The 144,179-nt window shown below is 38.5% G+C and overlaps 4 protein-coding genes across 5 annotated transcripts; all 4 read right to left on the bottom strand.

The window, feature by feature from the left end:
- Positions 1-46,729: 46,729 nt before the first annotated feature.
- LOC127661725 (transmembrane protein 263) lies at positions 46,730-51,062 on the bottom strand. Its single transcript, XM_052152567.1, has 3 exons — positions 50,798-51,062; positions 49,646-49,715; positions 46,730-48,373 (listed from the first exon to the last, which is right to left on the bottom strand). The coding sequence occupies exons 2-3, from the start codon at positions 49,707-49,709 to the stop codon at positions 48,075-48,077; spliced, it is 363 nt and encodes a 120-aa protein (XP_052008527.1). The 5' UTR covers positions 49,710-49,715; positions 50,798-51,062; the 3' UTR covers positions 46,730-48,074.
- A 16,587-nt stretch (positions 51,063-67,649) lies between these two features.
- On the bottom strand, positions 67,650-82,000 carry LOC127661767 (synembryn-B-like). Its single transcript, XM_052152647.1, has 10 exons — positions 81,863-82,000; positions 81,028-81,075; positions 80,017-80,634; positions 77,356-77,450; positions 74,940-75,090; positions 74,753-74,848; positions 74,261-74,405; positions 73,416-73,560; positions 73,146-73,265; positions 67,650-68,633 (listed from the first exon to the last, which is right to left on the bottom strand). The coding sequence occupies exons 1-10, from the start codon at positions 81,944-81,946 to the stop codon at positions 68,429-68,431; spliced, it is 1,707 nt and encodes a 568-aa protein (XP_052008607.1). The 5' UTR covers positions 81,947-82,000; the 3' UTR covers positions 67,650-68,428.
- Positions 82,001-82,533: 533 nt separating this feature from the next.
- LOC127661824 (transcription factor RFX4) lies at positions 82,534-105,096 on the bottom strand. Of its 2 annotated transcripts, none has more exons than XM_052152742.1 (18): positions 104,839-105,096; positions 102,424-102,510; positions 102,120-102,180; positions 101,135-101,258; positions 100,189-100,250; positions 99,124-99,337; positions 98,517-98,594; positions 98,267-98,430; positions 96,536-96,636; positions 95,969-96,027; positions 95,674-95,818; positions 94,835-94,929; positions 94,132-94,249; positions 90,777-90,896; positions 89,630-89,791; positions 88,947-89,112; positions 88,685-88,823; positions 82,534-83,984 (listed from the first exon to the last, which is right to left on the bottom strand). In XM_052152742.1, the coding sequence occupies exons 1-18, from the start codon at positions 104,879-104,881 to the stop codon at positions 83,712-83,714; spliced, it is 2,211 nt and encodes a 736-aa protein (XP_052008702.1). In that variant the 5' UTR covers positions 104,882-105,096; the 3' UTR covers positions 82,534-83,711. The 2 variants fall into 2 exon arrangements, with proteins under 2 accessions (XP_052008702.1, XP_052008703.1); XM_052152743.1 differs by having other exon boundaries at positions 88,947-89,073.
- A 2,033-nt stretch (positions 105,097-107,129) lies between these two features.
- On the bottom strand, positions 107,130-140,108 carry LOC127661696 (DNA-directed RNA polymerase III subunit RPC2). Its single transcript, XM_052152527.1, has 28 exons — positions 139,925-140,108; positions 139,731-139,763; positions 139,265-139,321; positions 139,010-139,074; positions 138,826-138,901; positions 138,588-138,688; positions 138,403-138,494; positions 138,141-138,258; positions 137,836-137,944; positions 133,284-133,406; positions 130,675-130,791; positions 130,396-130,530; positions 126,634-126,795; positions 122,927-123,127; positions 121,567-121,729; positions 120,577-120,730; positions 120,150-120,224; positions 119,881-119,979; positions 118,146-118,273; positions 117,087-117,296; positions 116,763-116,921; positions 116,519-116,636; positions 115,969-116,111; positions 110,637-110,740; positions 109,099-109,265; positions 108,043-108,156; positions 107,654-107,827; positions 107,130-107,538 (listed from the first exon to the last, which is right to left on the bottom strand). The coding sequence occupies exons 1-28, from the start codon at positions 139,988-139,990 to the stop codon at positions 107,409-107,411; spliced, it is 3,393 nt and encodes a 1,130-aa protein (XP_052008487.1). The 5' UTR covers positions 139,991-140,108; the 3' UTR covers positions 107,130-107,408.
- Between the last annotated feature and the right edge of the window lie 4,071 nt (positions 140,109-144,179).

Genomic DNA, 144,179 nt, shown 5'->3' with positions numbered 1-144,179 from the left:
CTTGTGCATGAGTGTATGTGCTTTAACCGGTAAAGTTTCAAAACCGGTGGAAGTTTTACATTTGAACTTATTGGTTTCACTGGACTCAAACAAGGGAAGTAAAAAAATCGATCATAAAAGCCTATCTACTGTCATGTATGTGCCATTATAATAGATGCTACGCCCCTCAATGCCCTAATAATTATAAAATGAAAACAAGTATGACTGATAAAAATAGACTTTATTCGTGAGTGACGAATAAAGACCATTTTTTGGGAAACCTCTGAACATGGTGCCACACAAACATCCCTAATAATTTAATCTCAGCACAAAACACCACTAAAATGTGCATATCCATGTCAAAAAGCTCAAGTGACCGTGAAAGTAAGCCACAAATAGGCAAATTGTCAAAGGGTGTGCATATTATCTCACTAACTTGAATGAACAGCATAACAAAACTTATCAAATGACAGATTCCCAATATTTACCAGTCACTGATATCTAATACAAACCAAAGCATCAACAACACAACACCTCAACATAATGGCAAATGATGCATCCAAACAACAGTACATTAGAAAAAAAATTGCTTTTAATACTTAACAGTCAATTTCACTACGCAGGTCTGCAGTCAAGAGCAGTAATTTCCGAAACTCATGTCAACAGCTGACATAAATATGATCAAAGCTTTTGATTGGCTCAGGGGCAAAGGCAAACTAGTCCCTCAGGCCATCATTGAACACTAGTTGCACATGCGCATGACGTTCTCCAGATCGCCGTTGAATAACATTGAGGATGAAGGGCTAGCCCCACAAATAGCAAATGAGAAAGATTAAATGGCTTTTATGCAACATACCTTAATAATAGTATAATTTCTGAAAAGAATATATACTTTTTTCTTTTATAATGGACATAAAACACATTTGAGTTGCAGAAAATATATTATTTCTTAAAATAAATGTATGATGATACCATGGAATTTGCACAATAGCGCCACCTCTATTGAGGCTTAGACCCCCCTTGCCCCTAATGTAGAGATGTGGCTGTCAATTAATTTATGATGATTACATTGCTTGGTAACCTTCCTTGAGCATCAAGTCTCATAAAGTAATTAATAGAATAATGCCCTCATTTTAAGTAAACAACATGTACATTGACTTGACCAAAGAACAAATACCAACAATAGCACAGCAGTCTCGCAAGTGACAAACATGACAAAGCTCGTGAACTTAAGAGCAGGTAGTCTACATGAGTCTTTGTATACAGAGGTGGGTAGTAACATGCTACATTTACTCCGTTACATTTACTTGAATAACTTTTAAGAGGAAAAAATTACTTTTAGAGTAAAGTAAATTTCTAATGAAAATTGTTTTACTTTTACTTCATTACAGTGGATGATGTTCCTTTGTTATACTACTGGGTTTAATTTTAATGAATGTGTAATTTATTGAGAGATTATTGAATGGGACTTTTATGACAGTGGAGGTTCAGCTGTGCACGCTGTCACAGACTGTCACTCAAGCCGAGTCTATCACTGCTGCAGCATCAAGCATTCAAAGTGAAACACTTTCTTTGCTCCACATAGTGAAAAAACAATAGTTTCGTCATGCAGTGCCTTTATTTAACACCAGTGGTGGGCAGTGCATTAAAAGTCTAGGCCTTCAGTGTGATTCATGCCATTAAGAAAACACTGTTTCACAATGAATAAGACACCATATGCCTTTGGGCATCATACATTATGTTGCAGCTAATTAATGATAATAATTTACATTTTAAAAACACATTCCTTCTTGATATTTCCGACCATAAATGTATTCTATTCCCTGATATTGGGAACTCAAACAGCAGAGGTTTGACTCTCATTAGAGATGTCTCCTAGCAACCCAACTGATAAACAATGCTGCAGCACTAGCATTTGTGCTTCAGGTGTACAATTATCAAAAGAGATTATAACGTTTTATACACCTGTTTGTTAAACAAGCTTTAATATCGTTTAATGTGGAAACTAATTTAGCGATATTAATTAATAAAGTGAATGTTGATCACTTACTGTGATATATCTGCCTGTGTGTCGACATGTTTGTGTGGCATCATGCACCTGCATCTCGGCGAAATCTTTTGAGTTGAGAATTTCTGCAGGAGCCTACAAGTTGTAATTCTGACTTCAAGATGCATTGCATTGCACTTCTCCTAGTAGGAAGTTGGAAAATCCGGCTTTCGGAGTTGAATAGAATGCAGCAGTACTGCTCAACTTGATCTGACACTGAACGCTCAAGCAGCCTAATTTACACTTAGAAAACTCCTGATGTTGCAATAACAATGCAAAAAGCACTTACCAATTTACTTGAAGTGAAAATCAGTCCTCCTTTCCTGATTAATTATAAAAAATCTTGTGTTTTTAAATCCATAAGGATCTCTTTTTCAATGCTGATAGTGGCAGTAATGACAGTCGGCTCGTCAGCAAGTTCTCGCGCTCTTTGCTTTCAAATTACTCAAAGCGTGATTGCGTCACTCAAGGCCAGCTAGAAGGCCCCGACTGGGACATATCCTAAAGATCACACCCACCAAGAACAAATAAATCAATCTGATTGGCTGATGAATCTGACAATCTGACTTTAGTCACTCATTCATGTGCACTGTTGAGGGATTCTGTGGAAATTCTAAAGGCCTGAGGGGCCGGGGTGGAGCTCAAACTCACAGACTTCTTTAGGCATGCGATTTGTGAAACAGTTGTCACACACAGCTTGTAAGCATCAAGGAATACATTTTGACTGGATAAACTTTTCATTTTTCTCTATTTGTTTGTAGATTTATTAAGAGTGGATAGCGATTAAAAATACATGATTGAAGTGATTGAGAATAAAAGGATGAAAAATATGTATTTATTTGGCATGTTATGCCAGCAGAGAAGGCTTTGCTGGCCCTGAGAATTCTCCACTGTTTATCACCAAGACCAGCTGATATTTCAAGATTAAAATCTCAGCTTCAATTTAAGGCAGCATGTCTAGGTACGTTTTGGCTCTAATGCTAACGTGGGCTTTTCTGTGTAATTACATGGTCATTTTCAGGGTGATTCAGTAACTGGGCTCTTATGACATCAGTTTTAAGTGTACATTTTTAAATCAGTGCAGCAGTATATCAGTGCGCTTTGTCCCGCATCACGCATGTAATGAGCAGTATTTACGCATTTACCCCTCACAGCTACCCTGGCAACTATCGCAACTACTTCAGGCTGATTAACTGTAGGCCTATATCCATGTAAACATACAAGTTAAGTGTAAATGCCTTTTGCTTTGCCATTCGCGTGATTGACAACTGGAGCGTGAACAGACAGCATTTGTGCACGTGCAAAGCAAAGGGACGCAAGGCACGTGCCTGAGAGATGTGCGGGCGCGAGGCTATCGTATGGCGAAGAGTGTGGCTGTGTCCAAAAGTGTTCACTCATTCACTCCTATATAGTGAATGGCACTATATCTCAGCAATGAGGGAACGAAATTAGTGAGTGAATTCGGAGGCTGACGTATACGCTGAGCGTCATATCTCTGGGGCCTTCGCAGAAACAGCGCCATATGTGAACTTTTAAAATACTTGGGCCTTACATGTTATACTTATTAAATAATATATTTATACAATAAATCTTCATTCTGTTTGTCATATTTAATATATATGTTAATATAAAGAGTAAACACATTTTATCAAATGCAGGCCACATAATTGTATTTTGTTTTTTATACTTTGGGATCTTTAAATTCCAATATAAGCTTGGTAGTGTTTCTGGGCGCATAGTGCCCTCATACGACCAAATTATAATAGCCTACATGTTTTAACTGAATATTTAAATTATCCATAGAATAATTTCCACCGTGTTAAAAATAATATCTCCTCAGTGAATTATTTTGTAAATAAAGAATTCTTCATCTTAATGGCAAAATTCTGTGTAAATATAAATAAAGAGTACATTTTAAAAATGTATTTATATGTTTGCTCTCGATATGTTATGTTAGTTTAATCAAGTAAGTATTTGTCAAAAAGTAATTTAATACATCCAGCATGAAATAAAACAGTGAAGGAGAGAAGGAAGCAGTAAACTCCCAGCTAGTTCGTCTTCGCTGCGTTGGATTATGGGCAATTAATCGGCAAATGTACACTAAAAATTTGAGTGCGTTGTGGGTTAGAATGAGTGTACAAATGTTGGGAACGAGTGGCTCACTCAGAATTAAGACAATCCTACAAAATGTCGGACACCCAAAATAGTCACTATATAGTGGATAGGGGGTAGTTTCAGACACAGCGAGCGTTTTGCGACTGGGGTTGGTGCCCTACGCAGGCTGCATACTCTGCATCTGTACTGCTGTACAGAACTAATGATCTAAATTCTTTACTAATAATTCTTATCTATGCGGGACTTTAAAGGCTATGAAATAGTGAAAAGTAGGCATTAATAAAGCATGTTCTTTGCTTTGGCTTATATTTCAGCATTATATAATGCCCCTGTAGGGCATTTTTATGTTTTTACTATAATAATTACTAGAAAGGTTTCCAAACCTCTCTTCTTAAATTAAAAAATTATCCAAATCTGACAAGAGCCCTTAAAGGACTAGTTCACCCAAAAATGAAAATTAATTTATCATTTACTCACCCTCATACCATCCCAGATTTGTATGACTTTCTCTCTTCTGATGAACACAAATTAAGATTTTTTAAAGAATTTCTCAGCTCTTTTGGTCCATAAAATGCAAGTGAATGGATGCCAGCATAAAATTAATCCATAAAATTCCAGTGGTTATGTGAATGTGTGGATGAGAATCAGAGAAACAGATCAGCTTCACTTTCTTCCTGTGTTTTGGTGATTTACATTATTCTCTGCATATCGCCCCCTGCTGGGCAGAGAGAAGAATGTCTAGCAAAAATTACAAATAATGATATTTTTCTCACACACACCTATCATAATACTTCTAAAGATATGGATTCAACTACTGTAGTCATATGAATTACTTTTATGCTGCCTTGATATGCTTTTTGGAGCATACAAATTTTGGCACACATTCACTTGCATTGTACTGACCTACAGAGCTGAAATATTCTTCTAAAAATCTTAATTTGTGCACTGCAGAAGAAAGGAAGTCATACACATCTGGGGTGGCATGAGGCTGAGTAAATGATAAAATAATTCTATTTTGTGGGGTGAAATATTCCTTTAACGTAATAGCTCAGCCATAATTGAATATTCTGTCATCATTTTCCTACCCTCATGTTGTTCCAAATCCGTGTAACCTTCTGTATTCTGTGGAACACAAAATATGTTAGACAGAATTTTAGAGACATACAGTCTCGGTCACCATTCAATTTCAAAATATAGAGGGGAAAAAAAACACATTCACTGGAAGTAAATAGTGACTCATGCAAACATTCTGTCTAATATCTCCTTATTCTGTTGCATGGAAGAAAGAAACTAATACAGGTTTGGAACAACATGATGGTGAATGATGACAGAATTTACATTAATAATAATAATAATTCTATAATACATGTTAAATGTGTATTATGCAATGGAATATAGGGGAGTTAATGTCGATTTTTTAATTTGTGAAAGTAACGAGTTACTCTCTACTTGAGGACTCTTTTAATTGGATACTTTCTTACTCAAGTAATTATTTAAGTTTATTCTACTTGAGTAATGCATATTTTTGAAATGCAAATCTCCTGCTCCCTGGGCCCCCTACAGTTCAGGCTCAAGGCTGCAGCCTATGTGGCCCTTTGGGTTAACACAGCCCTGTCAATTGCAGTTTTGGTTCATAGCATGGGCTGAATTGCTAAATCCATGAACACCTAACATTTTGGCAGTGAGGGGTTCAAATATCTTACAATATGTGATGAAAATGTATTAGCTTTACATGTATTGTTTAGAGAATAGAAATGCAGATTATGAGGTTGAAAAGGATCTATCAGTCTTGTCTAGCCTTAAAGTAATCTTGGATTTCATGATCTCTTCGTAACTTTTTTCTTAACAATTTTTGTTGCTGTTGTTGCTCCTCATGTCTTTCTGTCTGTTCTGTTAAGAAATTCATACCATGAACCTCTAACACTTGCATATAAACTGGAAATTTGCTGAATAAACAACTGTTCCTCATCTCAGGTATATGATGATTAAATGCAAACCTTCAGCCACACTGCCATTTAATATATATCCTGAGAATAGAGGAAAAATATGACAACTTTTTTTGTTGGTTCTTGTAGAAGTGGTGATTCAAAATGATACATTAATATGTTTGTTTTATTAAATTTTTTATGGGTGCTTTTCTAAATAAAATTACAAAATCAACAATTATGTGGGGCATTGTGCACTTATTGAATTGTAGCAGAAGCAATCTACTTTCTAATGTAAACACATTGACCAGCATTAATAATAATTAAGCAGGAATGGTGGAAAAATTACTATGAAATGAATCAAACACTTTGGTTTTACTGTAGGCGGGATTTGCTGTAGTACTGTGATGAAGTACGTTTGATGAAGTGCTGATGATCTTTTTCAACATCAACACAGATGATGTCCAGTTTCAGATTGAGAATCAAAGAAGAAACTGCCAAGGGGTAGTGGCCATGATGACTCCTATTGGTTTCAATGGCAAAATGAGCAAGGCAGCATTCTATTACCATAAGAATTGGATGATAAGCAGTGGACCTTCCTTCCCATTAATGGATGAATACAGAATACATGCTATTTCCACAATTACATACTGTCGTAACACATATGTACACAAAATCATTGAAAGGTTTCTATGATGTTTACTTTCAGTTCTGCTTTTTGTAGTACCACCACAGGTAAGCTGTTTTGGTTATGATGCTGTGTGTATAATACCAGAAGAAATTCAATAGCATTCCCATTCATCTCAATGGCAGTTTCTCAACTGGTGCATCACCAGAATGCACACAGTCCCAAGACATTGACTAGCAACTGTTCTGAACTGTGAAATCAAAGTGTTACTTCATGCTTATAAAGGCATATTCCAGGTGCAATACAAGTTGAGCTCAATCAATAGCATTTGTGGCATTATGTTGATTACCACAAAAAATTATTTTGTCTCATCACTTTTCTTAAAAAAAAAAAAATCGAGGTTACAGTGCGGCACTTACAATGGAAGTAAATGGGACAATTGTTGGAGTGTTTAACCCTAAAACACATCCCTCGGGTTTATAGTGACACTGGACCTCATTCCTCCCTTTGTACCTTATCTATGTTTTGGAGTTGTGCCCACAACCCTTTAGTATTCCTCATCTTTCTCTCGTTAACAGTGTAACAAAACAAAAAAATGCTAAAATTTCTCTCTCTCTCTCTCTCTCTCTCTCTCTCTCTCTCTATATATATATATATATATATATATATATATATATATATATTTAATTATTTAATCTATATAAGTTTAATACAACAGGATATCTATTTATTTGTTTAGAACAAGAGAAATGAATACTATATTCATACTGTCACGAACACCGCTCCCTCGCTCCACCCCCTCGAGCTTCCACGCTCGCTCCGCCCCCTCGAGCTTCCACGCTCGTTCCGCCCCCTCGAGCTCACACGCTCGTTTTGCCCCCTCGAGCTCGCACGCTCGTTTTGCTCCCTCGAGCTCGCACGCTCGTTTTACTCCTACGAGCTCACTTGCTCGTACACTATCTCCCCCCTCGGGCTCACATGCCCGCTCCCAATGGCCAGAACATTATGTACACCTGCGCCCGCTCTCAGTCACCACATTAGTTTCACCTGCACTCGTCTCATCACCTATCATTGTTTACACCTGCACTCGCCCCTATATATATCACAACCCGTTCGTCTCACTCGGGTTGGTTATTGTATTTAGTTTCCCGTGTCTTTGCCCCCCGCTAGTCTCGTCTAGTTTTGAACTCCTCTTGTCCTCCTCTTAGCTTGCCAGCTCCCCTTATTCCCCTGTCTTTTGCTCCCACTAGTCCCGTCTACTCTGATCCTGTTTCCCGGCTTCGACCTCCCCACTTTCATTGACCACTCTCTCCCGGATTTGCCCCTTTACTCGACCTTGTTTCCCCAGCTTTTGACCCTACGCTACCCTGACCATTCTCCCTCTGGATTTTCCGTGCTGTACTTTTGTTTGCCTGCAAATAACGCAGTTTTGACATACATTGTGACTGTCTCATCTTGTGTGTGTGTGTGCGGGTTACAGAATAACCAACCTCACCGTAGACAGTCACAATGTATCACGCGGAGGATTCGCGCAGCTCACTAGAGCTCAATATGGACTGAATGAGCCAGCCTCATCATTCATGCCTGGTGGTCGCTGCTCTCTCAACCTGGCTCAGTTTATTGACCTCGCCCTACTGTACGCTGGTTCCTCGTTTACTGTGGGGGAGGCGTAAACGAGGAACCAGCGTACAGTAGGAAGCCTTACACGGCCCTAGTCCCGAAGACTTACACGGCCCAAGCCCCGAAGCCTTACACGGCCCTAGTCCCGAAGCCTTACACGGCCCTAGCCCCGAAGCCTGACACGGCCCTAGCCCCGAAGCCTGACACGGCCCTAGCCACGAAGCCTGACACGGCCCTAGCCCCGAAGCCTTACACGGCCCTAGCCCCGAAGCCTGACACGGCCCCAGTCCCGAGGCCTGTCACGGCCCCAGTCCCGAAGCCTGTCACGGCCCCAGTCCCGAAGCCTGTCACGGCCCCAGTCCTGAAGCCTGTCACGGCCCCAGTCCCGAAGCCTGGCACGGCCAGCGAGTCAACGCCCATGCCTGCCACGGCCAGAGAGCCAGCACCCATGCCCGCCACGGCAAACGAGCCAGCGCCCATGCCCGCCACGGCCAACGAGCCAGCGCCCATGCCCGCCACGGCCAACGAGCCAGCGCCCATGCCCGCCACGGCCAACGAGCCAGCACCCATGCCCGCCACGGCTGGCGAGCCAGCGCCCATGTCTGCCACGGTCAGCGAGCCAGCGCCTGTAGCCTCGACCGCCCCAGAGCCAGCGCCTGTAGCCTCGACCGTCCCCAGGGCCACGTCCCCTGTTGGCCGAAGAAGTAAGAGAAGGAAGAGGGCCCCTTCTCCCCAGTCTCGTCTTGTGCTCAAGACCGCAGAGGTTCCCTCAGAGTCTTCCACAGCTCTACCGACCTCTGCTCCGCCCTCAGAGTCTTCCACGGCTCTGCCAGGTTCTGCTCCGCCCTCAGAGTCTTCCACGGCTCTGCCGGGTTCTGCTCCACCCTCAGAGTCTTCCACGGCTCTGCCGGGTTCTGCTCCGCCCTCAGAGTCTTCCACGGCTCTGCCGGGTTCTGCTCCGCCCTCAGAGTCTTCCACGGTTCTGCCGGGTTCTGCTCCGCCCTCAGAGTCTTCCACGGCTCTGCCGGGTTCTGCTCCACCCTCAGAGTCTTCCACGGCTCTGCCAGCCTCTGCTCACCCCTCAGAGCCCTCGCGGCCTCCGCCTCACGAGCCTCCCGGGGCTCCTCCTCCCAAGCCTCCCAGGGCTCCTCCTCTCTGAGCCTCTCAGGGCTTCTCCTCTCAAGGCTTTCAGGGCTCCCCCTCCCAAGCCTCTCAGGGCTTCTCCTCTCGAGTCTTTCAGGGCTCCTCCTCCCCTCGAGTCTCTCAGGGCTCCGTCCCTCGAGTCTTTCATGGCTCCACCCCTCAAGCCTCTCACGGCTTCGCCTCTCGAGTCTCTCAGGGCTCCTCCTCCCCTCAAGCCTCTCAGGGCTTCTCCTCTCAAGTCTTTCATGGCGCCACCCCTCAAGCCTCTCAAGGCTTCGTCTCTCGAGTCTCTCAGGGCTCCTCCTCCTCTCGAGCCTCTCAGGGCTCCGCCCCCCAAGCCTCTCGAGCCTTCCAGGACTCTGCCACTAGAGCCTCCTACGGCTCCAACTCCCGAGCCTCTCACGGCTCTGCTCCCAAAGACTCCAGAGCTTTCTATGGCTCCGCCTCTCGAGCCTCCTACGGCTCCGCCTCTCGGGCCTCCTACGGCTCTACCCCCCGAGACTACAGAGCCTGCCAGGTCGTCGCCTCGGGGACCTCCCACGGCGCCACCTCCCTTGGCTCCACCTCCAGAGCCTTCCAGACCTACCTCGCTAGAGCCTCCCACGGCGCCACCGTCATTGGCTCCACCTCCAGAGCCTTCCAGGCCTTCGCCCCTAAAGCCTCCTTCGGCTCCACCTCCAGAGCCTTCCAGAACCCCACCTCCAGAGCCGCCTACAGTGCCGCCTCTGACGGCACCGCCTTTCACGGCTCAGCCCGGACTTCCTGACCCCCTTCCTGTCCTGTGGCCTCTTCCCTGGCCTCCGGACCCTATTCCTGTCCGGTGGTCACCTTCCAGACCCCCGGACCAGTCCCTGTCCTCCAGTCACCTTCCAGACCCTCTGACCCAGTCTCTGCCCTTTGGATGCCCCCTAGATCTCCCGACCACCCGCCTGTCTGCCATGTTCCCCCTGACCTTGCCTTGAACTGCCCATTGACCCCATGGACTGTCTCATTTCCCTCTGTGCCCGTTGGACTGCCCTCAATTTTGTTTATGTGTTTTGTGGGTTGTCTGTTCAGGGTTTTTTTGTTTGTTGGGATCGTCCAGCACCACTTCCCAGAGGTCGCGCTCCTTGCAACCGAGCGCGGCCGTCAGGAGCCGTCCGTTATAGAGGGGGGAGTACTGTCACGAACCCCGCTCCTTCGCTCCGCCCCCTCGAGCTTCCACGCTCGTACCGCCCCCTCGAGCTCGCACGCTCGTTTTGCCCCCTCGAGCTCGCACGCTCGTTTTGCTCCCTCGAGCTCGCACGCTCTTTTACTCCTACGAGCTCACTTGCTCGTACACTGTCTCCCCCCCTCGGGCTCACATGCCCGCTCCCAATGGCCAGAACATTATGTACATCTGCGCCCGCTCTCAGTCACCACATTAGTTTCACCTGCACTCGTCTCATCACCTATCATTGTTTACACCTGCACTCGCCCCTATATATATCACAACCCGTTCGTCTCACTCGGGTTGGTTATTGTATTTAGTTTCCCGTGTCTTTGCCCCCCGCTAGTCTCGTCTAGTTTTGAACTCCTCTTGTCCTCCTCTTAGCTTGCCAGCTCCCCTTATTCCCCTGTCTTTTGCTCCCACTAGTCCCGTCTACTCTGATCCTGTTTCCCGGCTTCGACCTCCCCACTCTCGTTGACCACTCTCTCCCGGATTTGCCCCTTTACTCGACCTTGTTTCCCCGGCTTTTGACCCTACGCTACCCTGACCATTCTCCCTCTGGATTTTCCGTGCTGTACTTTTGTTTGCCTGCAAATAAACGCAGTTTTGACATACATTGTGACTGTCTCATCTTGTGTGTGTGTGTGTGCGGGTTACACATACAAATAAATAAAAAATCATGTTGATTTTCTGTCAACAATGGTGAATTATCAGTACCCCACATGTACACTGTAAAATATGTCAGTATTCTGCCCTAAAATATCCCACTTGACCTGATTTTGTTCGAGAAACTGCATTCATCCAAAAGGGCTTAATTATCATAACAGATTCAACCTTGTCACATTAACACCTGGGTGATAACACCCTGACTGACTTTAAATGAATATAGCATGGGAACAACTGTGGGACACTAAAAACTATCTCAGATAAAGGTATATGTGGCCTTAGTTATCATTCGGTCGGGTATTTGTCTAAACAATTGGTATCGCCACACAATTTTGGTGCTCACACCTGGAACAACATCGGGCAACCAGACCTTAAGATTGTTATTCTTTAATTACATGAAAAGCACAGCCTCATTAACATGATGGGCGGCATGTTATTTTACAAACTAGTTAAAAGGTTAGGTTTAAAAATGCTAGAGTTTCACTCTGACTCCCCTGAATTCAAGGTGCTACACTACAATACAGACTTCAACATCTTCATCTCAAAATCAACACCTGTTCCTGGTCCTGGTTTTATTTTTCTTACAACACATACATATTACACATGCAATTTCTCAGGGTGTTCACGCTTGTAGTTCGGTTCTCTTGATTCTCTTAGTGTGGCCAAAAAAAAAAAAAGATACATTTAGTCCTGGTTTGCTTAGCATTCACACTGGCATTATTAACACCGAACCTAAAGCTATAAAATAAAAGGCATAGGTATAAGGTCATAACCTGATTGGACAGCTTTTATGACACATATTTTGCAACGGAACTTACAAAACATCTAAAACAATGTTGGCTGCTGGGCTAAATGCGCTCAATGCATTTTTGTATATAAGGTGGTATTTTTACCAAATGAGAACAAACGAAGAGCCAAACAAATGTGTAAAGGAGTTAAAACAGCACCAGGAATTCCTCCATTGCACAAACAAATGAAGATATGCTGTCAGGACAGCTGATGGCTGTTCCAACGCCTGATCCGAACTGTAATGGGCAACATAGCTCCTATGATGAGAAGAACCAGGTAAACCTGAGGTCAGTATTAAATGCAAATTACTTTAATGTCCGTTTAAACGTGTTCGGTCCATGCTGCATTCATTTGTAAGTCGAACCGCACCAGTTAGTTTGGGGTTAGTTTGGAAGCAGACCAAGACCCACTATTCAGGGGGTCTCGTTCCACTTGTTTGGTGCGCACCAAGGTTCGGATGGCAGCATTTACATTTGTTCAAATGAACCGCACTAACAGAGCAATCGCGCCAGAGTTTGTTTTAATCAAACCAAACTTGCCAAGTGTGAACACATTCTTACTCAAGGTGGAGCTGATGTTTCAGTGATTGACTTGATTTACATTTGACATTGACTTTGTTTGAAGAAAACTATAGCAAGTACAACACATGAACAGAATGATATGAATATTGTCAATATTGTGGGTGTACTATTGAAATTAAGTTGTGCATCTATTTAGACTCAATAAGTGCCTGAGAAAACACATGTGTAGCTGTTGTGTATAGCTCAATAAGTGTTTGACAACCAGTTGTGACTCAAACTTCAGTAAAAATCTTTTTTGTTGCATTATCTCTGATATATGATAAATAAAATATTCACATCCATATACTTTTTTCTATTATTTTTCTAATCTTCTTGAAAATATTTTGAAAATGTAACACTAACTTTACATTTTGTAAATCAGTTTGTCCTCCCTTACAAAAATAGATTTGATGCAAATTCGCCACTGATCATTTTCACATGCAAATGAGCTTTGCAGCAAACTTGCAGCAAATTGTCCATTGTTGCCAAAGGTTTGCCAGAGGTTCACCACTACCGGTGAAGAGCTGCAAACTTCTACAAAACATTCACGGCAAATCAAAATTTAAAGCTAATTTGCATGTAAAAATAACAAGAGGTCAATTTGCAGCAAGTTTTGTTTTTTGTAAGGGCTAACTGTAGATATGTGCTAGGTCTCTAAAGTCCTAAATATGTAACAGTGTTTGGTGAAAGGGTTAAAAGGCAGAAATGTGATGCTTATTTTATAAAAAGCACTTCCAGTAATTCTGTTAAAACTCATGTATTATGAGCTGTGTATGTATGAAGAAACAAGAGATGAGAGGGACTGGATCTAAGTGCAGGCTTTTAATTAAAACTAAACACAAAAACATTAGAAAAGAACAAACCATTACAGCCATGAAACGATAGAACAAGAACCGACAATGAACAGAGGAAAACAAAAGGAATTAAATACACAGACTAATGAGCAAACAAGGAACACTGGTAATAATGAACATAAGAATTTCAAAACCCCTGATCAAACAAACAAAAGACAAAGTGAACAATAAACAAACATGGTGGTCACAAGAATAATCCTCACAGAGCCCCTCGAACTAAGGAGCGGCTCCAGAAGCGCCTTAGTGCATAAAAAACAAATAGTTCCAGGGAGGCTCAGGGGGCGGAGCCACAGGAGATGGAGCTACATGAGGCAAGGGCTCAGATGTTATGGCATCTGGCGATTCAGAGGACAAGAGTTCACACCCTCCATGTCCGGGAGTGGTGGCGGTTGAACGACCTCTGTGGCCGCAAGCACTGGCAGCAATTGGGAAGCAGGAGCCAGTGCTTCAGGTGTTGGCTCTGGGGCGGACGAGGCTTCGGGTGCTGGCTCTGGGGCGGACGAGGCTTCGGGTGCTGGCTCTGGGGCGGACAAGGCTTCAGGCACTGGCTCTGGCTCTGGGGTGGACGAGGCTTCGGGCGCTGGCTCTGCGGCAGACGAGGCTTCGGTCACTGGCTCTGGGATGGACAAGGCTTCGGGCGCTGGCTCTGGGGTGGACGAGGCTTTGGGCGCTGGCTCTGGCTCTGGCTCACATTTTGAAAAAACAAATTGCCTTGAATGAAATATCAGAATTCTTGTTTCATTACAGTATAATATTATTTTGCAAACAATACAATTTTATACAAAATATATTGTTAATTCAGGAGACCCAATCTGACAGTTATGTCTTTGCATCAAGAAAAAATGTAATTGACTCATGAACTAGAGAGACATCTTGGCTGCAACAAAAAAAAAAGGAAAAAAATAAAATAAAACTTACGACAGATACAAAGAAAGATGAGTCACTGATTAACAGAAATCCAAACTAAATGTAACAATAAGGTACCGTGCCAAGACACATTTCTACCCAGAATCTGAAGAGTTAAAACAGCCCTGAGGGAGTAATCCTCCCTCATTTACAATCACTCTCTGCCCTGCTGCTGCTGACTGCAGGGTTATTTCTCAGAGGCCCTGAGAATATATCCATAGAAGAAACTCAATAGAAACTGGATTTAAGATGGAGCGAGAAGAGAAGCCATCTCTCTTTGAACTTAATCTGCAAAGGCAACACAAACCAGCAATAAAGCAGAGTTTATGACACCCTCTGAGAACTGTTTCATTGGCTTTTCCATCGTGTCCTGACGACAAAGACACCAGCAGCCTGAGTCAGCTGCACAGCTAATCGCCCATCTCTTCAAAGCCAATATCATCCCCCTCTGTCCCTCTTAACCCCGCTGACAAATTTAGACCTCAGAGGATGGCAGTAACCAATATTCAGAGCAAATCCAGCACAATTTATAACACAGTGTGTGTATGTGTCATGGGTGTTGTGTGGGTGTACAGTGTGGTTTTGTTCATGTGAGTAATGCATTAGCATGAAGAGATGGAGGGAAGTGGCCAACGGTCAAGCATCTACCTTATGTGCTGTTGCCAAGAGAGGAGCGAAAGGGGAAAAAAAATCAACTGGTTCTCCACAACTGACCCCTTATTTTTAGAAACCATTAATCATGTAAAGGCAGATGGGTGAGGACAACATATTGACATCACAGCTGAAATCATGGCCACGAGGAAACAATATGTTATATTTGGATGCCGCCAATATTAGAGAGTATACAATATTGTTTACATTATACAGGTTGATACCTGGTCTATGGTCACCACTGCATCAAAATATAAGCTACTATGTACTATGCTAAACTAAATCAGACTGCCTTTTAAATAACTGAGACCACTATAAGTTTAGTCTATTTTGTGTTGTGTACTTCGAGCATGTCATTTAACAGGATCTAAAATGATGCTCTTTCTGAACAGATAAACTGAATGCTTCAGTACTCTCAAATCTAAAGCTGCTTTGGCCATATAAGCCAATGTCACAGCTATCTGTCAGTGCTGACAGCCTCCCCCTGACACTTTTTGTATTTTCCAGACTGCATCCCCGACACACACATACATTTAAAGTGCAGGTTAAATGTCTGTGAGCTACCATGAACTTTTTTCCAAACCTGATGAGCAATATTATCCCAGCATGATTTGAAAATAATCCACAGAGCATCTTGTGTGTTTCAAGTAGTGATAGACCGATATATCTGCCATGTTTTGATTATCGGCATCGGCTGATAACCGTGTTTGCTTGGCCGATTTACAAAAGTCTTTACTTTCCCTTGTGTCAGTTTCAAAATCTACCAATAGATTGATTGTCATTTATAATAGGCAACACTTTCTGTTTGTTTTCAAGTTTTGTTATTTTCAAGTTTATGCTAATTTGAGTAAATATGACATAAATTAATTGTTTGTTTCATTTTAGAAATTTAGTGTACATCTGATTTGCTGTTGTAAAATTGTAGTATGTTAATCAGTGTTTATAGAGGCCATTCTTCTCTCTAGATTTCATAATCGGCATCTGTCTGTGAAAAACCCCAATCGGTCGACCTCTAGTTTCAATAGAGGAAACAAAACTGACCTTTGGTACAGACAAGTTAAGTTAACTTGGTCAATGTTATAAATTTGCTTACATTTGATATGTGACCTAGAAATAGTGCAGAATCTTAAATATTTATTCTTCGATTTACACCATAACTTTTTTTGTTTAAATTACTGCAAAGTTAAACTTTCTCTTATATCCAAGTTTAAAGTTGTCCTTGAGTTTCACTCCTAAAGAAATGAATAGTAATTTTGAAACATGCATATATCATGATCACTCACAAGAGATGAAGTGATATGATGTGGGTGCGAAGCAATCATCTGTGTTCTGCAACTGCTTTCAGGTCTTTGAATAATGTATAACAAGCAAGTAAGGGCAGCCGGTGGACTTTCTGGTGCCCTCCTAGGGAGTTGGTGCCCTACGCAGACTGCGTAGTCTGCTTATAGGGAGCAGCGGTATTGAGTGTTCATTTAAATGACAAAATACAAATGTACATTAAATCAATGAGTATTCTCAGGGAGTACACAAACAAGTTAAATGTATACCTAAATACATACATTAAAGCAATTTACACTACATTCAAGTATTCATTTAACATGTTAATGTGTTTCCAGAGAATCAAACTACTGGCACAATGTACATATCAAGAGAGATCCAAAATGATGTTAGTTAAAGACAAGACCTTCATGTGTTTTATCAAAATAAGTATCGAAGCATAAACTGATAAACGCTCAATCTAAATAAACACAATTTATTCTGACTCCAACCTTATACCAGCCCTAAAGAGCATCCACATCCATCTCACTCCCAGATCTAACAGATTTTCAATATCCACAGTAAAATGTAAGATAAATGACTCTCCAAGCTTGCTATGATTGTGCGTTCAGGCAATAGGCTGTACAAGTATGGTACTAAGAAATATTCGTGTAATTTATGAACGGCCAAAGCCTAATGTTATTATAGGTATAATAACATTGGCTTCAAAAATAATTATTTGTGTTATCTATCTAGCTGTTCCCCTTTTCAAAACAAACCGGTTCTACATCTGGAAAGCTGTACAAAATAGATTCTGTACCCATGAGAAAAGCAAAGGCTAACAGAAAACTCACAAACTGCCTTGTTCTCTCCTCCTGTGAAGGTAAATCATGAGTCCACATAACTAAAATAATGAAATGCTCAATTGACACCCTTCAGGTGCCATTTGGTTGAAATTTCTTCTGATGGGGCCATGAGACAATTGCTGAAGCAATTCTACACGGCGAGGTGTAATTAGCCACATTACAATTTGCAGTAATAGGCACCACAAAATTGAATCCTGAACACTTTCTATATTTCATGAGGCTGTATCTTTTTATAGTCTCTAGTGGGCCCAGGGCCATAGGAGAAAAGTGTGCTGTTTTAGTGCTAAAAAATGACTGAATTTGAGTGTAGGAATGGAAGAAATGCAACACGAAAACTTGACTGAGCGGTAGAGGGGTGTGTAGGTGTATGAGTGTGCGTTTGTTTGTGCACATGTGTGAGTTTGCTCGTTCGTACACAACTATGCAAACTTAGCATCTGTTCTCTAAATTTTTTGCGGTACACCTGGCACCCTCAGTTTAGTCACTCCTCCCACACTTTATTTTCTCTAAAAAAAAACATATTTTTCCCTTCATGAAAAGATGATTACCTTCAACTTTACCTACTACCTTACAACCCATAATCTGCACCAAAGTGCAGATGGCCAGTTAGTAAGTGCTCACTGTCTGTCAGTAGTTTAAAAGCACTAATGTGCATTTGTTAAATGGCACGGCTAAGCACTCACTCATATGCACATGCCCCATTTTGACCATTATGCAGTGAACTTTGTTTCAAAAATAGCTGTGTTGCAGCATCATATGCCTGTGAACATACAGCACGCAATGAGAATGATCATTCTGTCTAATTCTGGTGAAAATGTAATAGATGGAGCTGTAAATCAGTTTGAAACTATCATGTATTCCCAATTTTTCTTTAAATTAAATATTCAACATAAAAACAAATTAACCCCAAATTATTCCTTGATGCACAGCATTTTTTTTTCTCCAGTTCCATAGCCTAGTTTGTGCCCATACTTAAGAATCATTAAGCATTACTAGAATCCATAAGCGATAGTAAGAACTTGAGGGGTGTAGAAAGATGAATATAGAGGAATTCTAGGATCCCAGAGGCTATGTTGTGGGAGGAGATAACATTAGACTGCATGTTATTTATTCCACTGCACTACTGGATTATTTTATCCACCAAACAACATATGCACCACAGGGGATAAAATGATTGGTTGAACCACACCATCACAGTGACTATTGTATGATAAAGGTGAGAGGATTTACAGTACTTCTCTGCACGACTGCATTGTCTCTCTCTCTCTCTCTCTCTCTCTCTCTCTCTCTTTCCACTGGATCAAGGTGCACTAGAACTGTCAGCAATTCCACAATTCCATACAGCGCTCATCTTCTGAGTGAACTCATCCATAATTCAGCTTCAATGTCAGCACACAACTACACTCAGAGAATTCTTTTGACAACATTTACCTTGTGTTTGTTACCCTAGATAATACATATGGGGAAAGGAAACCTCTAGAGAAGGTTATTCTGTATGTTATAATGGAATGGTTACATAGGCCATACTTTATGAATAAAGATCTTTGGCCAGATTCACATAAATAAGATGAAAAGGATAAATTATAAGAAGTTCATAAGAATGATCCTATGTGCAATTCTTGAAAAAAAATCTTAAGTTCTTAAATAATTTCTTATGAACATCATAATTTTTTTTCCTTAGTATAAAATGACAAGCTTTGACATTGTCTAAATATACTAGTCTTCTCACGAGGTTGTCTTGTCTAATACAACATATTCAATACTTCAGCACTGGTTAATCGTAATGATAAACGTATCTATCTATCACATTGTGATCATTTCTTTGAATGTAAAGTGTATAAAATCTGTTAGTTTAACAATGTGTTAGTTTGACAGTCTCTGCTTCTTATGATATAATTATAAAGCTCTAAATATCGCAGAAAGAGAGCATTATGCAGTAATTAAGGTGCTATGAACTAATAAAATGGTAATGAAGAAGAATTTTCTTCTTAAAACCGTTTTATAAATCAAAAATGTTGTGGTCATTGTGTTTATCAGCATACCGTTTCATGATAAATCGATGACATTTTAAAAATGATATATAGGGCGGAAACTGGAGACAAAAATCTTTTGACTCAAACAGGTTTCAATGTAAAAACGTAATGACATTTCTTACCAGATGTAGTTTTGTTAGCATTTATACCAAAGACAAACTCGGCTGAGATCGGCACTATGCTATTTTGTCACAGGACTCTGTGAGTTTAACACTTTGACGACAGCCTAGAATCTCTTGAACTGAGATCAGTCCGTTTAAATGAAATGAAATTATGCATAGCCTATAGCAAAACCAAAAGTTAATGTCCACAAATGTGGATGCAGGGTCTCAGGAGGTTAAAGACTTAAATGGCTTGATGAGCACAGTTATCTTTCTTGTGTTGATGCATATCCTATTGAAATAAAAGGTTTGAGCAGAGCAAAAGGTGTGTTCATCAAACTATGAGTTGCAACTTGCTGGCAATTGGTATTAGAGGGAGGATACATTCTCATTCTAGAGAGCATTTAATTGGACAAAAAGTTATATTTGCCTCTGAGGGCTAAATGAGTCATCGATATGTGTCTGTTTACAAAAAATACTGTAAATGTTTAATGTGTATATCTACTTAAAGAGAGTTTTTAAACTTTTAGGAGTGCACAAGCATACGTATATGGCTTCAGAACTAACAGACAAGAGAATTTAGATTTTAGAACATTTTTAAATCGATTATATTTTTAAATCATTGTGTATGTTCCGTATCCTATTTTCAGGGATGTGTAGGGAAGAGGAGAGAGAGTGAGGATCCAAATACAGAACTTTTAATCATAAACAGAAGAAAATACAACAATGAAGGAATCTTATGAAGGAAACACAAACATAACAGCAGTATGCTGGCTATCAAAGTACTACATACAAACAAGAACCGACACTGGAACAAGTATATATGTTCCTTGTTCCAGTGTCGGTATATATATATATATATATATATATATATATATATATATATATATATATATATATATTTATTGTTGGAGCCTAATTTTGCTTTTGTTCAGTGACAATTATTGCATATTATGTGTTGCATTTCAGTATTTGAATATTTGTGTTTTGATTGTAACTTTCTTTCTTTGTGTGTACTAATTAGATAAACATTCTCTATATTTACATTGAAATATGGTAAAAATTGTGCACTGGCCCTTTAAGAATTGCGACTAAGTGAGGCGGTTGTGCGTGCTTTATAGGAAATAGAGTGGAGTCGCACAGTTTTCTTTACCGCATCCGTAATATTTAGGATTTAAGATTATATTTTGTTTCCTTTCTTTTCTTTGTTTGATTTACTAACGAGTCTGGATTAAAGGAAAAATTTCCATGAAGAAAACGGTGCATGTGAATTGTTTTTTATTGGACATGGAGCGAGTTGACTGAAATTCTTGCAATGCGCACTCACATACATATATATATATATATATATATATATATATATATATATACACCGATCAGTCACAACATTAAAACTACCTGCCTAATATGTAGGTCCCCCCTCGTGCCGCCAAAACAGTGCCAACCCGCTAATAAAATATTATATTCTTCTCACCACAATTGTACAGAGCGGTTATCTGAATTACCATAGACATTGTCAGTTTGAACCAGTCTGGCCATTCTCCATTGACCTCTCTCATCAAAAAGGCGTTTCCATCCACAGAACTGTTGCTCACTGGAGGTTTTTTGTTTTTGGCACCATTCGGAGTAAATTCTAGAGAACGTTGTGTGTGAAACTCCCAGGAAATCAGCAATTACAGAAATACTCAAACCATCTCATCTGGCACCAACAATCATCCATGTAATTATCTAATCAGCCAATCGTGTGGCAGCAGCGCTGTGCATAAATAATGCAGATACGGGTCAGGAGCTTCAGTTAATGTTCATATCAACCATTAGAATGGGAGAAAATATGATCTCAGTGATTTAGACTATGGCATGATTGTTGGTGCCAGATATGTTGGTTATATATATAAACATAAACACACACACACACACACACACACACACACAGGGGCTAGCAAGGAGACAAGGAACAACTGGAATACAATTAGTGCAAAGGACAGATATAGCAAAATAAGACACAAAGACACCCCCCTAACATGCACTATATATGAGTTAATTGCACTATAAAAACATACTGAGTTTGAGCACGAACCTGGGTCTCTAGCGTGAAGAGATTGCAGTCTTATCCTCTGAGCTACAATGAAGACAATTTTGCTATTGCACCCAAATGCAGACACAAGGCTGGAGACAGTGTGTAGTCAACTGGAGTCATATTTCAAATGTCAATAATCTGAATCCTGGCTGGCAAGTCTGGAAACAGTCCCACTAGTAAAATATGTACATGTTTATATAAAATAGCATGTCAGCTAAAGAAAACTAATTGACTTACTCGTCCGAAATTGTATCCTCGGCTGGATCAAGTCTCTCTTCTGAGGAAAATGTTAACTCTTCCATAATATCCTGGAGCTTTCTCGTCTGTGTATTGTTACAAACACTCAGAAAAGTTGAGTTGTGTTGTGTTTACATCAAACCTCTGAACACTGTCGGGGGCGTGTACATTTGCGTTGATCGTCTCAGCACATTAGCGTAATGAATGGCGTGCTCTGCTGGTGGGTGGGATCACATTACAGATAATGAGATGGACCGGTAAAAACTCTACATTGCTTTGTTTCAAACAGATTGCATTGCAGGAGAATATTCGTTTTAAATTTGAATTGTTTTATTTAAAAGTAGACATTTTAAGCTTTCTTTAGACATATGTTTCATGTTTGTGTGATAAGTATTCGCGGAGATTCAGTTCATTTTTGTGATGCGTTTCTGAAATATGCTCGTGAACACAGAGACTGCTGAAAGCTCACCATTTTTGTTTTCTTTATTTTGCAAAAGCACAAGATTTTGTTGTTATTGTTAGTGTACACAAATAAAAGTAGACCCTTTATAGTCTCTAATGATGTCTTACACTTATCTGTATACCCAAAAATTACGGAGTATTTTTAATTGTTTCCGCTGTAATGACGAAAATATCCAGCAGGACGTGCTGGCGCATCCGTCGACCCCAGAGGGTTAATGAAAGCTTTAAACACAGCAGAGTATTCATAATGACCACAAGGGGTGTTAAATGCAGTTTTCCATACATCACCTTCACGAATACAGACAAGGTTGTAAGCATTTCACATGTCTAACTTGGTGAAAATGGTCACTCCCTGAAGCAACTCAAAGGCAGAAGTCATTATCCTTCTTCTTGACAAAAAAGAAGCCTGCTCCAGCAGGTAAGGAGGAAAGGTGTATGAACCCTGAAGCAAGGGCATCCTTGATATAATTCTCCATGGCAACTCTTTCAGGGGCAGAGAGAGAATAAATCAGACCGCAAAGCAGGCAAGTTCCAGGCAACAATTCATTGCCACAATCATAGGATTGATGAGGGGGAAGAAGAGCTGCTCACACCTTACTGAAAACCTCTTTTAGATCCATGTATTCTTGAGGGACTAATTCAGGGGAGACTTGGGACTCGAGAGAGGGTGAAGGTCTAGTGAAAAGACAAGTAGCATGACACGAGCTTCCCCATTCACTTATTGAACCAAAGGTCCAGTTGATATGTGGATTATGACGGTACAACCAAGGATACACTAGAACCACGGGGAATTCTGGAGAGGGAATAACATGAAACTGAAGCCTTCAAAAGGTTGTTCTCCCATTCCCCAAGAAAGTGACATATTGAGGAGGACTCCAGTTGCCCCAGACTTGGAAGTTGTTGCTTGACCCGTCACAGTCCTCCCTTCCCTGGACGGGCCTTGTCTTTTCCCATCAGCACTGGGCAGAAAGATCTGAAGTGTCCAGGTTCCCCATAATAGAGACAGCACTTCTCCCTCATTCTTGTGTCATGTTTTGACTGACAGAGACAGGTATGCCCCATCTGCATGGGCTCCTCCAGAGCAGAAGAGAAATTTGTGGAAAGATCATTGGGCACTGAACTCAGTGGAACCTGAACATCAGATGATGGGTAAGGGGCAGAGTGATGTTCACTCCTTCTCTCCCTAAGTTGGTTATCTATCCGTATAGACAGATCAATTAGTGTCTCTAGATCTGCCATGTCCTCTCTGGAGACTAGTTCATCCTTGATATTGTCAGAGAGGCATGCTGAAAGCTGCTGTCAGGGCTTCCATGTTTCACTTGCTCTCTGCAGCTAAAGTACGGAAGGTAATGGCATACTCAGCGACACTGAGGTTCTCTTGGTGGAGTCATAAGAGTTGCTTAGCTGCTTCATATCCACAGACAGGATGATCAAACACCTTTTGCATTTCCTCAGTGAAAAGCTGGTAGCTAGAACATGGGAGTGTTTGCTGCTGCCAGATTGCTGTGGCCAAGGCCTTCCCAGTCAACAGGGTGATTGGGTAAGCAATTTTAGATCTGAGGGGAAAGTGGTAGGCTTCAGCTCAAAGGAGCACTGAGGATGAAATCCCAGCATTGCCATCATAGCGTTGAGGAGCTGGAAGACAAGGCTCAGGACCAGCTGAAGGTGAAGGTGAGGCAGGAGTGGTCAGTGGAGATTGAGATAGCACTGAGAACCCAAGGCTGAGGGTGGTAGCAGGTTGGAAAATGGACTGGTATGACTCTGCACAGTATGAAGAATCTGGACAAGCAGTTGCTCATGTCTCCCAATCGCAGCTATTTGTCTAGCCAAGACTTGGTCATGACTGTCATGGTGGATTGTTTACTGGTCACTGCTGCCATGAGGTGTTTAAATTCAGATGGTGTTTGTCCTGTGGTGGCTGTTGCAAGCATATCCGGGTCTGCTGGGTCCATGCATTGGCTCAGTATTGCTGTTAAAATGGGAGCCCGAGTCGGTGCTTGAACCTAGCGTGAAAGGATTGCAGTCTTATCCTGAGCTACTGGAGACACTTTTGTTCTTGGACCCAAATGTAGACACAAGACTCGAGACAGTGTGTAGTTCAAAGGGCTGTCTTTACTGAACACAAAATGTAATCCAACAGGAGATGCAAAGGCACAATCAGTTTTAGGGGAAAAGGCCTTTCCAAAACATCAACAAAGCTAAATAATCCACATGGAGATGCACCAAAATAAGGGAAACATTCCAAAGTTTCTGAAAATCTAAAAAAAATATAAGAACATACAGGCATATAGCACAGGGAAAGGACTTCAAGAGAAGACTGAACAAATAACAACTGAAAAGACTGGAATAAATACAGACGACAAAACAAGGCACAGGTGAACTAGATCATTAATCAAACAGATTGGAGAGAGTACAAAAGTTCATTGCTCCCCCTAGTGGCCAACCAGTGAAATGTCAGGAGTCTCACAGAAAGAGTTTCTGATGTTTATTTTAAAAGAAGTCCCGGATTGCAAATGTAAGAACGTGTTTGTTTGCTTGCTTCATTTTACAGATGATTCTTTCACAAATAAGACACAGTTCGAAACAGGCTTTGCAGAGAGACTTAAATTAAAAGCTGATGCAGTGCCAACTATATTGGACCTGACAACGATGTCGCAACAAACAAATGTGAGTATCCATGTTAATTGTTTTGTTTGTATATTACAGCAGGGATGTGCACAGTCATTTTTGGGGGCAGGGGCTCAAGTGGAAAAAAGGGCACTTCTCATAATTATTCATTTAAAAATGTTTTGAACAAAATGTTAAATATATTAACAGAACTCTGACTTCCTTACCATTTATTTTAATTCCCTGACACTCATGCAATTGTTTCATACTCAGCAGATTTCTACAAAATAATCAGTTCATATAGAGATCATGGTCTTATTTTGTATTCATTAAGTTTATCACAAGAGCAGGCAACAGCAAAGGAAACTATGCCACAATGTGCATGTTTTCTATGCTACTAGTTTCAAGTATATGTTTAGAATAAATGACTGCACCAAGGAGAGGGACATAGTTTCACTTATGATTTGTTTATTTAATATAAATCATTTTAACTATTTTGGTGTTATTGGAATACACCATATGCTTTATGGGTGATATACTTTAGTTATTTTGTTTATCCTATTTACCTGCAGTGCCTTGTCAAATGTACTCGACAAAGTCTCATCTCCCGAGCTGATATTTTTTTTAATTCAATAAATATATTTTTTTGACAGGGAAGCTGTGCGCAAACAGGAATATATATATATATTATCAAAAAAAGCACCCCAGAAAAAAGGGCACTTTCTCTCGGAAAATGGCAGGTGCTCAAGCCCCCTTTGATGTTTATGTGTGCACGTGCCTGTGTTACAGACTGTTAGATTTGTTCTGAGTATTTTATTTGATCCTAGTGATTTTAGACACTTTTGTATTAGTTTTAATGCACAGGGATCTGTAGCAGCATACATTTTCTTGTTCTGTTGGCATGATGGCATAATTGCCAGAGATGCACCTAAAGAGTATTGATATAAATATATTTAGACAATCTCTTTCCTTTTTAATGAAAACATGGCTCATTGTAATAAACAACGTATGCATTTGTCACTGAATATATGATGAAAGATGATTATATGATGAACGGCAGTCTCAGACACTGGCTCAAACATGTATGGATGAATTCCTCCAGTTGTAATTTTTTTAACCATCCAAAGTTTTCAAAATAACCCTACATGCGCATAATGACGGGGGCGTATACACTTATCCGATGTCCATATTATGTTTCAGTTGTTCAATCACAAAACTTTTTGGACCCTGTTTCCACCTGTAATAAGCACTGACCACTATTTTTTCTCCCCTTTTTCCTCCCAATTTTGAATGCCCAATTCCCAATGTGCTCTAAGTCCTCGTGGTGGCGTAGTGGCTCACCTCAATACGGGTGGTGGAGGACGAATCTCAGTTGCCTCCACTTCTGAGACCGTCAATCCACATCTTATCACGTGGCTTGTTGAGCGCGTTACCACGGAGACGTAGCACGTGTGGAGGCTTCATGCTCTTCTCTTCGCCATCCACGCACAACACACCACGTGCCCCACTGAGAGCGAGAACCACATTATAGCGACCATGAGGAGGTTACTCCATGTGACTGTACCCTCCCTAGACATGTGTTGTTTAAATGGTGATTATGATGAGCTGCATATATCCAACAATATGCATTTTTATTAACAAGCCAAACTGAAAAATCCACAATTTTAGTTTCTAAATGCTCATGTAGTAATTTACCACACAAAACAAATTGTGGTCGGCACAAACCATGTTTATCCATGTTTAACTTGAGGGGTTTTGTCATTGTTTTTAGTTTCTTTTGTTTTTACCTTGCATTATTTTGTTCAGGGTTTTCCAGCCTGTCATCCAACCTGTCATACTGGCATCTGCCTAATTTGACTAGCCTTCTACCAAATAATAGATGAATTTTTACCACAATACTGTAGAGTTTGATTGGATTCACAGCCTTTGACATCAGTGACAAAAGATTAGAAGAACTATGCATGATAATATGGTTATTGTAACATTGAGTATTCAATCATACAGTATCATGGATAATTACACATGATAGGGTGTGGCAGACTCAATTAGAGTTAGTGGGAGCTTATGTATTTTATGTCACACACTGCATCAGTTAACAATTGGATTATAACTCCAGGCCATCAGACTTTTATCATACTATTGTTCTGTTGTTTTCAGGCTTACAACTTTCGTTCCAGCCGCCCTTGAGCTTCACACAACTGTTGACACTAACGAATGAGGGGCCTCTCCCTTGACAAGCAGTCATCTGTCTGTGTCAGAATAATTGAATTCTGTAAATATAATCAGAGAGCTCTGTTATGATACATTTTAAATGATTTCCATCTCTGAAGTCTGTTTTATCAAGGGTATGACATAACATTTAGACAGATACAAGGATAAGGGCCAGCTTTGTGGAAACAACAGGACCATAATATTTAATAGTCCAATAACACAGCTGCAACACTGTTTGACGATGACTAAGTAATCTGAGGATAAAGTCTATTTATCAGAGTTCAATCACTTCTATAATGTGGACTAAGTGTTTATGAGTGTTGATATCTAAAATGAGCTGTTATTTACAGAATTAATAAAGCATAAGAAGGTGAGATTTATTAAAACTAAAGTTTGGAATTTCTGTGGCACCGTAATGAAATAATACAAAATATATTTTGATTATTTTCAAACAGGTTTCCCCAAGAGAAAGTCCCACCCCATATGTTGGGGTGGTCAGGATGCTCAAACAAACAGAGCAATGTTGTGATAGAGACACAGAGCCTGCCTACAAATGGCTTATACTTACTTTAATACTTATAGTGTCTCTCTGCATATAAGCAGGGATAAAAGAAAGTGCAGTAGGCCTATTTTTACTCCGAAAAAATCATCCTCAAGTTTGGCTTAACTTTATGGTTATAAAATTATTCATTTTTAATATTGCAAGTCAACGGCAGAATGTTAGAAGAAACTATGATGTTTGTTTTGATCTGTGGTTAATTAGATAATTTGAATATCTGTCTATTTTGTTACACAGATTCTTATGAATATTTATACTCCATCTGCTTTAGACTTCATTTCATTAGTCATAGCTTCAAGCGTCACATATAGCTCCACTCTGATACATTTGCTCAAGTCATGATAAACTTTCTTGCTAATCATGCACATGACCTACAATTATGTTTACAGTTTGATCAAATTCCCTTAGCTCTGTTAGAGCTTGCCTCTGAAAATGACTTAAAATAACCTAATGTTACGGTGAATAAATCATAATGCCCTTGTATCTGATCATCCTTTAAAAGAACTTTGTTTAAAAGGCAGCCATTAATTAGGGTTTACTCTAGGCAGGCTCAAAGCAAGCTCCAACATAGATAATCCCAGCTGATGCATCTGAGCTAGCTATAACTTATTGATTTTGAAGCCCAGCTTTTGTACATGGGAACACAATCGACCAGGCAGCTTCAGTGGAAGAAGAACTGCAATTGGTGGGTGAGGACGGATCACAACAAAGGCACAATTGATGTTCTGTGGAGCCTTGAGAAACCAATGTATAATTAGGCTTCAGTGAAAGATAAGAAAAATTGTACTTAATTTAAAAGGAGTATTTTCACTAAATCTCATGGGATCTAGATCAGTGATTCTCAACTGGTTTTGCTTCAGGACATCAAGTGGCGACCCGATACAGTTTCAGAATTGTTTATCGTACTGAAAACAAATATGTCCTTAAATTCAAACACTGGCATTTATTCATATTCATAATATTATTTTAATATTAAATTAAAAAAGTGTTATAAAAAAAATAATTAAATAATGAACGTAACATTAATCTCGGAAGCAAATAATCTACCACATATTTCGCCTTGTTGCAAGTGAACTCGCATTTAATGTTGTCTGGGTCGTATTTTCTTTTATCTTGCATAGTTATCATGGTTTTTGAGGATGACATGTTGGGTAAGTTACTTAAATTAATTAAAAACTACTAATTACTTCTCTAAAAATTGTAATCAGATTACTGACTTTACTGAGTACTTCCCTGAACAATTAATCACATAACTAATTACTTTTAGGTTACTTTCTAAAACACTTTTCACAGAAAAGCTTTTCTTTTTCAGAACAAAATTCTCAACGAATTCAAAATAATGTCTATATTTCCCCATTGTTCATTAACTAATTAGGGGGGCACACACCCTTCAGCTTTCACAGAATTAATACAATTCATGTTTTAAATATATTCTACATAAACAATATTATTTTAGAAATATGTGTAACCCAAGCCATGTACTCCAAGTAATTAACTTAATTGAAAGTCAGTAACTACTGTAACTGTAGTGTACTGTAAACATTTATGGTAAAATATTGGCAGCAGTGATTGCTAGAAATTTACTGTAAAAAATACAGAAACCATGTTTCAGGCTTTACGTCATGTTATTTTGATGCCTGTATATTGTACAGTTCACCACTATTTATATTCTTTAATAATATAAACGTAATATACTAACCTTCTGTAAATATAAAAGTTAGGGTTAGTGTTAGGTTTAACACTTTAAAATGTATTGTTAATCACTGTAACTACAAACGGCCACAAGAAGTTCATCGAGAGTGACCCTTCCTGGAGCAATGACTGATACACATGTTGAGACAGTGCACACACAAACACAAAACAGCATCAGAGTAACATGTGTGACACTAAAACAATGCAATAAACATTATTTAAACTACATAAAATATAATGCAGAACACCCCAATGGCCATAACTGATATCAAAATAAGAAGCAACATAACTATTTCCATAAAGTATAATGAAGTTTGATGTGTCATGCAGAGACTTTTGGGAATGTGTGCATATAGTTTTTCAGCATAATTGTATCAATAGTTTACCATAACATTACATGTAATGTAATGTTATGGTAAATATATTATAATTGTTATAATTTACAGTATGTTAAGGTAACTAACTGTTAATCAATTAAATTTGTTTTAACTGTAGCATTCTTACATTCTTGTATGGTTAAAATAATGGACATTGTTTACCATGTATTCTGATTTTTGTTTTTTTACAAAAAATTATAAGATAACTGTAATTGATTTCTTAATTTTTATATTACACTCAACATTGCACACAACCTATCCATGTTAGCTTCTAACAAGTGGCAGATGCATTTTCAAATGAATTTACTTTGATGTCAACAACAAAAGACATTGGAAGTGCTTTCTCTTCCTTTTTAAAAATGAAGCATATTTATTTTTCTATCCTAAATGCAATAATATGATTAGCTGCCTTTTATTATTACTGACAGTTCAGAGAACCACTGTTTTCAGTGAACCATCTGTAATTCTCTTCACTTTGGCCATCATAATGGATTAACACAACCAATAACTTGCAGATATTGTTGGTAAACCTCATACACAACATGTGATCAGTTCCCTTTGGTGGACCCTACAAACCCAGCTAAAACCAGATGCACATCATTTGAACTAAATCCCTCAGTAGGCCAGTGGTGTGGTGCCTCATTGGTGCACACAGTTATGTGTTCCATTCTCACAAACAAGTGTTTCCCTGAGCATGTGTCATTTAGGAGCATAGCAGCATATGGCACATTTAATTAGTGCAAGCTCATTAAATTTACTAACACACATAGGTCTATGGGACCCAGCCTGTCATGTCACATGCAGTGCTCAATAACTGTGGGCTTCGGTGCAGTTTCCAGACTAGTGAACTTTTTTGTCCTCACCATATTGCTGTAATGAGTGTGCTTTGGAGCCACCTGAGCTAGCCTCACAAAGGAATTTTAACCCCACAAGTTTGGTTCATTATTGTAACAACAGCTGTTGTTTTATTATTGGCAAAGATCTGCATAAATTCCTGATTCTCAGTATATGTTGTCTGCTTAAGCATTCGGGTGAGAACAAGGGGTCAAGTATGCCTTTTTGGCATGGCCCAGTTCACTTTTGCTGGTAGATGCTGTAACGAAACAATCTAAACCCAAACAGCATCTTTCTCCATTGACGACCATTCAAACCAGCTGTGTATTCTAACAAAATGTTTTTTGCGAGCAAATCTATTATATAGTATGCCAAAAGCACTATATCAAACGAGTAGTATGTCTGAATCCTTAGTATTCATTTTTTTTTCTCTTTTATTTTCCTGTGTTTAGTCATTTTATTTTCAATCAGTTTTACGAGTGATGAACTGTGGAACATTCGGTAGCACATACCAGACCATCTTTTCCTGTTTTTTGACTATTCAGACATTTTGCTGGACATTTTAGTCGGACGTGCAGCTGTCTTGTTCAAGCGCGCTATGAGATGAACGCAAGGAAAGCAAGCCGGCATGCTAGTCCAGCTCCGTCAGTGTGGCTTTCGAACAGCGTTGCCAATTATTCATCTATCGAATCTCTGCTCTCTTCCTAACAAATTGGACAAACTACATCTCCTCACATGAGGACTTTTCAATCTCTGCTGCTTCACAGAATCCTGGCCGAGTGAAGCCATTCTGAACATTGTGTTCCATCTGCTGGGCTTTCAGCTGTTCAGAAGGATCACATTGCGCAATTAACGGGGAAAACTAAAGGCGGTGGAACATATTTTACATCAATGAAAATTGGTGTACAGATGTAACAGCTAAGAAGATGTACTGTCGTAATTTAGAAGCGCTCTTTATTTTTCTTCTCGCTGTGGGAATTTTCCTAATTTATTCTGATGAGTGTTTCTATTCCTCCACAAGCGTGTGTGAGCGCAGCACTGCAAAAGCTGGCTAATCAGATCACGGACATAGAGCAACATCACCGGATATACTTATTATTATTCTCATGATTTTAACAGAGCCAATCTCACCCATGAACTGCCAAAATACAGACAGCACATTATATGCCCCACCAGAGACATAAATATACTGGATCACTGCAGCACAACATTAAAGGATGCATATCGCTCTGTCCCTAGAGCAGCTATGGGACTCTGATCACTTTCTGGTTCATCGTCTTCCGCCCTACAGGTGTAACGCTTGATGTGCTGGAGAGTCAAGAGGAGACGCAGGAGAAGGAACTTTAAGTTCTTTAATCGCAAACGTTGGAGTAGGAGCAAACACTGGAGTAGGAGCAAACACTGGAGTAGACATCACACTCTAGACATCACACTCTAAACATAACACTTTAAGGACTGACCAAAACTAGGAGAAACAGAAGGGTATATATACACAAAGGATAAGACGAGGGAATGACAAACAGGTGGGGACAATAAAGGAGTGATCAGGGCAGTGGCTTATGGGAAATGTAGTGAGGGAGAGAACTTCAAAATAAGAGTCATGGAAAAAGGTGCAGACTGAACGTGACATTACCCCCCTTTAAATGGGTGACTCCTGGTGCCCCAAGACAGATGAGGGTGAGGAAATGGGGAAGAATGATCCCAGGAGGATGATCAGGGCCTGGGAGGCAGCCGCAGGACAGGGACAGGTTCAGGGGGCCAGGGAGGTGGCCGCAGGACAGGGACAGTTTCAGGAGGCCTGGGAGTCGGCCACAGCGCAGGGACAGGTTCAGGAGGCCTGGGAGTCGGCCACAGGGCAGGGACAGGTTCAGGAGGCCTGGGAGCCGGCCACAGGGCAGGGTCTGGAAGCCTGGGAGTCGGCCACAGGACAGGGACAGGTTCAGGAGGCCTGGGAATGGGCGGAACTACAACCCTGCTTTAACTGTGCTGATTTTAGTGTTTTAGAAGCTGCAGACACCAATCTGGACGAGCTCACAGATACTGTGACATCATTTATCAGTTTCTATAAGGATATATGCATTCCTACTAGGACTTATTTAATGTTCATCAATGACAAACAATGGTTTACAGCAAAACTCAGGCAGCTTTGTCAGGCCAAAGAGGATGTTTACAGAATGGGTATAAAATCTTGTACAATCAAGCCAGAAACACACTGAAAAAAGTGATTAGAGTGGCTAAAAGAAGCAACTCTGACAAGATGAAAAATAAGTTTTCAACTAACGACCCTGCAGCAGTCTGGAGTGGCCTGAAAGACATTACTAACTACAAGACACCATTCCCCAGCACTGCAGGGAATCAACAACTGGCTGATGACCTGAATATGTTTTACTGTAGATTTAAAAAGCCCAGTCTCACACCTCACACCCACTCTGACCTTCACTTCACGCATACATCAACACCTCCTGCAACCTCCCCCCTCCAGCTACTCAACCTGCACTTATGATCTGTGAAGAGGATGCGTGCCTGGCCTTCCGGAAACAAAAGACAAGAAAACACAGGGCCCAGATGGTGTTACTCTCACTTATCAAAAATCCTGTGCTGACCAACTGGCCCCCATCTTCACACAGATCTTCAACAGATCACTGGAGCAGTGTGAAGTTTTATTTTGCTTCAAATGCTCCACCATCATCCCTGTCTCAAAGAAAACACAAAATCACAGAACTTAATGACTACAGAACTGTCACTCTGACATGTGTGGTCATAAAGTCTTTTGAGTGACTGGTGTTGGCCCACCTGAAGGGCATCACTGGACCCTTTATGGATTCCCTTCAATTTGCTAAAAGAGCAAACGGTCTGTGGATGATGCAGTCAACATGGGATTGCATCATATCCTGCAACATCTGGGCAGACAAAGTACATATGCAAGGATCCTTTTTGTGGACTTCAGTTCGGCATTCAACACCATCCTTCCAGCTATTCTCTGGACTAAATTTAACCAACTCTCTGTTCCAACCTCTATCTGTAAGTGGATCATCAGCTTTCTGACAGAGAGGCAGTAGTTAGTGAGACTGGGTAAATTCACTTCCAGCACCTGTACGATCAGCACTGGTGCCCCCAGGGATTTGTGCTCTTCCTACTACTCTTATCCCTGTTCACAAATGACTGCACCGCCAAGGACCCCTGTGTCAAGCTCCTGAAGTTCGCAGACGACACTACTTTCATCGAGGATGGCTTTGAGTCGCATACAGAAGGGAGGTTGAACAGCTGGGTGTCTGGTGCAGTCAAAACAACCTGGAGCTGATCACGCTTGAAATAGTGGAGATTATAATGGACTTTAGGAGGAACATCCCAACAATGATCCCGCTCACCATTATGAACAACACTGTGGAAGCAGTGGAGTCATTCAGGTTCCTGGGCTCTACCATTTTCAGGACCTGAAGTGGGAGACCCATATTGACTCCATTGTGACAAAGGCCCAGCAAAACCTGCCAAAGCCTGTACTGACACAGTTCTACTCATCAGTCATTAAGTCTGCCCTTTGCACTTCAATAACTGTCTGGTTTGGTTCAGCTACGAAATCGGACATCAGAAGACTTCAAAGGAAAATTCAGATATATATATATATAGTGTTGGTCAGAGACAAAATATAACTTCATTGTTCTATAAAAAAAAGCACATTTAGAAGAGAATTTCAGTTAATGTGAGATATAAATAGAGACATTGTTGAAATCATAGTGAAAATGTTACTTTTTTTGGATGGTAAAAAAAATGGCCCCTTGGTAAACTCTAAATCCAATCCTTGCTGTCATACTTTCATCTTCAGCTGAAATGCTTAAAACACATCTATTATACCTTTAATTACTTACTAGTGTCTCTATATGGTCATACTGTCTGCTTTTTTCATAGGCCAACTTTTTTCCAGCAGCTCAATCGTGAGTGACACGCCCTAATGGATTTGAACATTAAATAGATTAAGGTAAATTTATTGCCTTATCTAAGCCCATACATGGCTGACCGCATGTGTATATGAAAGGGCTCTTAAAACAGAGCTTGTTATCTGTAATGGAATAAATTAAATGCTCCTGCCCCATTCTGACAATGTGATTTAGGCTAAATCATTGGAAGGATGTGGTATGAAACAAAACCCAACTGCAGACATCCTGCAGACGCTTTTATGTAATCAATTTGTGCATGATTCAGTTTTAACACTGTTAAAAGCACTTTTAACCTCTTTTTAACCTGCTTATATGTGTCATACTGTAGTCTTCTGTTGTTGCTCGGGTTCCCTAGAAGGTATGGCATTTGTCTAGATTTGTAAGTCTTTCATGTCACATAGTGTACCAGTCTACCTTACACTCTAAATAAGACTGATGATTTGCAAAAGAAAGCTTAGTGATCATTATATGTACAGAACTGAGAATGTGGAATGCTTCTTGTCACAAAATAAAATGCTAAATAAAGCATTTTATTTATTTAGCTTTCGATCCCTCGACCCATATTTATTTGATCAAAACTGTTTAACAACTTAGATCTGTACCCTTGAAACTGCTTTTAGACAACTGCATATTATACTGTTTGATTGTTTAAAATGAATGCACACTGTAAAATCTACTTAGTTGACATTACTTAGAAAAAGCATGTAAACCGATTGCTTTAAAAAAATCTAAGTAAACATACAGTTGTGGCCACAAATATTGGCACCCTTGGTAAATATGTGCAAAGAAGGATAAACAATAAAGACTTCTTTGCTCATATTTACCAAGGGTGCCAATATTTTTGGCCACAGCTGTACTTCTTTTGCTAATGTAAAGTGAAATGAATTAGTTAAGTACAGTTCACTTGTTACAAGTAAACTTAAAGGGGTCATGAAATATTTTTTACTAGTTTTATTATCTTCCCCATGGTCCACTGATAATGTTAGTCATAATTTAAGAATATATGTTCATTTTGCACCCTGTCTCTGTCCCTCTGTCTGATACGCTCAGTTTTGGCCTAAGCACCTCCTTAAAACTTCAACGTAAACACCCATTGCTATGATTGGTTAACATCGTGCAGCCCCTTGAATGGAGACATTTTTTGAATCTCAATCAGAAGAGAATTAACCAGCTCAACAACATTATAATAATAAATGTCAGGGTTTACACATAATGCACATCCAACACATTGCATCCGAATATATGAAACTGTTCATCTCAAGCACAACAGTTAATCCTCACACTCTGTCTGCACTGGATGAGAGACATGTCAAAAGCAATAGAACCCATTATAATCAATGATGCTACTACAGAGTATTAGATTCGGCTGGGGCCTTTTAATGCTCATTAACTATGCCGGGGAAAGTATTCTTTTCCTTTCCTATTCTTTCAGGGGGGAAAAGACCCCACAGAGACCACACCCTGCCCCGGTCTTAGCATCAAGAAGAATACCACTCAGCGAACACACGCCACTTGTAGAAGGAGCCATCCAGGGACCAGACATTGAGATTCCAGAGGTCTGGGTGTGGGTGCCAGATGGTGCCCCGTCCCTAAGAAAGAAGCTCCTTCCTCAGTGGAATTTGCCAGAACTGACTCCAGATCAGCTGGACCACCTGGGGGTGGTGTCTCCACACTCTCCTGAGCTTCACCTGCCGCGATAATGCGTCCGCTGTGATGTTGAGGTAGCCGGGGATGTGAGTGGCCCGCAGCGGCCTGAGTCACCACTGACTCCAGAGGAGGACATGTCGGAGGAATTTGCAACATTCAACGAGAGAACGATGCAGATGACTGTCCGCACGTTCACGAGAGAGTCGAGCTCTGGCGTATGACACAGGTGTAGTGTAAGCTCCGTTGAGAAGTGACGAACACTGAAGCGCAGAGGATAGAGGAACCCAGTGAATATGTGGACGGCCTTATAGTTTATAGTTTATAAAATTATAAATATGGATATATTCATACAAAATATTCTTACAAAAACGCATCGCTTCACTTCAGAAGGCCTTTATTATCCCCCTGGAGCCGTATGGATTACTTTTTAAATTGATGAATGTGCTTTTTTGAGCTTCAAAACCTAAGGTACCATTAATTCAGATTATAAAGCTTGGAAGAGCCAGGACATTTTTTTATATAACTCTGATTGTGTTTGGCTGAAAGAAGATACACCTAAGATGACTTGAGGGTGAGTAAATTATGAGCTAATTTTCATTTTTGGTTGAACTAACCCTTTAAGTTGAGACAACTATTTATTTTATTTGAGATAACTATTTGTATTTACAGTGCACACCTGAAAAAAGTGGTGAGTGGTGAGTGCACATTTTTCAATAAGAGGGAAACAAAGAACATGTTAGTAATGTATTAATAACACTGGATGTGAAGGCAATAAATTACAACCAGTAATTAATTATGTACAGTGTATAGAAGTATATATATTTTTAAATATATTATTTATATGCTTCAACAGCATATTTATTTGATTCAAAGGATGAATAATAAATTCACAAAATCAATACTATTTATCAATATTTGAAGATGTGTGGAAAATCAAGTGTCCTGACATTCCATTCCTGAAAAAAGCTATATGGCTGGGTGTGAAATCCTTTGACCTGAGGCTTTTGGAAAGGTCATAACGTGATTGTTAGCGTGATTGTTAACGTGAAATTTATTTTCGAAGTTTCTCCTGCTTGAAAAGAATCAATGATTGAGTCGGAAAAAGAGTGATGGGCTACTAAAAGTAAAAAACAACCTTGTTTGTCCACCACTCAGCTTATTAAAACATAGTGACTGGATACTCTTAAGGCAAAAGAAAGCAGCGAATAAAAGATCAAGGAATTTCACTCATAGGCTAGAATGCTTTTTGATTCTCCAGTGAAATGTGTCTACTGTGACAACCAAGTGTCAAGTGTAACTGACAAAACCAGCTTTTGCCTCATTTGACTCTCCTCTTTTGAAGAAGCTAAAGTACATTATGGAAATGTGGGTCAGGCTTTATAGCCAGTGAATTAAAGATCCATGCCTCCATACACCAAAATGCATTTTTATTCACCCCCAAAAACTATTTTTGTCTTGTTTTCCAGTAAAAATATCGAAACATTCTTAAAACGTGATTTATTTACTTGGCGAGCAAACTGGCATAAGATTTTAAGTCTTGTTTTGAGAGAAATCTAATCAAATTTAGTGAGATTTATGCTTAAAACAAGAAAAACTGTATGCCAATGGAGTAAGAAAAATAAACTTAATTTAAAGTTAAGTTTATTTTGCTTACTCCATTGGCAGATTTTTCACAAACTTTTGTCAGATTTATCTTAAAACAAGACTTAATATCTTATCCCATTTTGCTTGACTTAAATCATGTTTTAAGAATGTTTAGATCATTTTAAAGGGAAACAAGAAAAAATACTTATATAATTTTTTGCAGTGTTGTCATGGGAGTCCTGTTCTGTTAACTGTTAACTATTAGTGTTATCATCTCTATTTAACCATCCTCTGGCTAAAAGCAAATAAATCACCTTTTTATCATTTTAATAATGAATGATTACTCTTAGGGCATCAACCGTTGGCAAATTGGCACATCTGCGCAGCCATTTCCATTTCATCAAGCCTTAGGTAGGTTTAATAAATGTCTCCAGTGGATTCTGCAGCAGTGACTCTGCTTTAAGAGGGTCACGCTGTTCCTTCTAATAAAGACAGTAGAGCTGCATGGTCATCTGCCACTCAAAATAATGACAGAATTGTCAACCAGTATTTTGGGTCAGCAAGCAAGTCACCCCTCCATAAGAGAATGTATCAAATATAAGACTGGTAAAGATATCTTGAAACGATGTCCATAAATAGCCATTGAATATTAGGTGCAAGCCTTACAGCAAATAGCAGCAATTTCTGATTTCTAGTCCAGTATCCTATAGACTACATACAGTATTTGTAGGGATGTCCTGATACCACTTTTTTGAGAACAAGTACGAATACCACTACTTTTTAGTACTTGCTGATACCGAGTCCGATACCTGTTTTTTTTTTATATATATATATATATTAAATGCATGGATATAGTATTAATGCTTTTGTTGTTTTTGATGAGGTGAGCTACATTTACAGATGGAGATACATTTAAAATCCGGTTCACATAAGAACCTAGATGTGGATATTTTTATGAAACTCCTCAAAAGCATGCCTATGTGTATGCAGAGATGTTTGCTTCAGAGCTGGGAGCACTTTTCGTTTCATCCATGTGATGACCCCAACAAAATCATATTACGCTCCAGACCTTTGTGTGCTACACAAGTAAATCCATTAGCGCTAAGAGAATTTCCATTTGAGAGCTACACAGAAAAATAGGGTTTCATGAGCAGGCTTTGCAGTTCTCAAGGATGTTATGTTTTTCAAAACAACTTTCATCTCTTATGAGTTAATGTAAAATAAAATATAAATTTCAGACCACTAAAAGCCAGGGGCCTGGGTAGCTTAGTGAGTATTGATGCTGACTACCACCCCTGAAGTTGTGAGTTCAAATCCAGGGCATGCTGAGTAACTCCAGCCAGGTCTCCTACGCAACCAAATTGGCCCGGTTGCTAAGGAAAGTAGAGTCACATGGGGTAACTTCCTCGTGGTCGTGATTACGCTCTCAGTGGGGCACGTGGTGAGTTGTGCGTGGATCGCAGAGAGTAGCATGAGCCTTCGCAGTGTCATGCACAGTGAGCCACGTGATAAGATGCGCAGACTGACTGTCTCAGAAGCGGAGGAAACTGAGACTTGTCCTCCGTCACCCGGATTGAGGTGAGTAACCGTGCCACCACGAGGACCTACTAAGTAGTGGGAATTGGACATTCCAAATTGTGAGAAAAGGGGATAAAAAAGACCACTAAAAGCCACAAGGGAGTCTGATAAAAGCATTATGTTGGAATGGGTTTAAAATACAGCATTGAAATTGCAAGTGAATGCTATAGCATAGCAAAACCTAGATCAAGCTAATAACCCTGAAACGTCAAGAAAGTATCCCTGTGACCAGGTTAACCCTGTTCTTCAGATAATTAGCAAACAGCTTGTTGTCCGCAGCCTTAGGTCCAGTTTGAACTTTAAGAGGTTTTCTGAGTCACAGAGCTCATGTAGGGGAGTGATCAGATGTACAAACCTCAGGACATCTGGCCTAACCTTGCCTTCATCACTCAACACAAACAGGATGTTTTTAATAAGAGAAAGAGACTTTGTTTCAGAAGAGAAGCCCAAGGAACAAGATGACTACACCAGGACAGCTTTAAACTCCTGAGACCCCGCGTCCACGTGTGGACATGACATTTTGGCTTCGCTATAGGCTATGCATAATTCAATTTAATTGAAACTGTCTGATCTCAGTTCAGGAGATTCTAGGCTGTCATTAAAGGGTTCAACTTTTGGTGCACCGAGTCAAACAATATGGCCACATACTTGGACTACAGGCTAATTTTCCTTAAAATATCCTACATTCACTTCAATGGGTTCATCCAAAATATGGAAAATGTTGCTTTTAGAGGCTGTATATTGAGTTAGGACAAAAATAAGATGCATTTCAAACTGTTCTGAGACCAGTGCAGACCGACAGCACACTGGAGGTTAAGTCATTCCCTAATTGGGGAGCAAGGGAGCATCCTATAGCTTTTAAGATATATAAGAGACAGAAATCATTGAAATTGTAGACAACAAACACCAAAGTTAAACTTGTCTACATGGTTTAACAAAAAAGAGACTTGTTATCTTAAGGAAGTGATCAAAATATATTTTGTTTTTGTTTACATTCACATTCTGTAGTAAATTAATATGTGCCATCACATCATTGCAAATGTTGTGTGTCCACTGTAACCTTCTATGATTTTGCTGTATGATAATAGGCTCTTGTTACAGTGAAATGTTTATCACAATTGCTTTGATAATGAAGTCAGCATGCATGGACACTTGCAGAAAACAGAAAAACTGAATGCATTAAGGCACAGCTTTATTTTGTGCAGAACAAAATGCATCGATTTCAATATAGTTTTATGATCATCTCATGGTCATTTCCACAATTTATTTAGATTTAATCAGGTGTAACTGCTAATATGTCAACATATCTTTATTTAGTAAAGGCTTATTAGTATGTATAACAGATATACATCAGTTTTTTTTATTTGTTTGTTTTTTTTATATTTTTATGATTTCACCTGTCAATCACTTTGCACAGTGTAAGTTGCTTCTTGTACGCCATTGCAAACTGTCTATTATTTTTATGTTTTACATCTTGGATGTTTTTGACACACAAAGGCACAGAAGTTCTAATATTGTATTACAAATTAGTTGTAGAGTTCTAATCAATAGTTAAATGTACAGAAAACCATTGGGAAGATCATTTTTATCTTACACATTTTTTTTTTACCTAGTACAACAACAGGATTTTTACTAAATCATCTGTGAATTACATCAAACAGAAAGCTTTTAAAAAATAAAAAATAGTGTAATCTACATGCTGTGGATATATGGAATTAAATGAACAAACTTGAAAATATGTTTCATCCTTAGGGTCAATGCCTATATCATCACAGCTGAGGACACAAATTTAGTAACACATTTTTCTAAAGGAGAATAAGAAAGAAATAATATGTAGTAGTTTGTTATCTCAGATTAAAATTGTAACTTGTTTGCTTGCATAGAACCAACAAGGCTGCCATATAATTAAACATTAATCTAAATGGTTGAAAGTCATGAATAAGCAGGGCTGCCATTTAAAATGTATAATCTTATTATTTGGAGCAATTATACATAACTCTACAGCAGTAACTATCTGATAAGAAACATTATTTTATTTTTTTTAGATCAAAGCCAAAGAAACAATTTGATTGGTTTTAGCTCTATGAGTCAAAACAGTGATACATTTAAAAAAATTATAAATCAATTCCCTGTTGCCTGTTGTTTTAGGCTACTTTAATTAAAGAGCAGGCATGTAAATAAATTATCCTTTCTTCAATTTCCTGTTTAGTGTTTTGCTCTACTGCTGTAATTTATCTTTCAGAACTCCTTGTGCTGAGTCTGAAGCCTATCATGTAGCTCTGTGGAATGGGTAGCTTACAGTACTTATTTCTTATAAATGTGATCCTATGCATAGCATTCAATCATGACATATACAAAAGAGTTTACACACAATGTGATTAATCCTTTAGTAACACTTTAACATTCATTGTCTGCCTTTCTAAATAGAATTTTTGGCTTTAAAGACTTAAATGTCTTTTTATGTCATAAAAATTATTAACAAGTGTAAACATTTTAATGCATATTCAATTTGAATATAAATTACAATATTTAAGCATATTGATTACATTTGCTGTAATTTATAACCTGTTCATCTGATGCTGTGGGAGCTCCTCCTAGGGGCAGTGACTTGTAACCCTATACCATTACGGCAATTTGCTGATGAAGCTTGCTCCTCCGCCCTATGTTTGCATCATCGCAGGCATAAAAGATGGAGACTAGCGCCACACTATCAGAAGTTTCCTTTTGCAGGGTCTCTTAGACTGTTAGAACAGTGCTTGTTGATCCACGCACCATGCATAGTTGCCTATGGAACGCCAAGACATAAGCTCTAATAGGCTTTGACGCCTTACCTCACAAATGGCCAGTGAAATCCCCCTCCTCGTGGCACTATCTGGCATTCTCAGCCAGTGGAGACTTCAAGTCTGGCCTCTGAATGGGGCTTGTCTGACACAATAGGGTTGTCGCAACCGGTATTAGGCCCCATACTACAGTCTGGGCCCCCTCAGCGATGCGGCTGTATGCCATAAAAAGGTGAATTTTTGCTGATTGGTGTTTCTCGCAGTAAGGACCCAACGCATTGCCCGGTGCAGATAATATTCTTTTTTTTTCTGCAGGAGTGTTGGACTATCGTATACATCACTGCCATAGTGACCACTCATAACCTTTAAAGGCTTTTCTGTAGACAAAAATGGTCAGCAAATGTTTTCGTGGTGTGAGATGGCTCAGACCCTTTCGCCATGCTACCATTCTGGTCTGGGACTTAATTGCTGATGTTGAATGAGCTAAAACTCAACTCAACTCAACTCAACTTTATTTATAGAGCACTTTCAAAACCACAAGTGGAACCAAAGTGCTGTACAGAAGGTATAAAAGTAAAAACAAAGACATAAAAACAATACAAACATATTACATAAAAACTTACAAAGCATTGTCAAAAGCTAAAGTGAACAAGTAAGTTTTAAGCGCACTCTGTAAAGCACCCAATGAAGGACAAGTTTTTACAGACAGAGGAAGGTCATTCCAGAGCCTAGGAGCTGCAACAGAGAATGCCCGATCACCTTTACATCTTAAACATGATCGCGGAACCATGAGAAGCAATTGATCGTTAGAGCGCAGAGATCTACTTGATTGACAACGGCTGATTAAATCACTAACATACTCAGGTGCTAGGCCATGCAGAGACTTAAAAACATACAACAAAGCTTTGTATTGGATTCTGTATCGTATGGGTAACCAATGTAATTTAATTAAAACCGGAGTAATGTGCTCTCTCTTCTTAGTGCCCGTTAAAAGTCTGGCAGCTGAATTCTGAACGAGCTGCAAGCGGAAGAGAGAAGCCTGACTCACACCCAGATACAATACATTACAATAATCCAAATGGGATGACACAAAGGCATGAACAACCTTCTCCATATCGTCAAAAGAAAGGATAGATTTCAATTTAGAAACTGATCTAAGATGGAAAAAACTATTCTTAACGACAGCATTGATTTGCCGGTCAAATTTAAGATCAGAGTCAAAAATGACACCAAGGTTCCTCACGCTAGACAATTTTTTCCCAGGAAACAACCCCAGGCAGTCATCATCCACACAGCCCTTATTTCCAAATAAAATCATCTCGGTCTTATCCTCATTTAATTGGAGAAAGTTATTCGCAAGCCAACACTTAACTTCGGCCAAACATGCACGAAGAGACTGAATGGCACATCTATGGCCATGTTTCAGTGGTAAGTAAATTTGAGAATCATCCGCATACAGGTGATACTGAATCCCAAATTTCTCAAAAATCGAGCCTAGAGGGAGCATATAAAGGGAAAATAAAATTGGTCCCAGTATAGAGCCCTGTGGAACCCCACACACAAGAGGGGCAACAGAAGAAAAATAATCCCCTAAACTGACTGAAAAAGTCCTATCCTTCAAATAGGAAGAGAACCATTTCAGGGCTAAGCCCTGAATACCAACCTGATTCCTAAGACGACCAATGAGAATGTTATGATCAACTGTATCAAATGCCGCTGTAAGATCTAACAAAAGCAGAACAACACGGTTTCCAGAATCAACACCTCGTAGGATATCATTAGAGACCCTCAAAAGAGCAGATTCTGTACTATGACCAGCTCTAAAACCTGACTGGAATCTATCGGCGATGTTATTCCTCATTAAAAAGTCATTAAGCTGTGCATGCACAATTTTTTCCAGTATCTTCGAAATAAAAGGCAATTTTGAAATCGGATCGAAAACTACTCATGTCAAAAGGGTCTAAGCCGTTTCTTTTTAGAAGGGGCTGAATAACCGCATGCTTAAAACTAACCGAACAACACCAGATGACAAACTAGTATTCATAATAGACAGAATACTTGGGCCAATGGAATCAAGTACCTTCTTAAACAGGGAAGAAGGGAGCACATCACCAGGGGACCTGGTGGGCTTCATATGAGCAGTTATATCATTAAGCTGCTGCAAAGAAACAGGCATAAAACAGGTTAATTGATTCAGTAGGGTCAACACGAGTAAAACAAACATTGAGAACAGATGAAATCTGAGATCTAATTCCATCAACTTTACCAATAAAAAAGTTTAAGAACTCTTCACACATCTTAGCAGAAGGAGTGAATGGAGGAGTAGTAGTCGGATGAAGAACAGCATTTATAGTCGAGAAAAGTACTCTAGAATTATTACAGTTTCTGGAGATGATATCAGAAAAATAATTTGATCTAGCCAATTTAACAGCTCTTTGAAATTCGTTCAAATGGTTCTTCAAAATCTCATAAGAGACTTGTAATTTATCTTTGAGCCATTTGCGGTGGTAAGCTTACACATACTTTCTTTGAAGACTGTGCTTCTACCTGCTTTGGCATCAGCGATTTTCGGTCAGCGACTCTTGTTTAGAGTTCAGACCGGACCTGTCAAAGGCCAATTTGAAACCCTGAGAGGGTTCTATGCCCAAAGGTCTGGCAATCTCTCTCATCATGAGCATAATATATGAGAAGAAAGATGGATTTTGTCAAATAGGACTATAGTAAGACATCCTGATCACAATTACAGAAAATTACAGATGTTAAGAATGGACGCGAGTTGGGAGGTAGCCTACAGTAATAATTCACTACCGCAAGCAAAGATTAATTATGGAAATAAAGACTTGTGGCCTGAAAAATGAAAACATTCTGCATTCACATAGAAAAAAACTAAAAAGGTGGGTTATAGCATGTGACCACATGACCTTTCTGAATTGTACATTTTATTTATTTATTTACAGGCCTGGAAAGCACTTACACTATGTCCTATAACAACTTAGCCACTTATATTTGGTCTTTGAAGTGTAAAGCTCCCTCAGCTCATGGTGAGTTACATACAGACCTCATTATCGATTTCACTGAAAGGCTTTGTGAATCATTCCGTTTGTAAGTAGATGTGTGGGAGAAAGAAAATGAGCAAAACAGGAAGGTGAATGTTTAATTCCCTCCCGCAGCACACTGTCACCACTGATTCATGCTTGGTGGCCCAGGCTCGCAGCTCTTGTTGTAAGAGTATGGTGGCAAATAGCCACAAGGTTTTTGTGGAATCGAAGGTATGAGCTGATCCAATGCCTGCACATTCGATTTTTATAAACACATAAATACAGGGCTTCCTCTTAACCAGCAGGTGTTCCAGTAAGATAAACACTAAAAGCTTTACATGGAATGGAGCATAGGGAAGATTGAGGATAGTTCAGAATCTAGGTTTTGAGTCAAACAAACAAGTGATCTCTATAGCAGTTGGCTAGTTCAAAAAACCTCTTAAAATAAAAATTATTTTTATGAATTCTATACTCCAAACTAAAATTCCAGTATCACCCTGTTTTGCTATAGCTGTTGGGTAAACAAGTAAACACAGTACTAGCATTGATTCAGCTAAAGGTCAACTAAATTAAGCAAGATTTTAACCAAAATGTTGAACTATGTTCCCAGGACAAGGGTATTTTTCATTAATGTCATCTTAGGGCAAGTTGTTTATGTTTCATTACCATATTTATTGCTTAAATAAATGGTTTTATATTTTTGCATGTTACCTGTTAAATTTTTGGCATTTCATTAATTGTTTTTTGTATTGTATGTAATTTAGCTAAAACGCAGATAATATGCTATGTAATTGCTGGTTACTTTATGACAACTTATGGTGTGACAAACAGTTGCTCCGCGTTCAGTGAACGGTTTCTTTTTTCCTATAGGCAATATAGCTTTAAACTATGTGCCAATGGTGTGACAACATTGATTTAAAAAATGTACCTTCCCTGAGAAATATTCATTGCAAAATGTATGACAACTAGCCCTGATCTTCCCTATCTGTTTAAGATACAAAGATCATTTTCTTTTGTAAGAAAGCAAAAACACAGACTTTCCAGCCCTTCATGATGTACTCCTAACTCAATTGAACACTCTCTATTGCCCCACTATCAAAAGGCTCGGGCTGTAGTCAATGATTGTGGCCCCTCCAGGGTGAGTCTCACTGTCTACTTTTGATTTAAAGTGTTTACTGAAAGTGAAGCTCCAGGAGTGTGAGGAATGAATTTGTTCCAGGAGGTGACAGAGTGGGGAAGACCCCTGTCGCCTCATTCCCCAACCATTTGATGTGGACACCTGGCATGACCTTGGGACTGAAACTTGATAGGCTTTGCTGCTGTATCTTCCTTTAAGGAACAGACACACATAAAAGGGAAAAACACTTTTCTTACCAAAAAGGGACATGGTACTTTTGAACACACCTTATATACCTTAATTATTTACTGTACATGATGCACTGGTCTCAACCGACAATAGAAAAGTGCACAGACGCATGGCATTACAAGAGATGCGTTGTTCATGGAGATATAATGCACCCAAAAAGTATCTGGACACTTAAGCCACACCTAATGTGAAAAATATGAATTGCATTAGGTAACAAAATCTCAACCAAACTAAGTTTAGCTTCATTTGTTTGCAAATACCATTTCGTTTGATGCTTTGTTATCTAATGCAATGACATTCATACATATTGTATTTAAGTGAGTTTAAGTGGTTTAAATGTTCAAATACCTTTTGGGGCCAATGTATTTCATTACATTTTTCCATTTTGCAAAGGAGATAAAAATCACTTTTGCCTCTGATGTTATTTATTTATTATGTCCTTTGAACTCACATTATACACTGAAATAGACTCAAACCAATCTAGAAACAACTATACATTGACACTAAAATAGAGAGTACACTGAATACCATAAAGTATCCATTATATAAACATTAACAACACACCAAAAAAATCTTCAAATACAATTAACTTTTTTTCATCCAAATTCTTTGGTAAAGGAAAAAGAAAAATAGAAGGTGGTTCTTTGTTGGCCCATACAAATTTCACATTATAGAGAAAACAGCAAAAGAAATAAAAAGAAAAGTGAAAAAAACAAGATGGAATGACACACAGAAAAGAGAAAAATACAGTCAATCTAATGGGGGAGTACATCTGTAGTTGAAGTAATCAAAACAGACTTGTTTAAAAAAAGATTGTCAATCTAACACACACACACACACACATGCACACTTTCCCCTAAAATCCATTAGTGATAACAGCATTCAGATTTTTGGCCCACAATTGTAGTGGAGCACATCTTAAACCAGCCTAAACAGGTTTGCTGGTCTTAGAAGGGCATTAGGCACTTCCTAGCTGGTCAGGCCAGCTGGTCGCCCAGCAGAACACCACCAGTAAACCACAACATTTTAGACCAGCAAACCATCTTAGGCAGGTTTAAGGTGTATTTTTGAGCAGGGTTGTTCTACAATCTACATCAAAGTAGACAAAACCTCAGATACAACAGCCCAGAATGTGCGAATATGTTTGTGTTTTGAAGGGGACACAGAGCATTCACATGATGAGAGAGGGCAGCATGGATCAGCGTGGACCCCAAAGGCACAAAGTAATCTCACAAACTATCAATAAGATGGATAGAGCACCACCATCAGTGGTGCACCCCACAGTCTGTGATTTTCTCCACACATCACCTTGAGGGGCACTTGATTGATCTTCATATTAATTCACTGACTGGCTTCGGCTGTTAGGTTTGTGTAAACAGTTTGTGAATTATTTGTGTCTACAGTCACAGATACGAAGCCTGAAATGGTGTGCCTTTGTGTGCGCAGTAAAACAGAAACAGAACATTTAGAATTCACGCACACACCCATCTCTGGTCAGAAATTGTATACTTCAGACATAAACTATTTGGGCATAACTCTGAATACAACGCCCACTTATTGTCATATTCCGGTAAGAACACACAAAGACAAAGGGTTCTTGTGTTGAGCAAGGCCCATCATCTTACGAATGTCATCTTATTGGTCTGGTCAGGCAGACGGATATGGTCCAAATACGCTCATAACATGGAAGATGAACTCCAATATGACTTGCTTAGGAGTCGAACAAGAAGACATAATGCAGAAGCCTTCAAGCCACATGATTCAATCAGACTTGTCCTTCTTCTTGCCTCCGCCAATGGGAACTTTACTGGCAACAGCAGATCCGACGGCAGTCACTCCACCCGCCACAGCAGACATGCTGCCCTTCACAAGCCCCACCCCCATCGCTGGCACAGAGGCTACTGAGGTAACGGCAGTTTTCGTGAGATTGAAGCCCTTCCCTCCAACCCAGGCAACTCCACCCACCGTGGCCCCGACAGCACCCTTTGTGACATTGAACAGACCACCAGCCACCCTAGAGAACATGCCAGGCTGGGGCTGGGGATGGTCTTTATTGGTATCTACAGGAAACACAATGAGACAGATATTATCGTCAGATAAGGTAATGAAACAGCTTTCTAAAAACTCTCCAAACTGTTAAAAAGTTGCAGTCATTAACACATTCAAACATGTAAAGATACTTGCCACATTCTAATTAAAAAAATTATTAAATTAATAATTTAAAATACTTCAATTTAACTGAGCCGTTACGGTTAGGAGAACAATTAGTGTGTACGGTAATAGAAGCCTGAAGGACAATATCCATGATTTTAAAATTATTTCATGTTTATGGGTACAATGTATATAATACAGTGGCCCCAAAAACTAGTTTGACACTTAAGCCACTCTTACAAATGACTGAATGTCACAGCCTTGGAATTAGTGGTCGACATGGGTTTGCATATTGGACAATGCCACTATCAATAGACAAATGTTCCAGATAGCCTATATAAATAACACAATTTATGATTCAATTAAAGGAAACAAGATAACACAATTCATGAAATTAAATAAATACTCATTTTACATAATTCTGTAATCATAATTCTCTTAAATATTTGGAAATAGAAAATGTACACTATCCAATGACAAAGCCATCTGTAGATTATAGCAAATTTGCAAAATTATCACTTGATGCCATTAATCTCAATCAGGCCATATATCAGCCAGGCTGATCACATTTATTGGTCTATCAATAGTTATTCAATATCAAAAGGAATATCAAAAAATTTAGCATCTGCAAACAAAAGATGAAAGACATTTTCTCAGAACTAACTTCACTTTATAACCAGCTGGTCCCAAGGCAGTTATTATACAGTTTTTCATACAGGTGCATTAACTATATACTTATCCTGCTAAATTTGACCACCAGAAACTTTCAAAATACTTGTTTAATTACACAAAACCAAACAAACAACTTTTTGCTAGAAAAGTGTGCTACTGCCATCTTTCTTTCAAATAAATGGCCCTTGGTTTGATCATTTAAGTGTGGTTTACGTGACCAAATACGTTTGGGACCATGGTACATTACAGTACACAATTATTTTAACCTGAGCTACCAAAGTATGAAGAGTACATCCAGAAAAAGAGTAGGGAAGTATACTAGTGATGTTTTTTGTGGCACAGTGTTATCCTTCTCTCGCATGAAGATGAACAAAAGACAACTGTATAAAATTGTGCGTTTAGCATGTCTGAGCGCAAGATTAAAGAATTCTTAATAATCTTGGTTGTTGCAAGAAGGAATAGTTGTGACAAGTCACTATCTCACCAAAAATCACCATAACTCGCAATACCTGTGGGAGGCTCATCCTGCAGGTATGCAGGCATCTCATCCCGTTGCTGGTCTGCTTCACTCATGTTACTCTATTGTGGAAGAAAAAAATTAAATCAACAGAAGAAAATGTATTCAATTCCAAGAATCAAGAGACTGGATGGAACCAGCCTGGTTTCACAAGGTGAAAGGTTGGGTCTAAATGTGGGCTTCAAACCAACCAGCATCTACATAGAACAAGGCGGACCAGTATAAACACTTTATAAAAACAGAATGTAACCTGCAACACCCTGTCAACATTGCAAAAAACACACAGGCAGACCGGACTATGCTAAAACAAATTTGGAATCGTTCATTCCAGTTTTCTTAACTGTTTGAAGAAACAATATGACTATTGGCATGAACCCATTACCATGTTTTAATATGACTTATAAGCCTATATACTTCATTAGCAAATAGCAACCCATTTTAACATAGTTGAAATTAAAACATATTATACAATATGATGATGTCATATATAAAAAGGATATTAACTGAGGACAGTAAAGATAAAAATACGGCTTACGTGTACACTTAAGCAATCTTTGAACTCGTGGAAATGAGTGTTCTGCCCTCACGATTTTATGACGCAACAATTGCAAAAGTGTATCATTCTAACATTAAGTTTGGCCTGAGGCGACTGCCTGTTAAGCCTTTGCTGTTTCTGTACTAGTGCAGAACCTGACGTGGCTCTTAAGGTGCTAAAATTATTTTCATTCCGATAAGAGTGAGTCGTAATCTGTGAATAAACGTACGTTGTTATTTTGTTCATTAACATTAATATTAAACGTTATGTGAGAAGAAAAAAAAAAACAATAGGCTACAGATATTTTGCAGGAAATATAGAGAAAGAAAGAAATCCCTACGCGGAGAAAACGCGTTAAAAAATGATTTACATGTAAATCTTTGAGAGAGACTAAAAAAGATCTGGCTTTGAAGAAAGTTGAAAAATAGTGAGGCAGCTCTCATCATTCGACAGTTACATGACGTTAGTTAGGTAAGAGATGCATTATTAGACAAGACAACCATTATTACGACGATAATGTCGAGTGTTGTAATACAGCACACAATATGATTAAAATAAATATCAACAACCCTCCAAATGACATTCTAAAGAAAAACGTTTTGTACGTACTGTGTTAGACGTTAACTTTGCGCTCAACTTCTGCAGATGAAGTTGGAAACTTCTGTTCCCACCCCTTGTTTGTTTCAATGCAACAAAAAAAATGCTGTTCCCTTCTGGCGACTTAAAAAGACACACGCTAAAATTACAACAAAAAAATAAATAAATAAAACTACAACAAAGATTTCGCCACCAGACAAGACTTTTCTTTTAAAGACCTATCTTCGCATAATGTATACGTGGCGTCCGAGTTTGCCGTTTTTAACCACGTACCACTGTGGACATATTAGAGGAAGTGACGTTTCATAGTTATTACAGTTTTGGAGTGTGAAATTATTTAACTTTACTTCGCTCAAATCTGAGTATAATGCTGAAAATAAATTTTGTATCTGTACTCTGTCAGGCCATCTGATTATTCTTACTGTTTGTCAGTAGTTTTGGTCTTTCATTGACTGACTGACACCAGATTATGAAAATGGACCAATGTCCTTAGCATTAAAAAGAAAATCTCTTGAGGATGGACAGCAAAACCATAAAGTGAAACTTTAAGTCATTACACTTTTAATGTGAGCACATAAATGAATGCTTCATGCAAAATAGGTCAAGTCCTCATGCATAAATTATTATTAGGGCAAGACCTCAGTGTTTCTATCAATAGAGAATCTCGCTCTATATAGTATTGTTATTTATAGAAATTAAAAGTGCAGTAACTCCAGTAGGTGGGGTCATTCCTACAATGACATTCAAAAACATTATTTTTTATCATGTTTAATTTCAACAGATTGCATTTTAATAGGCTCTAATAAGAAAAAAAAAGTGTGGTTATATGGTTGCACTCTGCACTGGACATAAAATTCTAAATTGAAATACAGTAAGTGTTATAATTTTAGCTTATTGCACTAGTGTCATTTCTTTATATCCTCAGAGCTGCACTTTAAAGGGAGAGTTCACCCAAAATTTTTAATTCTCTCTTCGTTTACTCACTCTCATTCCATCTCAGATGTGTGATTGAATTTTTTCTGCTGAACACAAACAAAGATTTTTAGAATAATATCTCAGCTCTGCAGGTCCATACAATGCAAGTGAATGGTGACCAGATATTTCAAGCTCCAAAAATCACATATGGGCAGCATAAAATTAATCCATAAGACTCCTGTGGTCACATCTATGTCTTCAGAACTATATGATAAAAAAGATCAATATTTAAGTCATTTTTTTACTACAAATCACCACTTTCACTATCACTTTCAAAGTGAAAGTGAACGTGGAGATTTATAGTACAAAATTATTGAACTTTTTATCTGTTTCTCACCCAAAGTGATTGCATCACTTCAGAAGACATATATTAAACCACTTAAGTCATATGGATTACTTTTAGTATGACTGTCTGTGCTTTTTGGAGCTTTAAAGTGCTGATCATCATTAATTGGCATTGTGTGGAACTACAGAGCTGAGATATTCTTCTAAAAATCTTTGTTTGTGTTCTGAAAAGAAAAAGAAAGTCACATATTTGGGATGGCATGAAAGTGAGTAAATGATGAGAACATTTTCATTTTTGTGTGAACTAAACCTTTAAGCATCTTCGACACCCAAAAATAATACAATACAATTAAATATTTAGGATCACATTCTCTCACAAAAATGTATTCATTTATGGTAAATGTGTAATTTAACACTGGTAGCAGAGTTTTTTGTGTCCCTTAACTTATTGTCCATCCCGTTATGATACTGTGAACTTTAATTGAAGATCTATATTATAAAATGACGTCACACACTTGAGGTGACATCAGCCATTCAGCAACAAGCAAACCTCTTTTTTCTATGTTTTCCTTTATTTTGTGGTGTCACAAGTGGTGAAGCATAACATGGGCACTCTGTTTTGGGAAGCTATGAGGAGAATATATGTAATTAAAAAATGTCTATATACAAAAGTGTTAGCTGGAAATCTTTCACAGACCATATAGTGGCTAATTTTACCTCCTGAGTAGCCACCCTGATCCTTCCCATTTATCCAGAAGTTACAGTACCTGTATGACTTGGTCTATAAAGTCTTTAACATAGCCTATCACTTTAATGATGATGAAGCATATGATACTTAAAAGTATGATTTATTTTTTTAAATTTCAAAGCAGAAAAGGCACCATATTGTAGGAATGACCCATGTTCGAATGAAAAGAACATCTGTGTGGAATGTTAGCATGTTAACCAGTGTTGTATTAGGCTCTTTTGAGATGCCAAATGCCTTGCCTTGAAAGTAGATGAGAGTAGATGGCTACAGTCAGGGGAGGAGTGAAATAAGTGCTGTCAAGTCGGACAGTTCTCACTTCTCGTAGTGGATCAGCCACTACGAAATCAAAGACAGATATTGCGTGATTCACATTCATACACTGTTTCTGATAAAGTGGATGTAATTTAAATTCTGTTGCTTTATATTGAAAATAAATATGACGAAAAATACATGTAATATAAATATGTTATTATTTCTACCATAGACATGTATTTTCATATTTGTTTTGATTTAATAAAGACATGTATTTTAGATATTTCAGAAATATGATAACAATCACAAATCCCTTACAGAGATTGCAATGGCAGAGTGTTGGGAATATCCACACATAATTATACACATACAAACTTGATTTGACAGTTAACATTTAAAAAAGAACAAAGCGTCACAGTTGTTTATGTCAACCAGCATTAAGCTGTGTGGTCAGCAAGTCGTTCCCCATCATGCCTTGACTCAGCGCAGTCCAGGAAGAGCAACTGCGCCCGACTGCGCCACCTGGCATGGCCGCATCGCTATTGCGAGAGATTTTTAGCACAGCCTACCAGCATGATATCAGAGCAAGTCAGACCTCACGCAGACACATTTCTCACCGGCATGCACCTCGGAGTGATCACCGGTGATCGGTGCTGCGCAGATTTTGCTCATCTCGAACGAGCCTAGAGTGAAGAGGAGGAGGGCATGGCCGGGCTGTGAGGATGCACGCCTGGTGCTGAGTTGCCCAATCAGCGGGAGAAAGATAAAGGAGGAGCAGGGGACACCAGGGAAAGATGCATCTCTCTCTCTCTGTGAGTGTGTGTGTCCTTTTCCTACCGAACAAGAGGCATGTCTGCTACACTAGTGCTGAAACCCGGGACTGGAGGAAGACACGCTGCCAGAGAGCCCTCAACCGGTGAACCTGACAGGTTCATAGGCGCCCAAGGCTCATTGATGCGCATGGGGAGCAAAGGCTAGCCCATCTGTTCCGATCCCACAGAGGAGCTACTGTAGCATAAATTGCTGAAAAATGTAATGCTGGCTATGATAGAAATGTGTCAGAACACACAGTGCATCGCAGCTTGATGCGTATTGGGCTGCGTAGCCACAGACCGGTCAGAGTGCCCATGCTGACCCCTGTCCACCACCGAAAGTGCCTACAATGGGCATGTGAGTGTCAGAACTGGACCATGGAGCAATGGAAGAAGGTGACCTGGTCTGATAAATCATGTTTTCTTTTAGATCATGTGGACGGCTGGGTATGTGTGCATCGTTTTCCTGGGGAAGAGATGTCAGCAGGATGCACCATGGGAAGAAGGCAGGCCGGCGGAGGCAGTTTGATGCTCTGGGCAATGTTCTGCTGGGAAACCTTGGGTCCTGGCATTCATGTGGATGTTACTTTGACATGTACCACCTACCTAAAGATTGTTGCAGACCACGTACACCCCTTCATGGCAACAGTATTCCCTGATGGCAGTGGCCTTTTTCATCAGAATAATGCACCCTGCCACACTGCAAAAATTGTTGAGGAATGTTTTGAGGAACATGACAAAGAGTTCAAGATGCCTCAATATTCCCCAGATCTCAATCCGATTGAGCGTCTATGGAGGGATGTTCTGGAACCAAAAAGTCTGATCCATGGAGGCCCCACCTCACAACTTACAGGACTTAAAGTATCTGCTGCAAACATCTTGGTGCCAGATACCACAGGACGCCTTCAGGGGTCTTGTGTAGTCAATGCCTTGATGGGTCAGAGCTGTTTTGGTGGCACGATGGGAACCTACATGATATCATGCAGGTGGTTTTAATGTTGTGGCTGTTCGGTGTAAATATGATGAAAAAGACCTGTTTTTTAATTTAGCCAATAAGACATGTCTTTTCATCCATTTTCAGTTGAATAAAGACACATATTTTAGATAGTTCAAAAATATGCTAAAAATCACATATCAAATACAGAGATCGTAGTGTCGGAGTTTTGGGAATATTCACATATAATTTATACACATAAAGCATGATAATAGAGATTAAAAAAAATCAAACATTTCAGAAGTGAACGAAACATCACATCATGGTTGTTGTTGTTGTTGTTTTTATCCATAGTCACCATAAAATAATAAAGTTGCATTGCCAGAAACAATATTTTAAATACATTTTATCATGAGCCACGTGTTAAAAGCAAACTGGCATACCGCAGCTACCAGGACTTTATTCAGAAAGTGACGTATTTCCTGCCTTGTCATGCCGCTTGTTATGTTTTGCGGGAACTCTGAGTCTGAATTTGCAGTTTCAAACATTAAATGAATTATGCAGTAGAGATTAGCAAATGTATCAGACGCCAAATTACGATTTGTTATTTTATCGCGAGGTGCATCATCGGATTGGCTCTTCTTTTTTGTGCTCTCTTTCTCTCTCCTTCAAGAAGTTGTTTAGGCAAGTGAGATATTAACTGATTAGTCTAACACTCCAAATATTAGATTCATTTAACCTTCAAAAGGTTTGTTGCAGGTTATCAGCATCTTTAAAACTTAAAAAATCTTGTGAACATATTAACATCCGCAAATGCGGGACTTGTAGCCGAAATAAAATGTCCTTTTTGAAGCATATCGATTCTGATTTAAAGTCATACAACAAATTAAAGGTTTGTGCTGTTCTGCGCGCTCAGTATTCAGCATCCTAAATAGAATGTTCACTTGATACTTATTTAATCACACAGTATAACGCAGTAGCACATTATTGCGCAACAATGCGACATTGGTGAATGTTATGGGATAAAGTTTGCGCCTTGAAGAGGTTATTGCATGTTTGGGGATGTTCTGCTTAGTTGTGTATTAGTTACATGGCCCGTATTATTTTATATTTAATTTAAAATACCAGTTTGTTAGCGCAAGCTGTACATGAACAATAAGAAGTGATTGTTTTGTCGATATCTGATTAGCCTTACTTTGAATTATTTGCCTTTTAACTAGTTTCGAAATAGTTTCAAATGTTTCAGATCACAAATAGCTTCTAATAAAATGTTTTCACACTTTTTTCCCCACTCCAACATTTCCACTGTTCCCTCATTAGCTGTTCTGTTTAATTTGGCCACTATGTGGCAGCATTTAACAGTATTTGGGTAAATATCTTATAACCTTTTTGTTGTAAGGAATGTTTTTACTTCTTGTTTGAATTTTTTTTTTTAACCACTTTGATCTTGCCATGAAAATAGCCATTTATGCTGTTTATGGCAATAAAATAATTTTACAGCATTTTGGGTAATCACTGTTTAGACCCCATTTCTAGATGTAAATTCATAATGATAAATAAATGCCTTTGAATTGCACGTAAATTAGCATCCATTATATTTTCTTTGTTTTTTTTTTAATTGGTTCGAGATGACAAAAAATGCTTCGTTTTATAATTTTTAAAATTGTTTTAGACAGCCAATTTTGGGTGTTACCCGTCACATACCCATTCATCTTCAAGCTGAATAATTTGCATTGTTATATAAGAATCTAAATGAAGAGACCAGCCATTATCCATGAAAAAGACAAGAAAAAAACATAATTCTTCTCTTGATGAGTTTATATCATCCCCATGGATAGCGTAACTTGGTCTCCACAACTTGCAAAGGGGGCAGAAGACACAAATATGGCTTCTTCTTTTTTCACCGATCCGATCCAGGTATTGGATCGGTGCATTCCTAATTTGTAGTTTTGTTTGTACTGTTTAGTCAGCTTTTGGTGTTTAGGGTATATACCGGCTATACTAAGACATCTGGAAACAAGTATTTTCTACTTAATATTTTAGATAGAATAACTTTCCTTAAATGTTTTTTCCTGTCTGATTATAATAAATAATGTCAATTTGGGAGTAACGGCATCCTGTGCAATATATATTTTCTAATGTAGAATGTTTTAGCTGCTGCTCAACTAACTCGCTCAATTTGACAGCAGTGAGATGTGTGCTAATATCAGCACAATGACTCAGTGCTGTCTTACTAACTCTGAGTCTGACAGCCAGCTCATTCCTGCCCTGACTGCCTGTTGCTAGCCTCTTCTCCATGGTTTCAGTCGCCCCACTGGTCATGTTAGTTTTTGCTGCTGCTTTTTTGGAGAGAAGCCTCATGATTAGTAAAGTCTCTGTTAGGCAGCAGACAATTCTTGCCTGCTATTTGGCCTTGCCTATTTGGACCACCACAAATGAGGCTTGCCTTTTGTTAAATTGTTTAATTTATTAGTCAATCATGTTTAAAAGTACAAGCAAACAGAAGAATCTGTTGTGTTTCCATTCATTATTTTAAATTTGCAGAGAATGTCTATAACATAAATTATTATTTTTAAATTCTTCTTTTTTATAGTGTTTAACTATATTATTATTATTATTTTTTTTTTGTATTTGTGTTGTTGATATGTGATGTGTCTTATGTTACAGTGTCAAAGAAAAATTTCCGCTCTGTGAAAACAGACTGGACAATAAAGTAAAGTATAGACAACCCTATTTATCATCCAACAAAATTTGAGACATAACTGACCATATCGCATGAACCAAAAAGTATCATGAGGCCTTTTCCCACTGCAGGAACTGAAGCCTGTTTTAGGTACTTTTACTCAGAAATACAACTTTTTGTCACTTTCACACAAGTAAATATATTTCTTCTTAGCTGTTTAGAGAGATTTTTTTTAGCTCCTACTTCGAAGTAGGTGCTTTTGGGGAGAAGAGGGACTGTCGGAGGTGCAGCAACCTGTGATTAGTCAAACACGTATGATGCAGAAATGAATGAGAAACACAAGGAGTCAACAGCCGTCTAAGTAAACAAACTTGTAGCTGCTAGCCTACTAAGAGGATTGTGCTAATTTTCCAATTCCTTTAACAGAAATAACATAAAACCAAAAAGTATCAAAAGAGTATCATCTGTTTCACATATTATGTGTGTGCGAGGGGTGAGCAGAGCTGCAGCATGACTTCAATGGGAGATGCAGTTTGAGTTTTTCATCCCATCTGTACTGTGTGACAGAAAATGAGTGATATCTGGATTACTTTTATTTTTTTCTGGGAAAATCGAGTTGATAATTAAAATATATAAGCTTAACCGTAATTAAATCGAATTTACTTGAGGAAAGTGTTGCATGCTTGTTATTGCATGGTTAACTTGCATCAAGACTTTTTATTTTCTGGTTCAGGAAGGAACTCATTTGCATAAAGTTAAACTTTTCTTAACTTTGTTGCATTGCTCGCCACAGCTACATCCAGTCACCAGAGGTCGCTGTCAGTATTTGAGTCATGAAAGCCTTTCTTGTAAAAGATTATGTTGCTAAATAGGTTTATAGTGCATTTTAAACATGTTTTCTGTGAGTTTAGTGTGTGCTGCATGGTTAAGGGGGCTTCAGGGACGCTGCACCACATGCACAGCGCAAGCGGCCAGTGTAAAGACTACAACCTGAAGACGCAGTTTGTGTTAAACAGCCCTAACAAAAGTGTAGCTCCGATCCTGGCGTCCTCCATCTGTGTTGTTGTTGCTATTGAATCGTGTGTGCAAACAACTTCTGAAGAAAAATTATTGACACTAGATGATGTCACTACAGGGGTTCCTTTGTGTATGCGAATGCAAGATAGTGCAAAGTCTCTGTGTGTGCTGTTCCTCTTAATAGTTCTCATCTAGAAAGTTCAAGGGGTAAGCTCCAGGATTGTATGTGGGAAAGGTGCTATGGTAATACCATGGTTTTATGGACCATGTATTCTTTTAAGTACTTTTGGACACCATGTAAAATACAATGGTACATGGTAATCTTTCAGTACCACCATTGAGTTGATGTTGTGTGTTATGATGTGACTGTTAATCCAGGCTCTGAGACTCATTAGACTTGCTACACTGTATTCATATCCGAGGGTAGTTGGAACAGAGGCATAAAATTCTTGCAATGTCTCGTTATGGAGGACAGCAGAATAGGTGTTAATGTAGAACGGTGAATAAAACTTTAACTGTGCATTAAACGGTTTTAACACACTCATTCCAGCCAAGCAGAATTGAGTATTTGAATAGACCATGGTATAATTTAATTCATTGTAATATAATAATTGACATAATTATTTTTATTTAGCTTCTCTCTCTCTCTCTCTCTCTCTCTCTCTCTCTCCAAACCTTCACATTCTTTGAAACTTTCAGACAAGGCTTTGTCAAACCAACATCAAATTTACCTATCTAGTTTTGTTATTGTATTATTGCCTGATTTCACTTCAAGCTTTTAGAGCCATTGTAACAAAGAGCAATACAGAGTAATGCCAAAATATTAAGGCCAACTGATAAATCACTGTCACACTTGATAAGACACAGTGTTGCTGTATAATTTATGCCCTTCAATCAAGTCAAACCTTTGAAATTAATTATTCGTTAATGCCTCTCAGAATTGACCCCTGCCTGGAGTTGGCTATTTGTTTGTGGAACAATAACATTACACCTGTCATTACACTACTTTTTTCAGGAATCCAACTTTTTCATGCTGTTTGAGTCTCTGATTGTGAGAGAACAGAGAATGCATTGTAGATTTCTCTGTGCCGTTATTAAGCTCAGCTGTGAAATATTGGACAACGCAGCAGTGTCTCTGTGGTTAGTTTGGAGACTCACATCCCCTGTAGTTTTTAATAGTTCCACTAGAATAGCCATTACGCCAGTGGAGGTGGGAAAGGGGAATCTCATAAGGGCTGTTCCTGATCTGCTTTAAAAGATTAAATGGCCTAAAAATTATAATTGACCAGTTCAGTTTTATCTGCAGCTACAGACTAAGTTGGGTAGTTGACATGAAAATACTTTTGAGAAGTTCACATTTGTTACATGCTATGAAATTGGCCAGTGGGAGATTGCACCCCTGTAGCCCCCGTTCTGTGCACGTCTGTGCCTCAGATCACACTAAAAAAGCACACATTTTCCTGGCTGGTCTAGCTAATGCACATTCATGTTCTGGAGTTCATTGACAGGCGATGTCTGTATCTAAATGTTGATTGGCTCTTTTACCTGTAAGGCGGGACTTTGTTGTCTACATCTGCAAAATTGGCCATTCCAATTTGTCCCATTCATATTAATACAAGTGGTCTGGCTTGGCAAACAGTCTTTAGAACTATTGAATGCAAGAAGGTGATTAAAAGAAATGGTGACCAGTCACAGAACCTAAAATATACACTTTACCTTTTATGTTTATGCATATAAATATTGACCTAAAGTCTTAATATTTATGGACATTTTATACGCCTGCTACCCTGATACTGGGTGTCAATCTATTGCCAGTGTAAAGGATTATATCTCTTTGCAGGTTGCCAGATTTTGCTCATGTTCAACTGCGTCCTATGGCCCCTGGTAGATGTGTTTATCACTCTGGTGAACACAGACCTATTGTCGTTGTGAATACAATAATAGTGCCCCTTTCAGTGGGCGATAAGGTGCATCATTGAAAGGGCTGTCTTATCACATTTGTGTGCTGTGACGCAGGCCTTGTTTTATTGGATATATCTGTTTGTATCCAATCCTCTTTCCCTCTGTTCTTTCTCCCTGTTTCTTTTTCTCTTTCTGGTCCCAGACTCTGTCTGTCATTTATCCTTGGAAGATGTCAGAGGGTTAAGAAATACACACTTATGGCTCCACGCATCTCTCGCTTCCCCCGAACTCTATTTATTGGATTCTACCTTTGCATCATCTATCTCCGTTCACTCTACTTTTTTTTGGTCTAAATGGCCTCCTCCTTTCTCTTCCAGCTGGGTTTGTTGACACACAGTCAATCTTGGACACCCCACCTCTCTCTTTAACTGCCTCTCTCATACCCATTCTCTTTCGCTGAGCCGTAAAGCTGCCACAGCTGTCGGCTGTTGAACAAATGGGGTGGGGTGGAGGGGGGTCATTAAATATATTACAACCATTAGCTTTGTTGGGGCCTGACAGTTTTAATACTGTGAAGCTTTACACCAACCAAAGGGAGGACTTAAAAGAGCTCAGCTATTATTTTAATTACATTTTAAATATAACAATGAGCGCCAATGGATCTCTTAATATAGAATCATATTGATAAAAAGAGAACAAATCACTTTTTCAGATGAAAAAAATGACACTATGTGGGATTGTCAGTATGGCCAGGGATGGCCAGTATGACAAAAATCTTTGCATGGGATGAGTCATTTTTGCTAACAGTATATAATGATTCGATTTTTGATTTTGCTGAAAATTCAAGAATTTTTTTTTTCAGATATTATATAACCCTATGGTGTAATGCCAGTGAATGAAATACTTTACAAATGAAAGGTACTGCATCTAATTGTATTTTCCTTTTTAAATGGGACTTCATGCAAACCAAAAAATAGAATTTTCCTAACAAGTGAATGACAAATATGGCATCGGTGCAAATTACACAACTGTAGTATTAATGTTATAAAAGTCTGATCACAAACTTCATATCTTCTTTTCTCTTTTCCTATCAGCAAACTATTATAAATGTCAATGTTCCTATCTGTACGTTTTGTGCTGGGCGGTGAAGCCTAACTTAGTTTTCTTTGAGAAGATCTGCTCAAAAAGTATTTTCAGCATGTTGAAGATTTCCCAAAAGCAGACCTTCTTATGATCATGGGAACCTCTTTAAAGGTGGGTGGTAAAATGCAATAAAGTATCTTTGTAGTGGTTAAATGGGAATTTAATTTCGTGATATTCTCAGTTTTAGTAGATATTTGTACATATCATAATATATAAATGGAAAGGTGATTGAAAATAGGCCTTTTGACATAAATTTGTCCAAAGTAAATGTTGGACTATGTTAGATCATGCATCCCAACTAATGAATGTTTTCCATCCTTACTGACAATGCCATAAATGTTAGATCCAGTCTCTCACTTGACCTCAAATATCAAAGTTTTATCTGACATTCAAAACATATCAACATCAACAGCTTGTTAAGTTAACTCTTCTGCCAGCCCAAGAGTTATAATGGAATATATCAAAAGGCAGGAGACAAAGTGATTGTAAAGCAGAGTTTACTGAATAATCTTAAACCCTTTTCAGACAGGATTAGAGTTCCTGAAATACAGTGCATTCAGAAAGTATTCAGACCCCTTCATTGTTTTCACATGTTGTTGTTGCAGGCTTGCAGCCTTATGCTAAAATGCTGATGTGATTTTTTTTTTCACATCAATCTACACTCCATACCCCATAATGATGAGGCAAAAAACTGAATTTTGATTGTCCACTTGTGGCAAATTCAATTGATTGGACAAGATTTGGAAAGGGACACACCTGTTTATTTAAGGTCTCACAGCTGAAAAGGCATATCAGAGCAAAAACCAAGCCTTGAGGTCAAAGGAACTGAGCAGACAGGATTGTGTCGAGGCACAGATCTGGAGAAGGCTAAAAAAAATGTGGCTGCATTGAAGGTTCCAAAGAGCACAGTGGTTCATAATTCTTAAATGGATGATTGGAACAACAAGGACTCTTCCTAGAGCTGGCGACCCAGCCATACTGAGCAATCGGGGGATAAGGGCCTTGTAAGAGAGATGACCACGAACCCGATGGTCACTCTCGTTGAGCTCCAGAGATAATGTGTGGAGATGGGAGTAACTTGCAGAAGGACAAACATCACTGCAACACTCCACCGATCTGGGCTTTATGGCAGAGTGGCCAGACGGAAGCCTCTCCTCAGTGCAAGACACATAAAAAAGCACCTAAAGGACTTTCAGAATTTGAGAAACAAGATTCTCTGGTCTGATGAAATGAAAATTGAACAGTTTGGCCTCAATTCCAAGCATCATATCTGGAGCAAACAAGGCACTTCTTATCACCTGCACAATACCATCACAACGGTGAAGCATGGTGGTGGTAGCATCATGCTGTGGGGGTGTTTTTCAGCAGCAGGGACTGGTCAGGGTTGAAGGAAAGCAGACCACAGCAAAATACAGAGATATCCTTTATGAAAACCTGGTGCAGAGCGCTCAGGACCTCATACTGGACTGAAGGTTCACCTTCCAACAGGACATTGACCCTAAGCACACAGCCAAGACAACGCAAGAGTGGCTTCGGGACAATTCTGTGAATGTCTTTGAGTGGCCCAGCCAGAGCCCGGACTTGAACCCATTTGAACAGCTCTGGAGAGACCTGAAAATGGCGGTCCACCGACGGTCCACATCCAACCTGACAGAGCTTGAGAGGATCTGAAGAGAAGAATGGCAGAAAATCCCCAAATCCAGGTGTGCAAAGCTTGTCGCATCATACCCAAAAACACAATATAAAAAAAATATATAAAGCAACAATATAAAAACCAGCAACAATATAAAACAAAAGAATTAAGTAAAATGTTCTATACAAATGAATATACATAAATTAGTTATGTAAATATAAAAGTAATATCAAATAATTAAAAAAAAACAAGTAAAGTACAACACAGGTATATGTTGGCTCTCCTAAAGCCCCACACACGCTCTGGTTACATTTACATTTATGCATTTTACAGATGCTTTTATCCAAAGCGACTTACAGTACACTTATTACAGGGACAATCCCCCCGGAGCAACCTGGAGTTAAGTGCCTTGCTCAAGGACACAGTGGTGGTGGCCATGGGGATCGAACCAGTGATCTTCTGATTAACAGTTATGTGCTTTAGTCCACTACGCCACCTTACCATTTAAAAACTTAAATTATGCCATTTTATTTTATTTGTGAATCACTGAACTCTGCAGCATTAATTAATAATAGGGGTGGGCAATTTGACCAAAAACTTGTATCACAATATGAGTAATTTTATATCACGATAGCGTTATATATATCACCATATAGAAAAAGTTTTCTGGAAAATCAATAAAAATGTGCTTGTATATTAACTAACCCTATTGTAATGCATATTTTTGGAGCTCCAGTTAGTGAATTAAATACTTTATTAATTAAAATACTTCCTCTTTATTTGGAACAAAACAAACAATGTCAAAGTAAATAAAAAAATCAAATTGTTTTAATAAATCAGCCTTTGCAAAATGCTAAATATAACAGGATGCCACATTTCAGTTTAAAATGTTGTTGACCAATATTATTAATATTATTATAAACTTTTCTCAAGAAACTCAAGAAAATAAAACAAGTAAAAAATATCCAATAAGAGCAATATTAGCCCATTCCTCTTTGCCCAGTTAGTGGTGGAGTGGTGATGGACAGCAATTTTGAAGTCTCTCCACAGTCTCTCCAACTTCCTAATTTTACACTTTCTGACAGAGGGAAGTACATTCTTATCCAAAATCTCTGTATTTTGCAGCATTCATTATTCCATCAATCTTTACAAGATTGCAGTCCCTGCTGCTAAAAGGCTCCCCCATAACATAATGCTACCACCAGCGTCTTTCACGGCAAATCAGCCACATAACACCATCCCTACAGTGTTGGCTTGCGCCACACATACCGTTTAATGTTTAAGACAAAAATTTCAACTTTATCCTACCACAAGACCTTCTGCCACAAATTTGCAGTACCTTCCAAGTGAGGTATTGCCAAGTCTTTTCTTTTTTTTTTAAGCAAAGTCTTCTTCCTAGCCACTTTCCCGTACACCCCCTTTGTGTGCAATAGTTTTGAGATTGATGAGCCATGCACATTATTTCAGCCTCTGTAGCTCATTCAGAGTGAAGGTTGGTTTCGCAGTAGCAGTGTGTTTTTATGACAGTATTTTGCTCCTGAATAAGTTTAGATTGGTACACCTACTGTAGGTGTTTACTCTGGAGCTGGATCAATTTGGATGTGGAGGGTCTGTCATGGTCTGGGGCGGTGTGTCACAGCATCATCGGACTGAGCTTGCTGTCATTGCAGGCAATCTCAACGCTGTGCGTTACTGGGAAGACATCCTACTCCCTCATGTGGTACTCTTCCTGTAGTCTCATCCTGACATGACCCTCCAGCATGACAATGCCACCAGCAATACTGCTCGTTCTGTGAGTGATTTCCTGCAAGACAAGAGTGTCAGTGATCTTCCATGGCCAGCGAAGAGCCCGGATCTCAATCCCATTGAGCACATCTGTTGGATCGGAGGGTGAGGGCTAGGGTCATTCCCCCCAAAAATGTCTGGGAACTTGCAAGTGCCTTGGTGGAAGAGTGGGGTAACATCTCATAGCAAGAACTGGCAAATCTGGTGCAGTCCATGAGGAGGAGATGCACTGCAGTACTTAATGCAGCTGACCCCCCTTTGTTCAGGGACACATTATTCCATTTCTGTTAGTCACATGTCTGTCATGTCGGCCACAACATTAAAACTACCTGCTTAATATTGTGTAGATCCCCCTCCTGCCGATAATACAGCGCCAACCCACATCTCAGAATAGCATTCTGAGATTATATTATTATCACCACAATTGTACAGAGTGGCTTTGGTGGCATGAGGGGGACCTACACAATATTAGGCAGGTGGTCTTTAATGTTGTGGCTGATCAGTGTGTGTGTGTGTGTGTGTATATATATATATATATATATATAATTACACACACACACAGTACATCTAAAATATTTATTTAATTTTAACTTCTTAATATTTAAATTATTCATTACATTGTTACTGGTCTATTTTTTCAACCAGTATGTCACCCACCTTTAGTGGTCAGTAAATCACAGGATGACAGCAGTATAGTCTGAAATTATTGACATAGTGTTGCTTGCTTTTGTAAATATTAACTGATCATTTTAAACTAAAGAGGTGTTTTGTATTTAACCTTTATACTACTAAAAAGATGATTTATGCCATAAGCGTTAATCTGACAGTATTTGTTTTGTGGCAGATTGAGCCCTTTGCAAGCCTGATAAAAACTCTGAAGTGAACAGTGCCTTGTCTATTGCTGAAACGTGATCCAGTTGGGCCCTTTGAATGGAGGCCCCTGAAGAGGGGAGACTATAATGAACTGGGAGATCTCACAGATTCTGTCCAAAAACTTACTGAGATACTTGAGTGGCACACAGAGATCCAAGACCTGATGTTCAGTCAGGAGAATGTGTTCATGAGTTCTTCCACTGACCCCAGCAGCAGCCGTAATAACGGTGACTCCTCAGAGAATGAAAGCAAGAGCTCAGTATCTTCTGAACCAAATCAGTAATATCAACCACTCAAACACAGAGCCCTTTTATATGTTTAATATACAGAAGTCATTTGGGGGCATTTCCTTTAATGTGCATATGTGTGTTATTAATAGTCAGTTTGACACACTGTACATGACTAGGTTTCTTGTGGGTCTAGACACTTGCACTCATTTTAGGCGACTCTTTAGTTCAAATCCAGTTGAACATAGTTTATAATAAGTGCATTGTGGCTGCTTCTAATTTGGAATGAAAACCCATCTGGAGATAAAAGATATCTGGGATTATTGATCTGCACATCATTTGGAAGGTTAGAAACTTAAACCCACTTGTAATTATAATATAATTATCATGCTTAGAAAAACCTCTGTATGCGCTATTTACTTTAATGTGAGGATAATAACACTCTATCAATCTAGAAACTGTACTCTATATTTCAATGTGTTGTTTGGAAAGAGATGCAATGTGGAAGTGCTATACTGGATTAGGTTTGGGTATGTACTGTATGTGTGTATATATGTATATGCGTGTGTTTGCTAGTTCGGTCATTGGGGAGCCAGTGAATCTTGCTTGGCCCCATTGAGTGGACAGTGTTAAATTAGCATGGGAGGCATGACCTCCCAAGTGTGCAGTTTCCCCACTGTGTGTTTTCACAGGCACTGCAGCCTCCAAGCAGGAGCTCCCACCCCCTCAAAACTCTAATAAATGTCTTTGCTCGGCAACAAAGAACCCCAATATCCTGCTGCTGTGTTTGAGAGAGTGTGTATTAGAACAGTTGTGTATATTTCATTTTGCACTGGATCAGTGAAGTAGATGGTGATCACCACACTGTGATCGGATCTGTTCGTGTCCTATAGGGTTTTTGATAGGAGTGTATAGACATTGTTTAGTGAAATATGGACAGAACCCGGAATGCCTGTTTAAACATTTGAATCCATCAGCTTATTTTATTCATGCTGTTTTCAGTTTGCATTGCTCACAGTTGGGTTGAGGAGTGTTTACCAGCTGACTTTTAGATCACTGTATGTTAATGGATCTATTACGTTTTTGTTAGAAACAGGGTCCATATGCCTCAATGTATGGTTGTTAATAAACTTTTTCTTAAATGTTAACCTTTTGTTCTTGAAATATTGAAATGCTGCTTAATATGATCTTACCTTTTGCACGCTGTTTTTTTTAAACACTTTTCAGAAATTGTGACCTAATAGCATTTAATAAAAAATATTTGAATTGTTGTCAGGTCGCACATTTGCTTTCAGTCTTATTTACGTTATGATGTGTTTCTTGGTTAAACAGATGAATACATTTTTGATGTTACCACCTATTTGGATTTTATGCCTTTTTATATACTATACAAGAGAAAACCAACACTGACATTTGGGAAAGTTCTTCAGCTTTTTCACCCTTATAAAATTTTAACATCTTGTCACATTTAATCTCTTGCAAATCCAATATTTTATCTAGGAATAAAGGTTTTTGGGGGATTTTATATTCAAGGAAGATATTTAGAAACCCCTTTAAATCTCTCGTAAACAATATTACAAACAGATAATGCAGTTTTCTGTTTTATTGCAAATGATTGTCTGCAGGACAAGGAAAATCAAGAGAACCTATATTCAAAAGTTGAGTGAAAAATATACAATATAAACAAAGTTTTACAAAACCCCTTAATTCCATTGACATTATAGTGGTTACATTATACAATGAGTCCAGGCTCTTAAAAAAGGTATTCTGTTATTCACAAAGCCTTTAAAATCAAGCACAGAAAAAGGCTGAAAAGCTATACATTCTGCATACTAATTACACCTCAATAAACAGCTTTAAACAAAAGATGAAAAAAACAAACAAACACAAGAATATAGAAAATTAGGTATAAAAATAACAAAACATTAGACCAGAGAATTGTTTGAAACACCAGGCATCCCGGGTTGAGAAAAAAATAACTGGACGTTTTTAATGCACTTATTATGTAAGAATGTATTTAGTAAACAAAATATCTCAATGTAAATTATTACATGGCTTGTCTTGGCATTCAACATTTTATAAGACATGTACCTGTACTTTGAAACAGGTTTCTTAGGAAGATCTGTGAAGCAGCAATAGTTCTGACGTACAGTTACACAAGTCCTCTGAGCCACAGACTGCAATGTTTAATAAATATGAATCTAGATAAACCAAAACAGTAACTCATTTTTAAGTCTCATAACATCAGAATCTCTTTGCAATCAGCTTTCTTTAATATTAAATCAGATATCTATTAAAACAATTTCTGTTTCTCTAACATCCCTATTAGAAAGATATCCTTGCGCAACAAAGGCATAATTGCAGCAGAAAATAATCAAAGTATCCCCAATGCATGGAATAGTTTGCATGCGAGACTGCGACAGTTTGTGTTGCCTTTCATCAGCAGGCTTGGCCTGAAGGGTTTCAGTGAAGAGCTCCTGTTTCTGTGTCGCTGCTGGGTGGAAGACTGCACCCATGGATATTCTCTCCTAGGGGCGCTAGCATGCCATTCTTCCTCACTCCCATTGGCCTGATCAGGTCTGTCATGTTGAGATAGTAGAAAAGAACTGACATTTACAGACCAAGCTGAGACGAGACCAATCAAAATAAGATTTAGTGCAGGTCACTGCCTCATGTGACCAATGCTGGAGTACTTTGTGTACCACAAGTAATTTGCATGTTCATGATGTCACATGCAAAGAAGAGGATAGGGAGGGATATAACCAGCAGGAATAAACACCAATTTAAAAACTATACTTGAGTCTTCTATTTCTTAATATCTCAAATGTATAGATGTTCTTTGTGCATATTGCAAATAATGAAAAGTACACATGAAAGAAGAGCAAACTGATTCCTGCAACTAATACTTGGATACTTGGAGACTCAACTAGTATGTTTAAAACAACAATGCTGATTCTTCTGTCTAAAGGTTCTTACAGACTGAATTTGTATGTGTGTGATGCAGGTGTTTTGAGATGTGTTTTAAAAATTGCAGATCTCTAACCTTGTGCGACCCCGCATCCACATGCGTGGATGTTGTATTTTAGCTTCGCTAGACGCAACACATAACTTGAATGAATTTAAACTGACTGAAAACGGTTCACAAGATGCTAGACTGTTATTAAAGGGTAAAACTTCAGGCACACAGAGTCACGTGACACAACAGCATGACATTGATTTCCTTAAAGAGCTTCTATGGGTGCAGAGCCAACAAAAGTGCCTCTGGTAAGAAACCTTTTTAAATGCTTTCACTGAAACCTGCTTGGATGTAAGGAGTAGTGTCTATAGTTTTACATTTCTTTGACATGCCACTTCAAAAATAATTATACATTTTTTACACGCAGATAAGTATGGTGTCCACATACGTGGGTTTTGGGACATTATCCCCTTAAAAGTTGAAAAAAACATGTTCGTTTTTTTTAATTGCTTTCAACATTAACATTTCAACATCTGTAGGTCATTTTGCTTCATTTGAATATACATTTTGTTATATTTTATTTTGCTATCACTCTACAAGGCGATTCTATTAATTAACATTAGTAAATTCACTCCTATTTTCACTGTGCATTATCACATTGAGAATCAATGGATTCATCCAAAAGCTGAAACATGTTGCTTTTAGAGGCTCTGTATAGAGTTAGGATAAAAAAAAGGTTCATTTCAAATTGTTCTGAGACCAGTGCAGACCGACAGCACACTGGAGGTTATGTCATTCTCTAAATAGGGAGAAAGGGAGCATCCTATATTTCTCTATGCAGCTAAGTGCATTCGATCCAAACTTCCTATCAAAAGTTCAGTTTCAAGCTGCAGATGATGTTTGCACCACTCAACATGTTTGTTAGATATGGGACAATGGTAATCAGTACATAGATTCAGAATTTATAATGTATAGTTTTATTTTAACATGGTTGACTGGATGATGATGGCCATTACAGTGAATAATAATGAATTATGCTAATTTCTGATGTAATGTCTGTAATGTCTAAAAACATTAATAACCAACACTCCTGGAAACATAATAAACAATTTGATGAAAAAAAATCTGACTTTCTATAGTTTGGTATTATTTAAAATCTCATAACTTAGTCCTGCTGTCCACATTTGTGGACATACGTTTTAAGAAAAGCGATTAGCTCAAGAAAAATATCGTTTTTTGCTTATTTATTAGGTGCTGCTAGTATCAAATCAAAAAGGGAAATGGAAAATGCACACAGCAGTCATGCTAGGGTCTCATGAGGATAATATTGGCACAGCATCTTAAAAAAGTGCCGCTCCTTTGCAAGACACGCAACAGTCAAAAACTGTTAAATGTGCCTTCGATGTGAACAGCCCCTAAGTGGTGCTGTTTCAGAAATTAGATTGCAGAGTTTGGCTAAGTTTTATTAACTGTAATAAACTTTTGAGGTGGTTGATAGAGCAATCAAGACTGTACAAGCTTAAAATCGGTCTAAAACAAAGAGAATAATTTAAAATAATGACACACTCCAGATTCCAGCGGTCTATATTTACCCTGCAGATTTATTGCGTGCACGTCTTGTCAACTTTGTTTTTCAGGGCACTAATTTGTCACCAAAATCCACCTGCTCTTTAAAAAGAAACCCTTTGTGCCGACCATTGTATCTACAATCAGTTCTGTCCCCTAAAGAGGCCTGTTGATGTGTAGAACATCTTTCTTTGCCTTTACATCTGGCCACATAAGAGCCCTTGGAATCACAACTCTAAAGACAGCCCTTCAGGCCTGCTCCCAATCCCAGAATGCCAGTAACTCCCCTCCCCTCTCGGCCCTGCAGTTTAATTACAGGATCAGTGCTCATTCTAATCTCTTCAAAGCCTTGGCAGCTCCTCCACACTAATCCAATTATATCTGCACTGTGTGTCACTAGCGTGCCCAGAGATGATTCATGAGTATTATCCAATCAAAGCACAGCCAAATATGATTTATAAGAACATTATCCAATCAAAGTTGGCGGAATGCTCATTTGCATTCATGTCATTCATAAAGATAAACTTGTTATTCCAGGTTATCCCCAAAAAAAGCTGGTTGAACACTGCAGTAAATGGTATAACAACTTTATCAAAAACATTGTATTTATTTTTTTACATCCTGACAAGAAAAATTTGGGTAAAATGTCTCTTGGGAGATGTGAGAATGCACAAAAACCACAGAATAAAAATAAAAAAGGGGACTTTTGGTTTGTAAATTTCAAACTTTCATAACACTGATTTGTAAGGCTGTACTGCACTGTTGACAGCAGAAGAATTTATTGACGTCATATGTCATTATGACTGATAACAAAGACATTTCCTCCACATCCCTTAAAAACATACACACAAACAATTAAATTCAACACCAACCCTTTATCTAATCAACCACTGCACCTGCACATATAAGCAGCAAATCTATAAATGTGTGATTTTATGTAGTGTGTGTGTGTGTGTGTGTGTGTGTGTGTGTGTGTGTGTGTGTGTGTGTGTGTGTGTGTGTGTGTGTGTGTGTGTGTGTGTTTGTGTGTGTGTGGATATTGGCGGAGTGGGAGAGTCAGTACTAATTGGACAGCAAGTCAAGCAGCAGACATGGGGAGGGACATTCCTCCATGGACATGTTGCATCTCCCCAGCAGCCATAGTAGGAAGCACCAGTGACAGTCGCTCTGTCCTCCCTTTCCCCCCAACACCTCCTCTATCCTGGTAAAAAGAATAGACGGAAGAGACAAGGAACGAGGATCCATTCTGAAGACAGGAATCTGCCTCTCTTGGGCACACGCTGCTCATTATGACTCAGACACCCTATAGATGGACAATGGTGAGTCCTCTTGTGTTTGCAAACTTATTTAACATCACCCACCAGTTAACATACACAGACAGACATACACAGCCCTAATTGAGCCTGTCTCAAACCACTTCATGTCCGAGAACAATATCTGGCACCTCCAGCGACTTATGAAAGAGAAACACATATGTTTTACAAAAGAGCCCAAGCCCACAATCCCACCGCGTGCGCCAATTAGCTGGTAATTAATGCAGTGGTGCTGTGGTGGCCGGTAAATGTGTATTATTGACTCCTGTTGAATGCGGAAGGCCAGGTGTAAATGAGGCTCAAGACAACGCTGGAAAATTCTTGCCTTAATGAAGCGGTTGGTAAGGAGCGCGATTAGAGCAACGGCGCTACACCTCTCACCACTGTCTCGCTGGTTAATGCTGGCGGTTGTTTAGGGAAAAGGTCAACATGAATGCGGCCCTGCACATGTCAAGACAATGACATGAAAACAAAGGCAATGCCTGCGGTGGATACTATCATCTATGAGGGCATTGTGAGCAGGTTCATACAAGATGATGAAAAACAGAAAACGCTATTGACAGTAATATTTTTAAGAAATTAGTGAGATATACAATGAAGATGTAGAAAACACCCTCATTCTCATTCAAAAATTCTACTATGATTGTATAGGAAGGATAAAAGAAGGTAATTCCATATTTTTGAAACAGTATTGGTATTAAGAGGGCAACACAACTGCCCCAGCAAAAACAGTGAAAATAAAACATTGCTTCTGAGATTTTACATTTCTTTACATTTCCCATTTACATTCTATGTCAAATGTTAATTAATTATGATGCATGTGAATCTAAGCTCAATATCCTATTCTGTCTGTACACCAACTCTTACTCCAGAAATACATCCTGCTCATGGTGCATGTATAAGTCCTGCCTTTAGCAAATACAGGATTTCTACCTGCCATTAAGTGCATGTTGATGATACCAAAGCAGTGCTGTTCATACAGTTGTGCTGAGACACATCCTGGGATCTATTTAATAAGTAATGTATTTGTATTTTCCAAATACAACTGTATTGGGTTTGAATAAATCATAATTTTTGGTACTCAATGTGAAAAGTTGCAGTTGTAGAACAACAATTTTGACAAAAAAATTCCAAAAGATATTTTAATGTTTTCTAAATATTTGTAATAATAAACTATCATATTTCAAAATGTTCCCAGCATTTAAATTGAACACATTTTAATTGCTCAATCAATAAAACAGGAAATAAACACCCACCTTGATAATTCATCGCTCATATTGACAAGTCTATTGGCTTCATATTCCTTCTGCTCCTCTGTCATCTCCTCCATGGTGTTGGGCATTGGGCACTCAAAGTGACCAGTGATGGGGTTAATGCTGCAGAACATTAAGAGCAAAAACATTAAGACTACTTTTCACTGTAATGTATACAAAGAAAGAAAGAAAAGATAAATAATACAATATATGTAATACAATCTTTGAAATATATTAATATTAAGAAAATAATAACAGCAGTTATGCACTCACAATGGTTTGGCTGTCTTGTACTCCTCGGTGTCAGATTCTTCATCAGAAGAGTACTGTGTCTCACCTCTGCCTCTGGCCAGTAAAACCCGCGTTGTTAACAGCCCCGCGGCATTACCATAGCCAGTGTATTTCAACAGATTGTCAACTGCTCCACATGAAAAATGGGGCAAAATTATGTTCATGAAAATTAACAGAATACATGTTAATGCCTCAATCTATGTGTCATCAGAAAGCAGAGATCAGACAAAAAGGTCCAATTCTAAGCTTTCAAATGATACCAAATATGCCTGACTTATGTATCCTGGGACATAAGCATTTTTCACAACATAGCACCCCCTTTTGGACCTGCCGGCAGGTCCACAGATTTGAAGAGGTTGCATTGGTGAATACAGAAAGGATGCAAACTCATGAGAGGTAGTCATGGCAGCTGTTCCAAATGTATATTTTCAGTTGATTCGTTTTTTGTATTTGAAGCTTTTTGTTGTATTTACAGCTTTTTTTTAAGTGTTTAGGCTTAAAGTAATACTCATGTCATTTTAATAAGGAAAATGTAGAAATTTTCCAAACAATTTGGGCAAAGTATCTTCAGAAAAGAAGACTTTAGCTGAAAGGTGAGTAGTTTGCATCCCTGATACAGTATTCTGTGCAGTGTCCTCTGTTGCATACTGGTGATTTTGGCAAATGTAGAGAGTCAACTGGGTACTCTAAGCATATAAAGATTGTGCAGACTGTGCACAGTATACATACTATTTTACTGTAGAAATAATAAGAGTAGTATGTTAGTATGCCAAACATAGTGACAGTTTTACAAGCATAAACACATTTAAAAAGAGAAGAACACTCACGGCTCTCTTTGCAGAGGACACTAAGAAATTCTGCAGCCCCCTGTTTCACTCCAAAGTCTATATGAGTCATGAGACGCACCAGTTTGTTCCGAATTGTACAGCCGACTTCTGGCCTCTCCTTCACATCCTTCAGGGGAGGCAACACCTGCGTATCAGCAAACAAAGAATACACATTCAATCAGCAATTAAAGATGCACTTTATATGAATAACTGAAATACAAAAGCAGCAAAATCACTGAATCAGATTTTACAGGGTTCCCATACCTTTGGACAAATTAAGTTCCATTATACATTTATACATAGCAGAGTATAACTAGAAAAATGCATATATTTCCATTATTTTTAAGATTTTATTAATTTCCATGAGTATTCCAGACCTGGAAAATTACACTTTTCAAAAACCCTGATATATCATGCTTTCTATGACCATGGTAACCCTGATCTTAGTTAAGAGAGCAGTGAATTACACTAAGCATGAACTCAACCCTGCACCTTGGCCTTGAGGTATCTGCGGATTTCCCTGTGGTGTCTAGAGCTCTCCGTCATCAAGCTCAGCACTGGTGTCAACCCTTCTTTGTAGTTGGAACCCTGTGTGAATAAATGCACTTTTTCTTTATTGAGTGGATGCAACAGGGGAAATGTTGAGGTAGTTTGTATGTGTTCATCTGAACTGTAATACCTTGTCTATTCTCCTCTCCATAAAATCCAGCAGCAACTGCACCACATCCATATTTTTCCCACCATACTTTTTCAGCCCACCTTGGACAGGGACATCTATCAGAACATCCAGGCACTGTACTGGGAGGTTACTCAGGAGGTTTATGGCATTACTGGAAGAGATGAGAAATGATAAAGCTTTAGCACGAAAATAATATGAACATGCAACATATAGCGGAACCTTCCTTTCCAATTAAATCGCAAAGCAAAATGCAAACAAATGCATGTCACCGTTCATGATACATCTTTTAACATACAAATACAATCTTAATTTATTAAAATAGAAAAATTACATTAAGGCCGATTGGAACCCGGACCTCCTTGTACTAGTGGCTAAACTTTACTATGGGACCAATAAGTCAAAAACTGTCCCCACTACTTTTTAAAACAAAGTCACACCCATGATTTTCCATTCACTTTGCAGCAGAAGTTGTGCCTTTTCTGGGTTGCACCCACATGCACGCATCGGATTACAACTTTTGGGATACTTTTGTGTTTAAATCTTTTTATTGAGTAATCAGACTATGAAACAGACATTGCTACAAAAGTAATACGTAACCTTTGTGTAAACCTGGCCATTAGTTTCAGAATATAAAGTTTTATAAAGTTAAAGTTTTCCCATATATATGAATCCTATTTTATGTCTGGCTATAAAAATCAAACTGCCTCACGAACGTGGAGGCACCTTATGCAAATGGCTTGTAAATATTTGCATGCCACTTTCATTTGTTCATTTTACAGTCTTCTCTGACGCAAAGAGCATTAGTTGTACACTCATGTCACATTCTAGGAATGTGATGTCGACAGACAAACATGAGCAGGCTCTGAATCTGAAAACACAGAGGGGGAAAACCTTCAGTATGTGGGCACCATTTGAATAACAAAGACACATGTCCTGACCAAGACCGCTTCAGCACATTCAGAGCACTTTGTTAAAGGGGGGAGCGTAGAGTTTGTCATTTCGGAGTGCTGTAGAATGCATTGAGAGAGGGTGGCATTCCAGAAGTGTGAAAGGGCCTGTGACTGCACTACTGTGGACACAATGAGTCAAGCCCAAATAAACGGAGGGAGTTTCAGAATGCGTTGAGCTGTCTCAACAGGGCAAAGGGGTGTGTCATTAATCACTTGCAGAAGACATCTCATCATTGTCATTCATCGCACTTGCATTTCTTTTGCTTACTGACTCTTTCATTGAGTCTAAATATGCTTGAGGAGCTGCACTATATATACCACATTTTAAAGCATACACTTTTTTGGTTTTGAACCAATTACAATTGACATAGGTATGTAAATATAAAAAATACAGAGTAAATTTTTTTTTTACATATATTATTTATAATAACTAACTTTAATAAAATCTCTGTGGTGCCTTCAAAATGTAACTGTTTTTTTGTGCAACCTGACTATCAACATTAGCTTCAAGAAATAGTTCACCCAAAAATACAAATTATTTCATCATTTTCCCTCATGCCATTCCAGATGTGTATGACTGCAGAACACAAAAGAAGATTTTCAAAGGAATATTTCAGCTTTGCAGATCTATACAGTGCTAGTGAATGGTGACCAGACCTTTTAAAGTTTAAAAAATCACATAAAGGCAGCATAAAAGTAATCCATAAAACTCCACTGGTTAAAGGTACTGTAAGCGATTTTAGCCATTCTAGAATTTTGAAAAGCTGAGCCATTGGATTATCCACCCACTCTTTTTCCAAAACCCTGCACTCCAAAGATATCAAATTAGCTTTTTTGACTCCGACATGAGAAGAAACGGTTGTCAAAGTGGAATTATGCCTTAATATTTCTCTGCAAGTACAATACTATGAGAACGTGCAAAATGATTGACAGGCAGAAAACTCAATTGTCTGCGGCCCATGGACACTTTTTTTGTTTGCTGTTTACACAGTCCAGTCACAGTCAGAAGACATATATTAAACCACTGGAGTCATATGGATTACTTCTATGCTGCCTTTATGTGATTTTTGGAGGCTCAAAGGTCTGGTCACCATTCGCTTGCATTATATGGACCTACAGAGATATTCTTCAAAAAATCTTAATTTGTGTTCTGCAGAGGAAAGAAAGTCATACACATCTGGGATGTCAAGAAAGTGAGTAAATGATGAGAGAATTTTCATTTTTGGGTGAACTATGCTTTTAACCAGTGGCATGAGCTGGAGGCGGGACTATCTTTTTGTCCGACCAATTAAAATGGAAGATGGGGGAGTATTTGGGGTAACCTGTTTGATTTTTCTGTTTGGTGAAGCTTGTGGTGCAGAAAAGCAACTTACCTTTAAACATTATAGAATATTTACTAAATAAATTGCAGCAAACATCTTCCAAAGTAAATTCAGCTGCCTCTATGCCTTATAGTGTGGCAGTACCTGTGAGCTTCCTCTGTTTTATCTTCAGTCTGTGTCTTCAGCATCAGGAGATGTCGCATGATGCCTATAATGAGTCGAAGCTGGTGGTCATTGTCCTATCAAAATAAAGGAAAAATCAGATGGCTGTTAAAGACTTAATTTAATCACAACATTAGCAGTAGAGAAGGTAGAGTACAAACAAGCAGAACTCTTAGAACCAATATAGATTTTAAAGGGGTCATGACATGAGAAACCAAATTTGCCTTGATCTTTTGGTATATAAGAGGTCTTTGTATCATTAAAACGTCCTGCAAGTTTAATATTTTAAGACGTCCTCCCCATTCTAAACGAATCATTTATTTAATCAAGCTCAAAATACAGCTCGTTCTGGATTCATGGTTAGAAGTGACGTGTCGGTTAGAAGTGACGTAACAGCGTTTGCATATGACCGCCTCCAGCACAAGATAACTACGCTTTAAGCGCAAGACAGCTACGCTCATTTCAGTATCGCCGTCGCCTCACAAGTGTTCAGTCGATGGACAGCGAGCTCTGACAGAGACTACTTGTGCACAGGAAAATTACGATGCCACACAGATGTGCTGTTCCTGGCTGTGGTCAAACAAAACCTCTGAATAAGCTGCCGAAAGATCCAGACGCCAGGGAAAAATGGATGCAGTTTATTTTTTGCGGATCGACCCAGTCACGGCAGTGTTAACTTAAGCGTTTGTTCTGTACATTTTAAGGATGACTGTTTTGAGAACAAATCTCAATATGATGCTGGCTTTGCCAGAAAACTGTTGCTCAAAGATAAGTCCGTGCCGACTATTCTGGGAACAACGACGACGCAAACTGTAAGTAATCTATTTTAAACTTTAAACTACTTTTTAAAGCGCAATTTCATTCATTATGAATAATCACAGTGTTTTTACTTAGTTTACTTGCATATTGTTCTGGCTGGGGCGTCAATAATTGATACATAGGCACTGACGTTAGCCAATCATAACAGTGGGCGTTAACACTGAAGTCTTAAATGGAAAACGCCCCCAAAACAGACTGTTTGAATCAGAGGATGAGAAACAGGGTGGGAAAAGGTCATAAATCACTAGATTTTAAAAGTTTTTCTTAAAAAAAAATATATTAATACTATAATTGCACCTAAGGGAACATAATAATACAATAAAAAAAACCATGTCATGACCCCTTTAAGGGCAGAGAGAACTACTAGCTTGAGATAAGAAAGTGCATCTGATGTCAAGGTGATCTTGACCACACAAGGAAAGGCCAGGCAACCGAGACCACTTAAGCTTGCTTTAATGAACATTAAGATTGCAGATAATACTGGAAAGCACAACAACAACAACAACATTGTTTCAACTAGCCTACTTGATGCACACTCAGTGAAAGTGAGGAGCAGAAGCTTTTAGCTTTTTTTAGCTGTATAGATTTATACAGGGGTGCTTGCTTGTAAAAAATTCCACCACAATGCTAGAGTTTTGTCAGGAGTTGCATGCATTTTGCATTTGTCTCTAGTACAGTTTATGGTTGCCAGGCTAAATTCAAAACAAATGGTGGAGGGGTTTGTTTCAGAATCAACGCAAGCACTTAAAAGAAAAGTTTCTCCAAAAATTAAAATTCTCTCATCATTTACTCACCCTCATGCCATCCCAGATGTGTATGACTTACTTTCTTCTGCTGAACACAAATTACGATTTTTCAGCTCTGTCGGTCCATTCAATGCAAGTGAATGGTGATACATTTTGAAGCTTCAAAAAGCACATAAATGCAGTATAAAAGTAATCTTTTAAAAGACTATTTTAGGTGAGAACAGACCAAAATAGAACTCCTTTTTCACTGTAAATCTCAACATCTGCAGTCTCCTAGGTGATTGATTTCAAGCTTGAATACACTTCCTAGCACCATCTAGTGCTTTCTGCATCCATCAAGCACTAGGAAAAGTAATCAAGCTTGAAATCATGATCATGCCAAGAGGCACTGACCGCACAGAGAAATGCCAGTTTCTGAGTTTGTAGTTATTTACATGATCTGCTTCCGTATTATTTGAACTTTAATAAAGCTGAAATGCATTAAGTATAACTGCATTTAAGATGTAACACCTGGGTGTTTCCTTTAAAGAGCTCCGGCTCCGCTTATTCCACAACAATAGTGCTTCTGAATTAACTTTTTTAATTTTTGTCGACAATTTTTTATTGTTGATGTTGTCGATAACGTCGATGCGGAATGATACAGAGACAAGCACAGGATATATATACCAAAGTAACTTAAAATGGGCTAAAAGGGCAGGTGGTTAAAGTTTATAAAGCTCAATGTTCTGATAAAACGATTAATGCCAATGAACCTATAACCGAATTGAAGAGAAAAAGGCCCATCAAAGGCCCTGAAAACAACTCTGCTGGGGCAAGAGCACTAGCTCCACTTATTTACCAATTTACCAGAATAACAGGCAACTGAAGACCTCCAATATACCTCATTACAGCCAATTCAAATTCTATCTTTAAAGTGAACTACATATTAATAATGAAGCTTTTATTTGGTGAATTACTGTGCCTATGCTAAAATGTAATAAATGAACTGTCAGAATTTTTATGTTAGGTTAAAAATGGCATTATAAAATAAACACACAATGTTTTTTGCAGTTCTACGAACACTATTGTTAACTCTCACCTTTTCACTGGAATCAGACATAGTGATGTTGAACAGAGCTTTAAGGACTTCAATGGCATGCTCATTGTTTTCTAGAGATATGGGTGGGGCCTGTGGGTCAGGAGGCATGGCTTCATACGGCCCCACCCAGCACACATCCAAGATACGTTCCAGCACATTGGTGAGCAACCTCACTGCACCCACCTCTTTCCGCAGTGTGTCACGTATATCTGTCCGCAGGGCGGCGAGCAGAAAGAGCAGCCGGAGGGAGAACAAGCCCACCTCATGATGGGCAGAGCTGACGGAATGTAACCGGGCACACAGGCCCTCTGCCAGTTGCATGTCTGCACACACATTCTGTGCTGCCATACTGTTGAACACGACATTACACAGACACTTGAGGGCCTCCACTACAACACTCTCCTCGTCAGCGGACTGCGCCTCCTGCAATGGCTCTCCATCCCCCCCTGTTGCATGGATCTGGGCCAGCTCTGCCAGGGTGAGGATGCCCTCTCTAGTCCCTACGGGTCCCAGGACATGCTTATCTCTGGACAGGATGCGCAGGGTCTCCAGGCAGGTGCTTTGGCAAAGTGGCCGAACAGGCCGCCTGAGCACTGTGAGCAAGCCCTGACACAACTTCTGCAAAAGAAAACACAAAGTGCTGAGATTAAAAATATGATTAAATGTGCCATAAAACAAGGAACACACCAAAGCACAAATATGTAATCAGTCTTGGGTAGTAATTGACTAGTAAAAACTGCCAAAACATGACATCAATTGTTTGATTTTATATTTACTAATGTTTAATAAATGTAAGAAAAGGAGTGGACTGTAAATTGTTACTTATTACAATTACATTTTTATTTTCATTAAAACAAGCAATAAATAGACTAAAAATAATCAGATTAGATTACTTTAAAGGTGTTATCCATTACTGATTACGTTTTTGGTGTAATTTGTCATCTGTACCAGATTACATTTCAGAAGCAATCTACCCAACACTGTATGTATTAATTTAGTTCTGATACTCACAATTCTCCCATCCTCTTCTTTGTGGTCAAAGGCAAATGTGCGGACGTTCTGCAATGAAAAATACACATTATAGTCTTTCAGACAATGTGTCTAAAAAAAGAAAAAAGAAATCCCACCCTTTGACCAACTGTGTAGGCTACTATTTGCACTGTTATACACTTAATTTCATTACATCATAGTTTTTACACACACATTAATTTAAACAGATTCATAAAGTCTTCTCAAATTCAAATATAACTTTTTTTAAGTCCTCAAAAAAATTAAAAAAAAAAAAAGAATTAAGTAAAAATACAGCTAAAACGCATTTAAAAATATAAATATTTCCAGTCATGTGGCTGCTGTAGCTGTCTGACGTTGTGACCCCTTCTGACAGCTGTGTCAAGCTTAGATACTTCAGCTAATACATTTTATAACTATTAACATTCCAAGTAGCAGTTTATTTCCACTCCATTCAGCTGCATTAACCTTTTTACTGCTTAAGTTCACATACTGTTCATTCATGAAGGGACACAAAACTAATTTATTTAAAACAGTCAAGTCAGATGTGTGGTTGGAAAATATAGCTAACAGCAGGAGAATGCTAGATTACTGCCACAGATTATAGAGTAATGCCTCGTTCCTCTGACACTTCATCTAAAATAACAAGTTTAAAGAGCTCAGAAACAAAGCACATTTTCTCGGATACCTTTACTCTTTTTTTAGACACCATACCCGGTTATGTTTAGGTTACACTAGACAGCTTAATTGATTCTAATTTGAGCCGCTCACTACAACACTACAGCATTGAAAACAACATCAGTTAGCCAATCAGCTAACAGCAGGAAATACTCTTTACCTCTTTGTTATACTTCTGCAAAAGCTTTTCAACTCCCTCATCATCTCCACAGTCGATCTCTGATAAAATATCACACAAACTCATCTCTAATGTTGCTTTTGCCGTTCGCTATGAAAAACTGTCAACCCTTCTTCTCACAACGACAGTCAGTATGAGAGTTACACCTCCTCTGTTTGTTTCTCTCATCTGTTTAACTTTCACCCGTTCAGCTTCAGTTCAGTGCAAATCTAAGAATTTCCTCTGCCCTGGGGCTTAAAATAATTATTATTATGATGCACTGAAACTTGTATAGTGGCAGAGGCAGCAGGCAATATTTGTATATGCACCAGAGGCCAAAGGGGACTCATAAAATTTACTGTTTCAAACAAACTAATACAGTAAAAAGATATTAAGAATAACACATGATGTTAATTGCTCATGATCATAAAGTTTACCTTTAAGTTTCTTAGGAACTTCAAAAGAATGTGAGGAGTTCACATTCTTTTGATTTATCTGCACAGCCTCTGCCTTTCAGAAACAAATTTGAACTTCAAAAAATACAATAATCCCTGAGATAATTTCATGTCCATCCTGTCAATTGGCCTAATTTGTTGCCATGTGTGTACAAAGGAATTTTTGAGTGTTGAAAAAGAATATCAAACACAGAATAGAGACATATTTCATGATGGGTTTTAAAAAATCTTTATGTGGCAACAAATAATTCCACATATATCATTTACATGGTAACAGAGAAGTTACTGGGTGCTTTTATTTACAAGAAAACGTGACTAAAGATAATAAATGTTACATATTCATATTCTTTCTTTTTTATTCCTACCCATAGGGTAATAGGTCCACAGTACCTTTGAGTGCTTTCAAAAACACACAAACCTAGGTTAACACTTTTTTCATGTTTCTAAATCATACAAAACTGGATATACAGTTCAAACACAGAATGACAATGCAAAGGGACACAGATGCAATGTTACAAAGCTACAGAAAAGATCTCTAATATTCTCCCACAATTAATATAGCCTGTAACAAAGAGCGCAAGCCAAATTTCAGGGTTGTACAGCATGGGCTAATTCTGCAAGTGTGTAAAATGAAATATCTCATTTTCACTTACATATGTAACATGTACTGACATTAGTGGCCCTTATTTGTTTGAACTGCTATGATGATGTCTATAATCTTCTGTCATTTGGACAAACAGCATTCCAGAGTGAAACAAAGAAATTTCATGTTCCTCTTCTGAGAATCTATTATGTTTATGCCAGGAAAGCAGCATACCTTTAACTGGTTTTGATCAAAGTGAATGCTGTGGTGACGTTAACGGAGCACTCTGACATCAAACACTTGGTCTATTGTGAAAGATCCTGGTGATATGCATATGTGTTTACTTTGAAACAAGGTCAGTGATCATAGTGTTAGCACAGGAAATTAAAGAGTGCTTTTTAATGCTTGTAGGGGAATAAATGAGAAATAGGAGGGGAAAGGCACAACTGGGACACCGACTTTTTGCACTCTCACAATGATTGCGCTTAAAATCACTGTAAACACTGTCCACACCAATGAACACTTCTGTGAAGCATCTCACATCTCATTCCCTCTCGGATACATTCTGTGTAATTATGTAAATAAATCGGGATTGTTCACCAAAATGAAAATGATGTCATCATTTACTCACTTACACCAGTTCACGTTGTTCCAAACCCCATATTATTATGAAACACATAAGGAGATGTCATACAGGTTTGGAACAACATGACGGTGAGTAAATGATAACAGAAGTTTCGGTTTTGGATGAACTATCCCTTTAAATAATAATTGCCACTGCTTGGTCCAGCTTGTGACACTTGGAAGGGTGAAATCATTTTGCCCACCCAGTTGTGGCTTCCCCATTAATATAGGCAAATCCTGGAAAATGTTGCACATGCTCATATTCAGAATTCCTGCGTGGGGCCAGAGGGGAGTACATGTCTCCAGTAGAGCCGTAGCGGGCCGTGTGGACAGGGGGGCTGGAGTAACAGCTGTTGGCTGAGGGCACATCCGGCCAGCGAGGGGTCACCGGGGATGAGTGTAAGAGGGGAGAGCCACTCATCAAACAAGACTCCATTCGTGACATCTGGCTGTTGAGTGGGTACTGCAAATCAGAGAGAGGCACACATGAAGATCATTTTACAACAAATCAAGAGTCACTCATCTTCTTTTTTATGTTTAAGTCAACATAAAATTCAAATTGGACCCTATATACAGTATATCATAACCTCTTGTTTTTCAAGCCCTCCCCTACAACCACCTGTCCAGTCTTGGGGAAGCTACTTAGAAACTGTCGATTCTCAAGCTACAAGCTACTAATAACTTGAAATAGTAAAACAACAGTCAAGCCACTCTTTTAAAATGAAGTTAGCAACACTACAACGACAAACAAAAAGAAGCAAACTGCACTGAAGATATTTAAAGAAAAACTTTTTTTTTTTTTTTTTTTAGATATGTAATATGAGCTTTATTGCCAAGTGTTCTCATGAACACAAGGACATTTTTGTGGTAATAGGAGAAACAAGTGTACACAGAACATACTGTGAGACAAATAATAGGACATATAAAACAATGGTGTTTGTACATGTGCAAGTGGTAATGTTTGTGCAAGGTTGGGGTATGTACAAAAATTGAATTAAATATGAGTGAATTTACATATGTACCAAAGATAATTTTTTACATTATTGCACTATGGGGGAGTCCTGAGGCAGTTTAATTGTTCATGTGGAAAATGGATGCATGGATGTCCGGCCAGGGGGCAACAGTTCGAAGAGGAGGTGATCAGGGTGTGTGGGGTCCAGAGTGATTCTACCTGCACCTTTCCTCACTCTGGAGACATACAGAACTTGGAAGGTGGGCTGGGGGGCACCAATAATCCTCTCAGCAGTCCTGACTGTCCGTAGTAGTTGGTGGCTGAACCAAACCAGACAGTTATAGATGTACACATGACAGACTCAATGATGGTTGAGTAGAACTGTATCAGCTCCTCCGGTGGCAGGTTGAACTTTCTCAGCTGGCAAAGGAAGTACAACCTCTGCTGAGCCTTCTTTATAATGGAGTTTAAGTGGGTGTCCCACTTCAGGTCCTGAGAGTATCATTTATCACCTCCACTGTTTTGAGTGTTTTGCTCAAGGTTGTTGTGACTGCACCAGATAGCCAGCTAATCAACCTCCTGCCTGTATGCAGACTTGTCACTGTCGTGGATAAGGCCAAACTTCAGGAGATTGACAGAGGGGTCTTTTGCAGTGTTTCATGTACAGGGAGAAGAGCAGTGGAGAGAGAACGCATCCCTGAGGAGCAACAGTGCTAATAGTGAGGTTCCCGGATGTGAGTTTCCCCTCTCACTAGCTGCTACCTATCTTTCAGAAAGCTGGTGATCCATCGACAGATTGGGGTGGGCACGGAGAGCTGGGTCAGTTTGGATGAGAGAAGGCATGATGGTATTGAAAGCTGAACTGAAGTCCACAAATAGGATCCTTTCATAAATCCCAGTTCAGTCGAGGAGTTGCAGTATATAATGCAGTCCAATATTAACAGCATCGTCCACAGACCTCAGTAAGCAAACTGAAGGGGGTCCAGCAGGGATCCATGATGTCCTTCATGTAGGCCAAAACCAGTCTCTCAAACAAGTTAATGCCAACAGACATCACGTCACAGATATTATGTAATTCTGCAATCAGTTCATCAAATAGTTATATATTAAATTAGGGTGACACTCCCTAATGGAAATTAACCATGGTCAGGGCCGGACTGGCAATCTGGCATACCCGGCATTTTCCTGGTGGGCCAACTGGCCAGCGGGAGAAACGAGTGGGTCGGCCGCGAAATATTCCGAATGTGCCGCGATAAGCAAAAATGAGCCGCCACGTTATGCAGAACTGACCACGAAACGGCGCAGCGATATGCAGAAAAGGACAGCAAACCAAACTGTGCCGCAGCTTGTTAACATGCTATGTTCTAACAGTAGCAATACTTACACTTGCTCTGCCGCAGCAGCAACAGCGTAACCAAAATCCTATCAGCAGGTCATATCCACAATATCATGATAAATCTTTCTGAAAGTTGTCATAAATGAAACGTAGTTAAGTTGGTTGCATCATAACTTTTAGTTATTTACTCATCAACACTGCATCTGCCATACAGAAACATTTTTCCAGTCTGATTAATTTCTGATGGATTAAATCAAATCTGGTCCTAATTTGTTTAGTTGAATATTCTGTTCCACTTAAAATGAGTCATGAATGCCATTCCACTTCAACTTTAAATGTATTTTTTCAGGCACAATGCTTAGAAAACTGGTTAGACGGTGTACATTTTACAAATGTGTTGTAAAATTGTGATTTTTTTTTTTTTGTCTTTTTGTTAGTTAAAAACAATCAATCTCATAATTAATTTGAAGTGAAAGGGTTATTAATTCCTTTCGAATAAAATATTAATTTGAACACCTACCAATCTGGAAACAACAAAAGCTCTTTTTGTTGCTGTGGGTTACAAGCCAAACCCAAAACTGAGCATGTCAGATCAAGAAATGTGTCTATATAAAACGTTCTGTTCTCAATGGGGAAGTCAACATAAGCTTCATTTGTCCCTTCTCTATTGCCTTCTGCCCTCTCAAACAAAGCACAGACATTATATCCGTTTTAAGTTGATGGAAAATAAGTGGAAGTAAAAATCTATAACCGCTCTCAAAATAGAAACTGTCCACAGTCAGAGCTTTTATGAAAAGCTGCGGCATGGAAAAAACAAGTCAGGCGGGGTCACAGAATGAGATGTGTTGCTTGGTGACCTCTTGTTCTTGCAGAGAAAAGACACCATTGAATAACAATATTTTAATAAACACATTTTCCATCTAGATCTCCGGCCACAAGTTGCGCAGTCTGAGGCAGTCATTGAGTGGCTGGTAGAGAGGCAGTGAGTGGAGAGAACTAGTTGGGGGAGGAAGGGCCTCTGGGCTTATGCTAGTCCACCTTTCAGGGTCCGTTTCCACTGTGTGGAGTGGAATTCAGCAACACAGACCTCCCGTAATAAAGGCAGGCTGGGGCAGAGAGCTCTTGACAGGAAATTACCATCACACCTGCTTTGGCTTTCAATATATGAGACGCAGACCTCCTCCTCTACATCCACAACCTCAGCCAAACAGTTTAATTCAACCATATTCCATCTGTCACACCCAATATTAAGACAACTCAATGGTCAGCGGCATTTCTGAGCGTATAGGGGCAATAATTCAGCACAGTACAAGCTGTTTAGTAATTGCAGTTGCAAGTTCTTCCAGGTATACAGTAGCTAGTATAAATTCACTGAGCACTTTATTAGGAACACTATAGGCCTAATAAAGTGTCAGATGTGGTCTTCTGCTGTTGTAGCCCATCCGCCTTAAGGTGCAACATGTTGTGCATTCTGAGATGCTATTCTGCTCACTACAATTGTACAGAGTAGTTATCTGAGTTAGCATAGCCTTTCTGTCAGCTCAAACCAGTCTAACCATTCTCCGTTGGCTTCATTAATCAACAAGGTGCTTCCATCCACAGACCTGCTGCTCACTGGGTGTTTTTTTTTTTTATTTTGGCACCATTCTGTGTAAACTCTACAGACTATTGTGCATAAAAATCCCAGGAGTTACAGAAATACTCAAACCTGTTTTTCACCAACAGTCATACCGCATCAAAATCACTAAGATCACATGTTTTCCCCCATTCTGATGGTTGATGTGAACATTAACTGAAGCTTCTGGCCTATATATGCATGATTTTATGCACTGCTGTAACACGATTGGCTGATTAGATAATCGCAAGACCAATTTCAACTGTAACTCCTAGAGCTTTCAAGCTAGTCCCTCAGTGTACTTTATATTCTTAAGTGATCCAACATAAGGTTTTCATGTAGCTGACAATACTGTAAAATAAATCTCATAGACTTCTACTGAAAATTACATAGCATTCAAACAGTAAAACTCTTTTCAATCTGCCCAAGCCTTTAAATTGCCCAAACCTTTTTTTTTTTTTCCGGAATCTTTCAAAAGATGGTAACTGCTTTGGCATTTTGAGATTCAGCTTTTAAATAGAGTTACAGTTTAACCCAATAGTTGTCTAGAGATTTAGCAAAGACAATTAACTGATCTATCTTTTTTATTTTTATTATTCAGAGTTGAATATACATAGGTATTAAAATACATATGCGAAATTACCAGTAATTCTGATCAGTGGGAGTTAAGCCTGTATTAAGCCCAAGGTAAGGAAGAATTCTTTATCCAAAGACCTCAGTGGATATCATTTACTAGAACATTTCAGATGCTAATGTCTGTAATGCATCGACCACCATTCACATTCATACTTGCATTCTTCTCTCAGTTACAAACTCTGAAAAAGACAGGGATGGAATACACTTCCACCCTAAATACTGGGGAACACCTTTTTAAATCTGTTATTAGGCCAATATAGTTGATTATAAAATGTTTATTGTGAAACAAGCAGTTTGAAATTAACATTGTTTTTCAGGCACAGAATTGCAAATGCCTTTAACAAACTTCTTTAAACCTCTTTCCAGACACAGAGGTATGAAATTTAGGATGTTACCCATTAAAGGTGGAAACTAAATTCTGTAAATATACATTTTATGATAAAACTTGTGTGCTCATGTGAATACCCAAGGATATTACCAAATATTCAAGATTGGGGGAGGCCAAATCTAAAAGTTTAAGAATTGGTTATAGGGTATACCCATATTGACCAACAATAATAAACAGTAAAATGTTCAAATTATATTGTGAGACCTATGTTTTTAGTATGTTGAAAGAAGCCTGACCTGTGCAGAGGTACGGTGGTATGAAGAATAGTGCAGAGGTGTGTGCAGCCCTGGTTCATGGGTCAAACTGGAGTACTGGCTCTGAATTGCATGATGGTGCTGGTTTGCGTAGCTACTGTAATTATAGCTGCCAGTATACCTGGAGAAAAGGTACAGTCAGAAGAACCTTTAGAAACATTTCATAACAAACAACAAATCCACACACGTTATTTCAATAGATAAATTAATTCCTAGTCATGACGTGGTTGTTTCAGCAGCTCACCCATGCTCATCCCGATGGGAGTAAACTGGCATCCTGTGGGCAGAGGAGGGGGTGTGTACAGGGGGTCCGCCTCGCATGCAGGAAAGCTGGGGTCCGCTCTCGGGTGGACTGCCACCTGAGGTTGTCACTGTGTATGTAAGGGACCAGGTATATGACTGAACAGCTCCTGGCACATACACAGACATAAATATACAGAGAAACGTGTTTGGTGTTTTAATTATATTATCTTTCTGTGGGATTCAGGTTTAAGTGATGCATAGAATGGGGCAGAGTTACTTGTAGTGCTAAATGTGAGCCTTCATACTGAGTATATTTCTGTGATGGCTATGTGATTTGGGTTTTATAGTCAGTTTAGAGTTAGTTCCATAAAGTAAATGAAAAAGAGTTCACTAAAACATGAAAATATTTTCTGACATATTCCAAATCTGTATGACGTTCTTTCTTCTGTGGAATGCAAAAGGAAATTTAGCTCAACAATCACTTTTATTGTATGGAAAATGCAATAAAAGTGAAAGGTGACTGATGCTGTCAGTCCCTAACTTTCTGCCTAACATGTCCTTTAGTTTTCCACAGAATAAGGAAAGTCATATGGGTTTGGAACAATATGAGAGTGAGTAAATGATGACAAAATGTACATTTATGGGTGAACTATTCCTTTAATTTTACAGCTCAGATCTTTTTACCTGTTGTAGTAGATGTGCCGGTATACTCTGGAGACTGGGCTGAACTGGGGGAACATGTTGCCGGTACTCCCACTGAGGGAACGGACTTGGCAGGTGAGTATGGTCCAGGTGATGTTGATGTGGGAGTGGAGCTCATCAGCATTACCTCTTCCCCAGTATCTGCTGTAATAGATCAAAAACAAAAAACACAAAAAAAAAATTGTTGAGCCAAAGTTTTCAAACCTCTGTGTCAATATCTCAGATTTTCCCTCTTGAAATGACCAGCATGGTGGGTCAGAAGTGTAACGGGAGCCAGTTGTTACAAGATAGCTGTGCGATATGTATAAACCTCACTCCCCTGGCCTCAGGAGGCACACTAGTGACTGATGCTAAGGGCTGTAGCCTTTAGCCTCCTTGTTAGCATGCCTGCCTCCCATGCCGGCTGACACCGGTTCGAATCCCGCTCATATGGAGTAAAGCAGGACTGGTTACAGTGGTGCCGTGACCCAGATGGGAGTAAGGTTTAGGGTGGTGAGTGTCATGGGAGCCAGCTGGTACGTAATTGCTGTGTGATATGTGTAAACCTCACTCGCTTAGCCTCAAGAGGCATGTTGGGGATGTAGCCTTTAGCCTCATTGTTAGTTTGCATGCCTCCCATTATAGCTGATGCTGGTTCGAATCCTGCTCGAGCAGGACTGGTTACAGAAGCATATTTTATGTTTTGGATACCCAAAATGAGAGTTTTGTGGCTTTTAATCCATGTGTTAGCTTTGAGGTAATTGCTAATGATAATGTACTCTTTAATGTTGACAAATTAACATTTACCAGATAAACTCATTTAAAATTGTAATTAAAAATAAAATAAAAATGTATGACTCAGCCTGCACTATGCAGATTTCTGTCCAGTCAGATGCTCCATAGAATGAGAATGTCCCTCCCCCTAACACCACCTGCAACAGACTAGCAAGTGGCAAATCATGGTTTATGGCTGTGGTGTAACTAAAGACTATTGTCTATTTTTTATTATTATTTAAAGGGGGACAAGATGGCTATACCAGAAAGATCATGAGCATAAACCAGAGTGGACCAGTGTGGAAATTATTTTTGGTCAAAGATGGTCTTTTCAGCAGGGTTGATTTGCCTATTGCTGCTATCAAATCAGTCTTACCTGATGTTCCCTCTTCTTTCATAGCCCTCATCAGTTCATTGGCTCTCTCTTGGCAGTGCAGAGACTCAAGCAGGTACAGCACATAGTCATCAAACATGAGGTGAATCAAGTGGAATGACCCTATAAATGCGACAAAAAAAAAATCCCATTACCATTAAAAGTAACAATTTGGGGGGCCTGGGTAGCTCAGTGGTAAAGCAACTGGTTGCTAAGGAGGGTAGAGTCACATGGGGTAACCTCCTCGTGGTCTACATAATGTGGTTTGTTCTCGGTTGGGCGCGTGGTGAGTTAAGCGTGGATGCCACGGTGGAAGCCTCCACACATGCTATGTCTCATTGGCAACATGCTCAACAAGCCACGTGATAAGATGCACAGATTGACGGTCTCAGACGCGGAGGCAGCTGGGATTCGTCCTCCGCCACAGGGATTAAGCCGAATCACTACGAGGACTTAAAAAGCACATTGGGAATTGGGCATGCCAAACTGGGAAAAAAAAAAAAAAAAGGAACAATATATACTACCAATTCAAAAAATCTCCTGTCCAAAACAAGTATTGCATTAATACTTTTAAGGAGTTTTTAAACAACTAACAACCTTAAAGGTGCTATATGTAAGATTGACAACAAGCATTTGAAATGGGTACTGCAGTCCAAATTCAAAATATTGGAGAGTTGTCTGCCCCGCCCCACACTCGAATCTCATGCAGGTTGCCAGAATTAGTCAACTCAGCATCCGTTTTAAAGGATTTCTGGGCTTTAAGCTGTCTCCATCTTCCAAAAGCATCTCCAATATTTAACCTTGTTTTACTACGCTTCTGGTAATTGTATTTTTTAGACAGAAAGTTAGGCTTTTTAGGTCGTGTGGAATATGTTATCTCTGATCCAGTTCGTTTGCTGGCTTCCATGGCTGCAGCTCGCAGTGTTTTTGCCTGCAAACTTGTTCAAATCTGGCAACCCGGTGGTGTCGAAATACTATTGGTGAGTGGCCAGTGGGCGGGATCACACAGGCCAAAACATAAACATAAATTCTGTCCCGGAATGGAAATTTTAAAGTAGAATATACTAGCTGTAGCATTGTTATCGGAGAAGCCAGTATTTCAACTTAGCATGTTTCCTAATTCTAAGGACATATTATGGTCATTTTATGGTTTAATACAGTAAAAATATTACATATAGCACCTTTAAATGTAATTTGAATTAAAACCTTTGGGAGCTTTAAGTGAACAAATTGTTTTGATGTTGCACATTTAAATGATAAGAGCTCAGCATTGAGTCAAACATACTTTAGCATCAACTGAGTCTATCTCTAAAATTCTATAGAATTACTGGAGCATATGATGCTTTGAGTACATGTTCTGAATGAGAGGGGGAAGAATTCACAAGGAGCATGGCACAGTCCTTGCATTGTGTTAGTAACTCCAGCCACTATGTGCATAATAAACATTGTGGCTATTCAGTGGACTGGGCGCAATACTGCCTGGTCATAAAATGGGAAGAAGGGGGAAAGACTTGGTGGGGTTAGCCTATGTTAATTAGCTGTTTTTTTTTTTTTTTACTGAGAGCTGCATTATCGAAACACAGCAAGCAGCTGTGCCTTTGATATTCACAGACAGAGCTGACACAGAGGGGGCCTTTACCTCTTTTATGGCCCTTCTTTCAGTTACTTTGCCCTGGACAGCTAGATGGTGTAAGCCAAGAGTTATCCAAGCTGCCATCTTAGTTGAGTTGTGTTTTGGATTGAGAAAATTTTATTTAAAGGGATAGTTCACCCATAAAGTTCTGTCATCCTTGTGTTTTTCGAACCCATATGACTTTCTTTTCATCCGTGGAATGCAAAAGAAAATGTTAGGGACTGACAGCCTCAGTCACCATTCACTTTCATTGCATCATTTTATCCATAAAGTGAATGGTGACTGAGGCTGTCAGTCCCTAACTTTGTGGCTAACATCTCCTTTTGTGTTCCACATAAGAAAAAGAAAGTAATATGGGTTTGAAACAACATGAGGGTAAGTAAATTATGACAGAATGACAGACACTTTCTTATGATGTGTTACATTCATACGAGCAGACAGAGAAGTAAGTTTGAAGTAAGTTTGGAGCAGAAGAAATAGAAATAAACCTTGTGTAAATTGTCATCTTTACGCTAAGCTAAAATGCTATTTCTAGCCATTTTACATGCACATGTTACCAGGCACAATCATATTTTTTATCAAGAAAATTCATGTTGCATCGTAATTTCTTTTTTTCTAGTAAGGCCAAAAATCTTATTTTTTATTGTTTTCCTCTAAAAATATCTAAAAATCCTTAAAACAAGATAAATTAGATTGATCTTGTTTTAGAAACAACATTGCATAAGATATTTTGGTTTTTCAGAGAATGTATTTTTAACATGTGTTATAGTCAAAACAAGTGAAACAAATCTACCAGTGCTAAAGAAGTAATCCAAAGTATTTAGAATACGTTACTGACCTTGAGTAATCTAACGGAATACATTACAAATTACATTTTACAGCATGTATTCTGTAATCTGTAGTGGAATACATTTCAAAAGTAATTCGCCCAACCCTGTCTGGGTTATTTCAGTTTATTTTCATATAAATGTTATTATATTTTATTTTTATATTACTGCACAATATGGTTTTATTCATTAACATTAGTAAATGCACTCCTATATTCACTGTGCACTTTCACACTGAGAATAAATCAGTTCATCCAAAAGCTGAAAAATGTATAGAAAACAAGGTGCATTTCGAAGTGTTCTAAGGCAATGCATTCACTAAATAGGGAGAAATGGAGCATCCTAGAGCTATCTATGCAGCTCTCTATGTTCATTCTCCTAAAATACGACCATAATTTCAGTTTCAGGCTGCAGATGATGTTTGCGCCACTCAACATGTTTGTTAGATATGGGACAATGGTAATCAGTACATAGATTCAGACTTTCTAATGTATAATTTTATTTTAACATGTTTGGTAATGACTGGATGATGCCGGCCATTACTGTGAATAATAATTAATTATGCTAATTTCTGATGTAATGTCTGTAACATGACCAACACTCCTGGAAACATAATAAACAATTTGATGAAAAATAATCTGACTTTCTATTGCTTGGTTTTATTTAACATTTTCCAAATGTTAATGGATGGACATATGTGGACATCCATTTTTAGGAAAACCATTTGCTCAAGAATTGTTTTTATTTATTAGGTTTTTTTTGTGCTTGTTTATTAGGCGCTACTATTTACAAATCAAAAGGGAAATGAAAAATACACACATCAGTCATGCTCGAGTTAAATATCTACTCTACATGACTGGATGGTTGTAACAGAACATTGCAGCTTTGTCTGACTCACCAAAGCTAGGTGCGCTATGCAGAGTCATATCCCGGATAACCCTGGTCCCGAAACACGACCACATGAGCAGGAACTGCTGTGCTAACCTCTTCAGGAATCCAGGTCTCTTCCCCACCACCTTAAAGGAATATTACCATGAGAAAAGCCTGGGGCAAGGCAGAGGGGCTTTAACCTTTGGGTCCATACTAGGGTCTAACCCCCAAGAACGAAAAACATGTCAACAAGTCAACTATTTGATTTGCTCTTAGGAAAACACCCTCCCATTAATCTATTGTCTGGTGGGTAGTAGAAGTTCCCATGGCAACTAGATTTACAAGCCCATATCTGGACTATAATGGACGCAAAAAGGGGCCATGAAGACATTAGACATCATAAAGTTGGGGAATTGAATCACAAACAGTCTTAAGTATGTTGTGATGGCCTTTAGTTTGACTTGGAAGGACACACAAACAGGGCTTGACAAGGGCTAGAGTAGAAATGTATGACAATTCATGAAATGTATCAGCGCAAGTTAGATTTAGTCACAAACAATTATAGGAATGGAAAAATAACTAAAGGCAGTTTATCTTCAGCCAATTCAAAAAGTTGTTTTATCTAACCATCTTTTCTAGACAATGAGATATCTGGTTATCTAACTATCATATTCATCTCAACAAAGACTGTAAACAAAGCAGAAAATTCATTAAATGGACTGTGTACTGACCCTTATGACACATCTATCCACCATAGAGTCCAGCCACTCAATGTAGGCTTCAATGGGCGACTGATCCTCCAGCAGCCTGTCAAATTCTTGATACACTTAAAAAAGAAACACAGAAGAAAATGGACAGATTCACAATATATTCTCTGAGTTAGGGGAGGAAATAACAAGAGGACAGAGGAGTAATCTCTTCTGAGGATGACATGAGTGAATCTTTGAACTTTGACCCGATCAGTCATGTGAGGGTTTGAAGCTAAAATGAATTTGAATTGCTCCTCGGGGTGTCAAACTGTGAGGTTTCACCTCTCAGTGTCTGTGGTTAAAACTCAGCACTCATGATCGTGGGAATGATTCAGTGCTGGTTGACTGCTACTGTGTGAGATCTAACTGGTGCAAAACATCAACCAGCGGGTGTTTCACCACATCGCTGCATGTAAATCTGCATCAATTAACAAACTATAAGCACACTCCACAAATCCTTGCTAAAGGCATTGACATTAGATGAATAATTCAGAATCTGTCCAGAAATACCTTCCAGCTAAGACTTATCTGATACTTTTTCCAATTCAAAACCTATCCTGAAATGCATCAGTGGAAGACTAGTCTCAGCCTCAGACGGCACAGCCACAGTCCGTTCTCTAAGCGTTTGATGCACATAGCACACAAAACTACAAAACTAGCACAAAACTGTGAAATTCTGTGATGAGGTTTTCTGTGCTGGACTTAGACTCTCTACACATTCTTGGCCAACTGAAGCTGCTATAGACCCCAGATCTAGACCTAAGACTAGTGGAAGGCCACATTTTAGCCCGCATCATATTGAATATCAGACTGCTCCTTACATTGGATGATAAGTCTTCTCTGGTCTTCTCTGGATTCTTCCATTGTATAAAGAGTCTGTTTTGTGATGCTGTTGAGGTCTACATTTCTCCAGTCCTCCAACATCTGAAAGGTGATGTCTGCACTATGGATCACTGTTCGAGAGGCCTGCAAGAGCAAGTGTGCTGAATTCAATTATAATACTGGCCTGCATTATTACTGATCATGTAATCTTTTGAAAACAATACAGAGGACCCTTCATTGTGTGAAAAGTGTAGAGTAGGAGAAAGAGTCTTATACATCGAAATTGCTGTTTACCTGGCAGAGATGGTTTAATGATGTTTGTCGTTTAAGTATCTGGGAAAATCGTCTTGACACTGGGGAAACAACGTCTTTGTGTGAAAACAGCTTTGCAATATCAGCAAAATTCAAATGCTCAATGTTTGTGAGAGTACTGAGTATATTGGCACCAGTGTTGGGTAAGCTCATTTAAAATTAGTAATCAACTCCAAATGACTACATTACGGTACTAATTACTTAATTGAGAAAAGTATTCACATTACTAATTAATTTACTTTTAGTTTCTAAAACACTTTTCCACTCAAAAAATTCTAAATAATGTCAATATTTCTTTCTTGTTCATTATCATACACAGCGCCTCACATTTCTTCTTCACAATGATTCGTTATGCGGCCATAATTCATGTATTGTACAAAAATGTAATGCTTAAAAGTAAACAAATTAACTGAAAGTCAGTAACTGTTATCCGATTACAAGAATTTAAAATCTAATGCATTACACTACTTTTTCTGACTTATAAGTAATTACATTACAGTAACTAATTACTTTGTAACTGAATTACACGCAACACTGATTGGCACCTACATTCAAACTTTATGTTGCGCAAGTTCTCGGGTAGGTCATGTAGTGCCACCTTCAGCCACTCATCCAGTTGCTTGGCAAACTTCCTGATCACCTGAGTGAGGCTACATTATTGGAATACACAAACAAGAACAAATGAAAACATTCCATAAGTACTTCAGACGTAAATGTCTAAGATTTCCAATTTATAACTATTTGTCTTGTGTAACTAAAAAATGATTTATGCATCATTGACAGGATAGCTTCTGGGAGTATAATTACCCTGACAACATCTCAAAAATGTGGTATAATTACATTTCCCTGGTTAATTAACTGTTGTTAGTCAGGTAATGCTAGCTATGGTCTTTCATCTCTATGGAAAGGATGGTATTTATTTAGCTTTAATACAAATGTACATTTGAGTAAAGGGAAAATTGCTCTTGGTTGAATGGTTAGGGGTTCAGCAACAGGTGTCTGATGGTGTTGGATGTAAAATATACTATCCATTTAGGTGTTAGGTGCTAAAAGTCAACATGAAATCAAAATTCACTCCTTAATACAAGTAAAAAAAAAAAATAGACCTATATTTGTAGTCTCAAAGAATATTTGGTAACACTTTACAATAAGGTTTATTTTGTTTACATTAGTAAATGCATTAGGCATCATGAACTAACAACCAATAATATATCTTAGTTAATGTTAGTTAATAAAAATACAATTGTTCATTGTTAGCATAGTGGATTAAAGGTATAGTTCACCCAGAGATGAAAATTCTCTCATCCTTTACTCAACCTCATGCCATCTAAGACATGCATGTCTTTGAGAAACATGTGAAAGCGATCTGAAAGGTGTGGGTGAGAAACAGATCAATATTTAAGCCCTTTTTTCATATAAATCTTTCACATTCTTTTTAGTTTGTTTTTAGTGATTCACATTCTTTGTGCATATCGCCACATACTGGGCAGGAGGAGAATTTATAGTAAAAAAGGACTTAAATGTTGATCTGTTTCATACCCTCACTTATCATATCACTGAACATATCTGAAGACATGTATTAAACCACTGGAGTCTTACAGATTAATTTTATGCTGTCTTTATGTGCTTTTTGGACCTTCAAAGTTTTGGACACCATTCACGTGCCCTACATGGACCTACAGAGCTGAAATATTCTTCTAAAAAACTTAATTTGTGTTACGAACAAAGAACAAAGAAAATCATGCACATCTGGGATGTGATGAGTAAATGATGAGAATTTTCTTTTTTGGGTGAACTTTCCCTTTAAATAATGTTAACAAATACAACATTTGATATTAAAAATGTATTACTAAATGTTGAAATTAAAATTAACTAAGATAAATAAATGCTGTAAAAGAATTGTTCATCGTTAGCTCAAGTTAACTTCTGCTGTTAACTGATGTTAACATATGGAACCTTATTGTAAAGTGTTACCAAGTATTTATATCAAGACAACTTCACTATCCAATCAATTCCCATTGGATAAACACAAGACCCTCCCTAAATTTTTTTCCTTGTTGAATATCCTATTTTACTAAAAACTGCTTAGTAGTTAAATAGGTTGCAACCACTGGTTCATGATGACTTTAACAGGTTCTCAAATCTTCCAGAGAGTCATGCATGACAACAACCCTTGTATTGGACAGAAAACAATGTAACAATTTCAAGTGTCACAACATCATCGAGCATCCAAGTTGGATAATTCTTCACTTGTGATAGGCAGAAATGGTAGGGACTAACCTGTCTGGTAGAGCCTGTAGGACTGTGGGCATGAGAACCCCTGAGATGGCCTTGTACAATATGGAGTCGCACACACCCACTATGTTCACCACTGTGGAAGAGCCCAAGACAGGCAGCATGTGGGGTGGCATGCCTTGCCAAAAGTGCAACAGGAAACTCTGGACCTGTTCATGCAAATAAAATAAGAGTTGTGATTACACATAATAGAAGAAATAATTCCAAAATGCATGACTGGAAAATAAATTCTCACCTCATCGAAGTTGGCACGAATGACTGTATCCAGTATCCTCTGGCAGTGGGTTCTGTACATCATGATAAAAGTTGAGACCTGTTAGAGAAAATAATTTTGTAACACTTTCTAATAGAGAACAATTCACAAAACTCTGTGAAAAATGTGATTTTTCACATAATGATGTCATACCAAATTCATTTCTGATTCATGCATTAAAAAAAAAACTGACACTGAGAGACTATCTCTGTGAATGTAGATAAATACATATACCAAACAACAAAAAACCTTTCATGAACAATGCCTATTGCAAGTCCGGGCCAAATCAGTGTATAAAAAGAGGCTTTAAAGATCAGAAACTCACAAACCATTTAAAATTACAGGCGCCTTTTTAAAGTGAGACAGCTAGTGCCCATCCTTTGTCCAATGCAAGATCTTATTATCTACTAGAAAGATTAAGAGTTCGCTAGGAACCAAAACATAAATCCTCAAGGTCCTCATCTAAATCCAGGCCCAGGGAAAGTCCGCCAGTCCCATGAAAGCAGGATCAAGAGGGGTGGTTTGTGGACAGGAGGAGGGGAGGGGAGAAGAAGAGGTTAGCGTTTAGAGGTTTTAGTGATCTGTTTACCTTCTCCTCTGGCAGGCTGGTGGGCAGATTTAAGTCTTTGACATTTGGAAAGTCTGGCAGGAGAGTGCCCAGCTTGGAGCGTGGTGAATACGCCACTGTCTGCTTGGTGACCTCTTTCTTGCCTGTCTCGTTCACCCATGCAGCGCCCTTTTTGGAGTACATCACATCATAGTACTGGGAGCCCTCCTTCACAGCGATTCCATAGTAGTGGTACCTAAGAGGGAAAAGTGTGGCATAGCCAATATTAGGATTAAGATTTTGTCCTTTCAGGTAGATTTGCACTGCCACTTTTAGTAAATAAAACATTTGTATTGGCATCTGTTCTGTGTGTATTATTTGGTGATGTGGATGTCTATGCTTTTCAAATATCTTTAGGACTGTACCATTAACTTTACAAAATAGACAACCACTCTAAAGTTTGGACATATTTGACCTAATTTACACATCTCGTGATCTAACAAATGTTTTGACTTAAAGGAATATTCCAGGTTCAATACAAGTTTAGCTCAACCGACAGCATTTGTGGCATAATATTAACAAAAAGTAATTTGCACTCATCCGTCCTTTTCTTTTAAACATGTTTTAAATCCAGGTTACAGTTTGGCACTTACAATGGAAGTTAATGGGGACAATTTTTTCTGATTTAAAGGCAGAAATGTGAAGCTTATAATTTTATAAAAGCACTTACATGAATTCTTCTATTAAAATTGCATGTGTTATTTGAGCTGTAAAGTTGTTTATATCATCATTTTTACAGACATTTTAGGGTTTGTTGACATTACATCGTCATGGCAACACAGTTGTAAAATTGGCTATAACTTTACACAGAATAGGTTATTAAATGATTTTAGCACACTAAAATCATGTTCACACACATATTGTTTATGTCTTGTGGTTATACTTTTGAAACAGTCAGTATTTTAATGTTTATGGATTGGCCCCCATTCACTTCCACTGTAATAAAGTTCAAATTAATTTTTGTAGTAATCAATGTTATGCCACAAATGCTGTTGATTGAGCTTAACTTTTATTAAACCCGGAAAATGCCTTCTGGTCATAACTTACTTTGATTGGCCTCTGGTTCCCAGTCTTCGCGTGGTTAATTGAGGGAACTGTTGTCGTATTATCTGTTTGGGTTGGGTGAAAATAAAAAAAAGTTGTAATTTCTGTTAGAACTCTTTGTACACATCTCTTGTCACCTAGCCACTTCAGCTGTGTTGTTATATTATAGAACAATATCTTCCCAATCATCTTGTCAGATCCATAACATGTCCAATGACATTTCTTTTCTCATCAATCTTTCTCTCTCCATCTCTTTCTCTCTGCTTTTTGTCCACTAGCTCCTTGGTCCAGCTCCCGGTGCAGAAAACTTTGCAAACAGTGAAGCTCTCTATTGTGTGGGATGAAAAAAAGAGGCCAAGCTGTGCAATTTCTGTCAGGCTTGGCTTGATAAATGAGCAGACAGGGAGGCAGGTCCAGCTCTCTCTCTCTGTTTTGTCCTAAATCAATGAAGCCTTCCTAAAAGACACCCCACGCTGCTCCAGCCACTGATCTAACATTCCGCAACATCTCACCCTTCCAAATTTCCTTTAATTACACATTAATCCAGGCCCCCTCTCTTTTTCAATATCCTCCAACAGGACCCGGGGGAGCAGGATAAGGGTGTCAGAGGGGTGGCTATATGAGTAGGTGGGTTGAGGGGTTGTGGGAACAAGGGTGAACATGTTCATTGTTTACATTGTCCAGCTATGAGTTTGCCGAAGAGGTGTAAGAAAAGACCACTGGCTGTGGCTCTTCATAAAACCCAGAATTATGTCATGCTTTTAATTCAACAGATGTTTTCCTAACTATTTCATTTGAAAATGTAAGTTTATATGCTCTTTGATTGGAGACAAAGTCATTTTAATAGAAATACATCATAACATCAAAACATAATTATCATACAAAGACTCTAAGCCAGCCAAATGAAGAGTGCATGATCTGAGGCATAATACTAAATGCAGGCAAGTACCTTCCCGAAACTAGCAGCGTTGACCGGCTGAGAATCATGCTTCTCGCAAAAGTCCAAGTAGTGCATGTACAGTGCACTGCGAGGAATACAAACACCCTCTGTGATTTCGTAGTTCTCCTCCAACCTGATGATAAAACACAGTTCAGTCAGTGGGAATAGACCTCAGATAGACAGACACTTTCCAATACATATCATATGTCAGTATTAGACAAAACAAATGTCCATGTGAAACATGACATAACTGAAGTTCTAAAACAAACATAACATCCCGATTTTTTTATATTGTGCATCTCCAAGTGATCTCTGGGCACTTTATTTATTTATTTAAGTTTCTGCCAATACAAATGAGTGGTTCAGTACTAAGCAAAAATTTTTATATTTCCAAATCAGAGCAACAAAGTATATAACATGTCTTGAAAAAAAAATGATTAGGACTGGTTAATCCATACCAATCTGAATCTGATGTTTGAGAAACCCTTTACTAAGTCACGTTTTTCATTTCATTTGCTGGTATGCAAGATGGTATGTAGTCTGGTAACATGTAAACAGTTTTTGTATGAATTACTGATCCTTTAATTTGAGATTTTAACATTTTAGTTCTCACTCTGGGAGGTTGCAAATCTTTTTTTAAATAAAGTTTTCAATATCTGAATGTTTTAAATGGCCTAGTTAATGATAAATATTTATGATCTGCCTGCAATAGAAAAATGCATGATTTAATATAAAAGCATGCAGCAAGTCAAAACATTCAGGACATTTTTACAGAAATGAGCACTGAAATTAAATGGTCTGATTTCTCAAACTCAAGAAGCACTTTCTGACAGACTGAAGTTGTTTGCTGTAATTGTCATTGAAATAGCATATCTACCTAAATTAAAACTATGTCCATAATTTTACTACCATTCAAAAACAGTCCTGTAAGACTTCAGCTGAACAGTTTCAGGTTTAGAGAATGAAAACCAGTGATGTGTAAAATTGGACTTACCATTGTAATGTGGCAGGTGTTGAATGTGGTTTAGATGCCTGGTTATTTTCCTTCTCTTCATCTTTTATAGAGAGAAAAACAAAATCAGGTTCAGTAACGATTCCTAGAATTAAAATGATTATACATCTTGCATGGGATATAAAGTGGTCAAATGTTGTTGTTTTTTTTTTTTTGTTATTTATTTTTTTTTTTTTAAGGGGTGTTCAGTCACACATAATTTTCACATTCCATTTGTGGAAATAACATAAATTTTTTAATTAAATAAATTCAGTTTTTTTAAATTAATTAATTTGTTTAGACTTACTTTCGTCGTTTGACATATTTCCAATAGACGTGTGACTGGAGACGCGCTTGCTGTCGCTTTCGTTCAGACATCTTTCAATCCAGCTCTCTGCAAAATTAAAAAATACATTACTTTTTAGGGTTGTCTTCTTTGTACTTTAAAAACAATAGAACACTTTTTTTTGTTCACAAATTTACAAATTTTTTCACCTATATCCACTTCAGCCGTTTGTTATTTTAAAGAAAAATACTTTCCCAATCATCTTGTCACGTTGTACTCATCTTAAACGTTATTTAGCTTCTTTTCAAATGCATTACAACATTAGCGTACATGAATGAACATACAGCAAACGCAACAGGTGCATGAACTGCGATGGGGTTTATAGACAACAATTTTTCTATTCTTTTTTGAATTTCTCAAATCTTGAAACAGTTTGCCAAAGTGTTGAAAATAATAGCAAATTATATTCTGGTTCACATTAACTGTCAACATCCACTTTTGGGTTGAGTACAATAAACATCAGAAAACATGGCTGCATGCCGTTGCAAACCCGGCCTAAAGATTTGAGGGGCATAATAATAACAACGGGTTCAATTCAATTACAATCGATTGTGTGGATCTTTGGGCAGCTGGGATTCTATTTGAAATGTTTTCAGCAAAACGGTAGGAATCCCGCATTGTTCCCGAGGCGATTTACAGGCGCTGTTCCATTGATTACGCGCGCGCACTCCTCCATTCCAGTGTCGTCATAATAGAGCCTTTTTTTAGCGTCATTCTCATTTTTGCTATGTAACTGGTGTCCTTACATCACAAAACTGAAACACCTGTAATATGATTCGATTCGAAGTGATTTCAATTCTGTTTCCCCACACAGACGATCACCCCACACAACGATCACCATAGCAGCGGTTGCCAAGGCTGCGAGTCGGCTGAGTAATCAGTACTGTGGATGCATCAGATGCCGGTTGAAGTTATAAGGAAAGTTAACTTTTACAGGATGAAAAGCTGTTTCACTATATTCGGGCATTTAACCAATCACACAGCCGCGAGTTTTCATTTCAGCAAGTTTACAGAAGTGGATTAAAATGGATGGAAATATTATTTTATGACAGTAAATTTGCATTTGGTAAAATAATGGATATGCTCAAATCTACATTCTCATAGAAATATTGACTTTGGAGTTTATGCGCACACACAATTTAGGTTAAAAGCTGGTCGAAAAATGATGATAGCTATTAACGTTCACAAATGTCTAAACATATCCCTTGCATTATACATTATATATTTGATCAATAATGATAACAAAACGTCTAAATTGTTTCTATGACTTTGTGTAATGTGTAAAGTTTAGTGAATGACATGGATTGGAATCCAACTAAACGACCATTTTTAATTTAATTTAACATTATACGTTTTAAACATTATTAAGCCTAGGCTATAGTAGGCTAGTGGTTGTTTTGCTGTTTTTTTTTTTTTTTTTTTTTTGGTGCTTGGCGGTTTGATGCTTTTTTGAAGCTCACCGATCGAATTCCTTTTCCAAATGTTAATAATCCAAGTTTTCTTCGTCAGTGTCGTCTCAGTCAGTTCCGATCAGATACACAGTCTGTAATTGAATAATTTGCTCGGTGAACAGTTTAAGTACTGCTCTAAATAATTGGATTAAATCCAATCTAAAGGTGAGACGGCTCTGAGATCATTTATCGTCGAGCACTGAACATCAGACAGAGAAAATGTGACACCAAATATGGCAAATAATAATAGCCTAACTAAAAGGATGCCTTCATTAATAACCATGCAGAATATTTGCTTTCGCAAATAAATCTGTAGTCTACAATTAACGTAAATATAGGCAAGATTCTTCTTTATTATTATTATTATTTTCAGTTTTAAACACCAGGACAAGACATCTGTGACAAATCATTTTTACGAATTATAAAGATGTATTTTTCATTTATGTGTCCAGGAGAAGCAATTAGTAACCTATATTTATATTCAAATGGTAGGCTACTGAGCATAGTTCCAGTAAAAATGTGGCTTTAGCAGGTGCATCACTTAGTCGCATAAACGTCCTAAACGATGTAACTTTTTAGAATACTTTCAAACTGGAAGACAAACTTCTAACTGTGACTGTGAAACAAGTTTCAATTTAAGGTCAGGTTGGGAGTCCTTAGAAGCAACGTCCACTTCACATAAATCCAAATTCGTGGAGAACGCCCATGCTTAGCAGTAAAACAAGGCCCCAAAACTTGCCAACTTATCTCTTGGTGTACAAGATTCAAGGCACAGAGTTCTCCGGATGGGTCATTTTTTTTTCATGTTAAATAACTTTTTCTGATGCCAAACTCAGGTCAAAGAATCCCAAGGCCCAGGTTTTGCGTTCCAAAAGAGCCCGGTTCCCAAGCATCCCAATGTCATGGCGGTGCAGCAGGAACCAACCTGTGGAATCCATGTCAGGCTCTTCCAGCAGCCCACAATGCATCCTCTTCCCATGCACGTTCCAGGGGCTCTTTTGAGAAAATGGCTCCGTGCAGGACTCCCCCTCCTCAGCTCCCTCCGTCTCTCCGAGAGAACTGCCCGCTGCAGAGATGCATAAGATGTGAGGTCCGTAGAGAAGGTGGTGGTGGTGATGGAGGTGGGGGTGCGGGTTCTAGAAGTGGGTGGGTGGGTGGATGGATGGATGAATGGTGTGGGGGGGTCAGAGACTCCAGAGATCCAGCAGGGGGAACGCCAGAGCCGTCAAAATGTTTGCTGATGTTTCATGGGAAAGGGGCTGATTTTATAGGAGCCTTGATGGGGGCCATGTCATTGATAGGCTCGGAAGGCTGATGAATGGCTTCGAGTCAGATGGGGATGTGGCAAGGCTCACTGGAAGTCTTTTGTGGGGCTGTTTTGAATATGAAAAGCTCCCTTCCCAGAAAAAAAAGAGGCTTAGATCTACGCAATCCCAGCACTGTGGCCTCCCCATCTTCCATTATAGCATTTAATACGTTTTCATACCCCCTCCTCACACACAAACACACTCTGCCCCCACTGTTTTAGTTTTAAAGTTCTCCATCCAAGGGCCACTTTTTGGCCCATTGCGGAACTTTTTTGATGTCTGTGTCGTCCCTAATAGGTCTGGAAACTAGAGTGTGAGTGTTTTGTTAATTCATATCCAAATAAATCTAAAAATATCACAGAACCCTGCAATCACATTCTTTGCCATCTCTGACACTATCTGACCCCATCCCGCTTTTGACGACAAATGTCAAAACTGAACTGGAAAGAAGTTTTGTCGACTCAAAGAGAACCCCCTTCCTTCCCTCTCCTTGAAGCAACCTTATTTTAGTGTGCTGGGAGGAGAGCATAGACACAAAGGGGGTGTAAAAGTGTAGAGCCTGAGGCAGGGAGGGCTCTGATGGAGTGCCTACAAACTGCAGAAGGGAAAGCTGTGATTAGAATATGAATGGAACCACGGGGGGAAAAGGGAGAGAGTAAGTAGGAGAAAGGGTGATTATGGTGGAACTGCTCCCACTTGTTGGATGGCAGTGGAAGACTCTCTCCTCCACGTACAGACTGTGCAGGCATAGGGATGCGACCATGGGCTCCAGACTTCATTTACGGCTCTATTTACTAGTCATTTGGGGTTTAGACGATCTACAGTAGACCCAAAAAGTACTTTGACATTTAAGCCACAGTTTAAAATGAAGATAACACAAATTTGGACACTTTCTGTTTGTCAGACTTTAGTGAAACATGTCCAGCGGTAATGTTATGGACTACACCTGCATTTGTGAACTTGAAAGGAAACTTGACTTCTTACATCCACTAAAAATCACATTGGGACCAGTTGATTAAGTCATTGGAAAAAAGGCTAAGAAAAGTGATTTTAGTTCTATGAAAAGGTGAACTTCATTTGTGCCACTTTTTTTTTTACATTGTTACTAAAGCAATGGCATTTTTACATTAATTTTGGCCTTTTAGGGAGAAATTACTTTCTTTGCAGTTAAATGTCACCATGGCATGCAAGTTAATGACAGCTATTTTAAGGGCCAAAGCATCTACGCTACAGTTGGGTCATCCAGTGTCAGTTTAGAGGTACCTCTCGTGTGGGAAAAAAAGCATGCTAACAAAACATAAAATTTAATGAATAATACCATGATGCATCAAAGTAAAATGGTGCAGAAAGAGGAAAAATGTAAAGATTCAAAAGGCCAATATACCAACAGTCATTCGAATCTGTGGATGGTCAGAGAGAGCAAAACATCAATGAAAATCTCCTAATTACAGTTTCAAAGATGGGAGGAAAGGAGGGAGGAAAGGAATCTCTCCATCCACTCATCAGAACATTTCCTTTTTCTGTCCATCTACTCTCAGTCTCATTAGCCCCTCATTAGCTTGGACAGGTGCAGCCAGCCAAAAGAGACACCCTCAGACCCTTATACCACTGTCAGTGCCCATTCTACCGATGTGAGATGCATTCTTCCAATCAAAGCCTTCCACGGCTGCTTAGTAGGTGGGAGCAATCATTGAATAGTGGGTGTTTAATTAGTGTAAAAAAAAAAAAAACAGTGGCAAGGTGGTCAATGTATCAACAAGCTATTTTCTGCTGTCAGTGTTGTCACATTAACACTTAATCACGATTGCTCAATACGTCTACCCCCCCCCAGTAAAAAGCATAATGTACACATTTTTCATCATTTACAATTAATTATTGTAAATCATTTTTTATTATTCTTATTCTCAGGGTAAACCAAAAATTAATAATTATACATATTTAAACAGCAAACATATATAAACCAAAATAAATGTAATGTATCCATTACTCCCAAGCAAAACTTTTTATTTCTTTTGATATTACAAAACTAATTAATTCGATTTTTGATGTTTAACAAAAAGTACAACCACAGTAATGTGATTCAATGATGATTCAACTGATACTTAGACATGAATAATTTTTTGCAGTCCATAAGTTAATAATACTGTATCTCTCCACTGTACGTAAAGGCAAATCTGCAGTTTTATTTTCACTCATTATAGCGAGCCAGTTTGAGGCGAGGGATGATGTTCATGGACTGCAGTTCTTGGAAGAGCAGTTTGCAGGCATATGGAATTCGTAGAGATGACACATGGCACGAAGACTTGCAGTAATGGCACCTGCAATGCACAGATGAGAAACCGCTCATTAATATGAGGAATTATTATGCTGCAGGTAATTTGTGTGTGTGTGTGTGTGTGTGTGTGTGTGTGTGTGTGAATGTATTGTACTGACCATCCTGAATATCCAAGCAAGCCACACTGTCCACACACATCCACCTCAAAAGCGTCACTTGAGATCATCAGACGCTCGAGAAGCAACATGCTGGCTCCGTAGCCAATGAGACAATCCCTCTCCATCTCTCCCAGACGCAGCCCACCATCCCTGGAACGTCCCTCAGTGGGCTGCCTGAATTACAAATAAAAATATATATTTACACAAAGACACAGTTATGCTTTCAGTTCTGATCTAGTTTATGTCTACAAACAGGGAAAAATTTTAAATGTAAATCTAAATAATAAGCTTGTGGACAATGTTTGTTTTCACTACTCAAATTATTAATTGTTAATATGTAGATATAACAATTAAAAGTTCACACATTACATCAAATGTGCTTTTCTTACCTAGTGAGCACTGCTCTTGGACCACGTGCTCTGGCATGCATTTTATCTAACACCATGTGCTTAAGTTTCTGATAATACACTGGACCAAAGTAAATGTAGGCTTCCAGAGGTTCCCTAGAGCAAATCACATAGATGAAATTAGCTAAATCATTCAAGCAAATGGGAAAGAGACAGTAAAGGGATAATTCAGCCAAAAATGAAAATTCTCTCATTTATGCCACCCCAGATGTGACTTACTTTCTTCTGCTTAACACAAAGATTTTTAGAAGAATAAATCAGCTCTGTAGGTCCATACAATGAAAGTGAACGGTGGCCAGAATTTGAAGGTCCAAAAAAATCATATAATGGCAGCATAAATGTAACCAAAAAGACTCCAGTGGTTAAATCCATTTCTTCAGAAGTGATATGATAGGTTTGAGCAAGAAATAGATCAATATATTAATCAATTTTTACTATAAATCACCACTTTCACACTCACATTCTTCTTTTGTTTTTGGCGACGTGCATATCGCCACCTACTGGGCAGGGAGAGGAATTTATAGTACAAATGGACATAAATTTTGATCTGTTTCTCACCCACACATATCACTTCAGAAGACATGGATTAAACCACTGGAGTCTTACAAATATTTATGCTGCCTTCATGTGATTTTTGGAACTTCAAAAGGTCTCGTCACCATTCCCTTGCATTATATGGCCAACAGAGCTGAGATATTCTGCTAAAAATCTTTGTCTGGGGTGGTATGAGGGGGAGTAAATGATGAGACAATTTTGGGGTGAACCATCCCTTTAAAAATAGAATATATTTTGTATACTGTTTGGGATTTGTTTAAATAACTGAATAACGCTGATATAAAGTACTTTGTCTTTGCCAGTGCAATATTGTAGTCAATGCAGACACATATTCGCTAAATCACTTGCACAGAATTAAAACTGATATGAAAAAAGGAAAATGTATAGTTGCTAGCATTTGAAAGTACATGTATGTGCATGTGTCTACAAACATTGGCGAGGTATCAATTATTAAGAGTACTTATAAATATATATTTTTTTTACCCTGTGATGCCTGAGGTGACAAAATCCTTGCCCTGGTAATTGTATCCATAGCGTATAAGATCCTCACACACGTCCTTCACTTTACTTCCCCCGAATGCAGTGCCATAGTGAAAACGCCCATCCAGCACCCCTGCTTTACCAGCCAAAAGCTCAATCAGCTTACCAACCTAATATACCACAAGACCAGGGTTTATTTTATTTATTAGTTTTCTTGTTTACCAAGATTAATTTATATTCTAAACATAGATGTATGTGATACACGCTCGATTAATCCATTATAGGTGTCTTTACAGAGCCAAGTAAAGGCTGCCCAGTGCAACCTCTGTCTACTCCCAATTCTTTGCTCAAATGCTGCATAAAAGTCATGCTTGAATATTCTATCCCATGTCAGACCCCAGTATCAAAAGCTCATACATTTGTCTCATAACATTATTTTCAGTTGTAATTTCTGTGTAAATGCATTTGTGGCATCTTTGGACAGTGTAGATGTCCCAGTGTTCCTTCCTGCCACTGCAGATGTTGAATGCGAGTGTGACATCATGTTGAGGTCACGCACCACTGCAGACAGTGGCCATTACAGAGGCCACTCACAGAAAAGGCCGGAAGATCTTTGACCTCTCCTTGTCACTGAGATTAATCTTTTTCCTCAGCTCAAATTATTTCCTATATGATGGCCTGCTGTGTACACCCAAACATGGACTTTAAAATAGAAACAGTGGGGGAATACAAGTCATCTGAAGCTGATATTTAGAGATTTCTTGAAACAGTGTTGCTGTAAGAACTGCTACTGTTTATTTTGTAAATGCCAAAAGAGATTGATTTCACAGATTTGAAAAAGTAATGCTTGCTCAAGTAAACTGAAAAGTATTTATACAAATTAGATTTGATTCTAGAAGTGTATCAGAGAAATGATAGGTAAAGACATTTATGAACTTTTACATTCTTATACTTAAAAATAAACAAAAGCAAAATGATATAAGTATAATCCCCTGAACTTTCAGAGCATTACAATGAGTCCAAAGCATTTACTTTGCTAATCAAAGAGATATTATGGGGTGTTCAAGAGGATGTAATAAAAATGTTAATCTTAACAAAAGGCTTAAAAATGTATCTAAAATAATACCTAAAAATTAAATATGAAAAAAAAAAATTAAAAATAAAAATAAAATAATAATAAATAAATAAATAAATAAATAAATAAAATAAATATATATATATATATATATATATATATATATATATATATATATATATATATATATATATATATATATATATATATATATATATATATATATATATATATATATATATATATATATACACACACACACACACGTATATATTGAATAGCATTTTAAAATGTGATGAATATTAATTTCTGAATATTGTGAAATTCTGATTAAAAAAGGAATATATAAACATTTTAAAATGTGGAAAAACATAGAAATGTAAAATATAAATACAACATACTTTTATTTTATTTTTATTTATTTTAAGTTAAAAATCACACAATCTTATAAGGGGGTGGGACTTACAGTCATTCTGGAGGGATATCCATGAGGGTTCATGATGATGTCAGGGCAGATTCCAGTGTCACAGAAGGGCATGTCCTCTTGTGGAACGATCAGGCCACACACACCTGTTATAGAAAGATCATCATCACATATTACAGAGATTTACACTGCTTCTCAAAATAAAAAGAAAGTTCTAATAGTTTGGCAGGTTAACGGATTCAAAGACATCCTTGTTCACCAATAGGCTAGCTCTAATTCCAGTAATCATGCTTTTCCCATAATCAAATTGATTAGAGTACTTTTAGTGGTTCACCATCAAAAACAAACACTAGCTGAGAAAGTATGAGGCATGTGTACGTTTAGTGGTTTAGACGCATTCAGGTCTGGTAGAGTGGAACCATTGGAAATTCAGACCGCAGGACAGAGAAGTGGTCCAAATCAGCGTGTGAGAGTGTAAATGTTTGCAGAGCAGCTCCTCGCTCTACCCGCAGTCAGAGCAAACACATTATAGGGCCATTTGCAAGTGATAAAAAGAGAGAGAACAGGGGCAGGAAGTGAGGAAAGTGAGGTGCTTTAGCTGGACAGTGAGAAGGGGATTATATACCCATAGCTTCCCCTTTACCATACAGAACACAAAGAAAGGTTCATATAAGGAGAGGGATATATCCATATACAAAAGAACAAAAAAACACTAGGTAGTCTTATAATATAGAAGACACATAAAGTTAAAAGCAAGTATGAATGTCATTGCATAACAAAATATTGAACCAAATGGCACCCTTTTCCTTTTTTCTTTTTGCAGTTTCTCATCCAACTGGTCTCAAGGTAATTTTTAGAGGAGGTATGAAGTCAGTTCCCCTCAAGTTCACCCAGGTGTCCTAGCAGAATAACCACAAGTGTAGATCATCGGATTAACTGTGGACATCTTCCACTTAATTTGACAAGCAGTACACGTCCAATAACTTATCTTATATAACACAGTATATCGATTATATTTTTAAAATTCAAAACCTAGCAAAGTTTTCTTTGTAAAATATCTGTGCTAGAAAAAAAGTGGATGTTAAATAAGCACGATATTTATGATAGAAATCTATACTACATTTTTATACTGCAATAAATGCTCTGAATCACTTAAATTATCATTATTATTAAGCCACAATAATAATTATTATTACATAAAAATCTTTGCCGTGTTTTAATTAGATTTCTCAACAGTATTTAATTCAAAATAAAACTGTATATTGTTAAGGCTTTTGAAACAGTTTGGTTGAACTTGGGTTAAATAAAGCAACCAAAATCTTGTCAAGTCAGACTTCCAAAATACAGAGTGAAAAAAAGCTCAGTTTAAAAGATCTAAGACTACACAAAATGTATCCCACTTTATTGCAAATGATCTGGAAGCAGCAAAACAATTGAAGGCAAACCTTTAATTAAAGCTACACCAAAAAAACATTTCTTAAGATATGGGTAGAAAGATTTCAGAATGAAAAATGCAGAGAGGTGAGAGAGAGAGAGAGGTTCCCATAGTACACATCCTCTGTGTTGTTTGTTTTGTGTGAGAGTGAATGATAAAAGAGGCATGAAATCAGCAAAGAAAAGCCAGACAGCAGTAAGAGTCCATGGCCCTCCATCACTGGCTATACAGCCCCACTGTGGCGGCCTGCACAAAAGACCCTGCCAAGACAGCTGTGTGAGTATCAGAGTGTGTATCCACGCGTGTGTGTGTGTGTGTGTGTGTGTGTGTGTGTGTGTGTGTGTGTGTGTGCACGCACATCGGTGTGTGTTTGGGTCACCGGTAAATAATTAACCTATCCTTCTCCGATGACCGGATCTTATGAGGGTAGTAGATGCTCATAAGGTTGCAGGATAAGGGGGGTTAAGACAAAACTCCCATGAAACTTGCTGAAAGCCAGTGGCTCCAAACCACTGTGGGATGTCTTTAATGGGCTTTCTTTTCAACCTAAGGTAGACAAATGTATTTCTTTGAAGCACAGCATTCTGCGGCTTGAACGAAATGTCCCGTTTTCAGATAAAAAGCTCAAAACAAAATCAAAGCACCTGTTTGGTGCATACATAGGAAATGCATTCATTAAAATGCCACAAACAAAGGATGCACTGATATAAACATTTTTGGCTGATCCAATACTGATTTTAACCAAACATTATAGGGTGATACCGATACTTTGCCACTTACCTTATTTTGTCATCAGATCACTGGTTTACTTAGGAATACACCAAAGTTATATAATGAGGTACTAAAGCTTTTGTTACTCCTCTAACATCAAATCATTTCCAATATATCTCAATATCTCAGAAATCAAAGTCTGCTGGTTTCAAAGTGTTTCCCTCATCATGTAGCCTACATGTAAGTGCCGCATTCACAAATGCCACGTCCATTTTTTCCACATTAAAGTAAAAATGTCCTTAGGAGTGCCAACTAGTGATGCATTGATGTATATCGTCTGCCGATATTTATGGACAGTTATTGACCAAATTAAACAATCGGCATATTGGTAATAAGCAGATATGAAAAACTGATGGTTTATTATTAATTAGTAACAAACTTTGTAAAGACTCTTGATTTCAAATGCACAATCCAGAAATAATAACAGCCATTTCTCATTCTCATGTTAATACAGAAAAAACGTGAAACCTTAAAAAAACAGAAGTGCAAAATTTTTTTAAAATGACATATTTAGGCCTAGTCAGTTTTTATGTATTTTTATCTTGTGAGTCTTTTACTGTGGCTCACTTTAAAATTTTGGCCTGCCATGTGTTTAACAGATCTAATGGAAATGACTTATTGTTAGAACAGTGAAAAAAACTTTTGTACCTCTTTGTAAAAAAAATTAAGCATTCCTAAATAAAACAGTGATCTGATTACAAAATAAGGTAAGTTGCAAAATATTTGTATCGTTATTGGCCTACAGTTTTTTGTTAAAATCAGTATCGGCCTAAAATTTCCATATCGGTGCATCCCTAGTGCCAACCCTTCTACATATTGTGGCTATTATTATTTCTGGATTGTGTATTTGAATTCAACATTTTACAAAGTATGTTACAAATTATTGATAAACAAACCAATGTTTTTTCATATTGGTGTTTTCATGCTTCTAACCGATATGCTGATGTTTTTAATTTGGTCAATAATAAGCTGATAAATATCAGCAGCCGATACATCGGGCATTCCTACCGCAAACATTGCAAAGCAATATAGAAATGAAAAGGAAGGGACTGTTCATCCAAAAATTAAAATTCGGTTACTATCCACTCACCATTATGTTATTCCAAATTTGTATAACAAACTTTCTTCCACAGAACAAAGAAGAATTGTTAGGGAAAATAACAGCCTCAAATCACCATTCACTGTCATTATATAGAGAATAGATACAATGAGAGTAAATGGTGACTGAGCCTGTTCGTCCCTAATACTTTGCCTATAACATCTACTTTTGTGTTCCACTGAAGAACGTCAGTCATACAGGTGGAGGAATGATTACTTTAATCCCCACTAAATGTGGGCAAAAGTTGTCACGTTGTAGGGAGAACAGTCACGTACCTCTGGCAAGCTCAACTTCAAGTAGGAGCGTTCAATAAAAGCCAGCTTCTAAACGCACAAAAGACATTCAAGAGAACGGCACCATCCTTCACAATAACAATTAGCTGCCCTGTGTTATCCCGGTGCACCGACACTTGCCTGCTCTTTTAAATACCAAAAGCTCCTTTAAAAAGAGCAGTAAATAGCATCTTGAGCTGTTTGCAGCTAACCCCTCCCTGACCCTTCCTCACTGTCACGTCCCGTGATGAGTGCGCCAGTGGACGACCTCCGCTAATGAAATTATTGAATTATGCATGGCGCCAGTTAACGCTCTGATTAAAACATCATACTGACCAGCGCTCTCAGCGGAGGTGCTCAGAAACAATGGAGGCTGTAAACTGTTTTTCCCAGGACTACACTGCTGTAATAAATTTGCATAGTCTGGCATGGGACAAAAAGCTAATTAATTGAAAAACAGGCTGTGAAACAAAGTTGAAGGGGGAGGGAGGGCCAACTAAGACAATATAGCTTGTGGTGGGAATCTGTAGGTACATCTCGGTTCGATTTCATAGAAATTGAACAACAACACAGAGGTGCAAATCTTACGCAAGTTAATGTGACGTGTTGCCAAATTCTGTGTTTGTTTGTTTGTTTTGGGAACACCATGCCAGTTTCTATGGCTATTTCCATGGCGAGAAATGTGTAAGGAATTCTATAAAAGGTTTTAAAAAAATAAATGTTTCCTTATCTCTAAAATTGCATTAGTTTTGACTTTGTTAAAAATTTCTTCCAGAGTGTTGACTGCATAAAAAAGGTTTCTCACGGGGTTAAGACCAGAACAGTCTAATAAAACATGTTTCAGGGATAATGGATTCCATACATGTTGGTGAATCTTCTCCTAATTTTAAAAACTTTTCGTGTCAGCCTGGAGTGACCATTATGACAGCGGGTGTAGACAATCTGATACCAGCGATTTGAAAACAGAGGAGCCAAATTCAGTGTAAAGATTACACAAAGCGGTCCTAAAATATGTCTATTCTGACTTTGACACTGATTTGGGTATAATAAACTAGTATCACAAGCACCTCTGTGGTTTTTATTTGGAGTAAATGAAATGCTGCATCAAAACAACCTGAAACTTTTTTCAGTTTGTCAAACAACATCTGTGGAAGTGCACAAGGACCATAAGCTTTAAAGCAAGTCTTGTGTTCTGTTATTGTGATTTGTGTGTAAATCCATTTATTCCTTTTGAATATATAGTTCATGATGCAGAAAGTTGGATGGTTGTTTTTCTTTAAGATGCTGTTAAATAAGCTTATTCAGCCTTTACGTTGTTGACTATTAAACTTATCTAACGGCTCCTACATGCGTTTGTTTGGACAGAGTAAATGCACCTTTTCATGATAAAAATGATACTGAAGATACCTGTGTGTTGTTTTCGCACACCGCATGGCATCTGTATTATCTGATGCTGTATATGCTAAAAGACAGAACTATTTATAATTGATTCCTTATTCTGATCATGAATTTTTGTGGATTCATTCAGAATTGTTTAAAAATAGATTTGTGAATCAATTTTCCCCCCACCCCTAAATCTTGGGTGTAGAGAAAACAATGACACAAAATTGATTGCATATGTCATTCTTGAAGGTCTTCGCACTTGCATGAATATGATCAAGAGTGTGCTTTTCTGATATCTGAATTGTAGCACATTGTAGGCATTTTGTTTGATCAGCTAATGCCTCCAAAAGCAGAGATAATCACATGGAAAAAATAGGCTCGGGTCTGGGAAAGATGGGAATGGTGCTACAGTACCTTTCTGTCCATGTCGACTGCTGAATTTGTCTCCTATCTCTGGTCTGCGAGTCTGCCTGAGCAGGATCTTGATCAAAAAGGCATCCTCCGCATTGGAGGAGATCATCACCTTCTCAATGTAAGAGTCTGTTGATCCTTTGTACCTATAGCAATAAGAAAAAGGCAGTTTAGGTTGCTAATGGCTAAAAAAAAAATACAAATAAGTGGTTTTTGATTAATACAAAACATTAAAAAAAATAAAAATTTGTGATGTTCACATGCAAAAATAACAACAACAAAAAATAACCCACACAGACATTGTTTTCAATTGTAAAAAACAACCTATTTTGTGGTTTTCAAAAAAACAAAAACCCAGATGTGGTTTGATTGTAAAACAAACAAACGAAAGGTTGATTGCAAAAAAATAAAAATAAAACACGAGATATTCGATCGTAAAAAACTCCACTTCATAAAACAAACCAAAAAAAAAACATACATCCAGACTAAACAAAAACCATGCAGATATTTCTCAGTGGCATGCAAATCTGTTCTTTAGCAAACAGTCTCTTACGAGATTGGCACGTCTCTGTACTGTGGTTGACCTGGCTGGGCACTGCCCTCCAGTGGTGTCTGGGTAACGGTGGGCATGGACTTATTCACCAGCACCTGCTTGTTCTCAACCCGCTCACCTGCGAGACACAAAACCCAGCACCATATATTTCTTACAGATCGGTATATTGTTAGATCAACATTTTCAAGATCATTCAAATGAACTAAAGCTTCCTATGCAGTCAGTGGCTCTCAAGGAGCCTTACCAGGGGAGCAGATGCCATCAGCGTCCAAGATGCTGTGCCTCCAGATGGGCTTTCGTGTTTCAGCATCAAGCATTGGCCCCATCACCTTATCAAAGGTCTGGTTAGTGTACCGCCTCAATGTGCACTTAGCGTTCTTGTACACCAGACATCTACCAAAGCCTAATACAAGAGAGAAGAATAAAAGAAGACTAAAGATGGGGAACAAAGATTACATTTCTGGCTAAGTCTTATTTCCACTGGATAAAAATATAAATATTTGGAAAGTTAGTCAATGCAGAATGCCAAAAAATAAGTCTGTAGAAAAGGTAACCGAGTGGCTCTTACCTCTGTCGAGAGAGGCCTTATTGAGCACCAGGGCATCTTCAATATCATACCCACTGTAGCTCATTACAGCTACAGTGGCATTCTGGCCTGCGGGTAGCTTCTCAAAGTCAATCAGCTCGATAGTCTTTGTCTTCACCATGGGCTTCTGTGGGTATGCCAGCAGGTACATTAGGGTGTCGATACGGTTTCTCTGATTATATCCAATTGTACCTGATCAGAACAAAGTACAGAAGTAAGAATAAAGAGTCATTTAACAGGGCTGTAGAGTCTCGTAATATCTTAAGGCAGTATGTGTACTTCTTTTTAGGCTAAACAAACATACGTTTTAACAATGACAACGCATTCAAATTGAGAAAAGAAAACAGTTCCTACAAAACGAAACAACTAATGCACATCTAATTCACATGTTAATGTGAAGGCTGGTGTTAGCAGTGTTACAATCTTTGGGGTGGAGGTTTAGCATGGCAGAGAAGGGGGGTGGGTGAGGTTATAGTATAATAGTCACCGTCCCTTGAGGCTTTGACATTTGTCAGATGCTATTACTCGACAATCAGGGTGCAAGCACACAATGTGTGATAATAGAGCTGGGGCCACACAGCCGGATTTGCACATGTATGGGGCCGTCCATCCAGAAAAAAGACGACAAGGCCGAGGATATTGGGCCAAATATAGTTGCAGTCTCAGTGGTTTTGTAATGGGGGTGTTGGCCAGGAGAGGTTTAAGTAGTTCTGGTAACCAGGGCAGCAGTGTGTGTGTGTGTTCACTCTCCCTCTAGCACAGCTGAGCACACTAACCCTGTTCAGGACACAATGAATGCCTAATGACACTCAGAGACACTGGCAGGGAAAGGCCTCCATATACACACACACATACAGACACAAAAGAGTGACTATGCAAGGAGGCGATGTTTGATGTCCATATACATATAGAATGTGGTGTGTCTCAAAGGATTCGAATATCAGTGTGAAAGGGAGTGTGTTTGTGAATGAATCGGAGTGTGTGTGTATTTGTAAATGCAACTGGCCCCTCCAGGATGTTTGGAGATGGAGGGTGTCTTACCCATGGCCTGCTTGCCCATAGCACACTGGTAGGTGTTTCTGGGGGACTGGTTATGATGAGGGTAAGGAATCAAACCAGCACAAACCCCCAGCAGAGTGAACGGTTCGATCTCCAAATGGGTTGTGTCTCTGAGTAAAACACCCACATAGAAAAATGTTTATAGATTCCACAGAATGTAAAATAATTTTTCTAAGACTCTCCTACGGTTTTATTTGTAGGAAATCTTTATTCAGGTCTATATATTGTGGCAAATTGAACCATTTTGAATTAGATGTTTTAAGCATTAATTTGTCATAAAATGTGATTTCATCTTCATCAAAGTCACATGTATATACAAACACAATGTGCTTAAGACAACACACAAACAGTTATAATCTTTCGTGTCTTTATTGAACACATTAATCATTCACAGTGCTGTGGAAAAAGTAATTGAACCCTTGGATTTAATAACTGGTGGTTCCTCATTTGGGAGCAATAACCTCAAGCAAGCATTTCCGCTAGCTGCGTCTAAGACCTGCACAATGTTCTCTTGAGGTCATTCCACAGCATGGGTTAAGGTCTGGACTCTGGGCTGTTCTATAAGGTGTATTTTCCTTTTTTTTTTTAAGCGTAGTTGTTTTTCTTCAATGTTTAAGGTTATTGATCTGCTGTATCACCCAACTTTTACTGAACTTTAGCTGGCACACAGCCACCCTGAAATCATCCTGTAGAATATCTTGATAAATTGGGAATTTATTTTTTCCTCAGTGATGGCAAGTGGTCCAGGTTCTGAAGCAGCAAAGCATTCCCAAATCCTGATGCTTCCTCCAGCATACTTCACAGTTGGGATGGTGTTTTTACGTTGGAATATGGTGCCCTATTACATACGTAGTGCTGCGTGTTCTTCCAAAACAATTCAACCTTAGTTTCATCAGTCCACAAAACATTTTCCCAGTTGTGATGTGTAGTGTCAAGGTGGTCTTTGGTAAACTTCAGGCATGCAGCAACGTTTTTTTTTTGAAAGCAGCAGCTTCCTTTGCGTTGTCCTCCTATAGACTCATGAACGGAGATGTTAACCAGTTCCAATAATTCCTTCAAGTCTTTATCTGTCATTCTAGTGTTCTTTTTTTACCTCACTGAGCACTTGGCTGGATGGCCACGTCTAGGAAGAGTAGCCACAGCAATAAGTTGTCTCCATTTATAGACAATTTTTCTAACTGTGGACAAATTAATATCTAAGCTCTTCGAGATAACTCTTTCCAGCTTTATGCAAAGGAACAATTCATGATTATAGGTCTTCTGAGATCTCTTTTTTGCAAGCTATGTTCCATGTCAGCAGATGCTTCTTGTGAATAGCAAGTAGTCAAAGTAGCTCCAACCCACACCTCCAATCTTGTTTCATTAATTGGATGCGAGGTTTGTTAACTCCAGACTCAAATTCGTTTTTGTTGATATCATTAGCCTAAGGGTTCACATACTTTTTCCAGAACTTTTTTTGAGTGAATGTTTGAATGATGTATTCATTATGTACAAGAAAATACAATAATTTGTATGTTATTAGATAAAACAGATTATTTGTTCATTATTGTGCCTTAGATGAAGATCAAACATGATCTTAGGACGAATGTATTCATAAATGCAGGTAATTTCAAAGGGTTCACATGGATCTTGCCCCTTGTCACTTGGTTTCATATTTTGTTATCTATTGCAATGGCATTCCTACATTTTTGAGTGTGTGGGACTGGGAAATACTCACTTGCCGATCATGTGTTCATACAAAGCAATATTACAGTCATTCTCTTCATTTACGTCAAGATACTCCACCAGACTCTCATGAAGGAAGTCCTCGAAACTTCTACAGGGTAAAGGAGGATCATAAAAATGTTTTAGATCACTAGGTCACGCCCAAACACAGCTGTAAGAATACAATGAAAAGGCATGCATAACATACAGTCTCAATCTGTATACTGGACTCTCCCATTGAAATACATGCAACTTTCAAATACTGATCAGTTTCAAACGAACCTGTAGCCCTGAGACAATTCCTCAATGTGTTTGTTCTTCACAGCTGGCTGGCCATTCTTCACAATGATGTAGGGTCTGCAAGGAGCACACAGAATGCAAAGCAAATGTCTCCGTTTTATTCAACGCAAGAGAATGCAACTAACAGCATTTGGCATTGGTACAGTTTCTATTCCAAATGGATGCAGACCTAAAGCACAAATGCTTTGTGCAAAAACGTGCCATTTTTTATATGAAATGAAAAAAAAAAATCTAAATTTTTAATCAAATATTTGAATACAGAAAATGGGCACAAATATCGGCAAACACTGGCTAATCAAAATGGCCCCAAAAAGTATTTAAATTACAAGTCTATTAGCTAAAAACATATCAAAGTGGCATTTGCAAAAAAAATTAAAAGATGCTAGAACTATTAAAAACATTGTGCTACCTGCACAAGCGGCCCCCATCAGAGGAAATGTACACACAGCGGTCAGTCAGATTGGTGGAGATGGACACAAACTCATTAATAAAACCAGCTCGTCTCATAAGTCTGAAGGTATAAACCAGTTTACGATGGTCTCTGATTACTCCAAGAATGTTACCTAAATAAGAACAAAATACTACATGAAAATAATATACTAAAATATGTCAAAATAATACATGGACACAGTACATTTATTCATTTGGAAAAAGTTCCAGAAAAACACGTACATCATAAATGCTGATATTATTGTGACAGCATGATGGCCACTGACCAGTATAATGCTAATATACTGTATACAAAAAATGTAATGGCAGCAAATAGGAACACAAACAATATTTACTCAAATATTCACTTAAATATTTGAAACAAGATACTGTTCATTCTCCTTTGACGAGAATGTTGGTAGATTTTGATACTAGGTGGAATAGTCTCCAAATATCAGTCAATTAACTGGTTTGGCTGATATGGTGGTCTACCACTAATCATAAACTAGGATTTACATGTAAAAATATGTAACATATGCAAGGACCATATTAATGCATTTTCAAAGCAAATGTTTGGGCTTGTTTGAGAATTATGAGAGAATCACTATGGTGCCACACAGACGAATAAACTGCCACAATGTTGCATGAGCCACTTTGTGGGTAAGTAAATATTTGTGGATTAACTTGGTCAGGATTGTATTTATTTATGCATTGACACCTGCTGTGTTTAATTAATTAGTCACAGTGGCAGCTGGTGTAATTTGTAACTTATCAGCGCTCTGAAAAACATACATTAATTAATTAGCGGGGTGAGTTTTTCTTGACACACCATTAAAAGGTAATCAATGGCACACACTTTTGTAGTTGTGCAATGGCAAAAAGTTCATTTCAATTTAATTCATATGCCTACAGCCTGTTTGTGAACTTGAATAATAAAAGAGAAAAAAAAAAAAACAGCATGCTGCTCTACCGTTCAGGAATACGAGGAAGACACTGGGGTAGGACAACTCCTCTCCACACAGAAGGTTGATGTCCTCCACTCCCAGATTGAAGGCCAGTTTTATGATTGGGCCGTCCTCCATGTCAGTGGTGATGTGGGTCATCAGAGCCAGATTCTTCACCAGACCACAAGCCTAGATGACAGTTATACACATGTGAGAATCTACTTCTAAAGTTCAATCAATTAGATAAACACCATAAAATGTAACATTTTCTACAAAAACTCAAAAACAGGGCAGATCTGATTAGCATAGATTGTCTTTAACCTCCTTTCACAGAGTTTGATGACATATTGGCTACGACTTAAATATAAGATAGCTCACACAAAGATTAAAATTCTCTCAACATTTACTCACCCTCATACCATCACAAATGTTTATGACCTTTCTCTGTTAATTATGTCCTCACTTACAATGACGAAAGTGAAACATAAAAACCATTATCAATAAATACTGGTACATTTTAGCTTCTGATCTCTCTTTGAAAGAGATGTTTAAAAAATTCACTCAGTCTTGGCATGTAGTTCAAAGCAGATTTATTTACGATCAAGTTTGATAAGTCTTTCTTTGAATGAATCCAATGAATCTGATCTCTGGGCTAAAGGATCTTCATTGTTATTAGGGATCAGAATTCGGATCTTTCCCCTGTGCCGAACGTTAAGGGGTTTTGGCTTTAGCATCGGTGAGTTATTTCTCCTTTGAAGATTTTGATCTAACCTTTGCACTTAAACCTTTTTTTGTGACTGCTGATTTATGTACAGCATTGTATGCTCGATGTGTCATTTTTATTACTTTACTAAAAAATTTAGTATTACTTTGATTGTCTCTGGGTAATGGATTGTCAATGGCTAATTGTTTGAGTGATTATCTTAATTACACACATCAGTTTAAATCAACTTGTTATCCATATATATGTGAATTGAGAAATGTGTCTACACACTGAAGGCAGCCTTGGGCTGAAACTTTAGTTTTTATTCCCCTGCTGTTATTTATAAATAATAAAGAACCAATATTTTTGTAAGTTATTTCCAGAGTGCAGATCTTCCTTTTGTTTCTTTTTTTTTGCTGTTGATATGAAATGCTGTCATTATATTTGCCATCATCTCCCATTCTACTCAATATTCCAGCAGATCTGTTTACCCTGCTATAGTGTACTTCCGTGTTCCAAAACCAGAATAAAAATGGTCCATAAGAACATAAGCAGAAACCTGTTTAATCTGTTTGACATCAATGACCAAGCTGACTTGACGTCATGAAATCACATTGTAAATACAGGGGCTTGCTCTACAGACATTTTCTGGATGGCATTTTGTCATTGTGAGGAACACCGACCTCTCCTTCAGGTGTATCTGAGGGGCACAGCATGCCCCACTGGGAAGGTTGGAGGGAGCGTGGACCGCTGACTTTCCTGGTTTTTTCAAACTGAGAAGAGATCCTTGTCATCATGCCCAGGGCTGATATGAAGGAGAGACGGGAGAGGACCTGAGTCACACCCTGCCTGTCCATCTTAAATCTCTTCAGTGACCAGTTCCCCTGGAAAACACATAACAGCCACATGAGAAATGAAGTTATTTAACAACTCAACACAGTGGGGTTTTTTTTAAATTACTGAATTAATGCAATAAATTCAGAGTTCATTATCAATAAGAAATCATTGGAAACAATGTGGAATTCAAACTAACATGCAAGACATTCACAGGCGGCTATCAATAATTTTACATTATGAGGCAAAACTCTCTTGGCTGCATAAAGAAATTTGAGATGCATTGTCACATTATACACTGCCTGCAAAAACGTGCATTCATCGTGGCATTGTTTTGACAACCTTATGCAATGTCACAACATTTATTTCCTTCCAGAGTTGCATACATTTTTGGCTGAGATCTTGTATTGATGACGGAAGAGTTGAACCCCTCCATAAAGTGTTCTCCAGCACATCCCAAAGACTTTCAATTGGGTTAAGGTCAGGACTCTGTGGTGGCTACTTCATGTGTGAAAATGACTCCTCATGCTCCCTGAACCACTCTTTCACAATTTGAGCCCAATGAATCTTGGCATTGTCATACTGGAATATGCCCGTACCGTCAGGGAAGAAAAAAAAATCAATTGATGGGATAACCTGGTCATTCAGTACATTCAGGTAGTTAGCCGACTTCATTTTATTGATGCATAATGTTGCTGAGCCTAGACCTGACCAATTGAAGCAACCTCAGATCATAACACTATCTCCAGAGGCTTGTACAGTACAGTGGGCACTATGCATGACAGGTGCATCACTTTATGAGCTTCCCTTCTTACCTTGACGTGCCCATCACTTTGGAATAAGGTAAATCTGGACTCATCAGACAACATGACCGTTTTAGTGATCTCCGATCATTCAAGGTTTTTTCTGACCATGTTTCTTCAGCGAAGCTGATGGTCACCACTATCCTTCCAGGTTTTAATAATGCGTTGGACAATTCTTAACCCAATTCCGGTGATTCCAGCAATCTCCTTGGTTATTTTCTTTGCTTGTTGCATGCCAATAAATTGAAACACAGTAACATCTTTTCCACGATCACGGGATACGTCTTCCGACATTGTTGTTTAAGAAATAAGAAGCTGCACACTGCATCAGTTAGGTTTAAAAGAATTGTTGCCAGCAGAAACGTATTAATCGCTGCAATTATGATCCAATCATAGGCTCTAAAGTACCTGCTTATTAAATCAAAATGGCAACTTTTTTTTGACCAGGCAGTGTAGTGTCTGTAGCTCAACCAGTAGAGCATGAATCCAGCAATGCAGCCATCACAGGTCTGATTCCCAGGGAACTCTTAAAGGGAAAATTCACCCAAAAATAAAAATGATGTCCAAGATGTGTATGACTTTCTCCTGCTGAACACAAACAATGTTTTCTCAAAATATCTCAGATTTGTATGTCCATACATTACAAGTGTATGGTAGACAGAACTTTGAAGCTCCAAAATTTGTAAATGGTCTGCACTTCTATAGCGCTTTTTTTAACCTTAGCAGTTTTCAAAGCGCTTTACACTGCGTCTCATTCACCCATTCACACACACATTCACACACCAATGACGGCAGAGCTGCCATTCAAGGCGCTAGCCTGGGAGCCATTGGGAGCAATGGGGTTCAGTGTCTTGCCCAAGGACACTTCGGCATGTGGAGTCGTGTGGGCCAGGAAACACCAACGCTATGATTAGTGGACAACCCGCTCTACCACCTGAGCCACAGCCACACAAAAATCCCATAAAACAGCATAAAGTAATCCATTTGACTCCAGTGGTTAAAACCATATCTTTACAAGTGATACGTGTAGGTGAGAAAGATCAATATTGAAGTCGTTTTTTTTACTATAAATTCTCCTCCTTGCCCAGTAGATGGTGATATGCACAAAGAATGTGAAAATCTGGAGATATATAGTACCGTAATTTCCGGACTATAAGCCGCAACTTTTTTCCCACGCTTTGAACCTCGCGGCTTATACAATGACGCGGCTAATATATGGATTTTTCCCGCTTTCAAATTTTATTAAAAAAAAAAAAAAAAAACATTCTGTGACGTGCTCAGTTTTTTGGCGCGTGAAGCTTTCATTAGACCAATGAAATTGCCGAACGGGTTAAGGTCAAACAACTTTTTTGATTAGCCTACTGTTTAGATTAAATCGAAGCGCTCAAACTTCCCATCATTCTGATTACGGTAGTAATTTTGTCACCCTCACCATGGCAAAGACATGGAGAAACGCATATGATGCTGCTTTCAAGTTGAAGGCGATTGATCTGGCTGTTGGAGAAGGAAATAGAGCTGCTGCACGGGAGCTTGGTCTTAATGAGTCGATGATAAGACGTTGGAAACAGCAGCGTGAGGAATTGACTCAGTGCAAAAAGACAACTAAATCTCAGGCTATTCAGCTCCGACACCGAAGGAGATGACTTCAGTGGTTTCAGTGCACAGGACGAGGACGATAGTGACCAATGACTTTCTTGGTAGGCTACTGTTTACTGCAAATGTTTTATTACAAGCCGTGTGTGGCAGCAGGGGCGTGGTCAAGCGCCCGTCCGGGAGAGAAAAGCTGTAAGGGCACTTACACCTGCGCTAAATTATGTCTAACACCAGTGTCTAATTTCAAGTGCCCTGCTTCACGTGTCCTTCTTGGGAAAACTGTCACACAGGCACCAGTGTGACAGTTTTCAGCAGGGCACTTGACGTTCCAGGTAAGGCTTTTAATGGCCACAGCAATGTTTACAATCAATTTTATAAAGTTTCTCAATTCTTCTATGCGCCAACACTAGTCTGACGCGTGTCACTCTCTCAGCTCTGCGGCCCTTTTATGCCGCTCTCCCCATGCTTACTGAAATTAGACACCGGTGTTAAGACATAATTTAGCTCAGGTGTAAGCGCCCGGGCGCTTGACCACGCCCCCGCTGCCACACCGTGTTTCGTTAAAGCCTGTGTAAAGTTCATTTGTTTCAATGTACCGGTAGGCACCTGCGGCTTATAGACCGGTGTGGCTTATTTATGTTCAAAATCATATTTTTTGTAAAAATCAGTGGGTGCGGCTTATATTCAGGTGCGCTCAATAGTCCGGAAATTACGGTAAAAAGGACCTAAATATTAATCTGTTTTATACAGCTTCTGAAATATGGATTTAACCTCTGGAGTCATAAGGATTACTTTAATGCTGCCTTTATATGCTTTTTGGACCTTTAAATTCTGTCCACCATTCACTTACACTGAACTACACAGCAGAGATATTCTTCTAAAAATCTTTGTTTGTGTTCAGCAGAAGAAAATCATACACATCTGGGATGGCAGAATTTTCCATTTTGAGTGAGCTATCCCTTTTTGTATACCTTAGTAATGTACTGTAAGAAATTAAACATACTATACAATGACGCAAAGATATATTAAGATGCTTTTTGTTGGAACTTGAGTAAAAGCTATTTTATTTTGTAATATGGGGCAGGCATATTCTGATCTGTATTGTGAGATTTCAGTGTACTGGTTTAGCTTTGGTCTACAATACAGGTAATGCGACTCACAGTGGAGATGGCGTTAACCATGCCGTTAGTGATCTGGTCCTGTCTCATGTGCTTCACGATATCAAACTGAGCTGCTCTCTGCTTGGGGATGATCTGGTCTGCAATCTTCTTTAGCTCAGAGTTAAACTTCTTGAACAAATCCTCGAACAGCAGAGACAGGAGCTAGAGAGACAATCACAAACATCCGCTGTTACCATTTCATACTGTTATATGCTTCCTCGTAACATCAGACAAGCACGTGGCTGCAAAACTTGCTGTGTCTGACAACAAAAGAAAACCATAACCCATAATCTTGGAAGCACAACACTTCATCATAGATTTGCATTCCATTCATTTGTTATTAGCACATCAACACACACACAAAAAAAATAACAGTTAACGTATGACTTCATCTCCATTTTTTCGAATCCCTAGAGCCGCCATTTCCAGATACGTTTATTAACTTTATCTGGCTCCAAAAATCTCTCTCTCTCTCTCTCTCTCTCTTTCTCTCTCTGCCTTCTTACCCCAGATTTAATAAACAGGTGTTTCCGCTCTCTGATAAATTAGACCTGGACTCTTATTCTCAAAGTTCCTTCAATAGAAGCCCCTCCCCTTCTCCTCCACATTTGCATACATGAAAACAAACATCCTCAACAAAATTAATAAAGAAATTAAGCTTCTACAGCACTGCCAGACCAATTAGTTGAATGTCAGGGAATCATAATTGAGGAGAAAGGAGATTGGAGGTGTCAGGAAGTGTGAATGTGAGTGTAAAGCCCTTCTGAAAGGGTTTCTGTCACTCACTAACTCTAAATCACTCTGCACGCACATAAACGCATAAACACAACCCACCTCAGGGTTGGTGGGGGGAAATTAAAGGACTTAATACAGCGGTAATTACATTATCACAGTCGGGCTGGTGGATTAGCTCAATCGCTCCAGTCAAGATGGCTATTCTTTTGTCATAGCCGGGCTAAATTATAATAAAGAGGAGAAATCCCTGAGTTTGGCTGGGCTGAATTCGGGCGTTGTTTCTGCATATCTTGCCGCCAACAAAAGCGGGTCGGCTGGGAATGAAGGGGAAGGCAAAGGCAGTGGATGAAACAAAGAACTGGGAAAATAATGAAGGTATTATAATGACAAGCAGGGTAGAAACAAAAGAGAAGGTGAGGGATTGGTTGCTCGGAAAGCCTCTATCTGCTGGTGTTGGCTTATGATCAATTTCATAAAAGCCAGACAGTGTGTCTAATGAGAACACAGATGGAGAAAGAAAGATCAGTTATGTTAGACAAGAGCCTGTGAGGGAGGTCTAAAAAAACATGTGAGACAGTGACCATACGCAGGAGGTCAAATAAAATTCAGCATACAGTGCCAACAATCTCAAAAGAGACTGGCGGTGGCACACAGGACAAACACAGATAAACAAACATTATCATCATAATTAACGCTCTGAGCTTGAAGGAGCTGTCAGTCATTAATAACAGAATTAGAGGGGCTGTGAATGGAAAAGCAGAGATGATTCAAGGAGCCTGATGGATCAATTGGAGAGTGACAGTACACACTTTCCTCTAAACTGAATATTTAATGATTTTAATTTTCATTTATATTTGCTGTGTGAAATCTTGTTGTGACAGAAAAGCAGTTAGAGACAACAGTTGTGATAAAACAGATAAGGTTTGACTAACTGTGCAGGACATGCCACTGATGGGGGAGGGGGTACTTTTTGTCACATTACAACTTTGGAAACTACATGTTGTTCTGCAAAATTCTTACAAGTGAAACATATGCTGCTAGTGAGGTTAAGGTACAGATGGGTACTTTAAATGTAAATAAAATGCAACACTAAGTATGTACATAATAAGTACATTGTATCAAATGCTTAAGTAGATAGTAGTTAAAGACACCTAATGTAAAGTGGTTCCATCACTTTTATTGATAGATAGTACAGATGAAACAGAACTTTATGAGGAGAGAGAAGGAATGGGATCAGGACATGATGCAGGCCAGAATTAAACCTGCATCTGCGGCATGAGCAGCACCTCTCAATAAGTCTGGTGCATACAGTCTGTGCTAAACTATCAATGACTTTATAAAAAACTCGACAGTAATGGACTCAGAAATATTTACACTCAGGCACAATACCATAATGTTGCTGAACGTTTACAGTACTGTGCAAAAGTTTAGGCACTTGTGAAAATTGTTGCATAGTGAGGATGTCTTCAAAAATAATGACATAAATAGATTTCATTTATCACTTAATGTCAACAAAGTTGTTGGCAGTTAGGATGTTTGAAGCTTCTTGGAGATTTCACCACAGTTCTTCTATCTATTTAGGCTGTCCCAACTGCATCTGTCTATTATATGTAATCTCAGACTGACACGATGTTCAGTGGGGGGGGATCTGTGGGTGCCATGACATCTGTTGCAGGGCTCCCTGTTCTACTATTCTAATCATCTGTCTCTTTATGTAATCTCAGACTGACACAATGTTCAGTGGGGGGGACCTGTTCTATTCTATTCTAATAATTTCTATTTGCAAAAGTAATGTTTGGGATTCTAACAATTATATTTCCTATTGACACACTAAAGCTGAAGATATACATAAACATCTTAAGTCAAATGTTTTTGTGAAACATCTTATGTGCCTCAAACTTTTGCACAGTATTGTATTTATGCAAAAAAGCTAATATCTATACATACAGTGCCTATATGAAATCAAAATCCATTAAAAAAAAAATGTGTTCCAGTTTTATTTTCAAATTTTGCCTTTCAACATTCAAGTAATGAGGAAAAAAATGATTCCACAAATGTATAAAAGATGAACAACTAGACTTATTATACCCCTGGATTTAATACTTGGTAGAGCTACCTTTTGCTTTAATGACAACCATCATTCTGTTTGGATATGTCTTGCACCTAGATTAGGGAATATTTGCCATTCTCCCTTGCAGAAATGTTTGAGTTCAGTCAAATTGCCGGGTGAGCAGAGCTGGACTGCTCCCTTCAAGCCCATCCTTAGATTTTCTATTGTGTTTAGGTCAGGACACCTTCCTATACTTAAGCCATTGTGTTGTTTTATTGCTGTTGTGTTTATGGTCATTATCATGCTGAAAGGTGTACCACCTGCCCATCTTCAGTTGTCAAGGAGAAGACCACAAATTTTCCTCAAGAATTTGGGTGTACATGGCATGACATCCATTTTCACTTCAATACTGACCAATTTCCCGATCCCTGCTGAAGAGAAACTACCCCCAAAACATCATTATGCACCACCATGCTTTACAGTAGGTGGTGGTGTGCTGTGTTTGGTTTTCCAAATATAGTGCTTGGAGTTCAGTCCAAAAAGTTATATTTTTCTGCAAAGTGCAAACGAGACTTAATGTGGCATTTTTTTCAGAAGAGGCGTCTTTCTTGCCACCCTGTATGCAGGCCAGCTTTGTGTAAAGCTTGGGAGAATGTTGTCACATGCACAGACTGACCAATCTCAGTCATAAGGGCTGGTAAATGCTTAAAAGTTGCCTTTGGTTCCCTGATCAATATTATTCCGGCACAGTCATTCAGTTTGGAGGGACAGCCCGATCTAGGCAAGGTTTTAAGGTTATAATGTGTAAATACAGCTGGAAAAGTTTAAATAATTTATTTAAATTTCCAGGGTGTAATGTGACAAATTATATGGAATTTGATGACTTTCTATAGGCATTGTACATGATAATTCAGATTACATAAAAACAGTGTCAAACACAAAAGTTTAATTTCAATTCCAATCAAAACAAGATATACCTGGCCAGCCAACTCCAGACGTTTGTTTCCATAGTAATCTCGATCATCCACCTTGTTGCCTCCTTGAGCAAGAATCACTCTACGTACCATCACCGCGAGGTAGATACACTTAGCTCGAAAGTTAAATTCCTTCACCTGGGAGACAAAACAACACAAGATATCTCTCCATTGAGATAAGTCCAACAAACTGCTAACAAACGGTTTATACTCTGATTTTAATTGCCTTTCTGAGCCATATCATAGCATTAAGAAGTTTTAGTTCATTTTAGATTGACATACAGGTACATGGGTGAGTATGGTGGAGGCTAACAGTTCTCTGGCCTCCTCCATCTTGGTTTTCTTAGGGCCGCCCCACATGCGCTGGCGCCTCACTTTATTTCCAATGTATTTTAGTGCCTGTAAGTGAAAAGAAAAAAAGCACATGCATACATAAACGCAGAAGATGCAACCTTTAAAATACATTTAAAAATCTTATTGGAGTTCCTTTATTATTTATATGCATTAATAAATAGCCCCACAGATTTCCTCTGGCAACAAGATATAAAAAAGGAAAAGAATAATGTTTATTTTGTGGCCTCCATTAATAAAATGAAACGTATCAAATCAGACCGTTTAATCTAAAGTGACCAAGCAACCGCAGGGTTCACTGGCTCTCTAAAGGGACATCAGAGAACTGGATCCCTCCATTCTCCACACACACACACACACACACACACACACACACACACACACACACACACACACACACACACACACACACACACACACACACACACACACACACACACACACACACACACACACACACACACACACACACACACACACACACACACACACACCTGAGTCAGCTACTTGTTCTTCTAGAGAAGTCAAAGGTCACAGAGACTAGGCTTTTCCTTGAGACCACCCACTTTGAGTCACAGAATGAGTTTGAGTCAAATGACAACTACCACCTTTTATTAGCTGCATTGATGCAATGTAAAAACATCTTGCTTTGTTGAGATATGTGCTCTGCTGGCTGAACTCCAACTCAGAAATCAGTGAATACATTAAAATCAAAGCAGCACATCCACTTAAAATGCTTTTGTAAATACAATAAACATGGCTGCCCCTAGTGGTCATAGCAAGTCGTTTTTCACCTAGCTACAACTCTTGACCAATTTTCCATCTCTAATAACACATCTTATCTAATTGAGGTCTGCTCTGGTCAATTGGTGCTCACATACAGGCTCATTAGTGGACCTTTGATGAGGCCCACACAATGTCACTGGCATGTAAACAGGCATTCAAGTCTGCCCAGACATGGGTTGCTAGGATGCAGATATGGTTCCTTGCTGACCCTTTGTTAGGTCTTGTGATGACTAATAAACCTAAGATTCAGCAAACGGCATCTCAGGATGCAAAAACAGACTCACTCAAGTGTAACACTTGGTTTGTGGAAGCTTGTAAGGTTTTAAAGAGTAAGGGCTTCAAAGAGTTTCAAACAGATATTTTACAAAAATGTAAACTAATTTGATATTGCTTCAAGAGACATTTATAGGTTAATGTTATTGTTTTTTTCATGCACAAAAAAAGCTCCAATTCAAAACCTAGTGAGCTGCCTTGCGGTCTACTGCCTACATAGGCAGCATCCTAACTGAAATGGAATCTCATAAGTGACCTAGAATGCTTTATTGAGGCAGCAATTAATACAAATAGCATTCCTCACATGTAGTGCACAGAAGACTAGACTCATAACTGATTCCAACAGAGTTTGGTGTTTAGCATGTTACTAAGCTAACAAAGCAATATTCGAATAATAAAACATAGCACACTCACATATTGGGTAAAAAAAGTATTTAAAGCTGAAGTATGTAATTTCTGCGACACTAGCCCCATCAAACGTAATTGCAAAAATAAACAATGCTTTCACAACAGCTTTCCGAATACGATGCTTGTCTGCTGTTTTTCAAACCGTCAGATGCCCCCTACTCATGCCATTGGTTGAGTAACGTTGTTGGGGCGGATCTAAGCTGGTCACTCAAAACAAACAAAGGAAATGTATAGTGCCACAGAGACACAGTATTTATATTTTAAGAAAATTGATCTAAGCATGGCTTACTTATAGTAATCTCTGCATAATAAACTAGGATAGAAGTATTTTAACAGTGAAAAAGTTACATACTTCAGCTTTAAATTAGATTTTTTTTAAATAGACTTTATTGGTAAAACATTAACAGATACTTTTCAGTACTGAATGAATTAAGTATATGTATGTTGGCTTGACAATACTGTTTTTCTACAGACAAGGTTTAGTTTTTTCTAAATCCCTAAACAAGATCAAAATGATTCAATTATACTCCTCAAGCTTTCAAGCTACATCCAATAGATTTGACACAGTACTTCAGACTGTTCTGCATTGGGTTGCTATGACTTTTCTAACTGATCAGACTTGTGGTTTTCCCGTAACAGATAATCAAAAAAATCCCCAAAAACCCCATAGACTTCCATTACCGGAGATTTTCAAATGGAACTTTTAATCTAACAACAGTCTAACAACTTGATAATTGACCATAGCAATGCCTAGCAACCAGTCAGAACACCTTAGCAACAAACCAAAACATTCTAGCATTCAGCTAGAAAAGCTTAGCAACACCTATCCTAGCTACCAGCCAGAACACAGAACATATGATGCTGCCCAAGAATTTGGCAAAAAGAAGGTATCTCAGGTGCAACAACTTTTGGAATAGCCTTTATTTTTCAGAGTATGCTTATGATTTAAATGCTGCCCAAGTAGGCAGCTCTCTAGATTTTAAAACACAGCGATATAATGAATTAATGGGCAGTGGCGAACAATCAATTAAATAAATCATTTAAATGATGGCAGAGATATTGTTAAAAGGTACCTGAGTTTGGGTGAATACTTGTGCCTTCTGACACTCCTCCAAACTGGGGGCAAAAGCAGCCATGACATGTTCCTCTGTGCCAATCATTTGAACGATCTCCTGATCACTCTCCACTCCCATTGCCTGGAGTACAAAGTGTTTAGTAGAGGAAAAAGTTAAATAAAAGGAATGATTTAACCAAAAAAAAAAAATGAACATTCTGTCATCGATTGCTCCACCTCATATTTTCATAAACCCATTTGACTTTCTTCAGTGGAAAAAAAGCTATTTATCACAGAACGCAAGCTGCTCTATTCATACAATGGTGACAACGGCTCAACACATATACATATACACTCACCTAAAGGATTATTAGGAACACCATACTAATACTGTGTTTGACCCCCTTTCGCCTTCAGAACTGCCTTAATTCTACGTGGCATTGATTCAACGAGGTGCTGAAAGCATTCTTTAGAAATGTTGGCCCATATTGATGGGATAGCATCTTGCAGTTGATGGAAATTTGTGGGATGCACATCCAGGGCACGAATCTCCCGTTCCACCACATCCCAAAGATGCTCTATTGGGTTGAGATCTGGTGACTGTGGGGGCCATTTTAGTACAGTGAACTCATTTGTCATGTTCAAGAAACCAGTTTGAAATGATTCAAGCTTTGTGACATGGTGCATTATCCTGCTGGAAGTAGCCATCAGAGGATGGGTACATGGTGGCCATAAAGGGATGGACATGGTCAGAAACAATGCTCAGGTAGGCTGTGGCATTTAAACGATGCCCAATTGGCACTAAGGGGCCTAAAGTGTGCCAAGAAAACATCCCCCACACCATTACACCACCACCACCAGCCTGCACAGTGGTAACAAGGCATGATGGATCCATGTTCTCATTCTGTTTCACCAAATTCTGACTCTACCATCTGAATGTCTCAACAGAAATCGAGACTCATCAGACCAGGCAACATTTTTCCAGTCTTCAACTGTCCAATTTTGGTGAGCTCTTGTAAATTGTAGCCTCTTTTTCCTATTTGTAGTGGCGATGAGTGGTACCCGGTGGGGTCTTCTGCTGTTGTAGCCCATCCGCCTCAAGGTTGTGCATGTTGTGGCTTCACAAATGCTTTGCTGCATACCTCGGTTGTAACGAGTGGTTATTTCAGGCAAAGTTGCTCTTCTATCAGCTTGAATCAGTCGGCCCATTCTCCTCTGACCTCTAGCATCAACAAGAAATTTTCGCCCACAGGACTGCCGCATACTGGATGTTTTTCCTGTTTCACACCATTCTTTGTAAACCCTAGAAATGGCTGTGTGTGAAAATCCCAGTAACTGAGCAGATTGTGAAATACTCAGACCGGCCCGTCTGGCACCAACAACCATGCCACGCTCAAAATTGCTTAAATCACCTTTCTTTCCCATTCTGACATTCAGTTTGGAGTTCAGGATATTGTCTTGACCAGGACCACACCCCTAAATGCATTGAAGCAACTGCCATGTGATTGGTTGATTAGATAATTGCATTAATGAGAAATTGAACAGGTGTTCCTAATAATCCTTTAGGTGAGTGTGTGTGTGTGTGTATGTGTGTGTGTATATATATATATATATATATATTTGTGTGTATGAAAAATAACTTAAATTTCAGTCTGTTCCTAGCTATCATATGGCTTCAGAATACTTCAAATGCAATGCTTGAAAAGCACTACTTATAATACTTTTTTGTTCTTTTTGGATCCACTTTCATTGTATGGAAGAGAGCTATGTGAACATTCATCAAAAGTTCTCTCTTTTCCTAACACAGAAGAAAGTCATACTGATTTAAAGCAACATGACGGTGAGTAAATGACAGAATTTTCATTTTTGGGTGAACTATCCTTTCAATTGATATAATATTGTACATAAGTGATATAAGAAACACACTTTGTGTGTTTAATGCAATACAATGAGACATTCACTCAGGGCAAACTTTGTATTTAACACAAAAAATGTTCCTGTGTGTATGACTGTTGAAGTGGTAAATATGGTGTCACAGGGCTCTATGACATTTATTTATGCTAATAGAGGACTGTGGGAACAGGACTGGGTGGATAACACTGCTTAAAGGCCTCCACTGTTTGGCACTGCTCCAGTTTTGCAAGGAAATCCTGGAGGAATGCGCTCTGGACGCACAAGTGCAAAGCAAACAAGCTCAACAGCCGATTTACTCTCTGCCCTGTCCCTAACCAATCACACCCATATGTTTAGAGGCACGGGATGAGGGAATTGGAGGTAACAAATGCCATAGTATGAGCAGACTCTCTTATCTGAGCACTAATTCAATATACAATTCTGTCAGCTGCAGACTGAAAACTCTTAAAAAATAATCTATCCTTTTGAAACACACTTCAGACTACTTTGTAAAAAAGAAAGATAAAGGATAGTACGGATGTGTGAGACTAGCCAACTAGTTGACTAAACGGTTCTGATGCTGCAAGTCGATACTGGAATTACTAGTCGGTTAATATTTTCCTCCATTAAACTGTTCACCATTTTTATACATTTACGTTTGGCTTTATATTTTCATAGAGGCTGCACTTTAACTACGGTCATATTAATGTTACACATTTGAAATATAATTAATACAAATATTATTGAAAAAAAAATAAAGAGGATATCTGAGCAGATACAAAGTAGCATTTCACCTCAGACTGCATGTGCTTCTTCCCTCTCTCACTCGTGGTGTGCGCAGGAAAATGTCCTCTTACTAGACAAGCATACTCAGCAAAGTTAAGAAGCTATTAAATCACTTCGGTGGTGGTGCGGGAAGCAAATGGCTTGAAAGTCGGATGTTTTCACATTCGAGTCGTCTTTAAATCTGTGCGTGCTAATAAGTTAATTCCCTGCTGATCAGGCTTTCTCAAGCGCAGGAAAGCCACCTCAGGTGAGTCAAGTCCCGTCTTTCACCAGACCATGTTGAGGTGTTAATTTGGCTCATCAAAAAATCTATGCATTTGAGTAAGTAGCCAAGAAAATGACTGTTTAGGCTAAGAATGCTTTTTTTTTTTTTTTTAATCTGCTGTTTTCTATTTTCAACTAGGTGCCAACTGCTTAAACTATCTTTTATTCTGTGTGCACATCATGTTTAGAATACAAAAGCTTTATTGTAGGCTACATCACAGGCCTATTTTTTTTATCCTATAGCGTATTATTTTTTTACACCGTAACTGTTGTTTAACGTTCTTTACAAAACAGCGGTCATATTAGATCAATGGCTAATGCACGACGTGAAATACGAGCAACTTTTTGGCACATTTTCTCGCTTGTAGATTTGGCTTAGCCTACCTGTTAATTATTTTCAACAATACTCTGACTGTTTTAATATGATAAGTAACTTTGAATTGGTGAATTCTGTTAAGAATGGGCTATTTGGGTTGCGCTATTGGTCCTGCACTATTCATTCAATTGTTTTCAATAAATAAACCTGAATTCGCTAAAGGTGAATGCGTGGCATGTTCTATATTTAATGTACAATGATGTTAACGCAGGCAAGCACGTCACAGATAAATGCCCCCTTTCAGCGGTATTACAGCATTGGATTTGGAATAGATTAAGTATTTGAAATGGTCGCATAAACACAATTTTTTTTTTTTACTGTTTTCTGAAGGTTGGTTTCGTTTTAGAACAGACGACTCCAAAAGTTTCATATAAATGTCAGTGAAATTAGTCGTTCCGCACATCCCTAAATGATAGTGCATTACAGATAACAAATGCATAATCATTGATAAATTTGTATGATTAATAATTACATGCAAATCAAAGTCATGAATCATTGCTCATATTTTAAGGAATATAAACAGTAAGTTCGCTGACATCAGCCATTGTAAAGAATGGATACAGTTCCAGATGCTGATTGGTCAATACAGCCTCACAAGTCATGAAGAATAAATAAAATAATGTTTAAAAATAATTTTGATCCCCTAATATTTATTTTTTAGTAAATGATTTAACATAGCAATAATTCATTCCTTATTGCTTACCTAAATATTCTCCATGTTAAATAAGTACAATCAACTAGTTTCAAATCTATTAAATCCCAGCAAATTAGTAATGCTGGTTTAAAGCTAAAGTACCATCACATTATCTCACTGTCACTGTGTGCCATCTGCTGGTTAATCACAGGCCTCATCACTAAATATAGATGTGTGCCATGAGCTAATCCAAAATGCAAAAGTTTCTCAACCAACACAAATAGGTTATTTTACCATTGTCTTAAAGGAATAGTTCACCCAAAAATGAAAATTCTCTCATCATTTACTCACCCACAAGCCATCCCAGATGTGTATGACTTTCTTTCTTCTGCAGAACACAAATTAAGATTTTTAGAAGAATAGTTCAGCTTTGTAGGTCCATGCAATGCAAGTGAATGGTGACCAGATCTTTGAAGCTCCAAAAAGCACAAAGTCCACATAAAAGTAATCCATAAGACTCCAGTGATTAGAAAGTCATACACATCTGGAATGGCCTGAATGTGTTAATGAGAGCCTCTTCATTTTTGAGTGAACTATTCCTTTAATGCAAATTCTCACCTTAAAGATGATAACAATGGGTGCGTCTTCAGAGAGCGTATTGTGCTTCAGGTAAAAACGGCCCTGTTTTACAATCATGTTGGTTCTGCTCTTCTTCTCATGAGTAGAGCTACAAACCAGAGACAAAAGAAAGGGAGATGGATGAGGACATGGCTGGAGCTTTAAAAGGTGAAATTAATGTTTTTTTTTTTTTAATACAACTAATTTAATTTGTTTGTAATTAAGCACTTTGAGCTACTTGGACTTCAGGCTTGGATAAGCTCTAGTTTATTACTATAACTATTTTAGACAAGCCATTCCAGCACCTGGTGACTGAGGCTCCCACAGCACCCTTGCGATCTTGCTCAACAATGATGCGGTTCTTGGACAACTGCTCCTGAATAAGAATGACCTTTTCTTGCCCTTTAACAATGAAATAACCACCTGCACACAGACAAACATATTAACATTTGAGGAAAACATATGCCGTGCTCCTGCTCATTTGAAAGTATCTGCTTGAAACAATGGCTCATTAGATAAACAATTAAATGTCACTGATACAGTCTGAGAGGCTGTGTGATAATCTACCTGGATCTAGAGGGCATTCATTTAGCTTAGAAAACTCCATGTGGGTCTTTCCTGTCAAGACACAATTGGAGCTTCGCAGCATTATTGGCATCCTAAAAAATTACAAATAAAGAATAAATAGGTGTATATGTATTTTTGTATTCCTGGGGTAAAGGAAGCAAGGGTTTCAGCCCAAATAGAAGTACCTTCCAATGGGGAGGGCGTTCCGGATGATTCTCTGGCTGCCTCTGGTGTATTCAATGTCCACAGTGATAGGAGCAGAGTATGTCATGTCTCTTAGACGACACTAGAAGGACAAAACATGGCAATGAGCCAAGTCCACTGTCTGGATCCAGTTTCCTTTTTCTTCTTCTTTCAGAGGACTTACAATTTAGCATTAAGTTAAATAGCATCATTGCACCCATTAGGCCACAGAGCGTTTACCTCATGTGGTGACACTGGTCTGGTTACATTGAAGCTTTCTTCTACATCAGGCATGCCAACATAGATATTGAGGTATCTAGGGATGGATGACATATACCATGTGACGAAATGTTAAACAAAAATTAAATACATTTTTAAGGCTTTTATGTATTTGAATACAAGTCTATTTGAACAGCATCCTCACTTCAGATACCACATCGGGTCAGCATCACTTGTGATCTTTTCATTAGCCTTCATGATCTTTTTTATCTGCAAGGATTAGCAAACATTAGGATGAATCTACAAAAGCATTTAGTCCATGTCTTCTAATGTTGTGGGTACAAAAATAGTTCACTGTCTGTCACTGAAACCACAACAGACAAGAAGTGTATTGCATTTACAAAATGTGTAAAAAGCTGTTTAAAATAATGTGTTACAGTGTTACAAAAAATCTACAAACCTCTACATTGATGAAGTAATTGAAGGAATCAATGTGCTGCTTTACTAAACCTTTAACCTAGAAAAATAACATTTTATTCAGTATTATGAATACAATAAACAGCAAATCCACTAAAGCAACATTAATTTTAGTGGAGGACAAGATTGAATGGACAGTGCACAGAAGTTTTTGTGATATAGCCATTTTTTTAATTCTATATGAATGAGGGAAAGTGTATCTATTTTGCAGTTCCCATAATAGTTTTGTGATGTGAAAACATATTTTCAATTAAAAATATTGTCCATGTAGTCTCTCAATCAAATTATATGAGGACATAAATACTGCATGCCATGTACTGTATAATTATTATTTTAAGTCATACTGCAGAACACTGCTTGACATAACATATCAACTATCCAGAGCTGTTGACAGATCATATTTATCATGATGATGTGATGATTATCATTATGACCATTTGCATATTTACCTTTAAAAAGGCTGGAAGCAGCTTCCACTTTTCCTGCAATACAGACAAGAGAGAAATGACCATGCAACATCTCCCAATTATCCATTAACGCATAATGATAATGGCATTTACATCTCGGGTAAGTGGGGCTCTCTGATAGAGCATGATGACAGTGACATCACTCTCCGCAGTCAGTCATGCCACCGTTCACTCACCTCGACAGTGTCAACAGGAGCAGCGAGCTGCTGGGGAGTCATCGCCCCAAACTCCTCTTGCAGCATTTCTCAGATATGTTGTGATGGCAATGAACCGCGGGTGTAAACGATTTCATACAATCTAGCAAACTATTATACACGCCGCAGTCCACATGAAAAACACTATAAACGGAAGTTAACGCTACACGTGAAAGTGTGAGGTGTAACATGAAAAGCAGACCGGGCAGAAACGTGTGCTCACATATTGCTCTGTCACCAACGTTGAACTTCTTAAAGGGACAGTACATCCAAAAATGAACGGTGCTGTTCAGGTTGTTCAGAAAACAAAAAACAAGACGCAACGCAACGAACAGAACGCTGATGTCTCAAGACGCAATTTAACAGCTGAAATTATTTTTGATTCATACGGAGCATAAACATTTTAAAAAAATTAAAAGACTCAAAATCCAGACTCAAATCCTATGATTAACTTTTTTTCTGTGGAACACAGAAATAGGTGATTTTGAAATGTGAAACTTGTAATTTTATAATCTGTTAATTCTTCATGTTTTATTTAAGATGTATATAAATCGTTTCAATCGTTGATAATCCGGATTACAGGGTTAACAGCACTTTGTCATGGAAACAAAGTTATAACTGGATACCCTGATAGCAAGGAGACGTCATTCAACGTCTATTTTTAGTTGTAAATGTCGTGTTCGTTTTTGAGGAGACGAAGTCAAGTTTTCAAGGTAAAAATTGTATTTATTAACAAGAAAGAATAAGTACAATAATCATTTATCATTTGTTAGCAGGCATACATTGTTTAAGATTTGTCACACTGATTAAGATTGTAACACTGTGATGTCCCTGAGTCGTGTGATTTAATTGGTTCTCCCCTTACTAATTGATAATTAGTATCGCTATAAAATGCTGTGTGTAATTTGCTCAAGGGCTCATTGGGATAGCTCCATGTCTTAGGAGTGGCTGGCCCAGTGAGACCTCTTCAATTTATCTTCATGCTTTTCTTACCGTGTAGCGTAAAGTATTGAATAATTATATTAATGCTGTGTTTTCCCTTTGTTAACCTTAGACCCATGTTACCATCCATGGTTGTGGTGGTTTATGCTTACTGACAATAAAACCATTCTCTTTTGAGTTTACTAAGACCTGTTGTCAGACTCTCCTTTTTATGTTGCGGCTTGTAACGAGCCAGTCGTGACAAACACACAACATAAACCATTATTTGGTTGGTACATCAGAACGTTTTTATGTCGAAAATAGAACATATTCAACGTCGGAATGAGGGTGATTCATCAAGATGTACCGCCGACCGATTTGGTCGAAATCGTAACGTTTGTTCTGTGTTGAAACTTGGTTAGAGAAAGAGTTTTGCACGTGCATGTTTTTGAATCTTCACCAGGCCAACTGTCAGAGGACGCATCATTAGAAAAAGGTAAGCATGAATGCACTTTTATTCATCATTTTACACAAAGTTTTGTCAGTCTATCATTGAATATCACTTTAGATTTGAATTGTTTTATCCCTCAGTGTTTTAAAAACATTCCCGCTTGGTCATTTTTTTAAGTAAATGACCACGGTAAAGATAGTTTGCGGTTTGAAATTCAGATTTCGATTAGCCATAAATCAGCTCACATGTAAATAATGTTGCATGTTATTCTTCATGATTTGTCAATTCAGATGACATCATCATCTGCTCTGCAATGGGTCGTTTAAATTGTATGACTCTTCATTTTCTAATGCAAATAGCTCCAAAATTTGAACACCTAGAAGACTGAAACCACTGAAGCATTTGCATGTTTCCAATTATCATGGTATAAATATTGGGACGGTTGTACTTATGTCTTTGCATTATTAGGAGGGTTATTCCTTATATGTCCAATTTTGGATAGGTCTCTTTGATAAATTGAGAGAGGACGGGCACTTCCCAGACACTTTTTTGGACAAAACCTTGGTTCAGTTTTGTTTTCTTCACAAAATCCATGTGAGTTTATCTCAGTAATTGCCTGATAGATTAAACATTTTTAATTCATACATATAGAGGGGATTGTTATCATCGTTTTGTTGGCTTAATAATGCTTAAATTGATACTGACATAAAACAGTTATAAAACGAGTCTAACTATGTCAAATGATAAAGGAATAATATGTGTGGTTAAAACCATGCATTGTCATGAATTATTAAAATCTTAATATAAAAATATTGTAGCTGAGTGATTTGAGAAAAACTCAAGAGTTTGTGTACTGTGGCTAAATTGGTTAGGAATCAAGCCTCAACAGAACCAGATATTACGTCACAGCACAAGAGTAATGACTTCATGAATTTATTTACAGATAAAATTGAAATAATCATAAATAAATAAATTATGCAATCATCTGTCATAGCACCTCAGAAAAAAAGTGTCTCATAATTTTCCTCATGTGCAACTTCAATCCTTCGCTGTCATAGGTCATGAAGAGCTAACAAAATGTATTGAAACATCAAAAGCCACAAACATGTTTGTTATATCCAATACCAACTAAGCTCTTAAAGAGGTATTTTCCTTTAGAAAAGTTATAGTTATCATTCTAAGATATGAAGTATAACATGGTCAGACTTTTAGCCTTCTCTAATGCCAGTGTCATATATTTTGTAATAAAAATGGCAACTTATTTAGCCATTTCTTAGGTTTGTGTTCAAAAGGTGTACAGTTTCACTATCCTGGCGAAATGACACAGTTGATTTCACACATACGTACAGTATATGAAATAAACAAATACAGAGAGGCTGACTTTTAAATGGATTCAAATTGTGTGAAGTTGCCCAGTATAATATTGCATCTAATGTCTCTGCTCAGTTGTGCATGGTGTATATATGAAAAGATACTGTTGTATGTTCAGTATTAAATATTTCAATACATGTTTCCTTACAGGAAGAGCTTGATGAGATCACCTTGGCTTGGAACAACCACAGAATACAACCAGTGCACAATTCACAGTCTCATTATGGCTGTTCATCCATCATGAACGCAGAGTCTCATCTATACGGAGCCACAGACCATCCGCATCCAGTGTGTCTGGAGAAGGTTTAAGTCTGTTTAGAAGAGTGTGTGTTCAAGGACTTCCCATGTGATGAAGACATTTTCAACATGTGTGTAGATCTTATGTCAGAGCATGATCTGGACCTTACAAATTATGTGTTTGTAGCAGTAGACTTGTACAGTACATACTGTTGAAGTCAGACGTTTAAGTACACTAAGGTTGAGGTCAATAAAGCTCATTTTTTACTGGTTAAGTTAAGCCAAAGTCTGGCTGTGTGTCACTTGTTATGACTTTCTTCTTGGTTGTCAAGTAAAAACGCAAGTCTGGCAATTTGGTCTGTTCATAAAGTTCTCCAAATGTAATCTGCTCATCTATTGAATGCTCTTGAAAGTCTGTTAGACTAACCACAAAATCTGTGATGCTTCCCTCAGAACATTTCTCACCAGTAAAAAAAACAACTCAACAGCCTTTTCAAGTAACTCTTCTGCAGTCCTTTGACAAGTGAATTTTTTGTGTACCCCCACCTTTTTTGGTTCTTACTTGAGTAAACTTTCCTTCTCGAAAATGCGTCAATCTCATCTCAACTTTTCGCATAATCTAATCAACTTTTGGCATTCCCTTCTTGGAAACATTTTCAGAATCACCTTTGTTTCTTGACAGTCTGGCTTTCAGCAGATCAAAAAGTTTTAGTTTCGGCTTCTAGGATCTTTATCCTTTCACCTGTAGTATCCAAGAACAGCCAGTTGGTCACCATAGGAAGGCAGATATTCTTTCAGCTGGTCATCTGTCATAAGTTTTATGATGCTGCAGTCAATCTGCAACAAGAGAATACATCAAGAACAAATACATTATATGAGTTTACATCCTCTAATGACAGTGACTGCTAAGTAAGGAATAATGTAGCTACCTAAATGGCCATGAAATATTGTTGAATGTGTTGAAATTGTGTAATTATGTGTAAGATGAACGGCATTGAGGACTCGCATGAAACGCTGAATTACATCTCGGGTTTGTGTCAAAGTTCTGATGAACCTGTTGGTGTTAATTTTGTGAAAAGGACTTTTTGAGTGCTTACTAGAAGATGGCTTGCTAAATACATAAATATTTGGACATAAAATATTGACTTGAATTGATATTATTTTATTATCTTATTTGTAGAGATCATATAGTGACTCAATCCCCAATATGTGCTATTGTTATTCAGAAATATCGCACCTTTGAATGTTTAATCTGAA

Source organism: Xyrauchen texanus, chromosome 21 (assembly GCF_025860055.1).
Source record: "Xyrauchen texanus isolate HMW12.3.18 chromosome 21, RBS_HiC_50CHRs, whole genome shotgun sequence".
NCBI lineage: Eukaryota > Metazoa > Chordata > Actinopteri > Cypriniformes > Catostomidae > Xyrauchen > Xyrauchen texanus.
Note: the sequence above shows the minus strand (reverse complement) of the source record. Positions and strands in the feature narration are given on the sequence as shown.

What these genes read in the sequence shown, in the direction of transcription:
- LOC127661725 (XM_052152567.1), bottom strand. Translation starts at nt 49,709, where the DNA reads ATGAGTGAAGCAGACCAGCAACGGGATGAGATGCCTGCATACCTGCAG. An exon ending in GCAGGATGAGCCTCCCACAG is followed by an intron (nt 48,374 to 49,645) that starts GTATTGCGAGTT and finishes TGTTTCCTGTAG; the next exon opens with ATACCAATAAAGACCATCCC.
- LOC127661767 (XM_052152647.1), bottom strand. Translation starts at nt 81,946, where the DNA reads ATGAGTTTGTGTGATATTTTATCAGAGATCGACTGTGGAGATGATGAG. An exon ending in TGCAGAAGTATAACAAAGAG is followed by an intron (nt 81,076 to 81,862) that starts GTAAAGAGTATT and finishes TTTTCATTGCAG; the next exon opens with AACGTCCGCACATTTGCCTT. An exon ending in TGTCTGATTCCAGTGAAAAG is followed by an intron (nt 77,451 to 80,016) that starts GTGAGAGTTAAC and finishes TTATTTTGATAG; the next exon opens with GACAATGACCACCAGCTTCG.
- LOC127661824 (XM_052152742.1), bottom strand. Translation starts at nt 104,881, where the DNA reads ATGCATTGTGGGCTGCTGGAAGAGCCTGACATGGATTCCACAG. An exon ending in CCAGCCTGCCAGAGGAGAAG is followed by an intron (nt 98,595 to 99,123) that starts GTAAACAGATCA and finishes TTTCTCTAACAG; the next exon opens with GTCTCAACTTTTATCATGAT. An exon ending in GCATAGCGCACCTAGCTTTG is followed by an intron (nt 90,897 to 94,131) that starts GTGAGTCAGACA and finishes TCGCATTTATAG; the next exon opens with GGTCATTCCACTTGATTCAC.
- LOC127661696 (XM_052152527.1), bottom strand. Translation starts at nt 139,990, where the DNA reads ATGCTGCAAGAGGAGTTTGGGGCGATGACTCCCCAGCAGCTCGCTGCT. An exon ending in GTCTGGAGTTGGCTGGCCAG is followed by an intron (nt 126,796 to 130,395) that starts GTATATCTTGTT and finishes TTGTCTCTCTAG; the next exon opens with CTCCTGTCTCTGCTGTTCGA. An exon ending in CCAAGAGCAGTGCTCACTAG is followed by an intron (nt 107,828 to 108,042) that starts GTAAGAAAAGCA and finishes TTTGTAATTCAG; the next exon opens with GCAGCCCACTGAGGGACGTT.